This window comes from Dasypus novemcinctus, chromosome 20, assembly GCF_030445035.2.
Source record: "Dasypus novemcinctus isolate mDasNov1 chromosome 20, mDasNov1.1.hap2, whole genome shotgun sequence".
NCBI classification, from domain to species: domain Eukaryota; kingdom Metazoa; phylum Chordata; class Mammalia; order Cingulata; family Dasypodidae; genus Dasypus; species Dasypus novemcinctus.
The window spans coordinates 20,642,557-20,769,219 of NC_080692.1; the positions used below are offsets into that span (position 1 = coordinate 20,642,557).

General features: G+C 47.5%; 3 protein-coding genes across 15 annotated transcripts in view; 1 reads left to right on the forward strand and 2 right to left on the reverse strand.

Annotated features, from left to right (window-relative positions):
* Positions 1 to 20,084: 20,084 nt before the first annotated feature.
* WASHC1 (WASH complex subunit 1) lies at positions 20,085 to 41,708 on the forward strand. Of its 3 annotated transcripts, none has more exons than XM_012526497.4 (11): positions 20,085 to 20,180; positions 23,573 to 23,726; positions 37,659 to 37,770; positions 37,975 to 38,121; positions 38,303 to 38,439; positions 38,680 to 38,815; positions 39,018 to 39,219; positions 39,312 to 39,485; positions 40,165 to 40,317; positions 41,084 to 41,152; positions 41,261 to 41,708. In XM_012526497.4, the coding sequence occupies exons 2-11, from the start codon at positions 23,578 to 23,580 to the stop codon at positions 41,395 to 41,397; spliced, it is 1,416 nt and encodes a 471-aa protein (XP_012381951.1). In that variant the 5' UTR covers positions 20,085 to 20,180; positions 23,573 to 23,577; the 3' UTR covers positions 41,398 to 41,708. The 3 variants fall into 3 exon arrangements, with proteins under 3 accessions (XP_012381951.1, XP_058138567.1, XP_004461900.2); XM_058282584.2 differs by lacking the exon at positions 20,085 to 20,180 and adding an exon at positions 20,571 to 20,699; XM_004461843.5 differs by lacking the exon at positions 20,085 to 20,180 and adding an exon at positions 21,938 to 22,622.
* DDX11 (DEAD/H-box helicase 11) lies at positions 41,658 to 98,344 on the reverse strand. 9 transcript variants are annotated; one of them, XM_012526489.4, is made up of 28 exons: positions 98,093 to 98,344; positions 74,982 to 75,145; positions 74,549 to 74,696; positions 65,965 to 66,207; positions 65,421 to 65,507; positions 64,994 to 65,142; positions 60,668 to 60,710; positions 59,633 to 59,740; positions 59,326 to 59,413; positions 58,657 to 58,865; positions 53,718 to 53,870; positions 52,808 to 52,854; positions 52,378 to 52,457; positions 51,390 to 51,434; positions 51,242 to 51,309; positions 49,638 to 49,676; positions 49,223 to 49,334; positions 48,937 to 49,071; positions 48,358 to 48,470; positions 45,488 to 45,560; positions 45,025 to 45,128; positions 44,208 to 44,357; positions 43,883 to 43,951; positions 43,667 to 43,767; positions 43,301 to 43,385; positions 42,894 to 42,972; positions 42,635 to 42,789; positions 41,658 to 42,555 (listed from the first exon to the last, which is right to left on the reverse strand). In XM_012526489.4, the coding sequence occupies exons 3-28, from the start codon at positions 74,690 to 74,692 to the stop codon at positions 42,526 to 42,528; spliced, it is 2,709 nt and encodes a 902-aa protein (XP_012381943.2). In that variant the 5' UTR covers positions 74,693 to 74,696; positions 74,982 to 75,145; positions 98,093 to 98,344; the 3' UTR covers positions 41,658 to 42,525. The 9 variants fall into 9 exon arrangements, with proteins under 9 accessions (XP_012381943.2, XP_058138566.1, XP_004461899.2 ...); XM_058282583.1 differs by having other exon boundaries at positions 53,733 to 53,870; positions 98,093 to 98,317; XM_004461842.5 differs by having other exon boundaries at positions 48,937 to 49,068; positions 98,093 to 98,317.
* A 13,318-nt stretch (positions 98,345 to 111,662) lies between these two features.
* The window catches only part of LOC101435567 (maestro heat-like repeat-containing protein family member 1), a 149,941-nt gene continuing 134,940 nt past the window's right edge, over positions 111,663 to 126,663 (reverse strand). For all 3 annotated transcript variants that reach the window (XM_058282585.2, XM_058282586.2, XM_071210119.1), the window contains one exon: positions 111,663 to 112,280. In XM_058282585.2, the coding sequence (XP_058138568.2) occupies positions 111,997 to 112,280 (284 nt within the window). In that variant the 3' untranslated portion in view covers positions 111,663 to 111,996. The remainder of the gene's footprint in view (positions 112,281 to 126,663) is intronic.

Sequence of the window (126,663 nt, forward strand, 5' to 3'; positions counted from 1 at the left end):
CTCCACATACCAGCCATGGGTTGTGACATTTGAACAATGTTTTAAAATTTTCTTTTTCTGATTGCTGCCGACTCTTGCCCACCCCTTCCCGAATGACCCAGAGAGTGGGAAGCAGTCACAGCACCCCACCCCCACAGCTTCAACTCGAATGGCAATATTCAGTAGTTGTCCAATTTTTATTATTTAAATTTTTTCAGAAGAATCTCTTTGCCAAACTCTTACATGGAAGATGGCTGGCTGGCTGGCTGGCTGGGTAGGGAGGGAGGTAGATAAAATGGGAATATATTTAAGTAGATGTACTCTAGAGCCAGACTATGAAGGTTCAAATCCCTGCTGTCATTTACCAGTGCTGTGACCCTGGACAAGTCTCATAACCATTCAGTGCCTCAGTTTCTTCATCTGGAAAGGGGCATAACAGTAAAACCAATTTCATAAGGATGTAATTATGACTGAATGAGTTAAGGTACTTAAAACAACACATGGAGTAGAAAGTGCTCTGTAAGCGTGGGCTATTCTTATTACTGTTAAGTGAAGGGAGGAGACGTCCCCTCCCCAACTGATGGAATCCCTGAGACTTTGGAGGCTCTGGAAAACGTTTTCAGGCCACTTATCTAACTCATGAGGTTCAGAGAAGGGTCATCGCTTCCCTAAGGCCCCAGAGTGGAGTGTGTGTGGCGAACTTTTAATGAAGGTCTCCTGATTCCTGCCCTTTGCAGTTCTGAGCTCTTTCAGCATGTGCTGCAAGGAGCAGAGGAAGTCAAGGCCAGAGGTGAGGAATGTGAGACTCCCCTGCGCCCAGGCTGAGCTGCTCAGCTCCTCGTTCCCCCCAGGATGGGCCCCAGGGGTCCTCTGAGACTGAAGTAGCAGCTCCAGCTCTCTCTTGGGGCTCAGGGTGGGGGCTGAAAGGCGGGAGAGGAGGTGGATGAAGGCAGTGAGCTGTGAAGCTTAATTCACACTTAGGCCGTGTCTCCGGAGTGCAGGCTACAAGGTGCTACATGCTAGACGTGCAAAGTGCAGTGATTAATCCACAGGCGAGCCTCGGCATGCTTCTGCCGCCTCCTCCCTCCCTCCTCGCTCCCTCTCATGCTGAAGCAGTAAAGGAAGCGTCTCTCCCCAGAATGGGCAGAGCTGGGCAGTGGCGTCCCTCTGAAGTTTGTGTTGGATCCCCAGGGTGATCGAGGAGGAGGTCTGTGGTTTCCATCAAAAACACAAATGAACTGGGAAGCGGATGTGGCTTCCGCCTACCATATGGGAGGACCCGGGTTCGATCCCTGGGGCCTCCTGGTGAAAAAGAAGAAGAAAAAGCATGCCCTCGTGGCAAGTCAGTGCCTGCATGGCAAGCCTGTGCCTGCACAAGTGAGTCACGCAGCAAGACGATGACGCAACAAAAGAGAGAAGAAGGGGAGAGTCAAGGTGAAGTGCAGCAGAGACCGGGAACTGAGGTGGCGCAATTGACAGGGAACCTCTCTCCACATCAGGGGTCCCCAGGATCGAATCCCAGTGACTCCTAGAGGAGAAAGATGAGAAGAGAAGACCAAAAGAGAACTAGAAACAGAAGATCACACAGCGAATGGACACAGACAGCAAAAACAGCAGGGCAGGGGGAGGGGAATAAATTAAAAAAGAAAAAACCTAAATGAAGTGTTTATCTTCTAGCAAATGACAACCCTGCATTCATTCACTCAACGCCTATCGACTGTCTGCTCTGTGACAGTGTGCTGGGCATGGCCGCCGTCCTGGGTGTAATGCTCAGCAGTCACCCAATTGAAATTATTAATAATCTTGTCTTTGAATTTGTGCTGTGCAAGTGAAGTCCAATGAGACAGTGGAGCATGAGGAGAGGCACGTGGCATGCGTGGCTGCCCTTCCTCGCCGCTCACTCACACCACCTTCTCCATGCTCCATGAAAATAGATTTCCAGAGCACCCACGGTGCGTGGGGGTCAGTGAGACTCAAGGTGAAGACAAGGTCAGTGTGTTACGTCTATGGCTCTGTAAGTGGAGGTGCTGACAGCCCTGAGTCAAACCACAGCTTGGTTTGTGCGCGGTGAAAGGGCAGTGCTGCTCTAAGAAGTACCCGTGCCCAAGACCCTCTCGTATCCTTTCTTACCAGTGTCATTTCACAGTATTAGCCAACCACTTATGCTGAAAACACGCACAGAAGGAAAGGAAAGAGAGGGCAAGAGCAGTTCCTTCTCCTCTCAGTCCTTCCTTCCTCATCAGGGAGCTGAAGGTGGAGAGTGTTGGTAGAACATGTGTGTATCAAGAAGTGAAATAAACACAGTTGAGCAAGTTTTGTGGGGACGGTTCTAGTGTTCTGGTAAGAACAAAATGCACAGGTCTGTACAAATGATGAAATGAGAATTGTGTCATTTCCGTGATTCTGCATATGAGTTAACTGTTCATATTTCCATTTAAAACCAGTATTATCCAATAATAATTTAAGTTTAATTTTTATTTTACTTAGAGTGACATTAAACAGCAAATAAAAGTTAGCATGACAAATCAAGAAAGAGACCAGGAAAGAAAGAAAAAAAAACTATGTATCTTATTTAGTTTCTTTGCAGGTACTTTTTCCTGCTTTTTGTGCAGGGGTCCCGCATTTTCATTTTCTTTTGTTTTTTTTAGGCCATTAAAAAATAGTTTATTGAGAAATGAGAGAAAAGAGAAACCACATTTTCATTTTGCACTGGAGCCCACGTGTTATGTAGCCAGCCCTGGTGTCAGGACCAGGGATACTATGACCAGCCAATCTTGCCCATCCTGATAGAGCTTTCCAGTCTGGTGAGAGACCTAACTGAATGACCCCAGGAATACGTCGTTATGAGCTGTCGAGTGGTATGAAAGGAAGCGACGGGCTTCTCTGAGGGCATATATTATAGGAGCAGGAACTCATCTAGTCTTGGGGTGAGGAAAGACTTCCCCGAGGAAATGACGCTTGAACTGAAATATGAAGAAGCAGGAGTTAGTGACGCAAAGAGAAGGAAACGAGTGTCCCGGTCAGAGGGGCCAGCAGTGCGTGCAAAGGCCCCATCAGGGTTTAATTACATCCACAGAAAGAAATGTTGACTTCCTGAACCTCAGTACCTCAGAACCGCACAGATGAAATTAGTTATGTTCTGATGGGCCCTGTTGTAGGTCGAGGTTTTGGTGGCCCTCCCAAAATTACGTTTTTAAGTTACTCCATTCCAGCAGGCGTGCACCTCTTGTAGGGGGGATGTTTTGATTAGGTTCAGTTAAGGGCCGTTTGATTAGATCCCTTCAGTAGGGTATGACCTAGGGTGGGTCTTGACCCTCTTACTGGAGTCCTTTATATGGGGAAAAATATGGGGAGAGGGAACCACAATTACAGAGAGAAACGACCCAGGAGCTCAGAGAGGAACCCACAGAAACTGCGAGAGAAAGCCAGAAGAGCAGGAAGCTAAAGTCAATGGAACCCAGCAGAGAGAAAGCCACGGGAGCAGGGAGAAAGCCGGAGGAAGCCAGAAACTGAAAGCAATGAGAGCCGAAGGAGGAGGGCGCGACTGGAGGTGCCGCCATCGTGCCTTGCCGTGTGACGGGGTTCAGGACCTCCCACAGCCTGTCTTTGGGGAGAAAAACATCACTGGATGAAGCCCTGATTTGGATCATTTCATGGCCTCAGAAAATGTAAGCTTATGCGTTAAGAAATCCCCATCGTGGGAAACAGACTTGGCCCAGTGGTTAGGGCGTCCACCGACCACATGGGAGGTCCGTGGTTCAAACCCCGGGCCTCTTTGACCTGTGTGCAGCTGGCCCATGCGCAGTGCTGATGCATGCAAGGAGTGCCCTGCCATGCAGGGGTGTCCCCCACGTAGGGGAGCCCCACGCGCAAGGAGTGCACCCGTAAGGACAGCCGCCCAGCGCGAAAGAAAGTGCAGCCTGCCCAGGAATGGCACCGCACACACAGAGAGCTGACACAGCAAGATGACGCAACAAAAAGAGACACAGATTCCCGTGCCACTGACAACAACAGAAGTGGACAAAGAAACAAGACGCGGCAAATAGACACAGAGAACAGACAACTTGGGTTGGGGGCAGGGGGAGAGAAATAAATAAATAAATAAATCTTTAAAAAAAAAGAAATCCCCATCGTAAAAGCCAACCCTTTTCTGGTATAATGCCTTGGTAGCCTTTAGCAAACTCAAACAGGCCCTTAATCCAGTACAGCTGGGTTGAAAGAAAGGGAAGAAACAGAGACAGACACACACAAGGGAGAAGGCCATGTGAAGAAGGGGGCAGGGCCGGGGGTGATGCGGCTGCAAGCCCTGATCACCTAGGACTGCCGGTCACCAGGTAGGGAAAGATGCTCCCCGGAACTATCAGGGACACTCTGACTTCTGACTTCTTTGCAAGCCACCCAGTCTGTTGTGCTTTGTTACGGCAGCTGTAGAGAAGTGGTAGAGGCCCTGAGACAGCAGAAAGCCTAGTATTAGAGCTGAAAGAATACCATTTGGCTGTGTCTTGTAGATCATATTAAGGAATTGATCTTTATCCTAAAAATCATGGGAAGCCATTAAGAACTTAAAGAGGAGAGGAATGTGATTGAATCTGTGTTTTGAAAAGTTCTGATGCTGATTGATATGTATAGAACAGCTGGAAGAGAGCAAGATTAGTTCTAAAGGAGGCTATTACAGTCGTGCAGGTGAGAGATGATGGTGGCTTAGGTTATGGTGAGGATGGGGAGAATTGAATGGGTTCAAGAGATAGGTAGGAGAGGGAAACGGACTTGGCCCAGGGGTTGGGGCGTCCATCTACCACATGGGAGGTCCGCGGTTCAAACCCTGGGCCTCCTTGACCCGTGTGCATCTGGCCCATGCGCAGTGCTGATGTGCGCAAGGAGTGCCCTGCCATGCAGGGGTGTCCCTGCATAGGGGAGCCCCACGCGCAAGAGGTGCGCCCCGTAAGGAGAGCCACCCAGCACGAAAGAAAGTGCAGCCTGCCCAGGAATGGCGCCGCCCACACTTCCCGTGCCACTGAAGACAACAGAAGCGGACAAAGAAACAAGACGCAGCAAATAGACACAGAGAACAGACAACCAGGGGAGGGGGGGAATTAAATAAATAAATAAATAAATAAATAGAAAAGAGATAGGTAGGAGGAAAGCTATGGTTTGGATGGGGTGTGGAGACTAGAAAGGGAGAAGTATCAGGAATGTCTCTTAAATTTCTGGTTGGTGACACTGCATGGATAGAGAGGCCATTTACTAAAACATGCCTCAATGGTAGAATCCAAGTTCTGAGAGCAGGAGTAGAGTGAGGGAGAAGATTATAAACGGACCTTTATGATGAGTTGAGGTCCCTTTGAGACATCTAAGGTGAGATATCAAGAATGCCACTGGTAGATGCATCTGGATCCCAGATTAAATAAATTTGCTAATCAAAATCACAGTCATGGAAGTGAATGTGGCTCAAGCAATTGGGCTCCCATCTACCATATGGGAGGTCCAGGGTTTGATTCCCAGGACCTCCTGGAGAAGGTGAGCTGGCCCATGTGGAGAGCTGACCTGAGCCAAATGCTGGGCCATGCAGGAGTGCTGGACTGTGCAGGAGTGCTGGCCTGAGTGGGAAGCTGGTCTGAGCAGAGAGCTGGTGCAGCAGGATGACGCAACAAGAAGAGACACAGAGTAGAGACAATAATAGATGTAAAAGACCAGGGAGCTGAGGTGATGCAAGAGATTGAACCCTCTCTCCCACTCCAGAATGTCCCAGAATCGGTTCTTGGTGCCACCTAAAGAGAAGACAAGCAGACACAGAAGAGCACACGGTGAATGGACACAGAAAGCAGACAAAGTAGGGGGGATAAATAAATAAATAATCATTTAAAAAATCACAGTTATGCAAAAGGCTTGAATAGGCACATCACAAAAGAGATTATCCAAATGGCCAATAAGTCCATAAAAAGTGCTCCAGATCATTAGTCATTAGAGAAATGCTAACTAAAACCACAATGAGATGCCACTTGACAGAAAAATGGCAAAAACTAAAAAACACTGGCAACACTAAATGTTAGCCAGAACACAGAACAACCAGGCTTTCGTACATTCCCGGCGGACATAGTAAACTGGTAAAACAACTTTGAAAATCAAATAGGCAGTTTCTTCTAAAGTTAAACACATACTTATCATACAGGCCAGCCATTGTACTCCTAGGTACTTACCCAAGGAAAACAAAAACATTTGTCCACAGGAGGACTTGTAAAGCAATGTTCCTGACAGCTTTAGTCATAGTAGCCCCAAACTGGAAACAACCCAAATCTGCATGACTTGTGAATGGGTGAACAAATTGTGGCATATCCATACAATGGGGTATTGGGCATCAGTAAAAAGAAACAAGCTACAGATACATGCAACACAAATATGTGGGCGTTTGAGGATTTTATGGACCCCAGAAAATCATGTCCTTAGAGCTAATCCATTCTTGTGGGTGGGAACCTATTGTAGGTGGGACTTTTTGATGAGATTACTCCAGTAGAGCATGACCTGTGTAGGTCTTAATCCTCTTACTGGAGTCCTTTATAAATGGAATGAATATGGAGAGAGAGAGAGAGAGAGAGAGAGAGAGAGAGAGAGAGAGAGACCCAGAGAAGCACAAAGAGGAAGCCACACGCTGAAAGCAATGAAACCTGGAAGAGAAAGAAGAGACCAGCAGGTGCCACCATGTGCCTTGCCATATGAGAAAGAGTCCAGGATTGACACTAGCCAATCTTTGGGGAAAGAGCATCACTTGATGTTGCCTTGATTTGGACATTTTCATGGCCTCAGAACTATAGGCTTATAAATGCATACATCCCCGTTGTAACAGCCAACCCATTTCTGGTATATTGCATTTTGGTAGCCTCACAGACTAAAACAAAGGATGGATCTTAGTGATATTATGCTGAGTGAAATAAGTGAGATATATAAGAATACATATGTGTGTTGCCATTTATATGGCATTCTAGGACAGGCAAAACTAATCTTGAGTAATAGAAACCAGATCAGTACTTGCCTGGGGTAGCGATGGCATGGGTTGGCTGCACAGGGGCATGGGGTGAGAGTGGGGGTGTGAATTTGGGGAGGTGATAGAACTGTTCTATATCTTGCTTGTGGTGGTATTTACATGATTGCACACATTTATCAAAACCCACACAACAGTACACTAAAAAATGTGACGTTTACTGCTTATAAGTGATAACTTAATTTTTAAAAAGGAAAAATAAAATTGAAGCCATGGTGCGGTGGTTTGGGGCAATATACCCCAGAAAAAAAACACATTCTTAAATTTAACCCATTCCTGTGGATGTGACCCCATTGTAAGTAAGACCCTTTGATGAGGTTACCTCGGTCAGGAGGGGCCTTAATCCTCCTTCTGAAGCCTTTGATAAGTGGAATGAAATTCAGATAGGCAGAGAAAAAGGCACGGGAAGCAAGAGGCTGAAATTCAGTGGAACCCAGAAGTGAAGGGAGAAGCCAGGAGAGACTGCCATGTGCCTGGCCATGTGACAGAGAAGCCCGGGACCAAGGATCAAGGGCAGCCAGTCCCGGAAAGCATCACCTGGATTATGCCTTGATTTGGACTTTCTGTAAACCTCAAAACCGTGAGCTAATAATTTCCCATTGTTTAAGCCAACCCATTGCATGGCATTTGCTTGAGCACCAGGGAAACTGAAACACATGGATTTAGAGAAGAGTCACTCAGTTGAAGAGTATAGAAAGAAGAGAAGGGCCTGGGACTGTTCATCCTACGAATAGATAAGACCAGTGCTGTTATCCCCATTCTATGCCTGAGAAAAATGAGGCTCAGAGAAGTGAAGTGACTTCACCAAGATCACACAGCTGCTACGTAATAAGGCTGGGGCTCGAACCCAGAGCCGTGTCTGGTTAGAGGGCCCATGTTCTCTTCAGTCCCTCCCGTTAACCAGGCCTGGGCCCGTGGCTGAGCGCAGCGGTCAAGCCGAGAGCAGAGCCCCGACTCCTCTTCCTTGAGAGAGAAAGGCAGGCAGGGGCTTGAAGGTGAGGCCTGGTTCTGAAAACCCACGTGCTGTTCTTTGTCGAGAAGGACGACGCTCCTCACCCACCGCCAGCAGGCAGCTGTCAGCCGGGCAGCACCCCGATGCCGTCTTTGCCCTGAGCCAGCACGTGTTCTCCGCCAGTCCTCACTGTATCCAGTGGGAGCACCAGCAGGCTGGCAGGCCAGGGTTGGGGATTCTGCGGGCCCTGCCAAATGCCCAGAGACACAGCTGAAGCCAGATCAGCCGCAGGTCCGGCAGGGAACTCGGCGCCAGCACAGCTGTTTACACCTTCCCGTGCCAGGAGTGTTTACCAAGGGTGACGCCATCCACAGGCCTTCCACGGCCCTTGCTCATGTGACCAACCCATGCCCTTGTGATCTCTCCCCAGGACCGCTAGGACAGCCTCAGCCCTCCTCGCCCCCCCATTCCACCCGATTTCTACTTGGTCCTCCCACCAGGCTGCCCCAAGGGGGTGGGGGAACTTTCCGGATAAAGGACGCCCATATCACTATCTTCTTCAATATCTTCAGCGGTTCCCCAGTTCCCTAAGCAGCCCCTTTTCAAAACGCAGGCAGTGGTTGAGCATGGAATCAATTTAGTGGGCCATTTAAAAGACAAAATCAAATAGAAGAAAAAAGAAGTTATCCAAGTGCATCGCAGAGGATAAGCTTAAGTACTGTTTCTTGAAACTTTGGATTCCGTGAGATCTATGTATTTATACACCGAGTAGAGATGTGACATGTATTTCTTTTCATGGATCACAGTCAGAAAGGTTTCAAAGTCCAAAGAATCAAGACCTTGCTCTGCGGCGACCTCAGTTACCTCGCTTGTCTCCCACGATACAGGTAGCCACATCCTGTTTTCAGCCACGCCGGAACCTCCTTCCCCGAGCCAGCCCCGTTGACGCTTCCATACCTTTGCTCATGTCCCTTACTCAGTCTGAGTCTTCCTTTCCCCTCTTTGCCTCTCGCAACCCCATTTGACCAACCCACATCTTCTGACAAAGCTCATCCTCCACGCCCCCCAGTCAAAGCCCATCTCTATTCCTCTTTGCATTTTCATATTCTTTGGCATTTTTCATTCCACTTGAATAAAGGTTAATTCAAATGTCAATGCCCCCGGTAGCTTGAGTGTCGGTCCCACATCTACTCCAGCTCTGTCTTTCTCTGCCACTAGCACCGGGTCTGGCACATCAGAATCCCCGGGGAAAGGCTTTCTGGTGACTGGAAGCCTCCCCGAGCCCTGGGAGGCGGCGGTTATGATTCGTATTTTGCACATAAGGGAAGTGAGGCCTGGGGAGGTGGGGTGACTCAAGGCTGGTTTGGACTGGGCTGGGGAATGGGTGGGCTCACGCCCTGTGCCCACCCCGCAGTGCTGACCTCACGGCCTCACGCTGGCGTGAACCCCAGCACAGACCCGGGGCCAGGGAGGGGGGTGTGAGCAGGGTGCTCCTCCAGCCCACAGGTGGGTCCTCCACCCCAGGGGGTGCGGTGGGGCAGGGGGCTGCCCTGAGGGAGCCTGGGCTTGGAGGAGCGGCTGAGGGAGACAGGAAGCCAGGAGGAGAGGGAAATGAAAGGGGTGGAAACTGAGGCAGAGACAAATACCCAAAGGCCTTAGGAAACCCAGAGAGTGAGGGAGAGGAGGAGGAAGAGGGATAGAGAATGGAAATGAGAAAGCAGGAGGGCAGGGGCCAGAGGAGGAGGGAAGGCAGAGGAGGCAGGGGGTGGGGGGCTGGGGGTCCCCTAAAGAGACACGTTCAGTCCCCACCCCAGCGCCTCCAGATGTGCCCTTGTTTGGATCTTTGTAGATGTAATCAAGCCACTTCGAGATCCTGCTGAATTTAGGGCAGGCCTAATCCAGTCGGAACGGTGTCCTTGTACGAAGAGAAGAAACAGACTTGGACCATGGAGGGACGACAGCGCGTGACGATGGGGGCAGCGACAGGTGATGCAAGGCAGGGTGGGACGGCGGGCAAGCACCCGCCGTGGGAAGGGGCAGGGACGAGACTCCCCACAAGCTTCCGGGGGAGCACGGCCCCGCTGGCGTCGCATTTCCGGGCTTCCAGCCTCCAGAAGGGTGGCAGAATAACCGTCTTGCTTTTAGGCCACCCGGTTTGAGGCACCCGGTCACGGCAGCCCAGGCAAACCACGCGGGAGGGAGGCAGGGGTACGGGAGCACCAGGCGGAGGACGGCCAGGCGGAGGCCAGGTGCCGGTCAGTGCTCCCCGTGCCAGGGCCCTGCTCCGCGAGGCTGGGGCTTCTCCTCCTTCCTTACGTGTGTCGGCCTGGGGCCTCCGGCCTCAGGCACACGGCAGCCCCCTCCCCTTCCCTGACTGCCCGGAAAGTGACCTGTGTTCAGCCCAGGGCCACTGTGCCAGCAAAGCTCCCCGGGGCAGGATGGCTGGTGCTCCGGTGATGAGCTGGATTTGAACGCCAGCTCCAGCCTCCCGCTCGACCGGCTGACCCCACCCAGGAAAGTGTTCCCCGGAAGCCACTTTCTCCAGCTCTGGACTCTGAGTCTGGAGATCTTTCTGGTTCTTAGATCCGGAATGAAATAGCTGAGTGACTTTGGTGAGGTTAATTGACGTCTCTGGCGGTTGGTCCTTATGCATTTAACGGGGCCACATGAGAGGCCCATCTAGTGCTCATGGACCATTCACCAGGTAGAACATGATGTCCATCGCTTTACATTACCTCAAGTACTTGAACGTACTGTCATTCATAGAACGCAGGCATAGACCCATGCTCATTCTCCGCCTCCGGTATCCTCTTTTCTGTAATAACGTGTCAAGGAAGAAGGAACGTTAGAAATTGGACTTTATAGAAATCTGCCAGCCAGGAAATGTCCTCCGGCCTTTACGTCTCTTCCTCCATTATCATAACGCCCCCAACCTCCACAAACCTCATGGTTCATTTATTCTCTCCACTAGCACTTAATGAGGACCTCCTGTGATCTGGGATGCAGCAGTAAACAGAACGGGCAAAATGATGATAAGAGCCTTGGAGAAAAATAAAGAAGAAAGGGGAATCGAGAGTGCTGGGGATGGGGGTAGAAGTGGGTTGCAGTTTTTAAGAGGGTGGTCAAGGTAAGCTTCACTGAGATGGCAACATTGAAGGGAAAAAATCTAAATGTGACAACGGAGTGAATCATGCATGTATGTGAAAGAAGAACATTCCAGAAAGAAGCAGCAGCAAGTGCAAAGGCTGGGAGGCAGATACTCGCTTGGTGATTCTGAAGAACAGTGTGTGGAGGGGGCAGTGTGGTTAAAGGTGAGGTCAGAGAGGTGAGAGTGAGGCTCAGATGGTGGCAGGTCTTCTAGGCTGCATTAGTTAGGCACTGCTGTGTAACAAATTACCCACACACTTAGTGGCTTCAAACAACACACATCTTACCTTGCAGTTGCTGTGGATCAGGAGTCTGGGCAGTCTGTATCCTCTGTAAGGGTGCAATTGAGGTGTTGGCCAGAGCTGGGTTCTCATCTGGGGCTTGTCTGGGAAGTGCCTGCTTCCCAGTTCACGTGGCAACCTTCTGTTCCTTGCAGGCTGCTGGTCCGAGAGCCTCGGTTTCTCGCTGACGGCCGGCTGGAGGTGCCCTGTGCCGCACGGTCTCCTCCATACAGCAGCTCACAGCAAGGCAGCTTGCTTCGTCAAAGGCAGCAAGGTGGAGAGTCCACAAGGAAGACGTCACAATCTTAGGAAACGGAACATGTCCACACAGGTCCTGTCACCTCTGCTGAACTTCAGTGGTTAGAAGTAAGGCACAGGGTGTGTCTCAAAGGCAGGGCGTTAAGTAAGGGCGTGAACGCGGGGGGGCTGTTCATGGAATTCGTGGTGGACTGGGCACGCACAGAGCACGGTCGTGGGGACCGTGGAAGCCACCTTAGGGCCTGTGGGTCTCACAGGCCATTTCAAAGCACCAGGGCTTTTCCCTGAGATGAAGTTTTGCGCTGAGGGGTCACGTGAGCTGCCAGGTTTTAAAAGGATCACTCTGGCTGCCACATTGAGAACAGGCTGAAGGTCACCAGTAGAAGCAGGACACCAGCGAAGAGGGTGCTGCAGATGGGGCCGGGACTGTGTTATTGGGTTAGCACAGACACGGTCCCCATCCACCCCGGAACTCCCCGGGAGCTGGCACACTCCTTCCCCGGCAGGCTCTCAACTTCCCTTTGGTTAAGAGTTCCTCAGTCCATCACACACCTGCCAGGCTACGAGAGGGACTAGCTCATTTCCTTCCTGTGTCCAGTTCCCAGGGCTGGGTTACAAGCCCCCACAAACGAGGTGGCTTAAAGCAGCAGAAATCTACCCCTTGCAGTTCTGGCCAAGTCTGGGCTCAAGACCAATCTCCCCACAGAGGTCCCACGGAAGAATCCTGCCATGCCTCTTCGGGAATCCGGGGTGTTCCACGGCTTGTAGCTACGTCACTCCGCTCTCTGTGCCTTCTGCACGAGGCCTTCTCTTCTTAGAAGGGCACAGGTCATGCTGGCTTAAGGGCTCACCTCCTTCAGCACGTCCTTGTCTGAACTGAATCACATCTTCAATGACCCTATTTCCTAACGAGGTCACATTCTCTTTTTTTTAAAAGATTTATTTATTTCTCTCCCCTTCCCCCCACCCCAGTTGTCTGTTCTCTGTGTCTATTTTGCTGCGTCTTCTTTGTCTGCTTCTGCTGTTGTCAGCGGCACGGGAATCTGTGTTTCTTTTTGTTGCGTCACGTTGTTGTGTCAGCTCTCTGTGTGGGTGGCGCCATTCTTGGGCAGGCTGCACTTGCTTTTGCGCTGGGCGGCTCTCCTTACGGGGCGCACTCCTTGTGTGTGGGACACCCCTACGCGGGGGTGACACCCCTGCATGGCACCGCACTCCTTGTGCGCATCAGCACTGCGCATGGGCCAGCTCCACACGGGTCAAGGAGGCCCGGGGTTTGAACCGCGGACCTCCCATGTGGTAGATGGACGCCCTAACTACTGGGCCAAGTCCGCTTCCCAAGGTCACATTCTGTAGTATGGGGGTGAGGACGTGAGTGTATCTTTTCTTTGTGGGGGGGCACAATTCAACCCATGACACTGTCATTCAGTCTGTCAGTAAAATATTTATTAAGAGTCTTCTACGAGCACGGCACTGCTACTGGGACTAGAGAGAAATAAGGCATGGGCCTTGTGCAGGAGAAGCTGCAGGCCTGGCAAGGGTTATGTCGCAGTAGCGGAGACACACTCGACTGTCACGTGAACAAAGGTGTGGGGGGCATGGCGGGGGTCTCTGGAAGTATAGATTAGGGGTATCCAGGACCTAGGAGGTCCCTGAGCCTCGTGTTCTAAACAAGTCATGGCCTGTCTCATGAGTCACATTCTTATCGTTGCCAGGCCGGGTTTGTCTCTACCCCAGCTCCTCCCAGCTACTCCCCTGTGCCCCCACCCCCTGACCTTGCTAATTCTTCTCTAACAAGCTGAGGCCAGAGCTGGGTCCCTCTTAGCAGCTTTTATGTCTCGAGAAGCATCATCCAATGAAAATACGATGTGAGCGACAGGTGTAATTTAAACATTTCTACTAGCAACATTAAAAGAAAAAAAAGATGAAATTAATCTTGATAATAAATCTCTTTAAATCATATCCAAAATCTTATCGTTGCAGCATGTAATCAATATGGAAGTTATTAATGGGCTAATTAACATTCTTCTTCACACAAAGGCTTTGGAATCTGTTGTGTATTTTACACTCACAGCCCATCTCGGTTCAGATGCTCTGGTGGATTGAAACACGTCCCCTTCGTTCCCCTTGATCTCATCCTGTCGGCGTGAACCCATTTTAAATAGGACCCTTCCGAGGTGTATTAGTGTTAAGGTGTGGACTCATTGGTGATCCAGTGTAGGTGTGGCCACACTGACTCAGGGTGGGCCTTGGTCAGTAACACTGGAGGCCTTGAAAGGGAAGTTAGCAGAAACCACAAACACCGCAGAACAGAGCTCCCCATGTGATGGAGGCAGAGATACGTGCCACAGAACCCTAAGATTGCAGCAAGCCAGTACCAGAACGCTGCGGGCTTTGGAGAGAAAGCATGATTTGGGATTTCTGGCCTCTAAAGCTGTGTTCCAATAAATTCCTGTGGTTTAAGTCAACCCCTTGTGTGGTATTTGTTATAGCAGCCCTTGCAAACTAAGACATGCCGTATTTGTCACTGGAAATACTTGGACCGTATTGAGATTTCACAAAGCTCTACATTGGAAGAGTAGATTCACATATTCAAGGTGTCTCAAACAGGCTTAAACCTTTTCCAATAACTGAAGAGAGTATTTTTAAATGGTTAAGATTAAACAAACTCCTCAGTTGCACTGATCATGGTTCAAGGGCTCAACAGCCACATGTGACAGTGGCTGCCAGAGCAGAAGGCCTTTTCCCTCTGAACCCCAAGACAGAAAGGCTTTCTGCACAGCCCCCTAAATTTCAACCAGACCCTACTATCCTCAGCCCTTCCACGGAGAAACTTGAATGATTCCTTTTCTTCCTCCCTGTGTCCCTCTCTCCATCGTGGAGGAGCTCTCCCTGCAGCCTGAACCAGTTTCTCTCATTTCCTGTCCTCATGAGGTCACTCAAGACTCACACCCATCCCTGGTGCCCCTTGCCCACTTTCACCTGGTCTTTCTATCTAAATTATCATCTCTATGCATAAACATTAGCATACTGGAAAAGCAATTTGCATGCTGATTATTTCTGCTTTAATTGAATTCATAAACTTCCAGGAGAATGAGGTACCCCCACTCCCCCACATACACACATGCCTGGATGGGGCCCAAGGAAATTGTGTCTTGTCTTCCTGTCACTCCAGGAAGAACCACAGGAGGAGGCGGGATTTCAGGGGCTTCTTGGTTTATGAATTGGGGGTGTCTTAACCACCGGGAAGAAGGACAAGGAAGGTGCGAGAGCATGGGTGACCAAGTGGGTGGAAGAGACAACACCCGTGGGTGCGTGGGGAGGGAGAGGAGGAGGACATTACACATGTGGTTCTTCGTGTTGGAATGATTTGGCTGTTATATAAGCACCTTTAAGGGATTATTTCACATTTCATACTTTCAAATTTTTATAATTTAAATTCTTTCCCCTAGGCTGGATTTTTTTTTTTTCCAAGCTTTGGATCTCTGGCTAGAGTTGACTTAATTTACATAATCCCACCTCTGAGCTATAACCCTGTCTCTTAGGCCCCCTCCTTGCTGCTGGTTGCACAAAGCCTCTGCTGGGCATCTACGGTCCCCAGCCTCTCCACCTTGGGCAGCCACCTGCTCTGGCCTCCCCTCCCCCCACCCACCCCTTCTCCTGGCATAATCCCCGCTGCTCTGCCAGATAATCCTCCCTGAGCTATTTCAAGGATTAGTCCTGCTGCCCTGTACCCAGCTCCCACACGAGTGGGGTTGCAGGGCTGTGGACACTGTGCCAGGAAGGGAAGGGGCAGCAGATCCCGCAATGCGGCAGATCCATGTGGGCCCCAGGTCGCGGTGCATGGAGCACAGTGAGAAGGGCGCGTTGGCCTGCGGCCCTGGGGGATGACCTTAAGTCTAGGAGCTAGAGAGCCGGGGCCCTGGAGTCCTGGGTTCTACAACACGCACACACACACACACCCCTCCTCCCCTCACTCTCACACACCAACCAACTTCATTATTGTGACTTTCACAGACCCTAGGCAGGCATTTTTGCCTTGGTGGGACCCTTATGCCATTAAAAAAATAATTTTTAATTATATATTTATGACTACATTGGTACATAGACAAATATTATCTTGTATGAGGACATTTTCTTCCTCCTAAAATTCATTTGTGTCTTCTGATTTTAAAACAAATCAAAATATTTTTGTGCACCCCTAAAAGTACCATGGGCCCTGGAGGTCCCCTGTGCCTCCCAGTAGCCCCGCCCTGCCTCTGGCCCAGCTTGGGCTCCTCTCTGTTCCCAGCCTGAGTGGAGGTCTCTTGAACCAGCTGCCTCAGGCTTTTCCCTGGAGAATGCAGCCTCCTCAGCCCCACATTCTCCTCCAAGGCTGCAGAGGAGGCTGGAATGGGGGTGGGCCCTAACCTCCATAGGTGGCCTTCCCCATGCCTCTGAAAACAGTCCTTTCTCACCTGGGAGCAAGGTGTGGTCCCAGGAAGGAGGCGTTTATGGTGTCAGGCAGTCCTCGATCCTCTGATGCTATAATTGCAGGTAAGTTCCAGCAAATCCAAGGGAGCCCAGTTTGGGCATCAGAAAGGGAGGGCTTCTTCCAAGCCCACTGGCCACGGTCCAGGCTCCTGACTCTGACACCTGAGACCCTCAAAGAGATGGTACGAGTGGAGCTGCCTGAACTTAGACAAGTTCTTAAGCCCCTCAAAGTCTCAGTTTTCTCTACTGTAAAATGGGGGTGATGGTAATATTTTCCTCACCAAATTCTTGTATTAGTAATGAAACGTAAAGATATTTTATACTCAGTAAAGCTCTGTACACCTGTTAGGAAATAGAATTGTTATGCAAAACAAACAAACACAGAAGATCCCCTACCAGTTATCTCTCAGGTAAGATAGCCTATAATTTATACCAAAAGCATGAGCAACAGCAGAAAAAAATAGATAAATGGGACTTCATCAAAGTTTAAAACTTTTGTGCACCAAAGGACATTATCTAGAAAGTGACAAGACAACTTACAGAACAGGAGAAAATATTTGGAAACCATATATTTGATAAGGATTTAATATCAGGAAATATAAAGAACTCCTACAACACAACAATAAAAAGACAAACAACTCAGTTAAAAAATGGGCAAAAGACTTGGATAGACATTTCACCAAAGAATATATACAAATGGCCAATCAACACATGAAAAGATGGTCAACATCATTAGCTATTAGAGAAATGCAAATCAAACCCACAAAGAGATACCACTTCACACCCACTAGAACTATTAAAGAAACTACCAAAGCAACTATTAAAGAAAAACAAACAGAAAATAACAAGTGCTGGTGAGGATGCTGAGCAATAGGAACTCATGTACATTGTCGGCAGGAATGTAAAATGGCCTGGTAGCTGCGGAAAACAGTCCTGGGTCCTCAGAAAGTTACGTATAGAATTCCCTTATGACTCGGCAATCCTGCTTCTAGGGATATTCCCCCAAGAACCGAGAGCGGGGATGCGGACGGCTCTTCATAGTGGCATTATGCACAATTGCCAAAAGATGGAAGCCAAATGTCCATCCACTGACTAATGGATAAATAAAGTGTGGTCTGTACACACCATGGAATATTATTTAGCCATAGGAAGGATTGAAATTCTGATATATTCAATAACAGGGATGAACCTTGAACATCACGTTGAGTGAAATAAGCCAGACACAAAAGGATTAATCCTGTATGCTCTCACTGATGAGAAATAATTAGAATAAGCCAGTTCATAGAGTCAGAAACTAGAATACAGTTTACGGGAATGGGGGTGGGGAAGGGGGATAACGCTCAATTGGCTTGAGGTGTTGGAAAGGTTTCGGTGAAAATGTTTTGATGGAAAAGAATTATCAAACACATGGGTGTTAATAAAACTGGCCCTAGCGCCAGTGATGACATCAGCCCAAGGCGAAGATTCTTGGCAGAGAGCACAGTGCAGTGTGGGTGGAGCTGTGGACCCAGGCTCTTTTTTCAAGTGTATCATAAACCTGGGCAAAAGAAGGTGGCTGTATCTACCCATCTGTCTGTATCCGTCTATCTTCTTAGAGTCTTAGAGGGTGGGACGTTTCCATTCTCCCTTTTTCCAAGCATCTTGGGTAGCCTTGAAAGCCTTCCCAAGAAGCAAGGCATCTTGATGAAGATAGTGCCAAAGAGAATGATTTCCAGGAGAGGGGGGTCAGTTCCAAGAACAACAGTCCAGCACTAAGAGCTGAGCTAGAGAACAATTTAAATTAGGTTCTCAGTCTCCTTTCCAATTTTCTTCCTGTGGATCAGGGGCTCAGGATACTAACCCTGCTCTACTCCCTTCACATCTTCATGAAGAATTTCTAGAGACAGGCTCAAGGATCACAGGAATCCAGCAAGCTGGAAAAATGCTAGGAGCCCCAGCAAGATCACCAAAGACTGCCCCCTTGCATATCTCTTCTCCAGGGCACTCGAGCCCCAGCTGGCCCACAACGTGCAGGGAGGGCCTTAGGGTCCACACAATGCAATGACCCCCTACTCTTCCTCATCCATACTGAGCTGAAGTTAAATGTCTTCAAAATCCAGCTGGTAGGAAATATTTAAAATTAGGGCTGTCAATAGTACTGCAGAGAACTTTTTTTTATGAAATTGAGGGTAAATTGGAGAGTGATCTCTCTGATCTGGGGGTGGGGGGTGATGTGCCATCTAGCAGCACTTCTGTGAGAAGACTGGAAATAACCTTAGACCACCCAAATGACAGGGGCAAAGGCTATTTATTCATTGCTTGCTATAGCTAGGGAGTCAGCCCCCATCACTTGTATTTGGCAGAGACTCAAATGCAGGCAGAGGAGTGGAAAAGCTTTATATGGAAAAAGGGAAGACTTCAGCCTGATCGGAGGGTGTTGGCATGGGGAAGCTGGCAGTGGGCTAACCAGAAGCAGGACAGCCTATGTGATTGGTTAGGCAAGCAGATTTGGCTTTCTCTGGTTGGCCCCAAGTTGGAAGTAGGGGCAAAAATTAGGGAAACTGCCTGTTATTGACCAAGTCCTGGCTATTTGAGGCTGATTGTTACCAGGATTTTGGTTTGGCTTCCAGGGATGTGTGCTGTATATAGTGGCCAGCTTCCTTGATTGATCCTGGTTTGATTACTCCTGATAGTGGGTCAGTTTCTTGGTTATTGTCCATTTGTAAAATCAATCTCTTGAGAAGTCAGGTTTGATATATGAGGTGTTTGTCTATGTATAGACAGACATCCTGGGTATGTACAGATTTCCTTTCATATCTTGGCAAACATTATAGGTTGCCTAGAGTTTTGACACCCTATCTCTGTAGTCCTCAAAAGGAGAGAGAGCAAGCATCCTTAACCACAATTTATAAATGGTGCAGCTGAAGTACATGGAAAGAGTAAATGATTTGCCTGCAATCACACACAGAACACGTGGCAGAGGCCCCAGCCTGCGCAATCTCCTGCACGCGAGGCCACCTCTCCTGGGCGCAGCCTTGTGCACAGCACGTACCCCTTCTTTGATGTGTTCTGAGTACCTTCAGCCACTCATTGCTCCAGTGGGATGAGAGGGAAATGTGTTTGCATGTGGAAACCCATCTCTTTCCCCATCAGTGATGGAGATGTTATGGTGCATCCAGCAAGAGAATGGAATGTTCTAGTTCAAAAAAAGGCAATTCAATTTAACTCCTCCCCAAAAGGGCCTGGGATGGCAGGGAAGAAGAAATTTCAGAGAGTATCAGGGAGAGTAGGGTTGGTAGATTTAGCAAATGAAAATAGAAAATACATAGCTAAATTTTAACTTATGGGACACAGTTATACTAAGTATGGGACTTATGCATGGGACGTACACCAAAAAATATATGTATTATTCCTTGTTTATCTGAAATCCAAATTAACTGGGCATCCTGCATTTTAACCAGTAACCCTAACAGAGAAGGACCAAGAACTCTGGGACAAGCCAGTGGACTGCAGGATGGACTGCTGCAGGATCTCTGCACCGATGCTTCCTTTATATATTTTTTAAAGGGTGTGTGTGTGCGTGAACTAAGGATCAAGGAGAACTGAGGCTAAGGCAACGACAAGAAAATTAGGGGCGCCGCAAGATTTGTGAAATCAGTTAAGCACATAAGGTTGGACGACAGTCACCAAGATACACACGTGGGCAGGGCGGGCCTGAAGGGCCGCGGCCGGCGGGCAGCCCGCGTCTGGGCCCAGGCGAGGGCGGTGAGGGGCCGCGGGTGTGGGAGAAGGGTCTGCCGATCCGGTGGCCGCCGGGTAGGGCGAGGGCTGAGAGATCCGTGCTGTGTGGACCGTCGGGGGCTTGCGGTGCGGATTCCGCGCAGGCGCCCGCGACTCGGCCGCGGCCGGGGGACAGCAATCGGAAGAGCCCGGCAAGCGGGCGGGAGGCCGAGATCCGGGGAGCCGGGAGTTCCGGGAGTTCCGGGAGTTCCGCGCGAGGCGGCGGCGCTAGGACCCGGCGGCGCAGGCAGAGCGGAAGCGCCGTGGCGGCGGCGGGCGGGCGGGCGGCGGCGCGCAGGTGAGGGCGGCGGGGTGCGGGCGGCGGACGCGGGTGGGACGCGCTCGCCGGGGCCGGGCTGGAGGAGGAGGGCTCCGGGCCGCGCCCGGAAGCGGGGCTGGGGGGGCGGGCCGAGCGCGGGGGCGGGCCGAGCGCGGGGGCGGGCCGAGCGCGGGGGCGGGCCGAGCGCGGGGGCGGGCCGAGCGCGGGGGCGGGCCGAGCGCGGGGGCGGGCCGAGCGCGGGGGCGGGCCGAGCGCGGGGGCGGGCCGAGCGCGGGGGCGGGCCGAGCGCGGGGGCGGGCCGAGCGCGGGGGCGGGCCGAGCGCGGGGGCGGGCCGAGCGCGGGGGCGGGCCGAGCGCGGGGGCGGGAGGCGGCCTGCGGGAGCTGAGGCGCGGGCCGAGGCTGCCGCGGCCCGCGTCCTGCGGGAGGGCCTGCGCCTTCGAGCGGCGCCCGCGGGCCGAGGGGCGAGGGAGCGCCCGCGTGAGGCGGCCGGGGCCGCAGGGCCCGCCCGAGCTGCCTGCCGACTCCGCCGCCCACCAGTAAGAGACGCCCTCGCTTCTGGGGTCCCGGGGCTGCCCTCCCTTCGAGCCAGACCCTGCCCCGCCACCCCGCCCCGCGGAGTGAGGCCGAGGCCCGAGGGGGCGGCGAGGCGCCAGCCTTCCCGCTTCCTCCCTGGGCCCGCAGGCCCCCGTGACCCTCACGTGCCTGTCCCAGCCCTCGGGGCCCTGCGTTCCGGGAAATGGGGCTGACTTGAGTGCACGGGCATTTCTTTTGCAGCCCCCCCTCCCTTCCCGAGGCTGGCCAGGGCCTCTACCACCCGGGCCCCTTTTGGTCGACCCCACACAGCTTAAACAGGTTCTCCACTGCCGACAGCAGAGGTTTTTTAACCTGGGATGTAGACCCTGGGAGAGGGGTGTTCTTGGATGATTTGCGGGATCGGTCTCTTGCACTTGGGAAATTATAAACCGCATTATACGCGAGGCGAATGGAGGTGTGGTCCTTTTTCTGGGAGACCCGGAGTTTTGATCAGATTCAGGCAGCACTGCCCACTAGAAATATAAGGCGAGCCTCAGATGTGATTTGAACAGAAAAAAAAGACACAGGCGAAGTTAACTTAGTAATGTATTTTATTTAACGCAGTATATCCTAAATACATTATTTCCTCAGGTAATCACTATAAAAATATTGAGATATTTTACTGTTTTTTCATACTAAGCCTGAACTTCGGTGTGTGTTTTCACACTGAAATACACAGTAGTTCAAGTGCTCAGGAGCTGCATGTAATGTCAGCACAGGCCCAAGGAGGTCATTCCTGGCCTACAGGCTTCATCCGAACTCTTGCGGTGGTGCTCAGTGATTTTCACCATCTGGCTTCTCTTTTATCTTCCTTTTTCCTGCTAATTCCCCAAGGACAGTCGTCCCCTCACCACTCGAAACCACTTGCCATTCCCATAACACCTTTGCTCAAGCTGTAACTTGCATCTGGATGCCCCTGTACCCCCAGCCTCCAACATGGCAAGAAAATACGGCTTCTGCTAAGAGGCATTTCCTGACCCCCCAATCCCAGCAGGAATTTACCACTCTTTCCTCAGTGTTCCCCTAGTTGTATTCCGGCACTTATTGCGTGGTCTTGATTGTTTTTGAGACTCTCTCCCCACGAGTATGGTGTCTTATTCCTGTTTGTTGTAATCATGTGGCAGCTAATAGATGATCAGTAGATCTTTGTAGACAGGAAGAGTAAGCAGCTAACCACCTCGACTTTGCTTGATTGTTTAATGGACTTGTTGCTTCCTTAACTTAACCTGCGCTACCCTCCCTGCCCCAACACAGATCCCAGGTAGCTGAGGAATGCATCTCAAGATGTGCCAGCAAAGTATCTTCAAACATTTCTCCCCTCCCAGTTTTACAAGTGGGGAAACTGAGGCCCAGAATTAAGTTGGGATGGCCAGCAAATCTGCATCAGTATAAATACAAATAAGGGGAGAGAAGTTCTCCTCGATCAGGGTGTAGTGGCTTCAGAGGGTGAGGTTCCCAGGGTGGTTAGGGCGCAGCAGCCCCTCCCCTTGTCCCCCTACTTTGGTCTTTTGCTAGGAAGGATGAGAAGTGGGGAGGTGAGTAGCTCCTGGGCCCTGGTGAGGATTCCAGGCAGCTTCAGGTCTGGGAAGCTGAGGAGGTCTTTCCTGGAAGTCGTGAGTGGAAAGGAAGAACTCACAACTGGAGAAAAATGTTGAAGAGCAGAATGGGTCAGCTCGGCTGAAGAAAAGTGCTGACCTGGGAAGGGGAGGAGAGAACCAGTAGGGCAGAAGAGAAAGGCTGGGGAAGCCTGCAGAGGGCTCAGAGGAGTAGGCTCCAGCTTGGTGAAAATTGGACCTGGTTTATTGGGAATAACTGCTGCTTCTGGAGCAGTGCCTGTTCTCCGTCTGAAGAATGGGAAAATGGAAGAAATCAGAGATTCAGAGAAGGCAAGCAGCTTGGCCAAGGCCACACAGAACCTCTAGCACAAGGGCCCCCTGGACCCTCCCTGCCTCCCTCACTCAGCCTCACCCATATCTCTGTTACAACCTAGGAGAGCAGGTCTGGGGCACAGTGCCAGGCCTGATTAATGTCTTCCTCACCCCCTTCCAGCAAAGGGTTGTGATTAGGCCTATTTATAGGGGCCTGGTGCCTTAATATTCTGCCTGGCGCGTCTCTTGCCAATCAAATCAGTGCTGTCTGCAGTGTGATTGCTGCTTCAGTGGCACCAGGGAGCGGAGTTAATTAAACCCATTATAAATAGACTCTGCCCTCGCCTTGCAGTTCGAGGGAGTGTTTTTCCCTTCCTGTTCCCTGCCCCCAGTGCACCTCCTTCCTCCTGGCACCCTTAGCTCCGGCCTGCGTGGGCAGAGCCCCAGCACTGCTCTGCCCAGAGTCACCAGCCACTGCCTCGCTGGCCTCAGAAATGGTCCCTGATGGGGAGAACCCAGGAGGCCACATTCTCTGTGTTCTCCAGACCGGGGACCCTTAGGTAGACCCCCCCACCCCCTTCCACCCTGTTTCCAGCCTCCTTTCTACTCTGAAGCCAGAGCTGCTTTCTTGTACATGCAGCCTTGAGAAGCTGAAATGAAATTCTGTATAGAAAGGGTGCCCAGCAGGCTACCAGGCACTTATGGCAGGGTCAGTGGGTATTGCATGAACTCCTCTAATCAGTCTCTGTTGTCCCCACCCACTTCCCAGGCCCTGGTCTGCCCCCTCCCCTCATTCACTCAGCAGCCATCAACTGAATCCCATTTTCTGTGAGCTCCTGGCCACCTCCCCGATGCTTGCTCCCCCATCCCCACTGCCCCTGGCGCACCACTGGGGTGTGAGGCAGGGTGGGCTGTGCCTTGTGGGGCGTGGGGGTGGGCGGTTCTGATGCCGCGGGTCCCACCTGCAGGCACCATGACGCCTGTGAGGACGCAGCCCTCCTTGGCGGGCCAGACCTACGCCGTGCCCCTCATCCAGCCGGACCTGCGGCGCGAGGAGGCCATCCAGCAGATGGCGGATGCCCTGCAGTATCTACAGAAGGTCTCTGGAGACATCTTTAGCAGGTGGGTACTGCCACCACCTCCGTGTGATCAGAGGACCACCCCCTGCCGTGGGCAGTCCTTTCACCAGTCCCAGTGGCACACTGTCTGGGAGCAGCCCCTTTGGGGACTCCTGGCCTTGGGAGGACCCAGCCAGTTTCCTGTGTCTGAGGTGCCCCAGGCAGGAGCCCAGTGTGGAAGCCATTTCTCAGAAGTGCTGAGAGCTCACTACCTACTGTCCCCTCTAAGCCCCTGGGTTTCCTGGGGATCCTACAGGCCTTAGGTGGGGCTGCTCCCCCAGTCCATGCTCTTTCCTGCTGGGGCTCCTAGTCCTTCACTTTTGTCTCAGCCAGCAGATAGTTACTGACCACTACTTCTGTGCAAAGCACCGTGCTAATCTCTAGACGCAGCATTGAATAAAGCAGAGTCCCTGCCCAACTAGAGGATATATTTTGGCAGGACAGATGGATCTTAAATGACCAACTCACAGTTATTTAATTACAGTTGTGATGAGTCCCATTGGTAATGATTTTTATAATATCTAATATTTCTTCAACACTTACTGTGTGCCATCATTGATCTGCATGCTTCATGTATCAGCCCATTTAATGCCCACGATATGAGGTGGCACTGTGTTCATCTCCATTTTCTATATGAAGAAAGGGAGGCTCAGAAAGGCTAAGAGACTTGCCCAGGTGCATTCTGTGTTAGACTGCCTCTCTGGGCGGGGATAAAAGGTGCTAAGGGAGTTAGGATGGGAGGCCTGACCTGCCTGGGGGTATTAGAGAGGCGGATGTGAGGAAATCATGTTTAGGGTAAAATCTGCAGGTGGGTAGGTTGGTAAGAAGAACATTCCAGAAAAAAGTAGGGCATGAGCTAAAGGCCTGCGTGGCAAACGCTGAAAGGAAGCCAGTGTGGCTGGTGTGAGGGGCGAGGGCAAAGTGGGCCAGGCCTTAGAGGTCATTGATGAATTTTGAGCTCGACAGCTGCTCCATTTTGTATCTTCCACACTTACCTAGCACAGTTCTTGGGATATAATGATTTCTCAGTGTTTCTTTAATATGAATGAATGAATGAATGAATGAATGGTATTTGCTGATTCCTTCCAAAGGTACCAGTGAGGTCTTCTCTGGCCATAAGCAGTGAGATGGGGCTTGAGTCTTCTCCTTCCCGGCTGCCCCCACTGGGCCTCACACAGGGGTCCTGGTTTCCCACCCAGTGTGACGTGCTTGGCTGCCTGCCCTCCCTTGGCAGTACCCCAGACCTAGAATCCCCCACTCCTTCACCATGCAGTCTCCTCTCCCTTCACCAGATGTAAGTCCACCTCTTCCCAGAAGCCTTCCCAAGCCAGTGGGGCGGCAGGTAGAGAAAGTGAGGTCAGTCTCTAGCCAGACTTGGTGTAAACACCAAGCCCCTTGGTTCCTCTGCCTCCTCCCTGCCCACTGCCATGCCCACCTGCCCCAAGCCTATTTAGAATGTAAGTGTAGCCACAAGGGGCAGTGCACGGAAGTGGGTAAGGGGGTGACTCGGGAGCAGGTCGCCTGGCTTCAAATCTGGCTCCCCCTTTGCTTGCTGTGTAACCTTGGGCAAGTTATTTAACCCCTTTCAGCCGCAGTGTTCTCATCTGTAAAATTGTGATGATAATAGAACTTCCTCATTGGATTGCTGTAAGGTGTAAATGAATGACAACATGCAAGGGACGAGTGTGTGTGAAACAGTGCCTGACACCGAGCAGGCAGTCAGCGTTGGCTCCTGGCTCGTACGCACTGGTGATGTCTCTGCTCATTTGCTGCCTGTGGTGGCCATCCATCAACCTGCTGCCAGTAGTTAGAGAACGTGTCAGCTGCCCTCTCACGCTTATCTTTGTGCTAAATGTGCCCAAGGGGCACGTAAGCAAGAGGACACAGGCCTTCAAGAGCCATCAGTCCCAGCTTAAGGCCACCCCTCACCCAGTGCTGGAACGGATGCCAGAATGGTCCATCAGAAATCTCTGTGTCTCCTCACCGGGAGAGTGACTGCGTGCTTGCCATTCCCTAAGGACAGCCATGGGTTTTGGCACACTTTCCTTCCCCATTCTCACATTTGGCACCTTGTGGACAGGTTCATGTCATCCTGCCCGTGGATGGGGAGTGGTGAGCTGGCTGAGCATGGCTCTGGACCGTCCACGTGGCTAGGGGAGCCCTGAACCTGGGGCCAGGCTCCTCTTACAGTCAGGCTCCAGCTTACCCTATCAGTTGTCCTCCACGTGCCTCGCACCCTACAGGACTCTGAGCAATTCCTAAGATGCCGTTGTCGTGGTTCCTGTCCTCAGGGTGCTCAGAGTCCAGCATGGGAAAGTGTCAGGGCCGGGTTGTGTGTGATCGCCCAGCATGAGCTGGCAGGCTTTCTGGGGATCTAGAGAAGAGAGAAAATATCTAAAAATGGGCACGTTTATCAATCAGAACTCCCCCAGCCAGTGTAAGCGAAAAGGAACCAAACAGCAGATCAGGCTGCAGAGTTGAAGGCTTAAACAGTGCCAGCAGGACCTGATTTTGCTCGCACTCCACCCCTGCTTGCTGCCTCCGCGTAGGCTCCATTCCCAGACAGTCCTTGCTCTTGTAGTCTGGCAAGATAATACCAGGGAGCCAGGGCCCTCACTCAAGGCCGGGCCCAGCAAGAAAGGGTGCCGTGCTCTGTGCCAGCATTTCCTCCAGGAGTCACTTGCCTCCTTGGCCTACATTGGGTCTCCTTCCATCCCAGAACTGACTACCGGGGCCAGGGAGCTGTGACACTGATTGCTTAGACCTGGGTTACCTGCATCACCCCTGAGCCCTGGGTGGGCCCCAGGTGAAGCACAGGGACCGGGCATGTGGGAGAGGTAGATTCCCCAAAAGGAAATGGGGGCCATTAATGAATAAGGGAGAATGCTTGTTAGGGGCAGTTAATATGCCTATTACATTTGGTCAGGGAAGGCTGCCTGGAGGAGGAGGTCTACATAAGGCCATTGGAGGGACAGGCTGTAGTTAGGCAGGGTAGGAAGGTGGGCAAGCAGGCCAGCTGGGGGCGTCTAGAAATGGGTTGCAAAGGCACAGGGAGAGGCTGAGTGTGTCCTGGAGCATGGGGTGCCAGGGGCTGTGGGGGAGGCTGGCCTCAGAGAGGGTGCTTCTGACCTGGCAGCACTGGCACTGCCGCCCGTCCCGTCCATTCACTTTCTTAGCTGCAGAGCAGGGTGTAAGAAGTTGCCTTTCCGTGTCTGTGGACACCCCCCCCCAGCTCTGCACCCCTGGGGGCTCTGGCTCGTGTCCCCTGTGCCTTTGCAGGGAGTGGGCCTTGGCATGCTCCACGGCAGAGGAGCGGGAGGGAGGATGGTAGTCGAGGGCAAGTTGGGGTGAGTCAGTCCTCAGCAGGACAGGGCTTTGGCGTGAACCTGGAGTTGTAGGGAGCCATGACTGGTTCTTGAGAAGGGAACGATGGACAGAGCGGGTCGGGAAGGTTGGTCAGGCAGCCAGCCGTCAGGTCACAGGGTGGATGGGGGGAAGTGTTCCGGGGGCTCTGGAAGGTGCTACCCGTTGTCCAGGCGGGAAGGGGGTGAGGATGCAGCCCAGGGCTGCTGTAGGCAGCGGGGCTGGGCGAGAGGCATCTCAGAGGAAGCACTGACAGGGCCTGAGATGAAGGGAGGGGAGGAGTTAGTGGTGGTGGGGTGGGAGTGGGAGCAGGGAGACCTAGAGCCCCCCCCCAGCAACCCACAGGGATGTGGACTTGCATTTTTCATGGGCTTTTACAGTGGGATGCGACCCCAGCCTGGAATCTTCCCCTTTTAAACATCCTCTCACAAAGAAGACACAGGTGGGGAAAGGAGACACTCTCTTCTATCTCCCTTCCCTGCTGCTCCCCCATCTCAAGCCCAGGCCCTGGCCACCCCTCAACCTCTGGGGCCTTTGCCTGGTGGCACCGCAGGTAAGTGAGCTCATGGAAAATTAGCATTCCAGGCCGGCTTCCCTCCTGCTCTGCCGCAGCCGCAGGGAGCCGCGCAGAGGCTGGAGAGAATGACAAGTACCTCCCGGCTCTTCTACCCCACTCCTTCCAGCCCCCTCCCTGGCTTCTCTGCCTGCCTGGCGGGTCTCCCCCTTCCCTCCTCTGTCCCATCCTCACTTAGGAGAAGCTAGGCCCCAAAATACCTGCCCAGAGATGGCACCTGCTCCTCGTGACTCAGATGATAAGGCAGGAGGGTGTTGCAGTGGCTTGGGGGAGAGGAGCTGGACAAATCCTGTGTGTGGAAGTCTGATGCGTCATCTGCCAGTTCCCCTTTGGCTCCAGCCCAGCCGCTTCCAGCACCTTCCTCCTCGAAGAGGGTGCATTTTCTCTGCAAAGGTCTTTTTCCTTTCTTCCCTTTTTCTTCCTCCCTCTCCTCCCTTCTGTTCACCTTCCCCATCCTTTCCTTTTCCTCACTTCCTCCTTCCTCTATTCTGTACCCTCCATCCTTCCCCTTCTCACACCTCCCCCTTCCCACTGCTGATTGGCACCTGGTGGCCCCCAAGCTTTCTAAGCACTCAGTCAGCTGCCTGCATAATTAGCAGATCCTTTTTAATTACCCCAGTGAGTGGGGAAGGTAAAGGTGAAGGCACAGCCCAGGCTCAGGTTCTGCCTGAAAAGGACGGGCTGGGAGGAGAACAGCAGCTGCTGGTGAGGAGTGGGGTCCCCTCCCCTCTGGGAGACCTGTTGACAGTGACAGCCAGTGGCAGCCCCAGGGGCCATGGGTCTGCCCATAAGGGAATGGGGACCCATCTTTGGGGGTGGTAGGACTGGGAGCCCAAGCATTGTTGGAGCCATCCTTGTCCCCCCACCTCACTGGGAGGTCCCTCCGTACCTCATTGAATGCGGTAGGCTCCAGCGGAGGAGCTGCTTGCTCTTCTGCCCTCCCTCCCAGTGTTCTCTTGCAGGGTGCCTGTGTTCCCCTGCTTGGAATACCTGTCGTAGGGTCTGCTCAAGACTCCCTTTTTCGTGAGTCTGTCCCCCCAGCCCGCCTCACCACGCACATAACACTCGCACACTCTCACCCATGGAAGTTCTCACTTTCCTCTGAATGCTTCTTATCCTTCCTAAGTTCATGGGCACTATGAGGACAATAATAGCCAATGTTAGTTGAGGGCTTAGGCTGTGCCAGGAGCACAGGAGCACCTTATATTTATTAGCTCATTTAACCTTCACAGTAATTCTTTGATACAGAAGTTACTGCTCCTAGTTTTCAGCCGAGGAGGCTGGGGCAGAGGCCATTTAGTAACTTGTTCGAGGTTACTCTGCCGCTAGATAGATTTGAAAGCCAGGTCTGTGGGCCTTGCAGCTGTGTATTTTCCTTTCAGGTCTCCCTGCAGTGGTTGTGTGTTGTCTGAGTCATCTCTGTCTCCCACAGCTCCCAGCTGTGCTTGCAGACTGAAGGCACTCAAATCTTATTTGTTGAATAATAGGGGTTGGGAGGAAAAGAAGATGGAGAGGGATGTTTGGAAAAGCTACAGAGCAGTAGTCCCCAGTTACTTAGGGAGGGCTCCTTTCTCATTTCTCAAAACCTTAGGTCCCTCTAGGAATGGGTAGAGGAAGATGGATGAGTAGTGAGAGCTGTGAGCACACGAGCAGCTACCACCTTCCTGGATGCTGACGGAGGCAGCCCCTCTGCCTGCCTGGGCAAACATGGGGTGGGAACATGGCCACAGCAGCGAGTTTGGAAAATGGCCTGCCTTGAGGTAGACCACCAAACCCGGGGGTCCAGACCAGGAATGGCAAACACATTGCCCTCCGGCCACCATCCCCCTCATGGTGGATGTGCCAAATCAGTCATGGCCTAGCCCCAGCGTAGCCTAGCAGTCCTTCCAAACTGGGCCTTCCAGGCTGTCACTGCAGTCAATTGAGGGGCATAAGAATTGAAAACTCTTTGTCATCTTCGGTCTCTTCTCTCCTAGGCATCATGGTGTGTGACCACAGAGATTAGACGCTCGGGTGGCTTTGCCTACAGGCATGCCATGACTTAGAATTATAGGCTCCAGGGAAAGAAGAGAACCCCAGAAATCATGTCCTCCACCCTCCTGCCCCAGGCAGGAATCTCCCACGGAGCAGCCCTGACGGGGTTACCCAGCTGCAGTCTGATTGCTCCGTAGAACTGTGCAGCTGATAGAAAGTTCTGCCTGTGCAGAATTGAGATCTGCTTCCTTGTAACTCTACCCGCTGGTCCTAATGCAGCCCTCTGGTGTGACAGAGTAAGTCTACTTGCTCTTCCACCTGACAGTACTTTTGGTATTTTTGATATTTGAAGGGAATTATCATATCCTCTAAGTCATCTCATTTTTAGCCAGAACATCCTTCAGTTGTCTTTGTATGACATGAGCTTCTCACTCGTCACTGTCTTCATCACCCTCCTTTGGATGTTTGTTAGTTTTTTATTCAGCCAGAATTTGTTACTTCCTCCTTGCCTACTAGGCCCTCTTGCATGTGCTGGGGATACAGCAGTGAATAGGACAGATGTGATAGTCTAGAAGGGCATTCCATCCTCTTAAAAAGTGTTCAGTTTAATGTGGACACAGCTGTGGATGTGATCAGTGTGGGGTGGAGATTTGCATTCATTAATTAGGAGGCTGTATTTTCTCTATAGCACCATCAAGAGGTGACCCTAAGTGTTTATTAAAAGCAGGAAGGAGGTGATGGGAGGGACAAAAGGAGGGCCCTTGTGTCCTAAAATCTCATTTCCTTTTTAAGTTGCTTCAGCACACTTTCAGTTCATTCTGAGCTTATTATCATCTAAAACCTCCAGTTCTTTTTTCACCTGAACATTCTAAATCTATAAGAATCTTGTTTGAGATGATACCAACTTTACTTCAATAGTATATGCAAACTATGTTTCTATACCCCTCTGCCCCCCCTTATATTGTTGTCACAATTTATATCTTTATATGTTACGTGTCCAGCACCATGGATTTATCTTTACTTTTTATGAATTTGTATTTTAGAAACTATTAAGAAATAAAAAGTAGAGTACTACTGGTGGTTATAGTTGCCCATATAGTTACCTTTACCAGAGATCTTTGCTTCTTCATGCCCCTTCAGTCTACTGTCTCACATCCTTCTCTTTTCATCTAAAGAACTCCCTTTAGCATTGCTTGTAGAGCCAGTCTAGTGGTGATGAACTCTCTCAGCTTTTGTTTAACTGGAATGTCTTAATCTCTCACTCATTTTTGAAAGTTTCACCTTCACTAGATAGAATGTTCTAGGTTGGAAGTTATTTTCTTCAGTGCTCTAAATATTTTGTCCCAATACCCTCTTGCCTCAATGAGAAACCAGCACTTAAGGTTTTTAGGCTCTCATACATGATGTGTAGCTTCTTTCTTACAGCTTTCAGGGTTCTCTCTTCAACTTTGGTATTCAACAGATTGATTATAATATGCCTGAGTGTGGATTTCTTTGAGTTTATTCTGCTTGCAGTTTTTTGAGCTTCTTGGATGTTTATATCAATGTCTTTTGTAAAAATTTGGGAAATTTTCTGCCATTACTTCTTCAAACATTCCTTCTGCTCCTTTCTCTCATTTTTCTCCTTTTGGGACTCCCATGGTACATACATTGGTACATTTGATGTTGTCTCAAGGTTCCTCAGCTTTACTTCATTTTTTTTTCTTTCTCCTTCCCAACCTGAATAAATTCAATTATCCTATCTTCCAGTTTATTGATTCCTCCTTCTGTCAGCTCCAATCTGTTGTTCAACCCGGTGTAGCTAGTTGCTATACAGTGCATAGTAGAAACACAGGCCCAAGCACTACAGAAACTTTCAGCAAATGACTGCTTTATTACTTTACACAGTACAAAGGGTCCAAAAGAGCAGGGGAAGAAATCCCATCATGGCTGATCTCCCAGGGAGGCCAGGCTGCTTGGGTCAGGGTCCATGGATGGCAGCTCTGCAGGTGCAACTTCACATCAGTGGGGAGAGACCTTGAGCTGTTAGAGAGTGAACTATTGATCTACCCCAGAGGGAGGGGCCCTACCCCTGAGAATTCCTGCACTGATAAGCATCTGGTTGCTTATTCCCAGTCTCTGGGTTTAAAATCTGGTTGGGTCTTTTCATTAAACTTAACATCCTCATACCTCTGCCCCAGGTTGTAGAATGGAAACAACTGAAATATTGCACACAATAGAAAAGGAGGCAGGGTATACCCGAAGGCTGGGAGATGGCCATTGAGCATGTATCTGTGAAGTCCCTAGCAGACCCCTCTAGGGAATTTTTTATTTCACTTATTGTGGACTTCAACTCCAGTATTTGTATTTGGTTTCTTTTTATAATGTCTATTTATTGAGATTCCCATTTTGCTCATATATCATTTTCCTGATTACTTTTAGCTTTTTGTCCTTGTTTCCTTTAGCTCTTTTCAGCATAATTAGAACCATTATTTTAAAGTAATTTTCTGATATGTCCAAAGTCTGATTTTTTGTTGTTGATGGTTTCTTATGTTTTATCTTGTTCCTTTGGATGGGCCCACATACCTGTTCTTTTGTTTGTCTTGTTACTCTTCTGTTGCACACTGTATTATAATGTTTCAATGGGTTAACTCAAATTTAGTCCCTGTTCATGTTCTGTTCATGTCCAGCTAGTGATATGACTGCAATTTCCTTGAATGCCAGGTGATAACAAAAACAAAGAAACAAATGCAAAAACCACCTTTCATAGTCTTTACAGAGTGGCTCTGTGTTAACTGTTGTTTTCCTTCTGAGCTTAGTGGTCTATCAGTGAGCTTGAAGTATAGCCCCAGGTGAAAGCACAATGTCCTCTCCTTTTTTTTCTGAGCTTGTGTCTTGTCCTGGATGTATGCTCATGGCCTGAGGAATTCCCGTTTTCAGGGATCTGAATGCCCCCTCTCTTCCCTCTCATCCTGGTGCTCTTCTCTATGTAAATAATCCTTTGCCCACGCTACTGTGATTTGATTGTTTTTAGGCTGATTTTGCTGTTGGCAAGCTGCTTATGCATGCAGGGCAGTTCTGTGATAGATGAACCGGAGTCCTGGTTCAGTTGTCAGGCTGTCACTACGTAGTTTGGCGCAGATGTACATGCATCCCAGTATGTACATAAGGGTTATTCTGTTCCCTCAGGGACCAGGACCAGGACCCTAATCAGGAGCGCAGGCTGGCTCTACTCTGTGCTGGGGAGGGGCTCATAAGAGCTTGACAAGGCTTTCCTGCCATTTTAAAATTGCCTTTTTCTTGATTTGGTGCTTACCCAGTTACTGCAACCCTTTAACTATTTTCTGGAACTCTAAGATGGCTCTGCTAGTTTGTTTGATTTTCAGAGATTCTATGTGGAATAGCACCATGGAGCATCTCACTCTGCCATCTTGGTTGACTAGAAGTCTTCACTTAATTTTAAACCTAAATGTTGAATTTCACAGTAATTCCTGGTCAATATAATTTTGTTGGTCACAGCCCATCCTTCTTGCCTTTCAAGATTATATTGTATCTTTATTTGGTCACGCAGACCATTTTCTGCCCCTCTCACGTTTGATATCCTCTGGTTTATTAAAAGTGTTGAATATGCTGGCTGGGGCCAGGCCTTTTCAGAGACCACCTTGCAGCTGCATCAGACTACTCTTCTCCAGTCCCCTTCAGTTGCTGCTGTTCAACTGGGTCTGATATTTCGTTCATGTACTCTTATCCAACCTCTATTAGCTCCATCTCATCCACAGGATTTTTGTGAGAGCCGTCAGAATCTTTGCTGACTCAAGATTCACTGTGTATAAGGTTTTCCCCTGATGTTCCAGTCTAATAACACTGTCAAAAAAAAAAAAAAACGCAGTGAGTTTAGAACATTGCTGGCCCCTGGGACTCACCTCTTCCTTTTCTAAGTGATTACAGACCCTCTATTTAATAATATGATCCAGAAATTTGTCAGGGATCATTAAGTTTGATGTTTGCAACTTTGAGAAACCAGCCCTCCTCTCTTTGCTTAAGAACCAGAACAGAATAGCCTTTGTCCATCTGCAGTTCTGATGGCCCTCCCTCTCTCTGTGTTGACATCGAGTGGGATGGTTATGTAATCACTAAAGGTTATATCAGCACCGGGGCAGAATGTGGCTGAGTAGGGAATTGGAGGTTAATTAAAACAGCTTGCTCTCGTACCCCTTTACTGTGGATAAGGCCTTTTTCCCTGCCTACATAAATGGAGCACAGGCAAGTTGACTGGTTCTACCTTCTGTCACTGAAGAAAACTGTGCCCTCTTTTTTCTCTGTCTGTACTGCCACCACCCTCAGACCAGGAAAATGGATTTGGTTTGGCCTGCCTGTACCCCCAGCCCTGTCACCTCAGAGCCCCCTGCACATGAGAAGTCCAGAGTAATGAGGACAGACTCTGTCAGGAGGTGGAGACCCCTGGATTGTGAAGTTGGCAGGCTGGAGTTGATGGGGTGGGTGTGGGAGTGGGTGCTATGGGAGGGTTGGGCCACACTCTCGACTGTTTGTCAACCATTAGGGAAGCGCCAGTTTGGTGGGGTCCATTTGCCATCCTACCCTGCCTCCCTACCTTTCCCGGGAACTAATAAACCTGTGGCTCTGCACCTTGTTTCTTGGGCCTCTTGTGGGCCCACCCTCAGCAGGTGACTGCTGTGGCGTGGCCACCCTGAACACGGAACGTGTTGGTCATGGGCAGGGTCTGCTGTTCCTGGGGGGAGGGCAGCTAAGGGAGCAGCTGGGAAAATCCTGGCCTGTGTGAGTCAGTTAGCTCTGCAGTGGGAAGAACTTTGCTGTTGCTGAATAATGTGGAAAATCCTAAGTGAGGCTTATGTACAATTAAATTCAAGGCAAGTGGTTTGTTTAGTTTTTACAAACACACACTCCTTCTTTCTCCCTCCCCGTGTCCCCTGGCAACCTCTAATCTGCTTTTTATCTCTACAGATTTGCTCTTTTTAGTCATCCCTCATAAGTGATGCCATACAATATTTGTGCTTATGTGCCTTGCTTATTTCACTGAGCCCACTTTCAAGGTTCTTCCATGTTGCAGCATGTCTCAATTTCATTCTTTCTTATGGCTGAATAATATTTCATTGTGTGTATGTACCACATTTTGTTTATACATTTGTTGATGGACACTTGGGTGTTTTTTACTATTGTGAATATTGCTGCTATAAACATTGGTGAATAAGTATCTATTTGAGATCCGCTTTTCACTTTCTTTGGGTATTTACCTAGAAGTACAATTGTATGGTAATTCTGTATTTAACTTTTTGATAAACTGCCATATTGCTTTTCACAGTGGCTATGCCATTTTACATTCCCACCAACAATGCAATTTCTACTTATCCTCTCCAACACTTTTTCTCTGTTTTCAAAATAAGCATCCTTGTGGTTATGAAATGATATCTCATTGTGATTTTTTTTTTTTTTTTAAGATTTATTTTTATTTATTTAATTCCCCTCCCCTCCCCCGGTTGTCTGTTTTCTGTGTCTATTTGCTGCGTCTTGTTTCTTTGTCCGCTTCTGTTGTCGTCAGCGGCACGGGAAGTGTGGGCGGCGCCATTCCTGGGCAGGCTGCACTTTCTTTCGCCCTGGGCGGCTCTCCTTACGGGTGCACTCCTTGCGCGTGGGGCTCCCCTACGCAGGGGACACCCCTGTGTAGCACGGCACTCCTTGCACGCATCAGCGCTGGACATGGGCCAGCTCCACACGGGTCAAGGAGGCCCGGGGCTTGAACCGCGGACCTCCCATGTGGTAGACGGACGCCCTAACCACTGGGCCAAAGTCCGTTTCCCTCATTGTGATTTTGATTTGCATTTCCCTAATGGCTAATGATGTTGCGCATATTTTCATGTGCTTATTGACCATTTCTGTATCTTCTTTGGAGAAATGCCTATTCAGGTCCCGTTTTTCAGTGTGTTGTTTTTCTTGTTAAGTTATAGGAATTCTTTATATATTCTGGATATTAAGCCTTATCCAATATATGGTTTATAAAAATTTTCTCCCATTCTGAAGTTGCCTTTTCACTTTTTTAGTAATTTCCTTCGATGTACAAATGTTTGTAATTTGTACACATTTATTGGGTTGTTTGTTTGTTTTGGTGCTGATGCTTTTGGTGTCACATCTACATATCTAAGAATCCATTGCTGAATCCCAGGTCATGAAGATTTGCCCCTGAGTAGTTTTCTAAGAGTTTTATAGTTTTAGGTCTCACATTTAGGTCCTCGATTCATTTTGAGTTGATTTTGTATATAGTGTGAGATTGGGGTCTAACTTCATTCTTTTGCATGTGAACACCTGGTTTCTCCAGCACCGTTTGTTAAAGAGACTGTTCTTTCCCACTGCATGTACTAGGCATCCTTGTCAAAAATCAGCGGGCCATGGATATGTGGGTCTGTTTCTGGACTTTAAATTCTGTTCCACTGATCTGTTTCTCTTTCTTTAGGCCAGTATCACAGTTTTGATTACTGTCGCTTTGTAGTACAATTTGAAATAGGAAGTGTGAGTCCAACATTGTTTCTCAGGCATATGGGTTTAGTCATTCAGTAACTGAGTGAGCCCCTCCCTAGTGCCAGGCACTGGTCTGGACACTGGCAACACAAACAGGAATGAAAGTGCTTTCCACCAGAGAGCACGCCCAGGAGCAGCCGTGTGATGCCCAGAGGTGCTTGGAGCAACATAAAGCAGGGAAAGGGTCAGAAAGTAGCAGGATGTGGTTTTAAAGTCTGTGGTTGGGAAGTGGACTTGGCCCAATGGATCGGGCGTCCGCCTACGACGTGGGAGGTCCGCGGTTCAAACCCCGGGCCTCCTTGACCCGTGTGGAGCTGGCCCATGCGCAGTGCTGATGCGCGCAAGGAGTGCCGTGCCACACAGCGGTGTCCCCCACGTAGGGGAGCCTCACGTGCAAGGAGTCCCGCAAGCAAGGAGTGCTCCCCATAAGGAGAGCCGCCCAGCACAAAAAAAAGTGCAGCTGTCCAAGAATGGCGCCACATACACCGAGACCTGACACAGCAAGATGACACAACAAAAAGAAACACAGATTCCTGGTACCGCTGATAAGAAGTGGTCACAGAAGAACACACAGTGAATGGACACAGAGAGCAGACAACTGGGGGGGGGGGACGGGAGAGAAATAAATCTTTAAAAAAAATGTCTGTGATTGGGGGGGCTCCACTGAGGAGGTGACTGTGGAGGGGCCATGTGGCTATTGGTGGGGGGGGGGGAGGGCGATGGCATTCCATTTGAGGCAAAGGCCATGAAACCAGAATGCATTTGGCATGTTCAGGGAAGAGCAAGATGGCTGGTGTTGCCAGCCCCTCCTAGTCTGGGGTGAGAGAGGAAGCAGTTGAGGGACCAGATCACAAAAGCCCTGCGAACGCTGGTAAGGACTGGGAATTTACTCAGGGCCCTTCCTTACTTGGAGGGGCAGTTCCTGGTGAACAGGTCTGGGATTTGGATTTAGGTGATACATTTAGTCTAGCCTTCCCTCTTGCTGGCCATGTGACCTAGACCAGTCCCTCAGCCTGTCTGAACTCTAGTTTCCTTATTTGCAAAAAGGCCCCTTCTGCCTACTTTGCAAGATAGCTTGTGAGGATTGTGTGGAAACGCTTTGCAAACTGAAAAGAGCTATATGTGTATGTAGATGGTTACGATTCTGTCCTTCTAGTTGGCCCTGCCTGAGGCTATAAGCTTTTGGAGGGCAGGAACCCTGTCCCTGCAAGTGGCACGTGCAGGCACCAGCTCAGGGCCTGCATGATTATCCACCTAACCCAGAGCTCCAAGGACTTAATACAGTCAATTCCTAGGCCCTTCATGTTGGGTAATGCTTGTAGAGATCACGTGGGCAGTACCAAGATCAGCCCTGACAAGCAGGTACCACGGCTTTGTGAGGGACCCTGCCCACGCCCTTAGCTTCTCAGGCCTGCCTTGGCAAGCAGGAGGCTGCAGGGACACGGGGAGCCACGGTACCTGCGTCCCTAGCCCCTGTGGTCTTTTCTGTGGCAGGATCTCCCAGCGAGTAGAGCTGAGTCGGAGCCAGCTGCGGGCCATTGGGGAGAGGGTCTCCTTGGCCCAGGCCAAGATTGAGAAGATCAAGGGCAGCAAGAAGGCCATCAAGGTAGCCCATGTGGCCCTGGGTCCCCATGGCTGGTGGGCAGTCCCAGAGACCCCATTCTCTCCCATCTCCCCTGGCCTCCGAGGTGGCCCAGGGTGCTGCCTCTGCTCTCCAGCCCCACCTCCCAGCCCCAGGCTCTCATGAAAGTACACTAAGCTCCTTGGGTCCCCTGAAGAAGTGGGTCTCAGATTCCTCCCCTGTCCCCAGGTGTTCTCCAGTGCCAAGTACCCGGCCCCAGAGCACCTGCAGGAATACGGGTCCATCTTCACAGGTGCCCAGGACCCTGGCTTTCAGAGACGCCCCCGCCACAGGATACAAAGCAAGCACCGAGCCCTGGACGAGCGGGCCCTGCAGGTCTGATGGCCACCCACACCACACCCACTCAAACCCACCTCCAAGGGGGATGCGCAGTGGCGGCCTGGGTGTTGGGGAGGACCCGCAGGCCTCCCACAGGTCTGCCTGGGATGGGTGGAGGGCGATCTGGCCTGGGGCTGCACTCCCCCTTCCCTGTCACCTCCCTCCTCTGCCCCTGCAGGAGAAGCTGAAGTACTTCCCGGTGTGTGTGAACACCAAGCCGGAGCCGGAGGACGAGGCTGAGGAGGGGCTGGGCAGTCTTCCCAGCAACATCAACTCCGTCAGCTCCTTGCTGCTCTTCAACACCACTGAGAACCTGTAGGGCAGGAAGGGGGCTGCGGGGGGTGGGCTGGAGGGAAGCAGGCCTGGCATATTGGGATTCCCAAGGGGCATCAGCCTCCGGGGCGGGGGGCAGGAGCTGACCAGTTTGATTTGACTTATGAGGCTTGGGAACCCACAGTACAAACTAATCATGACCCCGATAAAGTGGGCAAAATGGGTCAGGAATGTGGGCTTCGAGCAGATGATGGATTGCCTGACCTCTGCTACACCCTGTAGGTACAAGAAGTACGTCTTCCTGGACCCCCTGGCTGGTGCTGTCACAAAGACCCATGTGATGCTGGGGGCAGAGACGGAGGAGAAGCTCTTCGATGCGCCTTTGTCCATCAGCAAGAGAGAGCAGCTGGAGCAACAGGTGGAGCCCAGTGAGGCCTGGGGGTGGGGGTGGGGTGTAGGCGGATGAGGTGGGGTCTTGCCAGGATTCCTCTTGGAGGAGAGGATATGTTGAGCCCCCTTACCCACCCCAGAGGTGAGCGTGGGTATGCACAGGGCCAAACCGCAGGGCCTAGACCCCTGCAGCCCCCAGTACTGCTCACGTGCCCCACCTAACTTTGTAGGTTCCAGAGAACTACTTCTACGTGCCAGACCTGGGGCAGGTGCCCGAGATTGATGTGCCGTCCTACTTGCCCGACCTGCCCGGCGTTGCCGATGACCTCATGTACAGTGCCGACCTGGGCCCTGGCATTGCCCCCTCTGCCCCTGGCACCATCCCAGAACTGCCCACCTTCCACACAGAGGTAGCCGAGCCTTTCAAGCCAGGTGAGCTGCGAGCTAGGAACGGGAGCGGGCTGGGGAGCTCCCCACTCTGCCCTCTTCTTCCCGAGGCAGCTCACTCTTCACTCGTGTTTCAGACCTGGAAGATGGGTTGCTAACAGCACCGCCACCCCCTCCACCACCACCACCACCTCCCCCAGCTCCTGCCGTGCTGGTCAGCGCCCCCCCGCCTCCACCCCCGCCCCAAACCACAGCCCCTCCTGGCCAAGGTGCCAGGGAGGATGACAGCAGCAGCGGCCTGTCTCCTGCAGGTAGGCAGCATTGGTGGGTAGGGTGGAAGTTGGGTCTCTGAGGGGCCCCTGGACTAGCTAATTTTAGGATCCTTGAAGGAAGTGGTCAGAAATTATCCTCAAAAAATTTCCCATTTCAAATATCTCATTCGATTGGGTTCACAAAATAGAGGTTTTTAGACTGTGTCTGTAGAGGGAGGCCGGACAGGTGGGGCTGGGAGTTCCCCATTCCCATTTGAACCAGTGGAAGAAAGGGCTCTACTACTGAAAGAATTGAAACTTACAGCAACAAAGTACTCAAGTGTCTCTGAAATGACAACATTTCAGTGTTAATACTGTATCTCCAAGTCCATCTCCAGCACCCAAAAATCCCTTGTTGGATCAGGCATTGCTCAGACAAGATGAGCACATCCACAGTTCACACCTTTACAGGTGGCACCCAGGTGGGGTTGGAGATCAGGACCAGAGCGTGCCTGCACACGTGGCCTTCCTGCACTCGGGTGGATGAAGAAGTCAGAGTCCAGCCCCCGTATTCTCACTGTTTACTCGGGCCTCTGGAGGAGCCCTTCCTCAGAAGCCAGGCTTTTGGGGTGAAGCCTCTGGGCTCAACAAGCTTCACTCCCAGAACTGTAGGGTGGGCAAGAGGTATTGCCGAGCCCTGCCTGAGTAGCTTTTTACCTGTGCGTTCCCCCACCACCAGTGCAGGGAGCCCCCAAGGAAGTGGTTGACCCGTCCAGTGGCCGGGCCACACTGCTGGAGTCCATCCGCCAGGCCGGGGGCATCGGCAAGGCCAAGCTCCGCAGTGTCAAGGAGCGCAAGCTGGAGAAGAAGAAACAGAAGGAGCAGGGGCAAGGTGAGGGTTCCAGGCAGACAGGCCTCCTCTTCTCACCAGCCCACAGCTGTTGGGAGGCAGGCCCCAGCCAGCCGGGCCCATGCTCGGTCCCCAGGACACTTGCTGGAAGCCAGGGCGGCTTCCTTGTTACCTGACAGCCGCATCCCTCCTGCCCAGGCCATGGGTTCCTTCCCATTTTGGGGGGCTGCTTAGTGGAGCTTTTCTCTAAGCTGGGAAGGGACAGAACCTTGCTCTACTCAGGCAAAGAGAAGAGAACCTTCTCAGACTCTGACAAGAGTTGTCCAAGGAAATGGTCAGGTACACGAGATTATTTTGAGACAGACCCTGGAGGGTTAACTCAGTCCCCCTTCTGTAAGCCTTGAGACTGCAGATGAAGTCTGTACGCTGTCCCACACACTGGGGTAAACAGTATACCTACTGGGCACATAGCAACAATACCGGGAAGACAGCAGTCCCAAGTTCGAGTCCCAGCTCTGCTTCTGACTTGCCCTGTGACCCTAGGCAAGCTGCTAATCTTTCTGGGCCAGTTTCCTTATCCGTCCTTTGAGGTTGCCCTTTAGTCTCACAGGATGGCTGTGAGAACCGGTTACTCAGGTGGGAACCCATGTGCTTATTAGGGCCTCATGCTGGAGCCTGACAGACCACAGCCCTGAGGCTGGCGGTGAGGGCAGTGAACAGGCAGCAGCAGTTGTGACCAAGCCCCTAAGGGCAGACTGCGCGCTTGGTCCCTTCGCCAACCTCCCTCTCCCCGGCGTTTCTGTTGCAGTGAGAGCCACCAACCAGGGTGGGGACCTGATGTCTGACCTCTTTAACAAGCTGGCCATGCGGCGCAAAGGTAGGAGGCAGGAGTGCAGGTGGCGTGCGCCTTCTGCTTCCTGTTTTAAGTCTCCAGGGCTGGGTGAATGGTGCCGCTGACCTCCCTCACTCATCTTTCCCCTCCCAGGCATCTCGGGGAAAGGGCCTGGCACAGGGGCCAGTGAGGGGCCAGGAGGAGCCTTCGCCCGAATGTCAGACACCATCCCGCCTCTGCCCCCGCCTCAGCAGCCCCCAGGAGAGGATGAGGACGACTGGGAATCTTAGGGTGCTCAGCCTCTCTGCCCGCCGGGCTCGGCGCCTGCCTGTTCTCTCGGCCCTGCTGCCCAGGAGCGGGGATCGTGGAGGACTGTCCAGGTCTGGGCCTGACCCTTGAAGGCTGCAGAAGCAAGTGGCCGGGGATGCTGTCGATACCGCCCATGTCCTGCTTGTTCCTGCTCTCCCACCCCTTCACCAGAGTGCTCTTCTCCTAAGGGACGTAGGGATAAACAAGAACGGAAACCCACAAAGAAGTGGGATGCATGGACTGAGATTAAACCAACGGTGCACTTTTAATAAAAGAGCCATAGCTGTGCTAAGTGCAGGTATCTCCTCAGAGCCTGTGACCGCCCTGCTCCTGTGGGTGTCTGGACACTAGACAAGTGGTCTCCAGTCAGGGAGAGAAGAGGTGTAGGTTAGCAGGGGCAGCCCTTGCAGATGAGAGGAATATCTTCACAAAAAAATATCAGGTGACAGAGACAGGGTCTCTAAAAATAGTCGTGCTGAGAGCCTAATGGCCCTTGGCATAATTGCTGATGTCAGGATAGGAGGTGGCCTGGAGTTTGCTCAAGTGACTGGGGGGGTGGGAGGGGAGGGAAGGAGGGAGCTACTGACTTTGGAGCCCAGCCAGGGAGGTACAAATCCTGGGGGGCTGTGGAGCAGGTGGGGCGGGGTGTCAGGAAGCCTCTGGGCAGGTCGAGCCCCACAGAAACCAGGGGGGTGGAAACGGGGAACAGATGGTCTTAGTTTAGATGACAAGAGGGTGAAAGGTCTAGAACAGCCAATTTTAGCTAGAAAGGGGAGGAGGAGGAGGAGGTGTAAGGCGGGGCTGTTCTCTCGCCTCCGTGAAGGTGGAGATGGAGGCTGGGCATGGGCAGGAAGCAGGGCAGGAAGCCTGAGCAGGCCAGGAGGGAAGGAAAGGAGGTCCAGGGAGGGGAGCGGTGCGGGCCAGGGCCGCCCGTACCCGCTCTTCAGGGTTAAGGTGACTTTCAGCCTGCTGCTTCCTCCACCTCTGTCCACTGGTTCTGGAAGGGAATAGCACGTTCCACCTGGGTGCCTTTCACCTTCCTGGGCAGGGTCCCTGCAGTGGAGGCACTGAAGCAGCAGGTGAAGGGAGAGCAGGGGTGCAGCCAGCTGTCAGGATGGGCTAGACTTCTCCCGATGAAACTGGGGAGAGCGGGAAAGACAGTGAGAATCTACACTGTGGCAGGGGAGGCTGCTGGGGGCAGGCGGAGCCCAGACCAACCTTGCGCAAAGCAGCAAAGGCAGGGCCAAAGGCGGCCTTGACCTCCACACAGTCGCGGATCCAGGCCGGCAGCTTTGCCAGGACAGGGGCGCGGGCATAGCGCTGGTCCAGAAGCACTATGCTGGCGAAGTCCTTCTGGTGCCTGATGGCCCTGCCTGGGTGGGAACAGGATGGGCTTGAGTGACGGCAGGTGAAGTCCCTGCCCCCTCGCCTCATTCTCCAACCACCCGTCCTGAGAGCTGGAACAGCCCCTGCTTACCTATGGATTGGTTGACGGCCTTCATGCACAGATTCTCCACCACAGCCTTGCCTGGGGGCACCTGGCCTGGCGTTCTGGGCTGCGTAGGGGAAAGGCCACACCCATCACAACTTGCCTCCTGCCTCATTATCCATCGCTCCCTAAGAAAATGGCACTGCCAGGCTCTGGAGCTAAAGCCCAGAATGCTTCACAGCACAGCCCCAGCAGCTGAGCGGTGAGGCTGTGGGGGAGATGGAGAGGCCACGGACGCGCACCCTGACCCTCTACATTAAGCAGGTAACCTCTGGCATACCCGGGAGGCCAAGGGGATGGCTCAGCCGAGGCCCTGACGTCCTGGCCCTAGGAGCTACAGGACCTGCCCCTCACCCCGGCCCTCTTCTCTGTCCTCAGGCACCCTGGAGACTCACAAGGGTCTGATCCAAGTAGGCCATCTTCTCCTGCAGCTCTGGAGACGTAACGTTGGGGTAGGGCATGCCCACCATGACCACACACCTAGGGCAAAGGCACGCACGAGCAGGTCCGGTCTTGCCGCCCCACTCAGTGGCTCTGCCTCCCCACCCTGGACCTGCCACCTGGAAAGGGCTTTTCAGCTAAAGCATAGCCAAGCTCATTTTCCACCTGGTCTCCAAGGGCCAAACCAGAGTTGCCAAAACACTTCCCCACTCGGCTGACTGAGGCTCAACAGACTGCGGATGGCACCAGACTGTGGGCAGGGCCCAGCTGCCTGGAGGAAGGGGGCCCCAGTCCCAGGAGGTGAAGGGACCAGTACTTACCTGCCAAGGTCGTCGGAGAAGTTGATCCCCTCGCTCATCTTCCCACCGACCACCGAGAGGAGCAGGGCCCCCGTCACCATGCCTGCTGCCTGGCCACAGCTCTATGGGTGACACCCAGCCCCGGAGGTGCCGAGCTCAAGCTTGGATGCCACCCCAAGTACTGCCACACTGCTAGCCCCACGTTCTCTGGACTGAAGTCTCAGAAATCCCCCTCACCTTAATGCACCTGGAATATTCCATCAGCACCTGTTCCACCTGGTTTGCTCTCTTGGGTTCCTGAAATACCTGGAGGTAAAGAGATAATCCCTCCCAGGAAAGGCTTCGGGATGCCTGGGTGTCAGGTGTGCTCAAGGCCTCCATCATCTGAGGCTCTGGGAAAATCCTCTGGGCCAGAACTTGGATTAGAAAGGGGTGGATGAGGAACTAGGAGAAGCCCCTGCACTCGAGGCCCGAGCACCTTGCTCTGGTGTACAGAAGACCCAGGGAGGGCTTCTGGGGGCCACGGGCCTCAGCAGCAGGAGGTCCAGCGCGGGGCCCTCACCTTCTTCCTGACGGCCAGGCGGGCCAGCAGGCCACTCTTCTCCCAGTGGGCACGGACCTGGCGCTGGTACTCGTAGGAGGGGAAGAAGCAGACCACCCCGCCCGGGACCACGTTGCACAGGTTACAGAGGACACGACCTGCCTCATCCATCTGCGGGAGGAAACAGGAAGCCCCTCCCTGAAGCCACCCCCAGAAGGAGCGTCCTAACCTGGGGGCTAAGAGCAAGTACCGGGACCCGTGGGGTAACGACAGCCGGGGAGGGGGGACACGGGGAGGCAGGCTCCCCGGGTGGGAATGAGATGAACGTGCCGCTCTTGCTGCAGACACCCACACGCTCTTCCTGGTGACTGACAGCACGACAATCACAAGCTGGACCAGGGACAAAACTTGCTATCAGCTTCCACGCAGGCCTCCCTGTCTTCAGCCCTCCAATGTCCTGGGCACCTGGGCACTAAGTACCACCAGTGACAATCAGGCCTGCCAGTAGGGACACCCCCAGCTCCATACCCGCCCCAGGCGGGGCCAGTATCACCAAAAGACAAGAGAGCGAAGGGGATGGATGAGCAGCTTTCTCATGGCTTCATCCTAAGGGACACGTGCAGTTTTAAAGGAAACTCACTTAACAGCCCAGAAGGTGGGGTTGAGGGGGAGCAGACCTTCCTGATGAACTTCTGGACCCACGATTCATCCCATGCTGCCTCTGAGAGGGAGGGTGCCAGCGCCAGTTTCCTCCATGCCTGAACACTCAGGACTGGCCGGCAGGTCCCCCCACCCCAGGGATCCCTTGCCTGCCAGACTCCTGGCTGCTGGTACCAACCATGGGCGGCAGGTCCCTCTTCTGGTAGGTGAATTCCAGCTGCTGGTTGGAGGGCCCTCTGCAGATGACGAGGGGCAGGATGTGGTCTGGAGGGATCACGTGGCCTGGGGGGAACCAGCAAGGGGCCCAAAGCTGAAGGGCCTGCAAGGTAGCGTCCAGCAAGAGCAGCTCCCCACCCCCAGACCAGCACCGCTCTGTACGTCACTGGTCCGCCCACTCCCTGTTTCCACAAGGAAACCAGGCAACACTCAGACCTCTCCTGTGTAGACGGAGAGGCACCGAAGCGGGAGAGCACAGGCAACTGAGCTCCAGAGAGAGCAGGCAGAGGAGGAAGCGCCCACTGTGAGGTCCCCACAGCCCCTGGGGCCTGGTAATAGTGGCTGGTCCAACTCAAAGGACAGGGAGCCAGAGTTCTGGTCCATGGTAGGACACTTGCTTGTTCCACCCTGGCCAAGGAGCTCACCGCAGGAAAACTCCACCACGCGCTCGGCTCCAACCCCAGCACATGCCAGCAGCTGCTCCCGAAAGTCAGACACCTGCGGACCACAGGGTCAAGGCTTTGATTCCCAGAGGTCCAGGGGAAAGGGAGCCTGACAGGGAGGGGAAGAGAGGACCACTTGGGGAGGAAGTAAATACAGCAGGAAAAGGTTAAAAAAAACAAAACCTGGGTGTTGGCACTGGCACTTACACTTGTGGGATGGCAAACTCGCAAGAACCTTGCAGTGTTCTCAACCCTGGCTATGCATCAAAATCAGAGGGACTTAAAAAACAATAATCCTAGCCAGACTACTACATGAGAATTTCTAGATGGAGGACACGTGCATTTGTTTCTAAAGAGCTCCAGGTTTTTCCCGTCAGTTGGCAAAAATCCCAAAGCGTGACCACTCTGGAAAAACTGGCACACTTACACATTGCTGGTGGGAGGTGGAACAGCACGGCTCCCAGGGAGGGGGTGCGGCAGTATTTAACAGGGCAGGTGTGCTCTTTACCCTTTGACTCAGCAACCCCGTGTCTAGGAGTCTACCCTCAAGACACAGCATACCCTACAGGGTATCTGCTGTGGCGCTATTAGCACCAGCCAGCTGCCCATCAGGAGGGGACTGGCTGGGTAAGCCTCGCTCCATCCACCAGGGGAGGGCTGTGCAGCCAGCAGAAAAGATGAGACGAAGCACTGATTACTCTACTCTGGATGTAAAAAGGAAAGTTTAAAAAACAAAGCATATGTGCTTATGGGAGAAGGGGAGACAACACTGGAAGGAGAGCCCAGTAAAACAAAAGTGATTACTGGTGGGCCTGGGGAACTGGCTGGAGGAGATGGGGGTGGAAGTGAGACTTCTCTGAATATATCTTTGTATAAAACTTCTGAACCACCCATGTTTACATATTTAAAAAGTCAAAAAGGAAAAATGCAAAAACTCAAACTGAAAACAAATGAGCCTTTTCATTAAATAACATAAGCACACCGAGAAGAACCTGATTAAGTGACTTTACATCCTTTGTGGGATATATTCTAAGAGCAAAAATAAATGCAAAGAAAGGGGACTTTAATTTGTTTTATTGTTAGTAATATTGGAATTAAAATTTTGAAATTATTTTAAGAATATTGTAGGATAAAACAAAAAAAATAGGTTAATGTAATAAGAAACAAAAATGTTCAGCATAACAGAAATATAAAGCCAAATACATTGCTTCCTTGACTTTTAATTAGGAAGATCAACATGAACTCCTTTCTGAAGACGTATTTCCCAGGTGTGAATACCACAGTGGCCTACACACAGTAACTGAGGAGCAACATGAGCCCCTTAGCACTCAAATTTTGGTTTCTAAATATCATTCCCCACTCAAAGGAACCAGGGCTCCCTGGAGAAATAAATGATTCCAGATCTGGGGCCAAGAAAGTAAAAGGTGGGCCTGGGACATTTTGTAGGGTTAGAAAGCAAGGAAGCGCTTAGAGACTAGTGGGGTCATGTCAGAAGGACCAGCAGCAGCAGCAGGGTTCCCACTGGCCATGTGGCAATTTGAGCATTAAAACAGTAATGATTCATGGGAAACGGACTTTGGCCCAGTGGTTAGGGCGTCCGTCTACCACATGGGAGGTCCGCGGTTCAAGCCCCGGGCCTCCTTGACCCGCGTGGAGCTGGCCCATGCGCAGTGCTGATGCGCGCAAGGAGTGCTGTGCCACACAGGGGTGTCCCCGGCGTAGGGGAGCCCCACGCGCAAGGAGTGCACCCATAAGGAGAGCCGCCCAGCGCGAAGGAGGGAGCAGCCTGCCGAGGAATGGCGCCGCCCACAATTCCCGTGCCGCTGATGACAACAGAAGCGGACAAAGAAACAAGAAGCAGCAAAAAAGACACAGAAAACAGACAACCGGGGGAGGGGAGGGGAATTAAATAAATAAAAATAAATCTTTAAAAAATAATAATAATAAAAAATAAAACAGTAACAATTCAATGATTTTTAACATGCTGAATGAATAAAAATCCACAAGTCCATGTGCAAAAAGAAGCTACAGGGGTGGCTCTATCAGGCACCTGAGACTGGGAACCTATGCTATAGAATTTTGAACAGTTTCTCATCCGGCAAGTCGTTTTCTAGGGTGTTCGCTAAGGAAATAAATATAACCAAATCTCTGCATAGTGATTACCACTGTATTGTTAAAATAGAGAAAAACTAGAAGCAGCTTAAATAGCTAACAAAAGAGGATTGGGTATATAAAATATAATATAGCCACGGAATGGATTCTGGTCCAGCCAGAGTGTGGGGGAATGAACAAAAACTTGCTGACAAGGAAAAATGTTTATGACATTTTGTTGCTGAGTGAAAAAACCAAGTTAACAGCATGTAGCAATAATACTATTTTGGTTTTCTTGAAATATGTATGTATATACAGAAAGAATTATACATAGAAAAATTATCATCATAATTTACACCAAAATGAATCCTTGGCTGAGGAATTATTAGCGTGTTTTTTTTCCTGTTTTTGCCTGTCTCTGCTTTCTACAATAAAACAGAGTATGTTCTAAGAAATATATATAGTAAAACAAAGTTATGGAGAGAGGTTGACAGTCTATAGTGGGTATAGGAAGGGAATGGCATTGAGGCACCCAAATGAGAGTCTGAAACTACAGGAAGGCTTTCTCAGGGAGGACAGAGCAATCAGAGCCTCAATTGTCACCCTACTGCCCCCCCCCCAGGCACAAGCAGTGAGAGGTACAGCAGTGCCGCCTAGTGGACACCACCTGACCTGCGCCAGCCGCCCCCTTTCTGATTTGGGGCCCTGCAGCCAGGGCAGAGGGTGCCTCCTCCCCTGTCCATCTCCCATCCCGTCCTTACCGGCTGCATGGTACCCCCTGCGATGATCACGGCTCGGCACTCCTTCACCACCTGGGCAAAGTGCACGGCTGGATTCAGAAGCAAGAATTTGAGGCTGCTCTGACTGAGGCTGCCTAATAAAGGGACAGCGAGAGAAGACAGCCCCGTGGGCAAGGGGGCAGGTTTGGCAGAAACTTCCACCGGTCTGGGGCAAAGGGGATCTCCAGTTGGGGCCATGTCGGAGGCATGAGAGAAAACACTTTCTCTTTAAATTAAATCCCATTTCACCTCCAGGGCAACCCGGAGGCAGGCAGCCTCACGACCTCCATTTTCACCTGAGGAAACAAGAGGTTCAGAGAGGTGCAGAAACTGGTCCACCTCAGAGAGCTGGTAAGGGATGGAACCAAGGCTCAAACCAAAGCCCACCCAACTCCAGAACCCGTAACTTAAGCACCAGGCCCCTCGGCTGCTGAGATGCCCACCACCCCGCAGCCTCTGCCACCCCTGCCCACCATCTCCAGCGCCTGCCCTGGGAGGCCACTTCCCAGCTCGCTGGCTCCTCCCTGGGAATGGAGGCTGGCTGGGGGAGCTCCCGACTACCTTGGCGGCTCAGGATGACCCTGCCGTCCTGGTTGGCAGTGGTGAGGGCTGCCAGGAAGCCTTCAATGTGCATCAGTGGAGACGCAGGCCGCGGCGCTCTGGCCTCACCCTCCTCTACAGGGGCTGGAGAAGCTGCTACAGAGAAGAAAGAGGGTCTGGGATCAAGAGCAGGGAGACCCCCTGAAGTCAGGGCAAAGTTGTTCTCCAGGGAGGAAGGGTCCATGCGGGAGGAATAAACATCCCTGCCCAGGGCCGGCAGCCAGTGCTTCCCCTCCTCCTGACTCACCCTCAGTCGCCCCAGGATGCAGGCTCTGCAGGAAGCGCTGAAACCCGGCCAGCCTGGGCTGCTCCCCGGAGGGTAAAGGGACTGCTCCATACCGCTCTGTGAAGCCAAAGAGCTGGGTGGGGGGTGCGAGAGAGCCGTGGAGAGGAATGAGGGCAGCGGTGACACAGGGAGACTGGGCTGGACCAGAGGCTTGGGCTGGACCAGAGGCTTCGCCAGGCCCAGGCAGCCTGCCTTACCCACCCCCCACAGGCATGTGGCACCCCCTTCCCAGCCCCAGCGACGCAGTGCCACCCTCTGCAGGGAGCACACAGAGATGATCTAGGGTTTCCAACGGGTGGGGAGAGAAAGGCACTGCGAGGGCAGCAAGCTGGGGCCCTGCTGGGTCCCCCCAGCCCACAAGAAGGGGAGCGTGTACCTTTCTGCTGACCATGCTCTTCTCACAGTACCGCTGCACCTGCAAAACCAAACTCAGCTAGACACACACAAAAATCAATCAAGTGGTCCTCTAAATTTCAAAGGTAACCATTTTCTAACACCCAGGGCACACGTGCAGTGCATCTCATGAGGAGGCCAAAGCCTCGTGTGGGCCAACCGCATCAATCTCCCTTTAAGGTCAACTCTGCCGCTGCGCCTGCACCACACAGTGCTCTCCCACGTCTCCAAAGCAGGTGTGTATGACACTCAAACGTCTCTCCAGGGCCAAAGATGCTACGGGCGCTCAATAAAATTAGGTCCCCTCTGCTTTCCCTCAAGGTGACAGCACCTAAGCTGGGCCTTGAAGGATTAAGAGCCAGTTTTAAAAAAGAAAAACAAACCCTATGAGCAAAGATATAAAGGAGGAAAGTGTAAGGCTTATCCAGGGAAAACATGGGGTAACAGAATATACATGCAATTTGGAGCCAGATCTTGGTTAAGGATGTCAAGATGGTGAGTTTGGAGCCTTTAAGATTTCTGAGAACAGTGACAGCCTGATTAAGATTCACTAGCGGGTATTTGTAAAATACTTTAGAAGGGGAGAGAAAGAAAGAAGGCAAAAGAGCTGCACTGGACTATGAGAAGGAAGAGGCGGGTAAGTTCAAGAGCGGTTTCAGGGCTAGAACCTTGGGGACTGGCAACTGTTTGCAGGTGGGACACAAGGCGGAGAAAGGACTTGATGATGACTCAGATTGCCAGCTTGGTTGGTGGGATGGTGGCAGTGACAGGGGCCCAAGTGGGTGAGTCAGGGGAAAGCTGGCAGATGCCGGAAGGAGAGGCAGGATGGAAAGATGGAGGCCCTGAGGGAGCGCAGCCGGGTCCACACCCTCCGTCACCACGTCCACGGCGTGGGACACTGTGGACGTGTGTTCCTGAGGTACCCTCTCTGAGCGCCCGTTTCCTTCACTTTCAGATGGCGACAGTGGTCCTACCCAGGAGGTCAGAGCCTGGCATGGGCCTGGAGCACAGCAGCACTTACAGTACGGAAGCAGGCGCTGCTGTGATGTAGAACCTCTGAGGGGTGAGTCGAGGGATCGAGGGACGACAGCTGGGCCCAGGCTGGTGGACCCAGAACAGGTGGGATTGGAGGAAGCAAGGTCTGAGGCAGCAATAAACCCACAGCTACACAGAGCGGGCAGGTGAGAGGCCAGGCCGAGGGGCCCATGCCATGTCCTCCGCCGCCTCGGCCCAGCCGGGAATCTGGAGCATGCTCACAAAACTCATTCTGCTTCTGTCAAAAGCCCGGGAAGAGGCTAGTGGAGGAAAGATAAGAAGACCTGCGGACCAGGAGTCTTTTCTGTGCCTACTAGGTACAAAGCAAGGCCCTTTCCTCACCAATCCCTGACAGTGAGACAGAAGATTCTTTCTTCTTGCTAAGTGTTGTTCTGTTTAAGGGGTAATTACACATGCACATGTTGTGAATCTTCAGACTTTAATTTGCTGGAGGTCAGACTTTGTTTTTCATTCCTTCCACAGCCTTATAGTGCTCTGCCTGCAAGTGGCAACAGGAACCAGGAAACGTCACGTGCTGGTATGAAACCTTACCTTGAACAGGTTGATGTTGTCGATCTGACACTGGAAGAGAAAGTCGTTGATGGTCCTCAGCTCTGTCCCTGAGGGGAAACCAAACGAAGGGCACTGGAACCCACGCTCCAGGGGTAGGCTCAGGGCCTGCTCAGAGCAACCCTCTTACCTGTCTGCAGGAGGCTCTGCGTATTGGGATTTTGCTTAATGTTCCCTAAAAGAGAGAATTCCAACGTCAGGATGGTGGCCCTCCAGACGCAACCCCCCTCCCCCAGCAATCCCCTCCTCTTCTCCTATCTTCTCATTCTACACTCTGCTTACCAAGAAAATAGTTAGATGTTTTTTTTGGCCATTCATAGCATCCAAGAACCCACTGAGAGGGCAGGAGGTATCCAGAAGCTTCCAGAGTCTGATGACGTTTGCACATGGCACCCAGCGCCTCACAATTCCTGTCTTTTCACCTCTTCTCAGAGAATTTTTTACACAGGGACATGAGAGCACAAGAGCAGTGCCCTGGGCTGCACAGGGGCCAATGGCAAAGGTGGAGATGGGAGCAGAGAGCACCCATATGAGCCAAAGCCCTTACCAGCTTTCTGGAACTTCAGCCTCAATATAAGCTTTCAAAAGGACTGCCTCATAATAAAGGGTTAAGCTGTTCTTCAGAAAAAGGTACATGGCACAGAATAATGCAAAAGCATGAGATCTGGAGCTAGAATCTTCTAGCCCCACTTACTAGCTCAGGACCATAGGCAGGTCATAGAAAATTCAGCTCACTTATCCTTAATGTGAGGTTTAAAATGCCTGTGCAGGTTTCCTCCCAGAACAAGTGAAGCTGTGTGTGAAAGTGGTCTGAAAATTCTAAAGAACTGTAATATAACTAATAGGGAAAATATGTGATTACATTATAGTCTAAAATATTATCATCTTTGCCATGTCTGGAATAGGGTCTGGCAAAAAAAGACTCCGCATGGGGGTAAATAAACTAGGACTCTAAATAAAGACCTGAGGTCAGACAACTCAAGTGAGCTACACAGAAGGAGGGTTTTCTAAGTCAGCTGCCAAGACCATTCTCAAGGACACAGAAGCTCCCTGGCTAGCAGCCCAGGGAGGGGCCGGCAAGGTGAGCAGCTGGGGTCGGGAGGGAGGCGCTCTCTTACCACCTAGCACAGACACAAACTTCTCCAACAGATACAGGATCTGCTTGATGTACATCAGGTTCTTGGCCTTCAAACGCTTCCTGCAGAAGAGCCGACGGACATCAGTGGTCGGACTCCAGCAGCAACATACCTCCAGCCCCCTGAGCCGAGGCTTCTCCATCTGGTTCCTTTCAAACTGGGTCAGCAGCAACACACACTCCCCTAGGAAAGGCCGCCACTGCCCAAGGCCTTCACAGCCAGCTGCTCCGTCCAGGCGCCCTCGGCCCGTGGGGGATGTGTCACGACGGGCCAGGAGATAACAGTACTGTGACCCACCCTGCTCAGGCCAGGCCAGGGATGTGCTTGCCCTCCGAAGGGCTGAGCCAGGAGTCGGGGGGCCCTGGGGCCGAGGAGTGGAACCCCCCCCACCCCGCCGGAGGTGGTGTCTCACCTGTACCGTTCCATGTACTGGAGCAGCTGGGAATGGGCCTGGCAGAGCTGGGGAGAGGACACAGACAGGTGTGAAGGTGGCAAGCAGGGGGAGGGGAGTGAGCTGGGCGCAGGCCAAGCGTGTGGCTTTAAAGGCCCTTAGGTGTGATGGGGGGGAGCAAAGAGAGGGAGAAAAGCAAAGCAGGTTCTGCTGGAATGTCCAGTGTGGGTCAAGAAAGAAGGCAAGACACTGACTCTCAGGCCATGAATCTCCCTACTAGTTTTTACTGGGTTGGGAAGGGACGTACAGTCTGAACGGGCGGTTCAAGGCAACAGTCACATCCTGGCCTGAGGTCAACCCCAGCACTGGTCAGGTGGGGTGGAGTGGAGGCCTTGGGAACAGAAACCTGTGGTCAAATCCTGGCTCCCACTTCTCAGCGTGTGCCCTTTGGGCAAACCAGTTCAACCTCACTGCACGTCCGAGTTCTCAGTGTAAACTAGGAATTCCGCCACACGGGCAAGTCAGCATGAAGGCTAGAGGCCTAGGACAGCAGCTGGCGTAGAATAGCAAATACATAAAGGGTTAACTCCTCCCAGAGCAGAGTCAACCATCCGAACAGCTAACCACACCAGGACCCCTGCCCCTTCCCCCACAACCTTGCGTTCTGGAGAGGAGCATCCTGGGCTGGAGGGACTCAGCTGACGTGGGTGGGTAACGAGCAAGAAAATGAGTCGCCTGGCCTGACCTGGGTCCCCATATTCTAGGACTTTCGAGAAAACCATAGCTGACCCTTGACAAGACCTTGACCTTGACTCAGTGCTCCCTCTACCAAACCCCGACTTTGGAGGAATTCCGGGGCTTGCAGTTAGGCGAATGCTCTCTATCCCTTCACTAGGGCAGGTGTGCCCTACATGGGGAAAGACTGCCTCACCTGGGAGCCGCTGACCTCAGCGCTGTGGATGCCAGTGATGGTGTCGATCAGGTTGTGTGCCTCGTCGATGATCACCACCTGGCCCTGCAGCCGGACCCCGGCGGCCTTGCGGGTGGCCGCGTGCAGCAGTATCTGGTAGGGCAGCACCACCAGCTGGCAGGAGGAGGCAGCAGCCTGAGCACATGGTCTGTCCCAGGCTGAGGACAGACCTGTACCGTATCACCTCCAAGACAGAAAGCTACAGCACTGTACCTATTCTCAAAAGAAGTTTTATGTGGAACATCAAGTATAAGAAATAGACCAGAGTAGAGCTGTTCTGATTGATCCAGGGTGAGGGGAGGGAGATGGAAAGTGGAGCCTCTTCTGGTAGGTTTCCCTCTGTCCCCCAGGTAGCCCCCAGGCACCCCAGCGTCCTCAGAACACTGTGAAAACCAGTGGTGCAGCAGGAAGCACCCCTGTGCTCTAGTCCTGGCACTGCCACTTCCCAGCTGCGTGACTCAGGGAAAGTCGCTTTACCTCTCTTGAGCCTCAGTTGTTTATCTGTAAAATACACTTGACAAATTCTATCTCAAGTGAGGGTTAAAGGGTAGGAGAAGTAACAAAAATTAAAGTGCTCTATAAATATTTAGGTGTTATATCTTTACGAAGGTTTTCCAGTTAAAAGAATTTGATGAAGTGAAAAACCCAGAAAACTGGAAACTGAAGGCCCAGGGTATAATACTGGCTCCCTTACTCAGGAAAACAGATAAATTGCTTACCCATTCTGGGCTCCAGGGTTCTGCCTTAGCTTTTCAGTGGGATTTATGAAGGCAAAAATAATGTGAAAACTGCTTTAACAAATCACAACCATAAAAATGTCAGGGGGAAGTGGATATGGCTCAAGCAATTGAGATTCCTACCACATGGGAGGTCCCAGGTTCAGTTCCCAGTGTCTCTTGGAGAGGACAAGCAGGACAGTGAATTAGCAGAATAGGCAGGTATGGTGAGCTGATGCAGCAAGATGACACAACAAGGAAACACAAGGAGGAAAGACAATGAGAGACACAAAAAAGCAGGGAGCTGAGGTGGTTCAAGCGATTGGGTACCTCTCTCATCTGGGAGGTCCTGGGCTCGGTTCCTGATGCTCCTAAAGAGAAGACAAGCAGACACAGAGAGCACACAGCAAATGGACAGAGAGAGCAGACAGTGAGCACAAGCAATAGGGGGGTGGGGGAAATAAATAAAAATAAATCTTAAAAAAAATGTTAAGACCTAAGTGCCTTCAGAACTCTTCCTGCTTCATGGCCAACAGGTCACAAGACAACTGCAAGGTATGTCCCGACTTCCTCAGTGAGCACCCCAAGTGTTTACTCAGGTCAGGTCACGGACAGGCAGTTGACTGCCATGTGAAGTTACTGCTGCCAACACATTCCCAGCCATCCTTAAAATCTACTTAAATCTCTTCCTGATTACACTTAATTCTCCAAGAAAGATTGCCTGTTTCCAAAAGTCACTCAAATCAAAGAAGTAGCAAGAACAGCTAATTCGTACCCACCAAATAACAGTGAGATACTATTTTGACCTATCTAATTAGCAGTTTCTCACTTTCTCTTTAAAGGTAATACAGGCATACACTGGAGATATTGTAGGTTCAGTTCCAGACCACTGCAATAAAGTGAGTATTGTAAAAAAGCGAGTATCATAATAAAGCAAGTATCACAAATTGCTTGGCTTCCCAGTGCATATGAAAGTTATGTTTACACTATACTGTGGTCTATAAGAGTGCAAGAGGATTATGTCTAAAGAAACAAGAGACATACCTTAATTAAAATGTGACACAGAGACACAAAGTGAGCACATGCTATTGGAAAAATGGTGCTGACAGATATGCTCAATGCAGGATTGCCACAAACCTTCAATACGTAAAAAACACAGAATCTACAAAATGCAATAAAATACATGTATTTATTTTATGTCTGTCACATTCTGGTAATTCTCACAATCTCAAACTTTTTCATTATTATTATATCTGTATGTTGATCTGTAATCAGTGATCTTTGATGTTAAATTCTAACTGTTTTGGGGCACCACAAACTGCACCCGTATGACAGATAATCGGTAAATGCCGTGTATGATCTGACTGCCTCATGGACCAGCTGCTCCCCATCTCTCTCCCTCTCCTCAGGCCTCCCTATCCCTGAGACACAGCAATATTGAAATTAGGCCAATTAAGGATGCTATAATGGCCTCCAAGTGTTCAAGCAAAAGAAGAGTCGCATGTCTCTCACTTTACATCAAAACTCAGAAATGATGAAGTTTAGCGAGGAAGGCACGCTGAAAACCAAGCAGGCTGAAATCTAGGCCTCTTGCGCCAGTCAAGTTGTGAATGCAAAGGAGAAGTGCTATTCCAATGTACACACGAATGATAAGAAAGCCAATCAGCCTTACTGCTGATATAAAGATTTAGTAGTACGAACAAAAGATCTAACCAGTCACAGCATTCCCTTAAGCCAAAGCCTAATCCAGGGCAAGGTACCTCTCTTCAACTCCATGAAAACTAAAAAAGGTAAGGAAGCTGCAGAAGAAAAGTTTGAAGCTGGCAGAGGTTGGTTCATGAGGTTTAAGAAGCCACCTCAACATAAAAGGGCAAGGTGAAGCACCCAGTGCTGATGTAGAAGCTGCAGCAAGTTATCCAGAACATCAAACTAAGATAACTGATGAAGGTGGCTACATTCTACAACAGATCTTCAATGTGGACAAAACAGCCTTCTATTGGAAGAAGTCATCCAGGATTTTCATAACTAAAGAGGAAAAGTCAACGCCTGGCTTCAGAGCTTCAAAGGACAGGCTTATTCTCTTGTTAGAGGCTAATGCAGATGGTGACTTTAAGTTGAAGCCAGAGCCCATTTACCATTCTGGAAATCCTAGGGCCCTTAAAAATGATGCTACATCTACTCTGCATGTGATCTGTAAATGGAACAAAGCCTGGATGACAGCACATCTCTTTACAACATGGTTTACTGAATACTTTAAGCCCACTCTTGAGAACTACTGCTCAGAAAAAAGATTCCTTTCAAAATACCCCTCTTCACTGACAATGTACCTGGTCACCCGAGAGCTCTGATGGAGACGTACAAGAACCATGTTGTTTTCCTGCCTGCTAACACAACATCTACTCTGCAGCCCATGGATCAAGGAAACATTTCAAATTTCAAGTCTTATTTAAGAAATACATTTTGTAAGTCTATATTTCAAACTTCAAGTCTTATTTAAGAAATACATTTTGTAAGGCTATAGCTGCTAGAGGTAGCGATTCCTCTGGTGCGTCCAGGCAAAGTACACTGAAAATCTTCTGGAAAGGATTCATCATTCTAGATGCCATTAAGAGCATCCATGATTCATGGGAGGAGGTCAAAATATCAACATGAACAGGGGTTTGGAAGAAGTTGATTCCAACTCTCCTCAATAACTCTGAGTAGCTCAAGACTTAAGTGTAGGAAGTAACCAGTGGAAACAGCAAGAGAATTAGAAGTGTAGTCTGAAAATGTGACTAAATTGCTTCAATGTCATGATAAAACTTTAACAGATAAGGACTTGCTTCTTATGGACAAGCAGAGAAAGTAGTTTCTTTTTATAGAATCTACTCCTGGTGAAGATACTGTGAACGTTGTTGAAATGACAACCAAGGATTTTGAATATTATATAAACTTTGATATAGCAACAGCAGGGTTTGAGAGGTTTGAATCCAATTTTTTTTTAAAAGATTTTTTACTTATTTTAATTCCCCTCCCCTCCCCCCATTGTCTGTTTTCTGTGTCTTTTTGCTGCGTCTTGTTTCTTTGTCCGCTTCTGTTGTTGTCAGCGATACGGGAAGTGTGGGCGGCGCCATTCCTCGGCAGGCTGCACTTTCTTTCGCGCTGGGCGGCTCTCCTTACGGGTGCACTCCTTGCACATGGAGCTCCCCTACGCAGGGGACACCCCTTCGTGGCATGGCACTCCTTGCGCGCATCAGCACTGCGCATGGGCCAGCTCCACACGGGTCAAGGAGGCCCGGGGCTTGAACCGCGGACCTCCCATGTGATAGACGGACGCCCTAACCACTGGGCCAAAGTCCATTTCCCTGAATCCAATTTTGAAAGAAGTTCTGATATGGGCAAAATGCTATCAAACAGCATCACATGCTACAGAGAAGTCTTTCATGAAAGGAAGAGTCAATCAATGTAGCAAATTCCACTATTGTCTTATTTTAAGAAATTGCCACAACCACCCCAGCCTTCAGCTTCTACCGTCCTGATCGGTCAGCAGCCATCATCACTGGGGCAAGACCCTCCACCAGCAAAAAGACAACTCACTTGCTGGAGCTGAGATGATATTCAGCATTGCTTAGCATTTTTTTAGCAATAAAGTAATTTTTTAAGGCAATTGTTTTTTTTTTTCAGACATAGTGCTACTGCACACTTAAGAGACCATAGTATAGTGTAAATACAATTTTTATATATACTTGGAAACCAAAAAAATCTGTGACTTGCTTTATTGTGATATCCACTTTATTGCAGGGGTCTGGAACCAAACCCACAGTATCTCTGAGGTACGTCTGGCCTCCATAAGACAAGTCGAAAGAAGACAGAACTCCCATGTGCTGCAGTGAGTTAGAAATTTGGAAATACATTTATGTTCTGTGGCTCCCTCTGGCATTTCTCTCAGATTCTGCCCTGGCATTCTCACTGTGCTTTCACCAGGAACACACTCTCCTTCCTGGTCTTACCTGCTGTCCCCCAATAATGCCAACTGTCCCTGAAGTCCAGAGCCCCCAAGGGATCCTGGGCTTCTCTGGGCCCTACAGTTCAGGAGAGCACGCAGTGCCCAGTCTAACCTCCAAGTTAAAGAGGAGTGAGGAATTTCCTCCTGGCCTGGACACCATGGGAGCTAAGAGCTACCCCCAACCCTCCAGGACGCTGACCTGGGCTGCAGGGATGGCAAACCGGCTCCCATAGTAGGGACAGGCTCGTGCCTCCTTCCCAAGGGTCACCAGCTGCTCGATGTCCTTCACCTCCACCAGGATCTCATCACGGAGCAGCTGCATCTGCTCGTAGCTGTAGAAGGGACAGGCAGCCATGCTCTCCTGCCGTCTGCGCTTGGGCTTCTCTTCCTCAGCTTTGTTCTTCTTCTCTGAAGGTGGTTCAGGCACAAAAGGAGGAGCGACAGAAAACACAATCACTGTCTGTGGGTCAAGCCTGGGTTCTCTAATGTAAAGAACATTCCATGGGTGGGGCCTATAAAACCCCCTAGGTGCTGCTTTTCATGGTCTCATTGTAGTGTTCTGGTATTCGACTTTGCGTTCTCTAGAAAAAGCCTACAAAGGCATTCTGAAGTCAGGGTTTCAGACCAGGCTGACCCAGAAAGCAAGGACATTCTTCCCCAAGGGGAAAATCTTTCCAGAAGGAAATATTATTTCTTTTTAAGATACTGCTTTTATTTCCCACGCCCCCAGTCCACCCCCACGGCAGTTCCCGTCACTTCCAGCCCACCCCCTTCTTTCCCAGGGCTGTCCAGGTGACGACGACAGTCCCAGGGGCTCTCCTCCCCAGGGGCTCTCCTCCCCAGCTCAGGCTTTGTGGCAGGTGGCTACCATGTCTGCTTCTCTGCATCTCCATGCAGCGGTCATTGATAAGCTGCACAGAACCCAGGTTCTTCACGTCTTCGTTTACGCAGAGGTTCTAGGGATAGAGGAGAAAGAAAAGAGTCAAAGGAATGGCGCAGCTGTCATGCTCGCACCTGTGCGCCCCGCTCTGCCCTCCTCCCTTCCTCACTGGGCCAGGCCAGGGAACGGTCTGATCCTCTCCCTGCTCCACTTGCCTCAGAGCCATTTTCTTTCCCTGCCTGGACAAGGAAAGCAAAGGGAGGGGGACTGGTAGCTGACCCCTGCCTCTAACTACCTGCCGGGAGCCAAGGGAGACCAGCCGGGTTTCCTTGCCAAAGGGGCTCTTCTGAACCTCGTGCACAAACTGGGCCAGCTGGGAGTGGGTCCGGCTGCAGTAATAAATCTGGTCAGAGGAAAAGAGGAGACTAACATTCCACAGTGTTCTCTGCATGCTGAGGAGTGCTATCCCTAAGAGGCTGAGGGAATAGGGAGAGTGGCCTCAAGTGTACGAACCTGAGGAGGATGACTCTATCCCATATCAAATCTCAGGGGCCCAGGGACCCCATCTCCCCTCAGGTCTAGACGTTCAAGAGCAACCCACCAAATGTAACCCCTTCCACTGGTCGTACTCCACCTCTAACCCAACTGCCTCTGAGGAATTGGGAAGCTTAGGAAAGAATATGTCCCCAAGAGATGTTTCTTCATACGGCAATGACTCCTGATATTCTGAGGGTTGGGGAGGTGGGGGGACTGACTCACACTCATCGCCCAGGGCTCTGAGGATGGGGTGGCCATAAAGCAAAGAGGGGCAGAGTTGAATACTCTCCTTCGCTAAGATTCAGAAGATGTGAGAACAAGAGAAGTAAATGAAAAACAATGACTCCCAACAGGGAAAACAAAAGTCTTAAATGGATGAAATCACGTATTTTTAAATTTGAGAATTGTTCGGAACGACACATACTGTAAAGTACCCCATGCAAATGAAAATACAAATGAGGAGAGGAAACATGCCATCACAAGTTCAAGGGGTAGAGGGCTTGCTCTGTCCTGCACCCACACCTCCCACCACCAGCCAAGGGAGAGAGAACCTGTCTGAGTCTTTGGCCCTGGATGGCTGCTCCTTGATGTCTTGGGCACATAAACCCAGGCAACCCTCCCAGGAGAGGTGTCCCAGGGCGCCCAGCCCAGCCTGCTACGTGAGCGAGGAGAAAGTGCAGGGGGTTTGGCTCTGGCAGTCATGGAGCCTGCACTGGCAGGAGGGTGAGGGGCAGCTGCAGGGACCTGGCCTTCTCCCCAGGGCTGCAGGGCCCTGGGCTCAGGAGCGTCTTACCTTGGTTACATGCTCCTCCTCGAGGTCCTCCTCCTCCTCAACTCTGACAGAGAAAAAAACGACCAGAACATTCTTCCTCAGCAAATTCAAGCCAATTAAAAAAGCATTCACTGAGTGTTTATCATGCGCCCCCGTTAGCCCAGGATGTCCAATTCCATAAGAAACAACTAAGGTGTAGTCCCTTTCCACCAAAGCCACCAGAGCCAAAGCCTGGGCTCTGAGCCTGGAAGGAGAGAGAGCCAGCAATGGGGCCGACAAAAGCAGCCGAGGTGTGCTTGTTCACCGAACAAGTGAACACCCCACCCACCCTAACTGGACAGACGCCAGCCCTGTCCTCTCCGCCCCGCAGGTCTGGGGACCAGGGGAAATGGGGAGAGAACAGACAGAAACTTGGTGGTGGTGGCCACCAGCAGTCATCGGAGGCAGTGCTCCCCGCCCCACACCTCTACACACTGGACTGCTCTGGGTTCCCCAAGGAAGCTTGCTCTTCACCGTCCTACAGTCTCTGAACATGCTGTTCTCCGTGCCAAGAATGCGCTCTCCCCTCACCTCCTCTTCCTTCACTTAGCCAGCTCCTGGTCAGCTTGGCGGGCTCACCATAAACACTGCCTCTTCCAGGAAGCCTTCCCTGGATCTCCCCAATTCTGGCTGACCTGCGATACACTCCGTCAGCATCCTGCACCTGTCTTTTGTAATATTCATTCTATCCAAAGTCCCTTTTCTTGGTCTACCTCCCACCCCACGTAAGAATGTAATGCCCACAGGAGCAGGAACTCATCTGGTTTGTTCCTTTTGATTTCTCGGGGCCCCATCCTGAGCCTAGCACGCAGTAGGAACTCCAGGTCCACTTCCCAACAATGAGCAAACAAGGACCAGATCACCCTCTTCTCTCTGTGCCTCAGTGTGTCATTTCTGGCATGGCTAAGAACCCCTCAGTCACGGGGTGCAAGGTCGGTTGACCCTGCATTTCACAGCTTTAAAGTTCAGTCGATATTATCTGTCTTGGTTCCTGAGAATACATAATCTTTTTACAGATACACTCTACCTACACGATCATCAAATGGGATAAAATGAATTCCCCCCCCCCACCTATTCATACAGTGATTAAAAAAGGAGAGATGCCAACAGCCTGGGGCTATTAGAAGAGGAGCTGTTTACAGGGCTAACTGCAAGGCCAATCAGGAACTGTGTCCGAAGGCTCGGACTTAACTCACACGGCACCCGCTGAAGAGGCTCAGCAGGACCTAGGTGGGAGGCTGGACACGCAAGGACACAGAGAGCAAGAACGTGGTGGGAATTAGGGGTGTCCTCAGAGAGGCTCGTGTGTCTCTGATCCAGGACTCTGGAAGGTGTGGAAGCTACTCTGTAGGACGACAGCTCTTGGCCAGACATCAAGCACTTTGTTTTTCTAATATTCACCAACTCCACTCAAGTTCTTTATCTACTCCCCAGAGGGTTTTAAGAGGAAGTAAGTAGAAGAGGAGTGGGAGCGCAATCTTGGTGCAGGTGGCAAAGGTGGATGGTGCCCCTCTGCCCGAGCTGAGCGCATGAAGCAGGCAGGTCAAAAGCTTTCACTCTAGGCCAGGTCCTGAGGCCGGGAGCAGGAGCAGGCCTCTGTCTCTCCACCCTCCCCAGCGGCAGCCCATCCACCCTCTCTCCAGGGATCCCGGGAAGTGCTTACTGAAGGCGATAAGGCAGCAGCTACTCACAGAGAGGAAAGTTGCTAAAGAGGCAGAAACCTGCACAAATGGGCTCGGTTTCCTCTCTAGAAAGCTTTAAGAAGAAACAGAAGAAAGCACTGTAACCTTCCAGTACCACCCTGGCTGTCACTGAGAGGACTAAAGGGGACATGGCCCAAAGCTGTGACAGGCAATGGGGGTCTACTTGCACAGTGCTTAAACATTCTCGAGGCAGGCAGTCGTAGACCATCTACCAACACAATGAAAATTACAGACCCGCTCTTATAGAAAAAACACACCTACACAAACTTTACAAATTTCACAGGGGTCACAAGCCCCCAACAGGCCATCACAGACCTTTGACTCTGACATTTTGGTATTTCTGAAATTCTCAGTTGGCATTATACTAAGAGATTGAAAATAGCCAGTGTTTGTCCAAACAAACTTCTATTGAGTGCACTGAAATGCTAAACACAAGGTCAGCTCTGAGAATCTAAAAATGAAAAAGATGGGGTTTCCACCCTGAAGAAACTCAGAGCCTGATGACGGCAAGGAGAGCCAACAAACTAAAAGGCGGCGTAGCATGAGGCATGAAACCCAGGGAGAGGGGCTATATTAGTCAGCCAAAGGGGTACTGAGTACCAGAATTTGGTTGGTTTTTATAAAGGGTATTTATTTGGGGTAGGAGCTTACAGATACCAGGCCATGAAGCATAAGTTACTTCCCTCTCCAAAGTGTCTATTTCCACGTTTGGAGCAAGATGGCTGCTGACATCTGTGAGGGTTCAGGCTTCCTGGGTTCCTCTGGGCTCAGCTCCTTTCTTTTCTCTACAAGGTCAGCTGTAGACTATTAGGTGAACAGTTTTGTCTCTCTCCCTGGGGCTCCAGCTTAAGGCTTCAGCATCAAACTTCAACATCAAAAACCCCTAACTCTGTCCTTTGCCATGCCTTTTATCTGTGAGTCCCCACCCACCAAGGGACTCAACGCCCTAATGACGTGGCCCAATCCAAGCCCTAATCATAACTCAATCATGCCTAATAACAGACCAGATTACAAACAGAATCCAATATCTATTTTTGGAATTCATAACCAATATCAAACTGCTACAGGGGCCGACAGCCCCAGGTGAAGAAACAGGCCAGGAGGGAGGTGCGTCTTGGGCGGAGGGAAGAGCACAGGCCAGTTCTCAAGCATGGCACCCTTCGGAAGAGGTGGGCGGCCGGCAGACTGGGAAGAGTGGCCACAGGTGAGGCTGGAGGCTACACTGGGGCAGACTGTGAAGAGGCATGGTTTCCCATGTGGGTACCAAAGAGTGGTGGAGGGTTTTGACCACGGCGTCAGTGAGAAATGGGACACACGGGGACCCGCAGTCACCGCAGCAGGGCAGGAAAGACCCCTTCCAAACTGAGTGCCTCAGAGGCCCGAAGCTCCGGAATGCCTCTGGGGAAGAGCCACTGACTTTAAAGCCAGAGTAGCCTTTCCCACGCCCACATCAGGCCCCACTACTCCTTGTTCCAGACCCTCCACAGCCTCGCTGCACTGAGGAAAACATCCAGATCCCCACACGGACTGCAGAGCTGCACCTGCCTGCCTCCTGCCTCTTCTTTTTCTCTCTCTCATTTGCTCTTTGCTGTCCTCTATTTGCCCCTCAAACACACCAAATTTGTCCCCGTGTCGAGACCACTGTAGTCACAGGTCTCGGACTAGAACTCTCGTCTCCCAGGTCTTTCCACAGCACCTGAGCCTGCAGGTCTCGGCTCAAACGTGCCCTCCTCAGTGGGCCTTCCCTGACCTCTCGGCCTACACTTGCGCCCCACTACTCCATCCACCTTTTATTTTCCTCACAGGTAAATGTGCTAATTTCACTCCATGCTCCTTGTTTTTGTGTTTACCATCAGTCCCCTCTCCTGAAACGTAAGCTCCCTGAGGGCAGGGGCCATATCAATCTTCGTCATCATGGCACCAGGGACAGGGCCACACTTAGCACAACCATGAAAGGCATTTGTGAAATTAAAGCATGAATGGAAAGGACCATCTCAGATGCAGGGAGTGTGGTCTGGAAGTCACCCAGCTATTACCTTGGGTGTCTTCTAGTGCACCCTGCAGATTACAGCTCATGAAGTAGAAACCTGCAAAGCTTCAGGTGAAAAACAAAACGTAACACTGGCTAAGGCTCCTGTAACAATTTACATCCCACATTTTACACAGTGTATTTTGGGAGTTAGAAGCACGGGTTCAAGAGCCAGATGGGCAGGGCTCAAGTCCCAGCTCCTTCACTTACTGCTGTGTGGCCCTGCCCAGGGCGAGCACCTTGCTGTGCCACAGCGTCCTCATGTGTGACATGGACAGACGTCACAGCCACCACTGGGCTGCTGTGAGGAAAACTGACCTCCGGCCTGTGGAGCACATAAAGCAGTGCCTGGCGGAGAGTGAGGGCTGGCTGTCAGTCATCCTCGTTAGCACATCCCAAGGATGACCTGGCCTGGAGAAGAGCTCAGAGCCAGAGGGATGGCTGGCCTGTCCCCACCAGGTACCAGGAGTAACAGAAGAGCCTGCCACTCCTTGGGCAAAGGGACAGTGCTGCCCCCTTGGAGCCCCTGCCAGAGGGCTGGGACAGGGTGGGAGGCAGCAGGAGCAGCAGTCTTACCCACTGGCTGTTCTTTTCTCTTCATCACTCTCATATTCAGCGAGGACCAGCTCCTCCTCGCCAGCTTCCAGCTGCTCAAGCCCCGCGCCTGCGGCCAGCATCTCCTTGCTGAGGCGGAGGAGATTCTCAGTTTCTTCTTCTTCCTGTCTCTACATGGAAGGGTTGGAGATGGAAGAGAGAGAAATCTCAGTCCAGGTGCCCCCACCACCTCAACAGAGACAGCCTCCAGGCCCCAAGGACAACACACATGCACCCCTGCACACAGGCCTCGCTACTTCACTGGAGAAGGAATCCAAGCTCAGGTTTTGGAGCCTCAGTTCAAGCCGCCCTACGACTGGGCAAGGAGAACTCAGCTGGTGGGGGTCAGAAAGCAGACCACCCGCAGGCGCTGTGCCCCGGGCCGCCGGCCCTGCCCGGTGACACTCACCAAGCGCTTGGCTGCGTACTTGAGCTGTGCGTTGTGGCGGATCTGCTGGAGGCGTTCCTCCCGCTTCTTCCTCCTGACCTGCTCCTCCTAAGGGGGGAAGTGGCCACAACGGGAACTCCTGCAGGAAGCCCGGAGCCAGGCCTTCCCAGGCGGCTGCCTGCTCAGCCCGTGCCCTGCCTCCCCCAGTCCCAGCCCCGCTGCTCGCTGCAGATGCCGTGTCTTCCCTCCCAATGTCACAGTCTCAAAGTCATTCCTTAAGTGAGCTGGCGGCCACTGAACCACAGTGCCAAGGGCAGCAGGTAGCTTGCTTCCCCAGGGGATAAGGAACGGGAACCGCCAACTCCTTGTCAAAGGCCTGTTGACACCCAACTCAGAAACAACAGTAAAAGGGCAGCACCAGTGACTCCAGAAAGTAGCCAGGATTGCTGAGAGGCACTTCAAGGCAAGGAGAACACACAGTGTCTAGACCTCCGAATGGACCCAGAATAATCGCGCAAGTCCCGTGGCCGAGGCCACTCCCATGCCTTGTCACCCAGATAACCACCTTCAGTCGGTCTACCAGCTCCCTTTCTTCCTTCCTCTGCACAAACTGAGTGACCCAGTCAGGTTCTCCAGCTGTCCCAGGGGTGCCAGGGGTCTCCTGGCAGGAGGAGGATGGGGGCGGGTCCTTCCCATCAGTTGAGGGGACGGTTCCAGTTTCAAGGAGGTGAGCCTCTTCTTGACGCTTCTTCTGTTCAAAGTCACGGAGCCAGGAGAGGGCCCCACAAATGAGACTTAAAGATTTCCCCTAGAGGAAGAAAAATGGTTTTCAGAAGTAGAGGATAAAACGAAGGTTCCCAAATGACCTTTTCTCATTTTAATAAAGCCTTCAGAGAAGGTCTGGCTTTAAATATTAGAGGACACTCTAAGACCAGCCAGGGAAAGGAAAGGAAAAAGAATTAGCAATAAAATAGCCAGTAAAAATGGGAAGGAAGAACTATCAATCAGGCTCAAGAAGCAGGAAAAGGCATCTTAATTTGCTTAAGTATACAGCTCACTGCCCCTAAAAGAAGTTAAAGTGGTTTATCAGATTACATAACAGTACAGCGACTTAACATACTTGGAAGAAGAGGAGAAATTAGATAAATATCCCCCAAAAGAATTAAGGTAAAAAAAAAAACAATAAAATCCTATATACTTGCTAAGCGGGGATCACGAATTTGGCCTTAAATTTTAATCCAACCTATGCACTGGCAGAATGACCAGTCACATTGGTCTTAGTTTTGAAACTTTTTAAAAAGCAAACCAGGGAAGTGGATTTGGTCTAATGGATAGGGCGTCCACCTACCACATGGGAGGTCCGCGGTTCAAACCCCAGGCCTCCTTGACCCGTGTGGAGCTGGCCCACGGGCAGTGCTGATGTGCGCAAGGAGTGCCCTGCCATGCAGGGCTGTCCCCGGCGTAGGGGAGCCCATGCGCAAAGAATGCGCCCCGTAAGGAGAGCCGCCCAGCGCGAAAGAAAGTGCAGCCTGCCCAGGAATGGTGCTGCACACACAGAGAGTTGATGCAGCAAGATGATGCAACAAAAAGAAAACACAGATTCCCGTGCCGCTGACAACAGAAGCAGACAAAGAACATACAGCGAATGGACACAGAAAACAGACAACTCGAGGGGGGGGGAAAGGGATAGAAATAAATAAAATGAATCTTAAAAAAAAAAAAAAAGCAAACCAACTGCTCCTGATTTAAAGACCTAAAAGGATATTCCCCTCAGTCCTTATAAAGACGCGCGGCAATGAGTTTCACAGGCTGCTGCTTCCAGCGTCTGAAGGCCGCGTTACCTCGGTGAGGTTCTGGAGCGGCCCACGCTCCCCTGGTCTGGGCGGTCAGCAATCTGGGTGTCTCAGAGCATCCAGAGCAGGACGCTAACCCAACCCAGGCTTGACCAACTGCAGCTGTCACGTGCTCATGTTTAGGGAAGGGGAGCAGCAGAGCACAGGGGTTGGGGCTCAAATACCAGCGCCGCCACACGCTGGCTCAGTGAACCAAGGCAAACCTCTCTGGGCTCGTCTCCACATACACAGAAATGGGAGTAACAGTAACATTACCCTCTTCGTAGAGTTGTGACAGGCATTAAATTAACCCACATAACATAAAAGCTAATGGCTGTGCCAGGCTTACAACACCTGGTGCACAATAACAATTGGTATTCGTTATTATATTTGCTATTATTGAATAATAATTTTAAAATAATTATTTTCCTTGGATGAGGGCTGCTTTCATCAGATACACCAAAGGCCCTGAAACAGAATGTTTCCCAAGAATGGAAGGATTACATATTTTCAGGAAATTCCCATGTGTACCATTTCCCTCAAGTTTTGATCGATACTGAATGGGAGAGCTGCAGACAGCACCCCCTGGCAGGACCAGGGCGGCCCTCGGACGCTGCCTGTGATGTGGGAAACCATCACCAGCTTCAGCCATTGCCGAGCCAGGGGCAGGCGCGACGTCCCCCTGTAACAACGGCTCAGGGACAGATGCCTCGTTACAGAGCCAGGACCTATGCTTGGAAGCGAGCTGCAGGAGTTTCTGAGGTTAGGGCCAAGGTTATGTTCCAAAAATACCCGTGGGTACACTCTAACACAAAGACAAAAGGAAGACTGAAGCCCCACAGTTCTATATCCAGTAATAAGGCCCCCAAATTTTCAGTTAGGCATTATACTAAGTGAAGGAGACCAGACACAGAGTACTATATATTGTATGATTCCATTTATGTAAAATGTAAATATAAATCAATACATAAAGATAAAAGGAAATTAGGTGCTATGTGTGACTGAGGAAGGAATAAGGAGTTTGGAGTCTTTCTTTTTGAAGTAATGAAATTGTTCTAAAATTTCTAAAATGATGAATGAACACACCATTGTGATTATATTAAAAGCCACTAATTATACACTTTGGATAGAAAGCCAGAAACAGCAGTTATGTACAGTGGGGGAAGCACAAAGGGATTGAGAGGGGAGGAATTCTGTTTGTGTGTTTGTCTGTTTTTTATTACTATTATTGATATTAAAATAATGAAAATGCTCTAATAACAACTGAAGTGATGAATGTACAACTGTGATTATAGCAAATACCACTGATTTTATACCTTAGATGAACTGTATGCTTTATTAATATGCATCAATAAAATTTATTAAGAAAATTGATAGTTTGGAAAACGTTAAAAGTATGTATAACCAAATGCTCAGTTAGTCATGAATTAAATTTAGTAAGGCACTCACAGAATAGCTAGCTTTGAGCAATGTTGTTTTAGTTTCTCGGCTGCTGAAACAAACACCACACAATGGGCTGTCTTAACAAAGGAATTTCTTGGCTCAGGGTTTCAGAGGGTAGAGGCTGGCTTCCTCCTGGGGTCGGTAACTTCTGGCTGGCTGCAATCACGGGGGCTCCTGGCTTTTCTGTCACCTGGTAATGAACATCATGGTATCTTCTTTCTCTTTGGGATTCCACTGACTTTCAGCTTCTGGCTGTTCCCATGGCTTCTCTTTCTGTGTCAACGCCCTTTGTTTATAAGCCATACTGGATTAAGGCCCTTCCTCACTCAATTTGGGCACACTTAATAATACCATCTTCTAAGGTTCTATTTACAAATGGTTCACACCCACAGGACCAGGGGCAAGGGACCTGAACACGCCTTTTGTTGGGGACAGGTTTCAATCCCCATGTACCATCCAAGATAGCACAGTTATAAAATGCATGCCAAGGCAGGTCAACTCATTCATCCTGAACTCCTACAGCAACCTGTATTTCTTTTTTGGTCGTGGATCCCTCTTGAGCATCCAGTGAAGGTTTGGGAACCTATTCTTGGGAAAATGCCCAGAAGCATGGACTCCGGGAAGCACGGACTCCAGGTTCTACAGTCCCTGGAAGGCATGGTGGGCACCAAGCTGGGAGATCGGCTTGACTTGGCGAAATAATGAAAGACTTAAAAAGGTGGGTCCTACAAGGTAAAGAGGCACCATGGGCAGTTAAGGGTGGAGGGTGGGAGGGACTGGGGGACCTGGGCATCCCAGGCAAAGGAAGAGCACATAACAAAACCTCTACTCCAGGGAGTAAAATGGCATGGCAACAGAGCACCAACAACAGGAGAAAGAGCTCTACTGGGATGTGACTTAGAAGATGCCAGAACATAAAGGGCAACTGAAGTCAAGGGTATAGGTGAAATCACCCAGAGAATGTATGGAATGAAAAGATGAGGCCACAGGACATCAACAATTAAGAGCTGTGGAGGAGGAGATGGGTAATGGGCAGAGGGCTGAGACAGAGAGACCAGAGCAGGCAGAGAGACTTCTATGGTGACTGTCATCTCAGGAAGCCACTGGAGGGAAGCTGATATGGTTCAAGCAACTGGGCTCCTGTCTACTATATAGGAAGTCCAGGGTTCAATGCCCAGGGCCTCCTGGTGAGGGCAAGCTGGCCTGTGTGGCGAGCTGGCCCACAGGAGTGCTGGCCTGTGTGGAGTACGTGCACGAGTGCTGCCCCAGACAGAGAGCTGGCACAGCAAGACGACACAACAAAAAGAAACACAGGAGAAATAATAAGAGACATGGCAGACCAGGGAGCTGAGGTGGCACAAGAGAATCAACGTCTCTCTCCCGCTCTGGAAGGTCCCAGGATCAGTTCCTGAAGCCACCTAATGAGAATATAAGCAGACATAGAAGAACACACAGTGAGTAGATACAGAGAGCAGACAACGGAAGTTGGAGGGGGGAAGTAAATAAATAAATAAATAAATCTTAAAAAAAAAAAAGTCACAGGAACAAAAGAGCTTCAAGAAAGCGGGGGCGGGGGGGGGTGTCTTCTGGTTAAACCAGGTCAATGAACACGTGCCCTTCTGTATTCTTTCCCAAAACACATTAAAATGATACCAACGAAATATAAAAGCTTTGAACCACGAAAACAAATAAAGTGGAAGAGGGGACAATCACACGTTTGGGGAGAGATGGAAAGTAGAGAGAGAAATGGAAGCGACTCAACAGAGTAAAGAGCACTGAAACCTAAGTGCCTGCAGAGGTTGCCCCCGAGACGCCCGCAGCAAGGCACAGGGCAGTCCCCACTCTTGCAGAGGACAGAAGGTTTATTCTCTGGAGCAGCTGAGTCAGAGACAGTTATGGAGACAGCAGAGAGAGTGAAGCATGGAGGAAGAAGCCAGACTGAAAGTCAGCATGAAGTGAAAGCCACTTTCCCCTGAGCAGCTTCAAGAGTGGCTTTCAGAATTGTCCCCACTAAGCAAGCGTCTAGAGGAGCCTTCTCTGGAGAAACTGAATGGCTCCATGGAAAATCCTATAGTTAGTGACAACTGAAGGCCCCAAAAAAGAAGCTCAGCCCACCAGTCCACAGACTTCCCATTCTGCTGTCCTTTCCATTGGCCCACTAGTGGCTTTGTGACAGTATGAATTTTGTAAATCCCAGAAAAAGATTATTTTCTTAAACTGATCTATTCCGGTGGATGTGGGGCCCTTTGAATGCATTAAATTCAGTTAAGGGGACTTTGATTAGAATACTTGATAAGATTGCTTTAGGCTTTTGATTGGACCAGTCAGAGAGACATGTGCCAATGTGGGTCTCCATCTTCTGGCTAGGTTGATATAAATGGAGGCACAGGGAGAGAGGAAAAGGGAGCTCTGCCATTTTTGACCCTGCCATGTGAAAGAAGAGGATCACTAGCAGACAAAGCTGAAGCATGAAGCCCCCAAGAAGCTGTGTCTGTGGAGCAGCTCAAGGCTGAAGAGACGAGCCCCAAGAGCTGGGCTCCAGGAGACAGCGAGCCTGGAGGGGAAGGCAGAGGCCTCTGCAGAGATCAGCCGCCATCTTGCTTTGCCACATGGCAGCACACCAGGATCACCAGCAGCGGACTTTGGTGAGAAAGCTTCTCTGCTGATGCCTCAATTTGGACATTTCATGTCCTTGGAGCTGTAAGCTTTTTCCCCACATAAAATTCTCGTTATAAAGCCAACCCATTTCTGGTACTTTCATCGGCATCCCTGGGGCAAACTGAAACAGGCTTACTCTTAAATAGTGACAGACGAGCCAAGGACCACCAGACGTAGGGGGAAAGGCTCTGAACAAAATGCCAAAACCCAGACAGAAAAAAGGAACTGAGAGGAAAACAGAGACAATGTATGGTAAAAAAAAAAAACAACAAAACCCAATACCTTCAAAATACTATAAGTCTAATAATTACACACCAAAAGGACAAATAGCCCAATTAAAAATGGACAAAGGACTCTGAATAGACATTTCTCTAGAAAGCATATACCAATGGCCAATAGACACATGAAAAGATGCTCACTGGTTATCAGGGAAATGCAAATTAAATGACATACCACTATACACCCACTAGCATGGCTAATTTTGAAAAGCTGAGTAACAGATACTGGTGATGGTAGCACAATATTGTGGATGTAATTAATACAACAGAACTGTACAAGTGAAAGTAATTAAAACTGGAAATTTTGAATTGTACAGAGATCACTACAATAAAAAGTTAAATAATAATAATAAGTGTTAGCAAGGATATGGAGAAAAAGGAACCCTCATACATTGCTGGTAGCACTGTAAAATGGTGCAACCACTGCGGAAGTTACTTTGGCAATTCCTCAGAAAGTACAACTTTCATATGACCTGGTAATCCCACTCTTTGGTATATACCCCAAATAACTGAAAGCAGGGAACTGAGCAGATATTTGCACACCAATGTCTACAGCAGCATTATTCCCAATAGCCAAAAGGTGGAAGCAACCCAAGGGTCCATCAACTGAAGAATGGATCAACAAAATATGGTCTATACACACAATGGAATATTATGCAACTGTAAAAAAGAATAAAGATCTGACACATGCTACAACATGGATGAAACTTGAAGACATCATGTTGAGTGAAATCAGCCAGACACTAAGACAAATATTGTATCATCTCACATGAAATATTTAGAAGAAGCAAACTTCATAAAGACAGAAGATGATGATGATTACCTATGGCCAGGACAGGGGCCGCTGGGGTGGGAAGAGGGAGTTATTGCTTAAGTTTCTGTTTGAAGTAATGAAAAAGTTGAGGTAATGGACATTGGTGATGGTAGTACAATATTGTGAATATAATTAATACTAGTGAATTGTACATCTGAAAGTGGTTAAAATGGGAAATTTTGAGTTATCTATTTGTTACTAGAATAAAAGGTTAAAAAAGAAATCTTAAAAATATTATAAAGGGAAGCAGATTTGGATCAACGGATAGAGCATCCGCCTACCACATGGGAGGTCCAGGGTTCAAACCCAGGGCCTCCTGACCCGGGTGGTGAGCTGGCCCACGTGCAGTGCTGATGCCCGCAAGGAGTGCGCCCCATAAGGAGAGCTGTCCAGCGTGAAAAAAGTGCAGCCTGCCCAGGAGTGGCGCTGCACACATGGAGAGTTGACGCAGCAAGATGACGCAACCAAAAGAGACACAGATTCCCAGAACCACTTACAAGACTGCAAGCGGACACAGAAGAACACACAGCAAATGGACGCAGAGAGCAGAAATGGGGGGGGGGGGGCAGGGAATGGGAGAGAAATAAATTAAAAATTTAAAAATTTTAAAAATCTTGAAAAAATAAAAATAAAAATACTATAAAGCATGTCATCAGAAAGGTAAGAGAAATACTGTTTCCACGAAATAAGACCAGGATGCTACTTTTTAAAAAAGCAGCAGATAAGAACAAGTTCTTGAATACTAAATACATGATAAAATAAACTGAATACAAAGCCTGAGCAATAAAGCAAAGAAATCTCTAGAAAGTATAACAAAGCAAAAACAGAAAAAAAGACAAAACAATCTGGGATGGGGCAGGGGGGAGGAAGGCTGCAGGGAAGAGTGTCCAAAACGATGGGCAATTAGAAGAAAAAATGATTACAGGATTAACCAAGAGGTCCAAAATCTAATGAGTGGGAGTACCAGGAAGAAACACAAGGAAGAATATTATTAATCATAAAAAAATTCTCATAACTGGAAAAGGTTAAGTTCTAAGATTGGAAGGGTCCCATCAAGTGCCCAGCACAAGGAATTAAAAACACACACATCAGGCCCATCAATGTGAAAATTCAGAATGCAAAGGATAAAGAGGAGACCCTGCAAACTTTGGAGGGTAGGGAAGGATCAGGTCACAGAGGACTGAAATGCAGATCCCCACTGGGCTTCTCCACAGCAGCCATGGGAATGCTATACTCCCACAAAACACTCTGAGCATGTGGGCTAACTGGCAGGTTAACTCTCCCCCTCACTGCATATGAAAGAACAAAGAGAACAAGACAGTATCCCAGTCTGCACTCTTCTGTCCCAGGAAATTTGTGTGTCATCTCAAGAGTGACACGCTTTCATCAGCAAGTGAGAAAGAAGGAATGAGTCACTTTCTTTCTTCATTCAGTTAACACACACACAGTAAGGGCTTCCTCTGAGCCAAACTTACCAAGCTCTGTTGGATGACAGGGACACACAGATGAAGATGACAATAAAGCTCTACTAGATGATAAAGACACAGAAACAAGGACGACAAGGGCCTCATGCTCTGGGGACCCCTCACATCAACAGATAGTTTCCTATCATCTAGCATACGCTATAAAAGGAAATAAGCAAACAGCAGGAGAGAAGCTGGGAACCATTCACTGCCACCCTACTCATCCTCAATGACCAACTCTAATAAATCCCTCCCTGGTTTCCAGGAAGAAAGGACTTAAGGGCCTTGGATTGGATCCCTCCAGTATTTAATAGCCTAGTTCCTGGAGACTAAAACAATATGTTTCATCTGTGTAGAAGACAAAGTAATTTCTAATATTTCTCAACATCAAAGCAATTGTATGTCCAGATGCATGAGAAATCTGGAAAGTTTCAGTGCTATAGGTCATGGTTTCCTTTGCCATTCAAATTCTCACTTGCTATCAGCCTAATTTTTCTCAGATCATGGGCCTATATCTAACTATTTAATAGGAGAAGTGACTATTAAAGATAAACTACTTTGCCCAAGTTCAAATCATAACAATCTGCACAATCAAACCACGTATATCTGTCTCTAAGTTATCTCCCAGGACCCTTCTTAGGCTCCACCAATTCATACTTACAGTGCCGGTTGGACTCTCAAATATCCCAATCTTGCCAGCCTCCAACACCTGGTATAGCTCTGTCATGAAGTCTTTCTGGATGGAATATGGTATATATGGAAAAGGGAATTCAATGCCACCAACCTCCTGGGTTTTATTAGCCATGGTCCTAGGGAAAATAAATAAATAAATCTGGTAGTTCTCTGATAAGCCAGGAATAGCTTGAAATCTAGAACACTACCCTAGAGTCATCTCCACATTTGTTAAGGAATTTCTTCTCAGGTTGTACATTTTTGTACTGGCAGAGACCATGCCATCCTTTGCATACCCTCATGAAGCCATACAAGATCACGGAACCCATCTAGGGACATTCATCAGAAACGGCTAGAGCCAAATGCAGTCTAGGAAAGCCCCCTAAACAGAAACTCCACCCATTTCGCCACTGCTTGCATACCTTGATAATGCCTCTACGAAAGACTCAGAGATGTCCTCTCAAAGACGCATGCCCCTGGGATGAAGGATGTTGCTGTAATTACTTTTGTAGCATTCTTTTCCCACGTCCTCTGCAACACAGCATTCGTCTGCTAAAAATGCTTCATTTTATTTTGTTGTGAAGACCTGGAAAAGCATTACACAGGCAGAGAATTACAAGTATATCCAGATTTTACAGGTGTCTCTAGTTTCTTAGTTCAGTCTATCCTCCACTTCCAGTATAAACGGGAACCCCTTCCAAATAATTTCTTTCTGGCCCCAAGAAATAGAGCTTTTCCATCTGATTCCAGAGCAGGAGAGCTCTCTGCAGTGACCAAGACCTGCTTAGAATAGATGATGTCCCATTTACCTATTCTTTCACTGCATGTACTTTGAATGTAAAGTCTAAGAAGCCATTGTTTAACATAATTCCTGAATATGCTTCCCTATATTTTCTTCCAGGAGTTGGATAGTTCTTGCTCCTAGTTAAGGTCTATGATTCATTTGAAGTTGATTTTTATATATGATGTGAGGTAGGGGTCCTTTTTTTTTTTTCATGGAGATAGTGTTCCAAACACCATTTTTTGAAGAGACTGTTCTTTCTTAATTGAGTAGTCTTTGCCTCCTTGTCAAAAATCAGTTGCACATAAATGTAAGGATTGTTTTCTGAGCTCACAATTCATTCCCATTGGTCTATATATCTATATGCCTGTCCTTGTGCCAGTGTCATGCTGTTTTGGTGATGTGGCTTTGTAATAAGTTTTAAGATCAAGTAGTATGAGTCTTTCAATTTCATATCCTTCCATATACAAATGATAATTGGCTTTTCCATTTCTTAAAAAAAATGTTTGCTGAATCTCAATTGTGATTGCATTGAATCTAAAAATTGCTTTGAGTTAGGGCTGACAACGATATCTAGTTTTCCAATTCATATACATGGAATGTCCTTCCATTTATTCAGGTCTTTGATTTCTTTTAGTGTCGCGTGGCTACAGTTTAGCCTGCAACATGCAGAGAACGGGTTGGCTTCCACGGCTCGGTGGTGAGCCCCTAAGCCAGCGTCACTGACTTAGGTTCTCCAGGTGCGGGGGGACGCGCAGTAAAAACCACGGAGACTGCCAGAGTGCATGAGCTAGTCTACTTTATTGCGGAAGTACATTTGGTTATATAAGGTTGGGTAGAGGGGAGGGGTAGGAGCTAGGGCGGGTAACTACGGGGCGGTAGTGGATAGGCAGAACTGGGCAGGCGGCTATGAGGTAAGCGGTGGCTAAGGGAGGAGGCAGATTATATGTTGGCACTGTGGGCGGGGACTGGCGGGGAAGGACAGCAACGACTGGGAGAAGAAGATAACAAAGGCTGGGAGGAGGGGGTGGAGGGAGGCAGCAACAATTGCTCCTTCTGTTTTTTAAAAGGGGAAGCATGAGGGAATATAGGAATAGGCGGGGGAGGGCGAGGGGTAATTGACCGGCCATGGGCAAATGACATAGCATTTGATCAGGATGCATGCATCGCCTTTAGGGTCGGTGCGTGCTGGCGCTAGACGAGATGTCTAGCCTGATGTTGCGCACGATCTTAGGGGGAGGCTGCACTGTGGCTAACTAACTGCAAAGACTTCCCGGACATATAGCAATAAAGGGGGGCGGAGGGTGCACCCAAGCCCTTTACGCCGAGGGAAACAAACCCGTACCGGCGGCTAGAGGCAGGGAGTCTCACAGCAAGTAGCCTTACAGGCGGGATGTACGGTGGGAAGAGGGGCGAGGACGTGGGTGAGGGCGGGAAGCGGGATCAGTAGTAGCGAGACGTTGGTAATGGACCTGGACGAAGGAGGAAAATACGCTGTTAGCTTGATCTTTGGCAAGGCGAACGATTCGTCGAATGGCCCAGGGACCAACGGTAAGACCTAGGACGAGGAGCAAGACTGGTGTTAATAAAGGCAGGAGGTAGGGGAGGAGGGGCTGCAGAAAGCCCCAAGAGCCGGTGGCTTGGGCTCGTTCGAGTCGGCGTTGTTTAAGGCCTTTTTCAAGTTCTTTTAGGCTGGAGTCTACTAAGCCGGTGTAGTTGGCATAGACGCAGCATTCTTCTCCTAGAGCTGCACACAGGCCACCCTCTTTAAGGAGGAGGAGGTCAAGGCCTCGGCGGTTTTGCAGAACAACTTCGGAAAGAGAATTGAGAGAGTCTCTAAGATATTTGACTGCATCTCGGAGGTAGATGATGTCAGTGTCAACTGCCTGTCTGAGGTTTTGGAGGGCGGAGGCTTGTGTGGACAGAGCTGCGACACCAGTGGCGGCCCCAGCCGCAGCCAGGAGGGAAGTGACAGTGGGTACAGCAGTGACAGGTTCGCGTTTGTGGAGGTAGATAGCTTCTTGGGTGTGATCGAAGGCTTCAAAGAAATGTCTTGGAGTGTGATAGATGACTCGAGGCGTAAGGAGGATGAGGACACACGTTTCGTTGGTTACGTTGAGAGTGGCGACTGATAGGCATGGGGTAAGTCCGGTAGAGGAGCAGAGCCATTGGGTAGTATTTAGGGGGGGATTAAGTATTTGGCGGAGACATCTGGGGAGGTATAGTTGAAGCAAACGGTAAGCTTAGGAGTGGGGGTTGAGCGGGAGTGGACGCACAGGCCTTTGGAAGAGATGTGTGTGAGAGTAAGCGGAACATGAGTGGATTGATTCCAATTGCAGGAAGAAGGGGAATCTTCGGTAGAGGAGTTAAAAAGTGATGATGGGATTGCGAGTGGATCGTAGAGAGGGAGGCTGGGGGAAAGACACAGCCAGCAGGAGCGAGTGAGGTTAGGGTGGGAGGTGTTGAGAGAGGAATAGGAAGCATTTAGAAGTTTAAAGTAAGGGCTAGAGGGGGGGAGAGGGTGAGGTAGCATACGAGGAGCGGGGGGGGGGATTGAGGCCTGCAGAGGGTGCGGTAGTAGCTAAGGTGGAAGAGGCATTGAAAAGAGTAGACGGGGACGGAAGATGGACAGTGGATGAGGGGGGAGGGTTAAGAATTTGATTGGGGCCAATGGCTGAAGGTGGGTTGGAGACGGGGCGCTTTTGGATTTCAAACAGAGCGCCGTGATCGTAGTTGCTCATAAACAACCGGAGTCCATAGGGGCGAGCAGCCAGCCAGGTATCGTCGTTTGGGTTTTTCACAGTCAGCCAGATGAAGTCCCAGCGGGTGCTATTGGCGACTCGGAAGGAGAGATATGGGTCTCTGTTGGGGGCATTAGACCAGCCATAGGCCATGGTCTCACATCCCCAGGAAGGGCAAAAGAAATGTGATGGGTCATGACAACCTCGAGCACTAGCAGGGCAGATGTAAAAGCCGGATACGGGGTTGAATTGAGGGCCAAGGAGGCGGTTGTTTCGGGTAAGCAGGCATGCTGTATTTCCACCCCGACAGGATGAAGGAAGGTGAAAGCCCACTTTTGCTTTTCTGATGTTCTCTACCTGGCATTCGGGACGGAAGGAAATTCCAGCAAGAGGACAAACGTGCGTGAAGAAGGAGGGAGCTATGCTAGTGACGTTATAAGCAAGAATGCGTTTTTCTGGGAATGAGTGGAGGGTCCAGTTGAATGGCTGATGGGAAGAGGAGCTCTGAGCAGAGGAGGCCAGAGACAGCATTAGGATGAGGAGATGGACGAGATGGGGGAGAGTGGGGGAACAGGGGGCGTGGGTATGGGCAGAGCGGGCCCGTCGGAGGAGCTGGAGAACTTGGCGCTCGATGGGGTCATCATCTTCAAGGGAAAGACGGCTCAAGCGGCGGGCAAGGAAGCGGCGCCGACGTCGTTCGCGGCGAGAGAGAGCTGGTGTGGCTCCCACAGGTGATGGCGCAGGAGGGGCAGACTCAGATGTGTTTGTCTGGGGGCGCATAGTGGTCATGGGAGGAGGACGACGAGAGAGGTGAAAATGCAAATTAGGAGTAGAAAGGTGACAGCGAGGAGAAGGCGCCGGCGGATGTTCCAATCCGTTGGGGCTGTGGCCGCGAGGCAAACAGCTGAGAAGATTGTTAGGAAAATGAAAATTACAAGGAAGAAATAGCGCAGGAGTGGGTGTGAGGGGAAGGGGAGTGTGAGGGGCATTTGCGCCGGGAGCTCTCTTCTGGTGAGCTACAGGGCACGTTCGGTGGAGGCCAGGCCTTTTTCAGTGGCTTCAGCAGCGGGTTGCTGAGGCGGCAAGGGCTCCTCTTGTAGGGTGTGTGTAGTCAGGTCCTTGGGAGATCTGTAATGACAAAGGAAGAAAAAGAGAGCCCTCACGGGGGGGGCAATCAGCAGAGAGAAATTCGGAGAGAGCACTTATCTAAGTATAAGCATGTCAGGGGGGGCTGGCTGGCACTGAATTTGAGTAAATGGGGCTACATCTGGGCCTCCGCAGTCGATGTTATCTCTTACGGAGGGCGTGGTGTGTTCATCATTCCGTGGAACTTTGGGGTCGGTGGCAGGTCGGATGTAGCGCCCAGGAACCCAGAGTGGTTGTGGCTCAGAGTCTGGGAAGATACAAGCAAAGCCTCTCCCCTGCGCTAGTAAAGGAGCTGGATCTTGCCAAAGGTTTGTGGCGGGGTCTTTCCAATGAACGAGAGGAACTTGCGAAGGCTGCCACATGGGTCCCCAGTGTTTATGGGTGGGGGAAAGTCCCTGGTCATCGAAGGTCAGGAGATTGTGATGAATGAGGCAGGCGGTGATGACATCGGCAGGGGCTTTGTGGGGAGAGGAAGCCCTTTCTTTTTGAATGAGTAGCTTGAGCTGTTGGTGAGTGCGCTCGACGATTCCTTGCCCCTGTGGATTGTATGGGATGCCAAAATGGTGTGTGATGTGGTACATTTGCACAAAGTTGGCAAAGGTGGCACTGCGATATGCTGGTCCGTTGTTGGTTTTGAGATCCCAGGGAACTCCCATGAACAAAATAGCCTGGCGAAGTGCCTTGATGCAATGTTTAGCGCTTTCTCCTGCGAGAGGGACAGCATAACACAGACGCGAGAAGGTGTCAATGGCTACATGAAGATATTTAAGGCGGCCAAAGGCGTTGACATGTGTGACATCTAATTGCCACCTTGAGTTGGGGCGGAGGCCGCGGGGGTTGGCGCCCCGAGGCTGCAATGGTCCAAGGGGCAACAGTGGAGCACAAGTTCGACACGAGCGCACAAGGTGTTTACAAGTTTCGATGGGAAGGTCTGGGAAGAGCTTCCGGATGGACCGCGCAGAGAAGTGGAATTGGGAATGCAAGAGCTTAGCTTGATTGACAAAATCTCCAAGTCGCGGCCCGTCGGCAGGGCTTTCATGGAGGAGGACTGGGTTTACCTGGCGGCTGGACACAGAAGCATCAGCAAGATCATTCCCTTGAGCTAGCGGTCCTGGTAGGCCAGAGTGGCTTCTAATGTGAGCAATGAACCAAGGCTGTTGCCTTTCTTCAAGCAGTCGTTGTACAAAGGCGAGCGCCTGATCAATGATTGAGTCGCTGGGTAAAAAGGTAGCGAGCGGGAGGCTGCGACACACTTGAAGAGTGTACAGGCTGTCGGTGAAGATGTTGAGAGGCTGGTCCGGGTGAAGATTGAGGACTGCAGCGACAGCTAGAAGCTCGCCTGTTTGAACAGAAAAGTCATTTGCGAATAGTAGCTGTCGTGGCTCAGGATTCCCAGGAGTGTATATGATGGCAGCAAATGCCGTTTTGGAGGCATCTGTGAAGGCAGTGATGGCTGAAGGGATTGGTTTCCTCGCAGGCAGTGGACGGAACGGGTTGGAAAACGCCAATTGAGACATTCCTTGCAGCAGTCGGTGATGAGGATAATGATTGTCAAAGGAGCCACGAAAGAGCTCTATCAGGCTCTGCATTTGAGCATTGTTCATGATGAGGGAGATAACTTCCTTTGCATCTAAAGGCCAAACAATGGTGTGTGGCGGGATGCTGTACGTTTGTATGGAGAGAAGTACTAAGTCAGTGGCCAGCGCGATCCAGGCCCTTGTAAAAGGGCAGATTTTCGGGAGTTTGCTCTTCGACGTATGCAGAAAAAGGAGAGGGCCATCTTGCCACAAGAGACCTGTGGGAGTGATTGGCGTTGGCAGAACTAAGGCTAAAATTGGAAGGTTAGGGGAGAACCGCTCTAGGCGGCATTGCTGGAGTGCGGCGTTCACTTGTTGAACGGCCTCTTGAGCAGCAGGAGTAATGGTGATGGTACGAGTGACTGCAGTTGATGGGCTGTCTTTGGTCTGCAAGAGCTCGAAGAGGGGCTGCATCTGCGCTGTTGTGATGGGCAGCGCTGAGCGAAGCCAATTGATTTGCCCACAAAGCCGTTGAAGCTCGGTTAGCGTCATACGGTCAGAGACATGAATTCGCGGGCTGGTGGGCTGGATGTATTGATGAAAATGAAAGCCTAGGAACTGAAAAGGAGGTTGAGGGTTGATCTTGTCAGATTGCACGGTAAGTCCGAGACTTGAAAGGTTTGTCATCACTGCAGAGAGTAGGTCATTGAGGAGCGCGCTGGAGCTCACTGCTAAGAGAAGGTCATCCATATAGTGGAGGATGTATGTTTGCTCCGGATGAAATTTAGAGCGTAGCGGCTCAATGGCATGGTTGACATAGAGCTGACATATGGTCGGGCTGTTCCGCATACCTTGCGGTAGCACTCGCCATTGGAATCGAAGTGCTGCGCCCTGGTTGTTAGTGCGTGGGACTGTAAACGCGAATCGTGGACAGTCTCGCGGGTGAAGAGGAATAGAGAAAAAGCAGTCCTTGATGTCGATGGTAGCCGCGTGAAAATGCTGGGGGACTGCGGTGGGGTGCGGGCAACCTGGCTGAGGTGATCCCATAGGCTTAATGTGCTTGTTAATTTCTCGTAGGTCGTGGAGAAGGCGAAATTTGCTCGTGTTTTTCTTGTTAATGACGAAGACTGGCGAATTGTAGGGACTGGTGGACGGCTCAATATGCCCCGCTTGTAATTGCTCTTCGACGAGGGCAGAGAGAGCTTGTAGCTTGTGAGCTGGCAAGGGCCACTGCTCGACCCAGATGGGCTCCTCTGTGTCCCATTCCAGAGGGATAGGGTCAGGTCTTGAGATGGGAGCAGTGGCCCCTATAAGGGGGGGGGGCGGCGCAGCTAAGAAGGTTTCTGTGGTGATTCGAGCTTTTAGCTGGCTGAGGACATCTCTCCCCCACAGGATGGTTTGGACTGAAGAGAGGACAAGTGGGCGAATTTGGCCTTCGTGGCCTTCTCTGTCACTCCAGTGCAGAGGCTGGGATGTTTTCCAGGAGGTAGCGGCTCCTGTGGCGCCGATGACTTGAGGGCCAGTCTCGAGGGGCCAATGATTAAAGGCAGCGATTTCGAAGGGAACACAGGAGATTTCAGCACCAGAGTCTAAAAGTCCATCAAGCCATTGCCCATCTATTTTGAGCTCTAATGAAGGTCTTTGGTGACGTTTAATAGGCATTGTCCACATTATGGTTTTGGAGCTTTTCGGAGGGCCTCTTGGGGGAGGGGCTGAGGCCTGCCCCGCTGGGAGTTTAAAGGCTGGGAGGTACGTTGCGCAGAGCGGCAATTGCGGGCCCAATGATACCCCTTACCACAGCGCGGGCATGGTGTGGGAGGGCCTCTTGGTCTTTGTAGCGCCGTGGCAGGGCGGGGAGCCGGGGCTGGTTGAGGGCACTCGCGAACAAAATGGCCGGACTGACCACATCGAAAGCAGACAGAAGTGGAGACAGATGAAACGGCCATGGCGGAAGCGAAGGCAGCAGTGAGTGTTTTGACTTGCAGGTCAACGTCGCGGCAGGCGAGAACCCATTCGTGGATACCCTTGTCACGTATGGGGAGGACTACCGCCCGGAAGGGTGCCAAGCATCCGTCTATGATGAGCTCTTTGGCAAGCGCAAACTGAGCGTCTTCACTAGAAATTTTTCGCTGGCAAGCTTCTAGGACGCGGGCGATGAATGCTGGGAAGGTTTCATTGGAGTCTTGAAGCACCTGTGCGAGCTTGCTTTGCTTGTTGGAGACCAGAGAAAAAGACCGCTGGACAAGGACTTTCACCCGGTGCCAAAACCCTGGGTCAATTTCGAGATAAGAACGAGGGTTTGCAAAATCATTGGTGCCTGTGTATGCATCGGAGGGATCTTGGACACCAGCTTGGGCATTCTCCACGACTTGCCGGTCAACAGCTGCTTGATAATGGGCACGCCATTCAATAAACTGACCTGGCGCAAGAATGGAACGGGCTAGGGCAATCCAGTCATACGGAAGAACAAGCTGAGTCCCCAGCTCTTCAATGAGCTGTTGCACATAAGGGCTGTTAATTCCGTCTTCTTTTACTGCTTTGCGGAGAGTTTTAACTTCTTCCGCCGTAAAGGGTAGCCAAGTCTGAGGCCGCTGCTGCGTGGGTCGAGGGTTGAGTGGATAAAGCTGGGGGGCATGAGGGGGTGCTTCGTTAGGAGCAGGTGGAGGGCTGCTGCCATACGGTGGTGGCGAGGGATGAGCGGGGAAAAGATGAGAAAACGGAGGTTTAGTAGTGTCCAGACGACAACAAAATGGCAGCGGGGCACTTCCGGGGGAGTGGGAAGATGGCGGCCCGGCAGCTTCCGGACGGTGACAAAATGGCGGCAGGGCATTTCCGGGCACCGGCCAAGATGGCGGCGCAGCTACGTCATTTCCGGGCGCCAGCCAAGATGGCGGCGCAGTCACGTCATTTCCGGGCACCGGCCAAGATGGCGGCGCAGTCACATCCGGTGAGGGACAAAATGGCGCAGAAGGCACTTCCGGTTTAGCGGAAGATGGCGGCTGCCCAGTTTCCGGGGCAGGGCCGGAAGATGATGGGGCAGGGAGGGGCGGGTAAAGGCGAGAGGAAGCGCCTTTGTTCCCGCTGGCGGGCTCTGATCCGGGTGAAGAAGAAGCCGGAAGTGCGCCATTTTGGGCAGAGGTGGAGGAAGGAGGAGGAAGTCCGCCATTTTGAGGAGCCACGGAAACGGTTTCTGCGGGCGGCGGGGAGTGCGGGCGGAGAGGTTCACGCTCGAGAGCGGCGGCAAGTTGGTCAGAGAGAGAGTCTGTGTCGCCATAGTTATCGGGCTCATAGTCACTGGGTTGCTTAACTGACTTGTCCCGGATGGCTTCTGATGGTGCACCAAGGAGGCAGGCGCGTATGGTCACCAGAGCAGGCAGTAGGCCGGGTGGGAAAGACCGCTTCTCATGCTCTATGGCGGAGGTTACTCGGTCTATGAGTCGAGAGTACGTGTCCGGGCTCCAGAGTTGGCAGGTGGCAAGCCACGGATTAAAAGGGAGTAATAGGTCCCAGTATTTTTGGAGTTGCCTCAGAGAAACGCGGACTCCATTGGTATCCAGCAGGGCGGCTAGAAGCCGAACCTGAGGGGTATGGTGTGAGGAGAGAGAGGCGCCCATAGTAGGAGGAGAAAAGACGGCGAAGGGGTCCCTACCTGGAGAGCTGAAATGGTCGCCCGTAGACAGCAGCAGCAGCAGCAGAAAGAGGCCGGAGGGTGGAAGGAGTATCCCGGACGAGCCCCCACTGTCGCGTGGCTACAGTTTAGCCTGCAACATGCAGAGAACGGGTTGGCTTCCACGGCTCGGCGGTGAGCCCCTAAGCCAGCGTCACTGACTTAGGTTCTCCAGGTGCGGGGGACGCGCAGTAAAAACCACGGAGACTGCCAGAGTGCATGAGCTAGTCTACTTTATTGCGGAAGTACATTTGGTTATATAAGGTTGGGTAGAGGGGAGGGGTAGGAGCTAGGGCGGGTAACTACGGGGCAGTAGTGGATAGGCGGAACTGGGCAGGCGGCTATGAGGTAAGCGGTGGCTAAGGGAGGAGGCAGATTATATGTTGGCACTGTGGGCGGGACTGGCGGGAAGGACAGCAATGACTGGGAGAAGAAGATAACAAAGGCTGGGAGGAGGGGTGGAGGGAGGCAGCAACATTTTAGAAATATTCTGTAGTTTTCTGTGTATAATTTCTTTACATCTTTAATTAGATTGATTCCTAGATATTTGACTCTTTTAGTTGCTATTGGGAAAGGAATTCTCTTCTTGATTTCTTCTGATTGTTCATTACTTGTGTATAGAAACACTGATTTTCACGTGTTGATCTTCTACCCCACCACTTTGCTGAAATCATTTACTAGCTCTAAGACTTTGTTGTGAAATTTTTCAGGGTTTTCTGTAGATAGGATCACATTGTCTGCAAAGGCAAGTTTTCCTCCTTTCCACTTTGGATAACTTTTCTTTCTTTTTCTTGACTAATTGTTCTTGCAAGAACTTCCAGTACAATGTTGAGTAACAGTGGTGACAATGGGCATTCGTGTCTTTTTCCTGATCTTAGAAGGAAAGCTTTCAGTCTTTCACTTATTAAGCAGGATATCAGCTATGGGCTATAAATATATGCCATTTATCATGCTGAGGAAGTTTCTTAGTATTCCTAGTGTTCTAATTGTTTTTATCATGAAGGGGCACATCTTAAGGAACTTGTGTTAAGCAGTGGCTTCTTAGACTTAATACTCAAAGCACATGTAATGACAGATAAATGGGGCCTCAAAAAAACAAAAATAAATAAAAAGTCCTCAATGTTTATCATGAAAGTAAAATAATAACCTACACAATGGGAGAAAACATTTGGCAACCACATATCTGATAAAGATTTAATAACTAGAATAAAGAAATCCTTCAACTTAACAACAAAAAGACAACCCAATTTATAAATGGGCAAAAGACTTGAATGGACATCTTCCCACAGAAAATATATAAATGGCCAGAAAGCACATGAAAAGATGCTCATTTTTACTGGCAGTCAGGGATACAAAAATCAAAACCACAATGAGATACCATTTTACTCCCATAAGAATGGCTGGTAATGGAAAATAACAATTGTTGGAGAGGATGCACAGAAATAGGAACATTCATTTCTTGCTGGTAGCAATGTAAAATGGTGCAGCTGCTATGGACAATTTAGTGTTTCCTCAGAAAGCTAAGTATAGAACTACCATTTGACCCACAAACACACCACTAAATGTATAACAACAAAAATTGAAATCAGGGACTCAAGAGGTACTTGCACACCAATGTATATAGTGGCATTATTCACAACTGCCAAAAGATGGAAGCAACCTAAGTGCCCTTGAACTGATGAATGGATATTATGTGATAAATGTAGATAATGAAATATTATTCAGTTGTAAAAAGGAATGAAGTCCTGATACATGCAACAACATGGATGAACCATGAAGACATCATGTTGCATGAAATATCAGGTACAAAGGGAAAACTATGATCTCACTGATTTGAAACAACTGGAAAAAGCAAACTCAGTGAGTCAGAATCTAGACTACGGGTTACAGGGATGGGGTGGAGATAGGGAATGGGAAGTTAAGGCTTAAAATGTACAGGGTTCCTATGAGGAATGATGCAAATAGATGATGTAATAGATGGTGGTGTGGTAGCACAACATTGTGAACACAATTAAGAGCACTGGAATAGATAAGTGAATATGATTAAAAGGGGCAATAGAGTGTATATCTGGTAACAGAATAAAGGCTTTAAAAAATCATGGAAATACACTACACACTGAACCTTAAGTTAAACTGTGGGCTTCCCTTAATAACAGTTATAAAAATGCGCTGTCATTCAATTATCAGAAATGTTCCACATCAATACAAGGTGTTGGTGGTGGGGTGATATATGTGAAGCCTGTATTTTATACATGGGTGTTCCATTCTTCTCTAATAAAAGAAATAATGTAGGGAAGCAGATTTGGCCCAACAGATAGGGTGTTCGCCTATCATGGGAGGTCCAAGGTTCAAACCCAGGGCCTCCTGACCCCTGTGATGAGCTGGCCTATGCACAGTGCTGATGTGCGCAAGGAGTGCTGTGCCATGCAGGGGTGTCCCCTCATAGGGGAGCCCCACGCACAAGGAGTGCATCCTCTAAGGACAGCTGCCCTGCGTGACAAAAGTGCAGCCTGCCTAGGAATGGTGCTGCACACACGGAGAGCTGACAGAGAAAGATGATGCAACAAAATGAGACACAGATTCCGTGTGTCGCTGACAATAATGCAAGCAGACACAGAGAATGGACACAGAGAATGGACACAGAGAGCAGACAACTGGGCGGGGGGGAGGGTGGGGAAGGGGAAATAAAGAAATAAAAAATAAACGTTTAAAAAATAATAATGAAATTATATATGTAAAGGCCGACAGAATAGATAGAAAAACATGAGCCATCCATATGCCATCTACAAAAGACTCCTCTTAGATGCAAGGATAAAAACAGACTGAAAGTTAAAGGTTTGAAGAAAGATAGCTCACACAAAGAGAATCCAAAAAAAAGAGCAGAGGTAGCTATACTAATATCAGACAAAACAACCTTTATTTTATTTTTAATCTATTTTTTATTTATTTTTAAAAGATACATGGATTACACAAAATGTTACATTAAAAAATATAGGAGGTTCTCATATGCCCCAGCCCTCACACCTCCAACTTTTCCTACATCAACAACTTCTTTCATTAGTGTAGTACATTCATTGCATTTGATGAATACATTTTGGAGCACTGCTACACCAACTGGATTATAGTTTACATTGTAGTTTATACTCTCTCCCAGTCCATTCAGTGGATTATGGCAGGATATATAACGTCCTGCATCTACTCCTACAATATCATTCAGGACAACTCCAAGTCCCGAAAAAAGCAGCCTTTAAAAGCAAAAAAAAAAGTTCTAAGAGATACAGAAGGCCATTATATATTAATAAAAGGGACAATCCACCAGGAAGGAATAACAGTCATAAATATTTATGTACCTAACCAGAGTGCACCAAAATAAAGGAGGCAAACTCTGACAAAACTTGAAGGAGATACAGACATCTCTACAATAATAGCTGGAGACTTCAACATGCCACTCAGATCAATAGATATAACAACTAGACCAACAATCAACAAGGAACTTGAACAATATGATAAACGAGCTAGACCTAACAGACATATACAGAACACTGCACCACATTATACATCCTTGTCAAGTGATAATGGATCCTTCTCCAAGGCAGACCACATGTTGGGTCACAAAGCAGGTCTCAACAAACATAAAAAGTTGAAATTATACAAAGCATCTTCTCAGAGCTTAATGGAATGAAGCTGGAAATCATTAATAGACAGGAAAGGGGAAATTTTGCAAATATGTGGAGGCTGCACAACACAGTCCTAAAACATCAGTAGGTTAAAGAAGAAATTGTAAGAGAAATTAGTAAACATCTCAAGGCAAGTGAAAATGAGAACACAACTTATCAAAACTTATGGGATACAGCAAAGGCAGTGCTGAGAGGAAAATTTATAGCCCTAAATGCCTATATTAAAAAAGAAGAAAGAACTAAAATGAAAGACCTAACTGAACATCTGGAGGAACTAGAAAAAAGAAGAGCAAATTAATCCCAAAGCAAGGAGAAAGAATGAACAAAAATTAGGGCAGAAATAAATGAAACTGAGAACAAAAAAAAAAATTTTTTTTTGAGAAAATCAACAAAACTAAAAGCTGGTTCTTTAAGAAGATCAATAAAATTGGTAAACCTTAGCTAGACTGACAAAATAAAATCAGAAATGAAAGAGGGGGCATGATGACTGATCTCATAGAAATAAAAAGGATCATAAAAGGATATTTTGAGACACTGTATGCCAACAAATAGGACAACTTAGATGAAATGGCTAAATTCCTAGAACCACACAAACAACCTACACTGCCTCTACAAGAAATACAGGAATACAGGAACTCAATAAACCAATCATACTTCAAAAGACTGAATCAGTCATCAAAAATCTCCCAATAAAGAAAAGTCTAGGACCAGATGGCTTCAGATGAATTCTACCAAGCATTTCGAGAAAAATTAACACCAATCCTGTTTAAAAGAAAAGAAAATTACAGCTCAATCTCTCTAGTGAACATAGATGCAAAAATTCTCAACAAAATCCTTGCCGATATAATCCAACAGCATATTAAAAGAATTACACACCACAATCAAGTGGGATTTATTCCTGATATGCAAGGGTGGTTCCCCAAAAGAAAATCAACTAACATAAACTAGACCACATTAACAAACTGAAAGAAAAAAACATATGATCATCTCAAAAGACACAGAAAAGGCATTTGACAAAATCCAGCATCCTTTTGATTAAAACACTTTGAAAGATAGGAATAGAAGGAAAAGTGACTCAGCATTATATATGGCATATGTGAAAAACCCATAACCAACATCATACTTAGTGGAGAAAGGTTGAAAGCTTTCCCTCTAAGATTGGGAATAAGATAAGGATGCTCACTGTCACCATTGTTATTCAACACTGGGCTGGAAGTTCTAGCTAGAGCAAATAGACAAGAAAAAGAAATAAAATGCATCCAAATTGTAAAAGAGGAAGTAAAACTCACACTATTCAGATGACATGATCCCACATTTAGAAAATTCCAAAATATCTACAACAAAGCTATAAGAGCTAATGAACAAGGTGAGCAAGGTGGCAGGATACAAGATCAACATGCAAAAATCAGTAATGTTTCTACATACTAGTAATGAACAATCTGAGGAGGAAATCAAGAAAAAATTTCCATTTACAATAGCAACAAAAAGACTCAAATATCTAGGAATTCATATAACTGGAGATGTGAGACCTGTACTCAGAAAACTACAAAGCCCTGCTAAAAGAAATCAAGGAAAAATTAAACAAAATGGAAAGATATTCTGTGTTCACAGATTGGAAGACTAACTATCGTGAAGACATTAATTCTACCCAAACTGATTTATAGATTCAATGCAATCATAATCAAAATTCCAACAGCCTACTTTAAAGAAAGAGAAAAGTCAATTACCAAATTTATTTGGAAGGGAAAGGGGACCCAAATAGTTAAAAACATCCTAAAAAAGAAGGTCAAAGTAGGAGGACTAACACTCCCTGGCCTTGAAACGTATTACAAACGTACAGTTGTTAAAACAGCATTCTATTGGCATAAAGATAGACACACTGATCAATGGAGAATTAAGAGTTCAGAAATAGACCCCCATCTCTACAGTCAACTGTTTTTAACACACCTACCAAGTTCACTTTACTGGGACAAAACAGTCTCTTCAACAAATGGTGCTAGGAGAACTGGTTATCCATAACCAAAAGAATGAAATAGGACCCCTATCTCACTCCTTACACAAGAATCAATTCAAGGTGGATCAAAGTTCTAATTATAAAAGCCAGGACCATAAAACTACTAGAAGATAAAAGTAGGGAAACACCTTCAAGATCCTGTGGTATGGGAAGCAGACATGGCCCAACTGACAGAGCATCTACCTACCACATGGGAGATGCAGGGTTCAAACCCAGGGCCTTCTGATCTGTGTGATGAGCTGGCCCATACGCAGTGCTGATGTGCACAGAAGTGCTATGCCACACAGGGGTGCCCCCATGTAGGGGAGCTCCACGCGCAAGGAGTGCGCCCCTCAGGGACAGCTGCCCCACGTGACTAAAGCACAGCCTGCCCATGAGTGGCGACGCACACATGGAGAGCTGAGGCAGCAAGATGATGCAACAGAAAGAGACACAGATTCCCAGTGCTGCTGACAAGAATGCAAGCGGACACAGAACACACAGCGAGCAGACAACAGAGAGGTTTACATACTGTCAAACAGGGATTACTGCCCTAACCAGTAGGAAGTAGCTACAGAAGAATGACCATTGTCCCTCAGAACCCCCTTAAGAATACAGGCAAGAGGTGAGAGGGGAGTTGAGGCAGATTAGTGTAGTGAGACAAGGGGAAGGCAGCTGGCCCAGATGACAACATAGCTGACAGACACAGGGCTGTGAGACCCCACCCAGAAACCTAAAGGAGGCCGAGATCCTGGCCATGAGAATCTCATTTGGAATGAGAGGGAAAACCCTGGATATCCTCAAAAGGGACTTCATCAGGGAAACGGACTTGGCCCAGTGGTTAGGGTGTCCGTCTACCACATGGGAGGTCCACGGTTCAAACCCCGGGGCCTCCTTGACCCGTGTGGAGCTGCCCCATGCACAGTGCTGATGCACGCAAGGAGTGCCATGCCACGCAGGGGTGTCCCCCATGTAGGGGAGCCCCACGTGCAAGAAGTGCGCCCCATAAGGAGAGCCGCCCAGCGCGAAAGAAAGTGCAGCCTGCCCAGGAATGGCGCCGCCCACACTTCCCTTGCCACTGACGACAACAGTGGCGGACAAAGAAACAAGACGCAGCAAAGAGACACAGAGAACAGACAACCGGGGGGGGGGGGGGGGGGGGGATTAAATACATAAATAAAATCTTTAAAAAAAAAAAAAAAGGGACTTCATCATTGGTCCCCCTGAGGAACTGATGGGTTAGGTAATCAATCAGAACAGCAAATGGCTGGGGACCCTCTCCAGAACATTAGTAAGGGGAGGGATAATTAATAGCTTAAAAGGTAACCACACAAGCCAAATCTCTCTCTCTGCCTAGAGGAGCCTGCAACAAATCTTGGTGCATATTTTCATCTTTCTCTTCATTTCTCAGCAAGCTCTGTTCTTTTCCCTCATTTCTCAATAAATTCTTGTTACTGGCTTTAAAAAAAAAAAAAAATGACCCAACTAGAAAATGGGCAAAAGACTTGAATAGACACTTGTCCAAAGAAGAAATACAAATGGCAAAAAATGGCAAAAAACACATGAAAAAAGTGTTCAACATCATTAGCTACTAAGGAAATGCAAATCAAAGCTACAATGAAATGCTATTTCACACCTATTAGAATGGCCACTATTTAAAAAACAAGGGAAAACAAAGTGTTGGAGAAGATGTGGAGAAATAGGAATGCTTATTCATTGTTGGTGGGAATATAGAATGGTATAACTGTTGTGGAAGGCTAGCAGTTTGTAAGGAAGTTAAATATAGATCTGCCAGGTGATCCAGTAATACCACTATTAGGTATATAACCAGAAGAACTGAGAGCAGAGACATGAACCGATTTCTGTACACCGATGTTCATGGTGGCATTATTCATAATTGCCAAAAGCTGAAGACAGTCCAGATCGATGAAAAAACAAATTTTATTATATACATACAATGACTATTATTCAGTTGTAGGAAGAAATGAATTTGTGAAGTATATGACAACATGGATGAACCTGGAGGATATTATGTTGAGTGAAGCAAGCCAGACACAAAAAGACAAATACTAGATGATTTTGCCATTATGAACTAAATATAATGAGTAAACTCATGGATTTAATAACTAGAATATAGGTCAACAGAAAACAGAATGAAATTAGAGAACAGAAAGCTGGGGTTTAATCTGTGCAGAATTGGTAAAACAATTGGTGAAGGCACAGCATAGTGTTTTTTAATTATCACTGCTAATATATGATTATGATAATGGTTGAAATGTAAAGTCTACAGTCTTGTATATCACTAGAAGGAAAGCTAAAAAATGAAACATGGGACTGTATAGCATAGCCAATCCTTATCTGAAAAACCGTAAGGTTAATAGTGTATATATAAGAATGTTTTCCTCTGAAACAGAACAAATGTACATTAATGTTACAAGATGGCAATATCAGGGTGATATTTGGGCAAAAATGCAACCTAAGCAAACCATGTACGGTAGAGTGCACATAGTAATATATTAAGAATCTTCCATCAATGGTAAAAAAAAAAAAAAAAAGAAAAAAAAATGCTAAGTGAAAGAAACTAGACAAAAGGTGCTTCATATTGTTTGACTCCATCTATACAAAATATAAATACAAATAAATTAGAAAGACAGAAATAGATTAGCAGTTAGGTATGGTAGGGGAAGGACAGAGAGATTGAAAGGTGACTACTAATAGGTAGAGTTTTGTTGTTTGTTGGTTTTTTGTTTTTATTATTATTATATTGGAGTAATGAAAATGCTCTCATATTGACTGAAGTGATAAATGCACAACTCTGTGATTATACCAAATGCCATTAATTATACACTTCAGATGGATTGTATAGTTTTTTAATACATTTCAATATATTTAAAAATGAAGAGATACAAAAAATAAATGATAGTGAAGGATTATAAAGCATAGGCTAAAATAAGAATCCATGTGTCCATACTGACACAGATAAACAGGGAAAAAGGGAAAGCTCTTTCTTACAGTACACTGACAACCAATAAGTAAAGAAGGAATGATGCTAAAACTAGTGGGTAAAACTCTGATGAGGAACATAGTCTCAAAGGATATCCCCACAGACTACTCAAAAATTTCAAAATTTGGTAGACACCAACAACCAACTGATTAATGTTAACATCACTAATATTGGGACAAATCAACAAAGATGCCTCCTGATATGATGCACTGAGGACATAAGATCACTTCTGTGGCATTTGCTAAATATCCGTGTATAACATGAATCTAATTATAAGGAAACCAAGACCATCCTAAATTGAGGGTCATTTGACAAAACAACTGGATTCTATTCTTCACAAACACAAAGAAAGCCTGAAAAACTAATTCAGATTAAAGGAGACTAACAACTAAATGCCATATATGATCCCAGCTTAGATGCAAGACAGAAAAAAATAGCTTTCAAGAACATTATTATTGAGAAAGTTAATAAAATTTGAAAATTGGCTGTGGATTAGCTACTAGGACTGTATCAATGTTCAATTTCCTGACTTTGATAACTGTATTGTGATTATGCAAGAGAATGCCCTTGCTCTTAAAAGAGATGCATGAACTATTTAAAGGCATAGAGACACAATGCTCAGATATACTTCCAAAAGATTCAGAAACACACATACACATACAAAAAGAGAGCATAAGAAAGCGAAGGGAGCAAAATGTAAATAATGGGTGAGTCTAGATAGAAAGTCTTGTGATATTCTTGCAACGTTTCTATAAGGTTGAAATTAATAAATTATAACAAAGATTTTTTAAAAAGGACTGTGGAGGTGGAGGGATTACTACAAAGATGACGACAAATACTAAGTGGGAGGTATATAACCAAAAAAACACTCAAATATGGAGTAAAGGGAAAGAAGAAAAATGCCTAACAAATTTTGAGCACATGTTATGGGTCAAACCTTCTACAAACCCTTTTACATTTACTATCTTATTTAATCTGTACCACACTGTAAGGATCCAGCTGCCGGATACTGATGCATACAGAAATTAAGTAATTGCTCAGTCATAGGTAAGAGAGGAGCACCAGGGATTCAAACCCAGGTCCACACGGCTCTGTTTTAATCAAATACATCTGGTTCCAAGGGATAGCTAGTGCAAGTAAACAAAGAGGCTTACTGAAAAGACAGTAACTGAGAGATTAAGCATTCAGACTATTTGGGAGAACCATGAACCAAAGCCAGTGACAGGGTAGGACTACTTGCAGGCTGGAACTGCAGGGTAGTTCAGACTTTCAGCCAGCTCCAGGAACCTCACCAACAGAGAAATAAGCTTGGATTTCCGTGCGGCTGTTACAGACATCCTCTGCATACTCAGTTTCCGCTCACTCAAAAGTTCAGCCTGCACACAGCCTCTTCAGTCCCCTCTACTTCTTAACTTCAGCTCCCACTGAAAGGAAAATCTTGTCATGTTTCTTAGTTCTAAATTCCAAGAGGAAATCCGATCGGCATCTCTCCTTTTAAGCCTCGCACTTGCTGTTCCAGCTCCCTAGGGGAATGAGGAGTCCTCAGGTGTCAGGACTCAGCTCACTTCCTCAGCTGCCTCTACCATCTGGAACCCTTTCGTGGTCAACCACCCCCCATCCTGCAACCCGCAACCCCCACCCTGCCTTAATTCACTTGTCTCAGATGACCCTGTTTTATTTCTTCCTAGCTCTTAGCACTCTCTGAACGTATTTTCTTATTTACTGTCCTCTTCCCCACTAGAATAAAAGCACCTTTCTAAAAAGAGGAACCTCTTCTGTCTTGTTCATCACTAGCCCCAGCACTCAAACTAAGTGCTCTGGTACCCAGCTGGCATTCAATAAAAATCTGATAAATCCATGAACAGCCAGCTCGACCAAGGGGGCTACAGGTGAAGATTTTCATTCTTCAGAGGTGTGGATCGAAGAGGCCCTGTGACATGAACATCTGGCCCAGAAGCAAGTTCTTTAATGCTTTCATAAAACCTCACAGCAACCCTCTGTGGCAGGAATTTTTTTTCTTCTTCTTTATTTTCTTTTAAATGTTACATTAAAAAAATATGAGGTCCCTATATACACCCCACCCCTCCCACATCAACAACCTCTTCCATCATTGCGGCACATCCACTGCACCTGGCGAATACATTCTGGAGCACCACTGCACCACACAGACAGTGATCCACATTGCAGTCCACACTCTCCCCCAGTCCACCCAGTGGGCCACGACAGGACACACAACGTCCAGCATCCGTCCCTGCAGCATCACCCAGGACAACTCCAAATCCTAAAAATGCCCCCACACCATATTTCTTCTTCCGTCTCCCTACCATCAGCACTCACCGTGGCCACCCTCTCCACATCACTCCTATAATTTCTTCCCTTACTAATCACAGAAATTCCCCAGCAGAACACCAGTAAGTCCACTCTAATCCATACTCTATTCCTCCATCCTATGGACCCTGGGATGGTTATGTCCAGCCCCCTCTATATCAAGAGGGGGCTTAGATTCCACATGGATGATGGGTGCAATTCTCCTGCTTGCAGCTGTAGGCACTCCTGGCTCCCTGGTGTGGTGGATGACCCTCTTCACCACCCTGTCAGCTAGCCAGGGTAAATCTAACAAACCAGAGGGTAGGAGCTGCAAGTCTGCTGAGGCCCAGGGCCTGGCCGCCACATGGACAATTCAGAGATTCTGGTCTCCTGAGTATACACCAATCCAAACGCCAACCACAGGTCTGGTAAAAGTAACAGAAGGAATTTTTATTAGCTCTTTTTCAGATGAGGAAACAGACTCAGAAAGGTTAAGTGACTTGCCCAAGGCCATTCAGCAAGTGTTTCAGCCAGACCTCCAAACTCCTGAGCTGTTATTCCCTCAGTTTTCCTCCCACTAGGGTAAGAAAAGGGTGAGGAAAGAAAAAAAAAAAAAAGACTTGGTTGCCAAACTTCAGAATGACAACACAAAACAATACAGATCAAAATTATTATTGGGAAGTGGACTTGGCTCAATGGATAGAGCGTCCACCTACCACATGAGAAGTCCATGGTTCAAACCCAGGGCCTCCTTGATCTGTGTGGAGATAGCCCATGCGCAGTGCTGATGCACACAAGGAGTGCCATGCCATGCAGGGGTGTCCCCCGTGTAGGGGAGCCCCACGCGCAAGGAGTGAGCCCTGTAGGGAGAGCTGCCCAGCACGAAAAAAAGTTCAGCCTGCCCAGGAATGGCGCCGCACACACGGATAGCTGACGCAGCAAGATGACGCAACAAGAGACACACATTCCCAGTGTCATTGACAAGATAGAAGTGGACACAGAGAACAGACAACTGGGGCAGGGGAGAGGGGGAAGGGGAGAGAAATAAATAAAATTTTTTAAATCTTTAAAAAAAAAAAAGTAATTATTATTTCACTTCTTTGTGGGTGGTAATTTCAGATCTCATTATTCCAGAGCAGCAGAAGCTAAATAACAAGTTAAAGAAGGGTTCAGATAAATCCATGAAAAATGGATTAGCTAAGAGCTATTAAGGACATTGGATGTAAACTCTGGCTTCTTCAGGTTCCTGGTGTGAAGGACAATCACCACTTTCCACACAAGTTCTCTTTAGAATTCACCAGGGTAAAGGCACACACCAGCAGGACAAGTCTCATGCTCATTAAACCAGGTGAGATGTGAAAGCACTTCAGGTACCTATTGGTTCCGAAAGTGTTCAATGTCTTCTTCAGGTATCATTCATTATTTACTTATTGAGTATAAACAAATTATATTACAGGTACTATTGAGGCAGGTTAGTATAGTGAAAGGGGAAGAGGGCTGAGGCCAGCAGATGTACAACATGGCTGGCAGACGTCATGGCTGTGAGACCCCCACCTGGAAACCTCCTGAGGGATCCTGAGAGATCCTGGCCATGCGATTCTCATCTGGAACAGAGGGAAAGCCCGAGACACTCTCAAAAGGCCTCATCATTTGCTCCTGAGAACTGACAGTGGGACAACTAATCAGAATAGCATAAGAGCCCGGCCCTGCCCCCAGCATTATGAAGGGGGAGGAGGAAGGTCTTTAAAAAGCCCTGACTTGGGGCCCCCTGTGGGCAACTCACCCAGCAGTGAACCAGTGGTCCATGACGCTGACCATGTGCTTTTCTCATTTTCTTGTTTCCTAATAAACTCTTTACTCCCTTGCCTACCCTATGACATGTCCTTAAACTCTTTCATGCAACATAAGCCAAGAACCTAGAAGCCCAGAAACCTGAGCCATCGAGTAACACTATGCTACGAATATGCTCCAAAAATGCCTTTAACTTCACAAACCTGAGAAACACAGCCCCAAGAGAAAGAGAAAGGCTTTTGTGCACCTGTTAATCCAGAGCCACATCAAGCTGCAGCGCTTCAGTGCTCCACAGATGGGAAGAGGGCCTGGGGCAGAAGCCCACATCCTCACCTGGCTCTGGCCTTCTGTCTCCCCTCCCATCTCCATCTCATTGTGTAGGAACCAAGGGGCTACTTCCTAATAAGCGTTTAGTTCCATTGCGATGTCACTTCTGCCGACAATGTGGTATCAGTCCATTCAACCCAGTCCGCTAGCCTGGAGCCTGCTCCCCCTGACTGCCTAAGGTGCAGGTGAGCACAGACGTTATGCTAGGGGTTCTCGAGTCCAAATGCCGGCTTTGGAAGCCCAGATGTGGCTTTAAGGTCATTAACAGCACTAAAACTCAGCTTCCTCATCTGTGAAAGAGAGAGGAGTAACAGCGTATACTCAGAGCGTTGTAATGACGGCTAAATAATTTGCGAGGTGCGCTTGGCAAAGGGCCGAGTCAAACTGAAGGCCCTGACGAGTGTAGCTAGCACCATTTCTCCTACGCGCCGCGTCCCTTCGCCCAAGGGCCCGCCCACGTTGGCGGCTTCCTTTCCCCTCTCATTGGCTTCTCGCCTATCAATCACCCCTTGTTCCCACCCCTCCCAATTCCAGAACGTTTTCCCGCTCCAGACTTGCCCAGCCCAGTCACAAAGGTCCTACTTGTTTGAATTCCCGCCGGATTCCGCCCTTTCTCAACTGGCTCCTGCTCGCCCGCAACTCTGTCACCTCGCAGCACCGCGCTCACGCTCTGCATCAGCTTCACCGCCTCCCCGACGCCACGCCGGTGAGGAAGCAGCACAAAACGCCCGCTATTAGAAATCGCGGTCCCTCTCGCAGAAGAACGAGCTGCTTTGCCACACCCCCGAACCGCTGCGCGTGCGCACTAAGAACGCGCGCGGACGCGCGGGAACCAGGACGCCAGGACGCCGGCGTTCAGCGGAGTTTCTGCTTTGCGCAACTGCGCTTGCGCGGCGGGCTTCGCCTTGGGAGTCTTACTCTGTCTACACTGAACTTGACGGACTTCCTCTCTTTTCAGTCAGGGGCAAGAATCATCGATTCATCCCGAAGTAAGCGTTCAAAAGTTGCTGGACTTGGTTAAAAGAGCTAATATTTACCAAACATTCGAGAACCGAGAATGTTGTCTCCCGAAATGGGGAGACCTATATGCTGGTCTCGGCTCTTGTCATGTCTGGACGGCAATTATTTCATCTCTCAAATGGACTATATCTACCTTGCCCACCTCAACAGGGATGTGCAGGATCTTTGACTCTGTGAGAACGTATGAGGGAAATCCCTCTTATATGACAAGTTTAGGGGATTGTTCCCACTCGGTGCCAGGCACGCCCCAGCCTTACCCTCAGGGAGCATCAGTCCAGAAGCTGAATTATTTTAATAAACTCAGAAAGTATCAGGCTCCCCATAAATACCTGACCACTATTTTCACATATATATCAAAAGATTCACTTATAAAGGACCTGTTTCTAGTACCATAAGCCAACCTCTCTCTTACTGTTTGGGAAACCAAATGTGAATTGGAAGATTGCTTGGTGAGCATAGCATCAGAATAAGAAAAACGTAGGAATTTTATGAGATATGTTACCTAAACGTTGGCAAATTCCATGAAATGTGCCTGTCCTATAAAAGAAAATACCTATTTAGAGAACAGATTGTTCCTTTCCCGAGACCCCATGTGACTCTCCCTTGAACAGTTCAGGATGCCCTCTAATAATATTTGTTTCTCTAAACCCTATTTTCTTTGATAGCCATGTCCTTTGTGTATCTAGGTATTATTACCCTTGCTCTTTAAACCACAATCTAGAGGGCCTGGGATACATTCTGTTTCCTCACTTAATAGGTTGGTATAATAGGTCAAACCGTCTCCATGTCTCCATGAGGTATTGATTGGTGTTTGAAAATAGGGGGAGGAGGGCTAGAGCTTAAGAGAGAAATGAGAGCTGGACATATGGACTGGATCACCTTTGGGTAAAAAAAAACTTGAAATTATGGAAATGGGAAGGTTTCCGAAGGAGTGAAAAGTAAAAAAAAAACAAAAAAAGGGATGGGGAAATGACCTTTAGGAAATGCCTACAATCGTGGTGGGAGGTGGAAGAAAGAAGGTGAAAGAATAATTAATCAGAGAAGTAGAAGGCATAAGGATGTATTAATACAGTTGTCTGAACAAAATCACTTTGCAAGGGTTAAGAAGTATCTAAGTAATGAGAAAGTTGAGAAGTATGCCATGCATTCAAGAAGTTTAGCAATGAGGAGGTGGGGCAATATGGCGTCTTAGTAAGTACACCGTCGTCATCTCTCTTACAAAAGACTGGCTGCGTGGTGACGGAGTCCTACCGGAGCAGGCTGTTTCCGGAACCTGCAGGGCGGGAGGTGTCTGGACATCCATCTGGCAAGACTGCAGCAGAACTGGTGTTTGCTCAAGGTAGAACTGCGGGTTTCTAACACTGAACTGGGAAGCTGTGAGAAGGTACATCCCTTCCCCCTAGGGCTAAGAGCCCCAGCATTCACTGAGAACTGCCAGCCAAACGCGTGAACCTCAAACCTGTGCCCCTGAACCCCCACAGCCCATGTTTCACAGACCTACATACCCCGAGTCCACATTCTCCCAGGCCGCTGTTTCCCGAGCCCAGCACTCCTGGAAATCCGGCATTGCCCTACCCCTCCGGTCGCAGACTAACTCCGGGAGTGGGATGGTTTAGGTGGGAGGTGCAAAGGGGCCAAGGTGTGCAGGTTCAATTTTCCGGTCCCCCCCTTTTATTGAGATTGGAGGAGCATATCAGCTGACTTGGGGAGAGTCTAGGAAGAGAAGAGAGGCAAATCTGAGGAGAGCCCAATTTACCTAAATGCCCTGGGATAGGAAACTTGGTCTGGGAGAAGGTGGAGTCAGGAAGTTAACCAATCCCCCTATAGCACACCCAAGGGAGAGGGACAGCAGGGCATGCTTTACAGGCTTTCAATAGCATATTTATGGTTCCTGGCAAGGGGTGGGTGCTCTCTCAAGAAAATGAGTCATTATTTTCTCAGGGTTCACCAGGGACCCATTTAAATTTCCTACAGGAGCCCTCACGCAGCCTTCCTGCTGCCTTGGGAGAGAGGGAATTGAGGAAGGGAGAATGGGGGAAGGTCGGACTCCTAAGCCGTTTATTCAGTTGCAAAGAGGATTCTTTGCCTGAGGCCTTCTGGTCTTTTTGTTTGTTTTCTTGTTTTTCCTTCCTCTTTATCCCTGCCACCATCCTTTTTTTTTCTTTTTCTTTTTTCTCCCTTCTCTTTTTCTTGCTCTGCTTTTTTTTCGTCTTTCGTTTTCCTTTTTTTTCTTTTTTTATATTAGTGCTGCAGGCAACATTTCTTATTGGCTGTGCTTCCTCATCCTCAATTTTCTCTTTTCTCTGTGTACTGATTTTGGCTACCAATGCTATCCCCTTTCCTTTACATCATTCTCTCCTCCATCATTGTTTCTCTTATATCCCACCTCCCTCTGTTTAGCCCTCAATATTCCTGACTTTGTATCTCTAATACCTCTAATCTGTTATCTATCATTTATTCACTTTTTTAAAAAGATTTATTTATTATTTATTTCTCTCCCCTTACCCCCCCCCACCCCACCCCAGTTGTCTGTTCTGTGTGTCTATTTGCTGCCTCTTCTTTGTCCGCTTCTGTTGTTGTCAGCGGGGAATCTGCATTTCTTTTTGCTGCGTCATCTTGTGTCATTTCTCCATGTGCACTTTCTTTCGCACTGGGTGGCTTTCCTTGTGGGGTGCACTCCTTGCGCATGGGGCTCCCCTACGCGGGGACACCCCTGCATGGCAGGGCACTCCTTGTGCGCATCAGCACTGTGCATGGGCCAGCTCCACACAGGTCAAGGAGGCCTGGGGTTTGAACCGCGGACCTCCCATGTGGTAGATGGATGCCCTAACCACCGGGCCAAGTCCGCCACCATTATTCACTCTTTATATTATTGTCCTCTCTTTTCTATTTCCCTCTCTCCTGACCACACTGACCTTTTAATTCATAGTATATTTCTCCCCATATTCAGTTAAATATCTTATTATAGGTACTCCACTTTTTTACAGTTATAACTATACACAGCTTCCATGAGTTCTATATCCATTCTCCTAGATCTCACATGGTTCTTCTGCTAACATTCACTATCAATAGTACTATTATATTTTTCTTTTATTACCCCTTTTGCTTTCTCTGGGCCTAATATTTTCCTTCAAGGGAACTTAGCCAACAACAAGGAAATAGAATAAGAAAAAAGTGACAAAGAGAAGACTTAAAACACACACAAAAACAACAACTAATTAAACCCTAAGACTAGAATAAGAAGATAATCAACAGAATAAACCCAACAAGATAAAATGATGACCAGACAGCAACAAAAAACTACAGACCATACCAATAATCAGGAAAACATGGCCCAATCCAATGAGCAAACTAAAAACCAGGAAGAGAAGTGGAACATCGAACAAGTAATTAAAGCTCTCAAAACATGTATCATGAACCAATTCAATGAAGTGAAGGAAGAGATTAAGCATATTAAGAAAACACTTGCAGAGCATACAGAAGAAATTGTGACCATGCATAAAAAGATCATGGAGATGATGGGAATCAATAGCAAAATCCAAGAAACCAAAAATACACTCTCAGAAAATAACAGCAGATTTGAAGAGGCAGAGGAAAGAATTAGTGATGGGGAAGACAGTACATCTGAAATCAAACATAGTAGAATTAATCGATAAAAAGATAGAAAAAATCCAGCAGGGACTTAGGGACCTGAATGACAATGCAAAACACACAAACATACGCATTATAGGCATCCCAGAAGGAGACGAGAAGGGAAAGGGGACAGAAAGGGTGTTGGAGGAAATCATGGCTGAAAACTTCCCAAACCTATTGAGGGAGATCCATGTACATGTCCAGGAAGCACAGTGCACCCCGAACAGCATAAATCCCAACAGGCCTACCCCAAGACATATACTTGTCAAATTATCCAATGCACAAGACAAAGAGAAAATACTAAAAGCAGCAAGAGAAAAGAGAACCATCACATACAAAGGAGGCTCCATAAGATTAAGTGCTGATCTCACATCTGAAACCATGGAAGCAAGAAGGCAGTTTATGACATAGTTAAGGTACTAAAAGAAAAGAATTTCCAACCAAGAATACTCTATCCAGCAAAGCTAGCATTCAAAAATGATGGAGAGTTCAAAATATTCACAAATAAACAGAAACTAAGAGAGTATGCCAACAAGAAACCTGCCCTTCAAGAAATACTAAAGGGAGTTCTGCAGGAGGAAAGGAAAAAACAGGAGAGACAGAGCTGGAGAGTGTAAGAACAACTAAAACTACAAAAACACTAAATGTCAATGGATTAAACTCACCTGTTAAGAGACACAGATTGGAAGATTAGATAAGGAAATATGACCCATCTATATGTTGCCTACGAGAAACTCATTTAGACCCAGGGATTCAAGGAGATTGAAAGTGATTTGGCTGGAAAACAATCTTACAGGTAAACAATAATAAGAAAAGGGCAGGTGTAGCTACATTAATATCAGACAAAATAGACTTAAAATGCAAAACAATTGTGAGAGAGACAAACGTGGACACTACATATTAGTGAAAGGGATAATCTTTCAAGAAGAAAGAACAATCATAAACATTTATGCCCCTAACAAGGGCACCTCCAAATACGTGAGGCAAACACTACAGAAACTAAGGGAAGGAAGAGATGCCTCTACAATTATAGTGGGGGCCTTTAACGCACCACTATCACCATTAGACAGAACATCTCAAAAGAGAATCAATAAAGAAACAAAGACTTTGAAAAATATATTAGAGGATTTGGACCTAATAGACATATACAGAACATTACACCCAAATACAGCAGGATATACATTTTTCTCAAGTACACATGGATCATTCTCCAAGATAGACCACATGCTGGCCACAAAGAAAGTCTCAATGAATTTAAAAAGATCAAAATCATACAAAATAATTCCTCTGACCATAATGGAGTGAAGCTGGAAATCTACAAGGGACAGAGACCCAGATTCGGCACCAAGATATGGAAGTTAAACAACACACTCTTAGAAAAATAGTGGGTCAAGGAGGAAATCTCAACAGAAATTGTTAAATACCTGGAAACTAATGAAAATGATAACACAACATATCAAAACTTATGGGATGCAGCAAAAACTGTACTGAGAGGGAAATTCATAGCCATAAATTCATACATCAAAAAAGAAGAAAGAGCTAAAATTGAAGAACTAACCGAACAATTGGAGGAATTAGTAAAAAAACAACAACAAACTAACCCCAAAGAAAGAAAGAACAAAGATCAGAGCAAAACTAAATGAAATAGAAAATAGGAAAACCCTCAAAAAAAATAAACAAAAGAGCTGGTTCTTTGAGATCAATAAAATTGGGCCAGATGAATTCACTGGTGAATTCTACTAAACAGTCTGGAAAGAACCAATCTTACTTAAACTCTTCCAAAAAATTGAAATAGAAGTAGCATTACCTAACTCATTCTATGATGCCAACATTACCCTAATACCAAAGCCAAATAAAGACAACACAAGAAAGGAAAATTATAGACCAATCTCTCTAATGAACCTAGATGCTAAAATCCTCAACAAAATACTTGCTAATCATATTCAACAACACATTAAACGAAGTATACACCATGACCAAGTGGGCTTCATTCTTGTTATGCAAAGATGGTTCAACATAAAAAAATCAATTAATGTAATACACCACACAAACAGATTGAAGGAAAAAATCACATGATCATATCTATAGATGCAGAAAAAGCATTTGACTAAATACAGCACCCTTTCCTGACAAAAGCACTGCAAAAGATTGGAATAGAATGAAACTTTCTGAACATGATAGAGGGTATATATGAAAAACCCACAGCTAACATCATTTACAATGGTGAAATCCTAAAATCTTTCCCTCTAAGATCAGGAACAAGACAAGGATGCCCATTATCACCCCTTCTATTTAACACTGTGTTAGAAGTACTTGCTGGAGCACTGAGGCAAGACCCAGACATAAAAAGAATCCACATAGGAAAGGAAGAAGTCAGAATTTCACTATTTGCAGATGACTTGATCCTATACATAGAAAGCCCTGAGAAGTCTACAACAAAGCTTCTTGAACTTATAAATGAGTTCAGTAAAGTCGCAAGGTATAAGATCAATGCACAAAAATCAGTAGCATTTCTGTATACCAATGATGAGCAATCTGAGGAGGAAATCAAGAAACAAATACCATTTACAATAGCAAATAAAAAAATCAAATACCTAGGAATAAATTTAACCAAAGATGTAAAAGACTTATATACAGAAAACAACACAAAACTGTTCAAAGAAATCAAAGACCTAAACAAATGGAAGAATATTCCCTGTTCATGGATAGGAAGACTAAATATTATTAAGATGTCTATCCTACCAAACCTTATCTACAGATTCAATGCAACCTCAATAAAAATCTGCACAGTATTTTTTAATGAACTAGAAAAACTAACTCTGAAATTTATTTGGAAAGGAAAGAGGCCCCAAATAGCCAAAGACATTGAAAAAGAAAAATGAAACTGGAGGAATCACATTACCAGACTTCAAAACATACTACAAAGCTATAGTAGTAAAAACGGCAAGGTATTGGCACAAGGATAGATACACTGACCAATGGAACCGAATTGAGAGTTGAGATATAGAGCCTCATATATACAGTCACCTGATATTCGACAAGGCCACCAAGTCCACTCAACTGAGAGAGAATGGCCTCTTCAACAAATGGTGTCTAGAGAACTGGATATCAATATGCAAAAGAAGGAAAGAGGATTACCATCTCACACCTTATACAAAGATCAACTCAAGATGGATCAAAGACCTAAATGTAAGAGCCAAGACCATAAAGACCTTGGAAAACAACGTAGGGAAGCATCTACAGGACCTTGTAATAGGAAATGGCTTCATGAACTTCACACCCAAAGCACGAGCAGCGAAAGAACAAATAGATAAATGGGACTTCCTCAAAATTAAAGCCTTTTGCACCTCAAAGGAGTTTGTCAAGAAAGTGAAGAGAGAGCCTACACAGTGGGAGAAAATATTTGGTAACCATATATCTGATAAGAGACTTATATCCTGCATATAAAAAGAACTCCTATATTTTGAAAATAAAAAGACAACCCATTTAAAAAATGGGAAAAAGATTTGAACAGATGCTTCTCTAAAGAAGAAATACAAATGGCTAAAAAGCACATGAAAAAATGCTCAAAATCTCTAGCTATTAGGGAAATGCAAGCCAAACTACAATGAGATACCATCTTACTCCCGTAAGACTGGCAGCTATCAAAAAAACAGAAGACTGCAAGTGCTGGAAAGGATGTGGAGGAATGGGAATACTCATCTACTGCTGGTAGGAATGCAGCAGGATCCAGACATTCTGGAGGACTGTTTGGTGATTTCTCAAAAAGTTAGCTATAGATTTGCAATATGATCCAGCAATTCCACTGCTGGGTATATACCCAGAAGATGTGAAAATAAGGACACAAACTGATATATGTACACCAGTGTTCATATCAGCATTATACACTATTGTCAAAAGATGGAATCAATACAAATGCCCATCAATGGATGAATGGATAAATAAAACGTGGTATATATGTACAATGGAATACTACTCAGCTATAAGAAGGAATACAGTACAAACATATGTGATGACATGGATGAATCTTGAGGACCTTATGTTGAGAGAAGCAAGCCAGGCTTTGAAGGACAAATACTACATGACCTCTCTTATATGAAACAAGAAAACCGAGCTGTCTCAGAGAGCTAAAATCTGGAAGGTAGGCTTAAAGGAATCTGGGGAGATAAGGAAGATTGCAAGCTGACGCCTACATGGGTGAATCTATGACAAGCTGGAGGTAAGTATTTGTACAGGGAAGGAATAAGATGGGGGCATAGGGATACCTTTGGGTGGGGCTTCGTGGGCTTGAGGGGGGTTAGGGTTGGGAGGATGAGTCAGATGACCCAAGGAATTGGGGGGGAGGGCTGGGGGGAACCATTGAATATTGGAGAATGTCAGGTATATGGTTGAAACTATACTGTTGAGAAAACTCTTTAGAAAATATAAGGAAGGATCACGTGTTTAAGGTGCTTAAGGTGGGGGGCATCTGGTATAGGGGCAAGCTTCTAGGGAGTATTTTGTCATAGTGTGTTATATCATTGGGTGGAGACCCATACAATGAGTGTGAAGGTGTACCCACATCCTGGGGAGACCTGATATTCCCAAAGAGAGGGAATTGTGTCTCTCAAGAGGATTGCTGGCTCCCAATTAGTTAGGGCAGGCTAGTATGTCAAGCCTGCAGCATTGTTGCAGTGTCTGTAAATCTGGTTCCTCAAGCGGTGAAGATTGAGTGTCGCAGTGTACCTTGAGGGGAGGGGCAGAGAGGAATAGCATGGATGGAAGCAGGGAACTGGGGGGGGCAATGAAAGTGCTCCACAAGATCATGCAACGATGGACATGTCAACTTATATCTAAAGTGTATAAAAGTCTATAAACTAAAATGTAAACTATAATGTAAAACATAAGGAAACTAAAAATTTAGAAATTTGTACAGTCTAAATTATAAACGATAATGTAAACCAAAATGGAACCATGTTTGATAGCTATGTTTCAAAATTTATACATCACCTGCAGCAAATATAACATGCACATGTAAAGAGATCATTGCTGGGGAAAGGGGAAAAGGGTTTGATGTTGGTTATCTGGGAGTCCCCCATACTGTGTATGTGAATTACTGTGATCTAAAACTTTTTTGAAGACAAAAATTAGAAGGAAAAAAAAAAAAGGATGTAGACACTGAGGAAGAAATGAAAATGTCTTGCCACTGTACATACAGGGCAGCAACTATTACAGTGATGAAAGGCAAAACATTAGAAACAAAGCTTTATAATATTTTTCATTTTATTAATACACCAATTTATTTTTACTTTTAGTATTTCTAAATTACTATGTATTCTATTTCTAAACTTTAAACCCCTCACTGTATCTCAATTTCCTATTAATTGAATTTGGCAATATATTAGGATTCATTGTTGAAGAAGTTTTGGATCAGAGAGGTTCAGCTATGGCAGGGGAGGAACTCTGGTATGGTGTGTTATTGACAGAGGGCACATGTGTGGTGGGGAGTTCTTCAGGGCATGTATATAGGGAACATAAATATGTTAGGATGTATGTTGGGTGTTTTTATAGTAGTTACAGTTACAAACGTCAACTGAGGGAGTGCTGAGTTCCCACCCAGAGGAGCCCTGGCACATTCCCCAATGGAACAACAATAATGCCCCAAGTGCAATGACAAAGATCAACAAGGAAGAATGGTCCAATAATGAGCCCTTGATATTGATTATTGTGCTTAGGAGCCTGTGTGCCTGAAAAATGAACTAGGTCTAGAGCTGTAGGGTGCCTAAGAGTTACCTCCTGAGAGCCTCCATGTTGCTCAAATGTGGCCACTCTCTAAGCCAAACTCAGTATGTAAATGCAATACCTTCCCCCCAATGTGGGACATGACTCCTGGGGATGAGCCTCCCTAGCGCCGAGGGATTACTACCAATCACTAACTGGAGAAGCAACTAGAAAGAGACCTCGAATAAAATGGTCAACTCAGACCAGCAGAATATCTCAGCCTACATGTTGGATCAAGTGTTAAATACTGCTCTTTGACCTTGAATAAAAGGGGGAAATGGCAAAGACAAATGAGTTGATATGGCTAAGAGTCTTCCAAAAAGAGTGGGGAGGTCATCAGAGGAGTCACGCTTATGCACATGAGGTGCTGAGGGCAGGATTCCAGAAAAAGCCAAAATAGATACAACCATAGGTGCTGGTTCTCCTGTAGGCTACAGAGATCCACAGGGTATATAATCATGGCACATGGATTTGGAGCTCTGTGCCATGTCTGAGGGCCCTACTTTGGAATTTGTGCTCCTGAGTGTGACGGAGCTGGACTCAGATGTGACTTTTCTACACGTCTCTTCTTTCACTTTTACTGAACCTGTGGTTGGTGCTAGGGATGATCCATACTCAGGAGACTTGAATCTCTGGATTGCCCATGTGCCAGCTGGGCCTTGAGCCTTAGCAGAGTAGCAACTCCTACTCTCTGGTTTGATGGTGTTACCCAGGTCAGCTAACAGGCAGGTGAAGATGGTCAACCACCATACCAGGGAATCAAGAATGCCTACAACTGTAAGCAGAGGAATTGCATCCATCATCTATGTGGAATCTAAGCCCCATCTTGATCTAGAGGTGGAGGGGACATCACCATCCCAGGGTCCACAGTATGGAGGGATAAAATATGGACTAGAGTGGACTTACTGATATTTCTACTATAAAACTATTGTGACAAGTAATAGAAGAAATTTTAGCATTGAGGTGGAGAAAGTGGCCACAGTAGTTGCTGAGGACAGGGAGAGGGTAGAAGAGATGTGATGTGGGAGGATTTTTGGTATTTTGAGTTACCTTAATGATACTGCAGGGTTAGCTGCTGGACTTTATATATCCTGCCATAACCAACTGAATGTACTGGGGGAGAGTGTGAACTACAGGGTAAACTATTATCTGTGTAGTGCAGCAGTGCCCCCAAATGTGCTCACTGAGTGCAATGAGGGTGCCGCAATGATGAGGGAGGTTGTTGGTGTGGGAGGAGTGGGGTGAGGGGGGTGGGGGGTATACAGGAACCTCATATTTTTTAGTATAACATTTTTTGTGTGATGTATATATCTTCAAAAAAATACAATTTACAAAAATGATGTGGTGGGGAGTGGGTTCTATGGGAACCTCTTATGTTTTTTGTTTTTTTATGTTTTTTAATGTAACATTCCTTGTGATCTATTAATTAAAAAAAATTTTTTTAAAGTCTAGCAATGAGAGGAGGAAAGAAACAGGAGGGATGCTTGTTTGAAGGAAGAAGAACAGGAGATGATGCAAAGGAAGACTGAGGATACTGACACAAGGATTACATGAGAGGGCAAGTTTTCCCTCTGCCTTTGACGATTGTCCTCTGTGAGGTAGCCTATCTTGGTCAAGATCCTGAGCCAAAATCTGGACTCAGATTGGGGCGGCTATACTCAAACGGTGTAGCCAAGGAGCTGCAATGAGAACTAGAGATCAAAACTGAGTTGGGATTGTCCTTGAGAAGTCCAAGCTTGGAGCAAGTTGAAGTGGAGGTCAAAAATCCAAAGATAGAGTACAGAGCTGGGCTTGGGTTCAGCATCTAAATTTAGAGCAGTATTTCTCCTCTAAAGTTGCCGCTATCTCACCAACCCCCACCAACTACACTCCTTTCTTCCTAAAGAGATGACACACCTCCATTGACTCAAAGGAGGATGCCACATACCTTGATAATAACTACAGCCATTTATTATATCAAGTTCAGAATACTATCTCATTTAATTCTGTAATGCCTGTAAAGTAGGTTTCAATATTCTCCTTTTTAAGTTTGAGGAAACCAAGGCTCAAAAAGGTTTTATCCACGGGAAGCAGATTTGGCCCAACAGATAGGGCGTCCGCCTACCACATGGGACCCATGTGGTGAGCTGGCCCACGTGCAGTGCTGATGCACGCAAGGAGTGCCGTGCCACGCAGGACTCCCCTGTGTAGGGGAGTCCCACGAGCAAGGAGTGTGCCCCGTAAGGAGAGCCACCCAGCGTGAAAGAAAATGCAGCCTGCCCAGGAATGGCACCGCACACACGGAGAGCTGACACAGCAACATGACACAACAAAAAATGAGACACAGATTACAAGTGCCGCTGACACAAGCGGTCACAGAAAAACACACAGTGAATGGGCACAGAGAGCAGACAACTTGGGGCGGGGGGGCAGGGAAGGGGAGAGAAATAAATAAAAAATAAATCTAAAAAAAAAAAAGGTTTTATCCAAAAATGCATAGAATTTAGGAGTGATTAAAACCATCCTAATCATTGCCAACCTCAAAGAAACAAAATCAGTCAATTCTGACCAAAATGGAAATTAGTTCTTTGGTCTTTCCATATCATTTGAAGTTCTCAGAAACAAGTTCTAAATGCCTGAGTGTTTAATTGTTTTGGAAGAAAATTATTGCCCTCTTACCAAGTGCCAGTCAAGGTAAGCACTTTTTAATCATTATCTCCTTTAATCCTTACAGCAAGGTTGAAAGATTAGGTAAATCCGTCAAGGTTGGGTTTGCCTGTGACAGAAAACCCAAACATTTGTTTATTAGATAAGAGTTTATCCACACACCTCTATATTTATTCCCTCATATAAACAAAGTTGGAAGGAAAGCAGTCCAAAGCTGGTAAACAGCTCTCCTAGCTATATGATCTAATCTAGATTCCTTCCAACATTTTGCCCTGCCATCCTCAATAGATCACTTCCTCCTGATGGTCCAAGATAGCTATCCAAGTTCCAGCCATGATGTCTACATTCTAGTCACCAGGAAGAGGGGCAGGACAAAAGTGGATATGCCCCTGCCCTATAAGAACACTTCCTGGAAGTTACATTTTCCATTTTCCTTTACCTCCACTTGGTCAGAGCTTAGTTACATGGCCATGCCTAGCTGTACAGGAGGCTGGGAAACCAAGTGCACTGTTAAAAATGGGGGTACTATTACAAAGAAGGGGAGAATAGATGATGGGGGAGTTATTAGAATTACCACTTTGTAGATGAGGAATAAGGCACAAGGAAGCTAAGCACAGAGGTCTGAAGTGGCACAAAAATCTAGTAATAGCTATTACGTGGTGGTGGTGGTGGGGCAAGGGGTCACACCAAAGTTTTAGAATGGTATTTTGAAATAAATTAGAATGGATTCAAAATGATCCTAACAGTAATGTTAATCACTCTATAGCAATCTAATGTGCTCTCATGTAGAGATCTAGGGCTGGAATTATTGGAACTCCCTTGTAGGTAACCCACAGCCCACCTTTTTAATGTTCTAACTTGTAATCTGAATATATTCATGATAGTATGTCAAGCATGGGAATTTCACCCAACATGTATGAGATGGAAAAAAAGTTGAAAACGAGGCACTGTGCTATTCTGCTGCTACCCTACTCCTCTCTTTTGGCATATGAAACCTTCCCTGCAAATTGAAGATGTTTCCAGAGCTGTTCCTGTTACTCAGGCTTATCCCCTATTCCCAATCCCCAATAACTGTTATGGAAGCCATTTTGCCTAATGATGAGAAAGTTTTATTGACAAAAGTATGTGCTGATAACCCACAGTTCCCTAGGGAGATAGAGGACAAGAAATGGACTATATCTTCAAAGATCAAAATTGCCTCCCTGGGTTTAATCCAAAGTAGCCCATCCAGTTACACAAAAGGTGAAGAGGCTACTGTGGAGTAAAACATTGAAAAAAAGATTTAATCCCAGTTCTAAATACTTGTGGTGAATTGGGAATAACTTATTTTTAGACAGCCACATCTTCTTTCTGTATATTTTCAGCATCTAATGTTTGTGAGCTTGCTGGCCTTTTAGGTACATTGCCTAACACAAGTGGAGTATTTTTCACCTTCCATGGTGCCAGCTAGGCAATGAATTTACATGGAGTCGGAGCCAATTCCAGTGTTTCTTTTCCTTATTATCAACTTCTTCCAGTTTGCCAATCTTGAAAAGTCGCTTCCTGGGTGCTGGGGGTTTGAATCCAGAGAATTTGAAGAAGCTACTGCTCATTCGGCTCAGCCTAGAAGCATATTCAGACTCAGGGTGCATATATGTGTCAATTTTTTTCAGAACAGTGTCAACTAAAGACTGGATAGTTTCCACAGGATCATCCCTCAGATTTTCGAGAGCTGAAACATGAAAAGAGGTCAGTTCAGATTCTGATGGTTTCATTATTTTCCACCTCACATGCCAGATCATTATGGCATAAATTAATTGGTATCATTTTTGTCACCGTAACAATAATAGTTGTTTCATTGTAGAAAAAAATTAAATATAAATTATTTTTTTTAAAAAGGAAAGCAAGAAAAACCACTCATAATCCTACTCCCAAAGATAATACTGTTAATATTCTAGTATCCATCTCTGCAGTACTTTTTTAAAAACACCTAGTAGAGACCATTTTTTTTCAAAATTGGAGATAATACCTTTATCGTTCCATAAAATATTCCTATATACAACATAATAGCTCTTGCATGAGTCTATCATAATTTCTTGATGAACCCCCATTGATGAATATTTAGGTTGTGATAATTTTTTTACTGTTATAAACAATATTCGTTAATTATTCAACAACTTTATTGCACACTGTGAACTGTGCAGAGAACACAGAATATTGTGCGAGGTGCTGGGATACAGTGGTGAACAAGAAAGACAAACTCCCCACCCTCTGGAAGTTAACATTCTCATGTGGAGAAAGACAAAATTTAAAAGTGAACACATGAAGCGCTTAGGAGGAAATGTAATGGAGTGGTGAGAGACAACAAGTGGGAAGGACCCCTAATGACAGGCCAGTCAGGGAATGTTTCCCTGAGGTGGCATTTGAGCAAACCTCCAAAGGATGAGAGCCAGCCATACGCAGAGCAGGGCAGATGCCTTCCCAGCAGGAGGGGGTCCATGGTGTAGAAAGTAGCTAGCATGACTGCAGCTTCTAGTGTGTGCAGGAGGGAGAGGGGCATTTGTGTTAGGGGGCTAAGGCTGGAGAGGGAAGCAGACCTTGTGGGTCAGGGTAAGAGACAAAACTTTAACACCAAGAGCAGTAGAAAGCTATTGAAGGTTTTAAGAAAAGGAGTGACATAATCCAATGTACATGTGTTAAAGAGAATCTGTTGCCATGTGGAGAATAGTAGCAAGAGTGGATATTAGGAAGATGATGGTGTTGGGGGTTGTTCCAAGTGGTCCAGCTAGGGAATGGTAGGGGCTTGGATTAGGGTGGGGCAGAGAAGATGACACAGGACATTACTTAGCACATAATGAATAGAAAGAACAGACTGAATCTTGGAAAGACAGGCTACACAAAACTAAAAGGCCTGCAAACCCAACCAAGTCAGCTGCAGCATGCTGATCTCATTTGTACTTAGGACAGGATAAAAGAGCTGGAATTAAGCTATAACAGAAAAAATGGCAGTTATTTGAAGAAACATTTCTTGATCTCAAGGCTTATTAGGTATTAGATGTGAGTTTAACTAGAATTACCTTCCTTGGGGAATGTGCTATCCTGTCTAAGTGATTTAGGCACTGTCCTTCCTGGAGGCTGAGTGGGATGAGGACAGCAAGGTGAATTCTCAGAGACCTAGGAGACTGAGGAGTCTAGGATCTCTATTCTGGATATACCTTTCTAAACACCCCAGGCGGTGGTTGGGAGGAATGGGAGGGGGCACTACTACAAAACAGAGACCTCAGTTGTAAAAGCAAAGGGAAGGCAGCAGAGATATAAAATGTCAGGGTCAAAATTGAAGCCAGGATTAGAGCCTTAAGCAGACAGATACTGATGCCCAAAGACTAGAGTTCTAGAGGTGGCATGGTTACTCTCTGAGAAGAAAGTGACAAATTCATCTTTCCTTAGTCATAGCTATAAGTCTATTCCCTACCTGCTACCCTTATTATCATCTCCTGCCCCAGCCTTGAATCAAGTCAACAAAAAATGTTTCAGGGAACTTCTTTGTGCCAAGTGAAGCTCAGTGCTCTATAGACATTTTTATTTAGTACCTAAAATAGCTTTTAATATAAGCACGATTATCCCTGTGATACAGATGAAGAAACTGAGAATTATGTAACTTGTCCAAAGTCACATGGCTAGTAATTGAAAGAGTCAGGGTGTGAACAATGGGCTGGCTGATGCTGAAGTCCAGGGTTTTCATTACACCGAGTTGGAGGACAGAAAGGAGCCTTAGAAATCATTTAGTTCAAAGTCTTTTTCTCTAGATAAAGATCTGTAAACCATAAAGGAAATAAGACTGTCAATCTCCAGTTGTCTTAACAACTGTCCAGTTAGGCAATCTCTTCGAGGTATTAGTCCACCATTACCTCAAAAGCAACAAATCCAAAGTATAATCTCACAACAGATACTGGGATACTCTAACTGGGTTCAGTCCAGAAGGCAGACACCCTGAAGACAAACATTTACAACCCTAAAACAAGAGCAAACCTGCGACATTCAAATATGCACATATATTCTTAAATACAAAGGGGCTTAGATATAAGAGCATTATCTATAAAAACAAATATTTTAATTTTGTCTCTGTATCAGAGGAAGGAAACTATGGCATGAAAAAATAGTGAAGTACAAATAATTCAGAAATCATTTCCATTTGGTACTGAAATGAATTGAACAATCCCTACCACCCATCACAAGCACTGATAATCACCTTCCCCCACCCCAATTAACCAGTCCTAAGAATAAGGGGACCTGGATCATCTTGTCTTGGCTTATAAGGCAGTGGTTCCACATCAGGAGAGGCAAGCTTTCCCTCCCCCCACCGAGTGCTCAACTCCTGGATCAGGAGTGTCATGAGAAGCTTTCCATTGTTCCCATCCCCATTTTCAGAGAACTGGCTCAAAGGTTTTACATTGGGGGAGAAGCAGGCCATAAAACAGCTCCTTATCTCTTCCCAAAGGAACTGATTTCACTTGCAACAGAGCGTGGAGAAGTTCTAAGGGCCCTCTCAAGAACAATGGAGGTTGTGGTGAAATACAATTGGTAGAAGAGTCAAAGTACAGCCTAGACTGTAGGCTAGCTAGTTTGTAGGAGAGAACTGGGGGATAAAACAGCTGGGAGCAGCCCACCTGGGATCACAACAAATATCAAACACTGACCTAAAGGAAACCATGACTAAAGAAGTAAAGGAAGGTATGATGACTACTCAGCTTTAAGAACAAATACACTACAAACACATGTGATAACATGGATGAACCTTGAGAACCTTATGTTGAGTGAAGCAACCCAGGCATTGAAGGACAAATACTACATGACCTAAATGATATGAAATAAGACTGCATGATAGGCTTAAAGGAATTTGGGGGGTAGAGGAAGTTCGCGAGCTGACACCTACCTGGGTGAAATCTATGATAAGCTGGAGGTAAGTATTTGTGCAGGGAAAGGATAAAAATGGGGGCATAGGGATGCCTTTGGGTGGGGCTTAGTGGGCTTGAGGGGGGCTAGGGATGGGAGAATGAGTAATATATCCCAAGAAATGGGGGGAGGTTGGGGGAACATATGAACATAGGAGATTGTCAGGTATGAGGTTGAGAGTATATTGTTGAGAAAACTTTTTCAAAAATATAATAAGGTTCCTTAAAGGGGAGAATCTGATATAGGACAGGCTTCTAGGGAGTGTGCGAGTGCTCATTTTGTCGTAGTGGGTTATATCATTGGATGGAAACCCATACAATGAGAGTGAAGGTATACCCACATCCTGGGGAGGACTGATGTTCTCAAATAGAGGGAATTGTATCTCTCGAGAGAAATCATGGCTCCCAATACATTAGGACAGTCAAGCATGTCAAGCCCTCAACATTGTTGCAAGTATCTCTGAACCTGACCCTTCAAGCAATGAGAATGATTGTCACTGTGGGCCATGAGGGGAGGGGGAAAGAGGTATTGAAAAAGTGGAATCAGTGTAACTGTGGGGCAATGGAAGTGTTCCACAAGATTACACAAGGATGGATATAGGACATGGTAAATTACACCCAAAAGTGTATAGGGGCCTATAGGCTAAAATGTAAATCATAATGTAAAACATAAGATAACTAAAAATTTAGAAAATCGTATAGTCTAAAATATAGACCACAATGCAAACCCAAGTGTAACCTTGTTTGAAAGCTATTGTCTCAATATCTGTACATCAGTTGCAGTAAATATCGTATGAACATGTAAAAAGATTATTGCTGGGCAAGGGACAAAATGTCTGATGTTGAATATGTGGGAGTACTGTATATTGTATATATGAATTACTGTGGTCTAAAACTTTTGTGAAGACAAGCTTAATAATTAGGAAAAAGAAAAAGAAAAGACAAAGAAAGTACGTAGACCCTGAGGAAGAGATGGAAAAAGTTGCCTTGCCATTGTGCATACAGGGCAACACTTACTGCAGTGATGGAAGGCAAAACATCAAAAACAAAGCTTTTTCATTTTTTAATTTTTTGACACCCCAATTTATTTTTACTTTAATTTTTCTAAATTAGTATGTATTCTATATCTAACCTCTAAACCCATCACTATATCCCATTTTACTATTAATGGAACCTGGAAATATATTGGGCTTCATTTTCAGGGAGGTTTTGGACCACAGAAGGGTTCAATGGTGGTGGGGGAGGAATACTGGTGTGGTGTGTTATTGGTGGGGGGAGCATGGTTGGGAGGGAGTTCTCCAGGGCATATGTGCGGGGTGCATAAAAATGTTTGGATATTTTCATAATGGTTACAGTTGGGAACAATGGCTGGGGGAATGCTGAGTTCCTGGCCGGGGGAGCTCTGTTGCATTCCCCAATGGAACAGCAACAATCCTCTGAGTGCAATGGCTAAGACCAATAAGGAAGGATGGTCCAACAATGAGCCCTTGATGCTAATGACTATGCTTGTGGGCCTGTGGGCCTGAAATAAGAACTAGGCCTAGAGCTGCCTAAGAGTTACCTCCTGAGAGCCTCCATGTTGCTCAAATGTGGCTAGTCTCGAAGCCAAACTCAGCATGTAAATTTCCCCCAGCATGGAACATGACTCCCAGGGATGAGCCTCCCTGGCACTGAGGGATTACTACCAAGTACCAGCTGATGATGTAGCTGGAGAATGACCTTTAATAAAAGGGTCAACTCAGACCAGCAGAATATCTCAGCCTCCATGTAATACCAGGAGTTAAAAATGCTTTTTGACCCTGAATAAAAGGGGGAAATGTAAAGGACAAATGAGTTTATATGGCTATGAGTCTCTAAAAAAGAGCCGGGAGGTCATCAGAGGGGTTGCCCTTATGCACACCTTAGCAGAGTCCCAGAGACAGCTAAAGTAGATACAATACCAGGTATTGGTTCTTCTGAAGGCTACAGAGACCCACAGGTTCTATGGTCATGGCAAATGGACTTCAGTGCCATGTCAGTTGGCCCTACTTTGGAGTTTGTGGTCCTGAGTGTGATGGAGTTGGACTCAGATGTGATCTTTGTTCACAAGCCTCTCCTGTCACTTTTACCGGACCCGTGGTTGGCACTGGGGTTTAGTGTATATTTGGGGGACCTGAATCTCTGGACTGTCCATGTGATAGCCAGGCCCTAAGCCTCAACAGACTTGCAACTCCTACCCTCTGGTTTATTGGACTTACCCTGGCCAGCTAACAGGGAGGTGAAGAAGGTCAACTGCCACACCAGGGAGGCAAGAGTGCCTACAACTGCAAACAGGAGGAGGAGTGCCTACATCATCCAAGTAGAGTCGAGGCACCCTCTCAATAGAGGGGTGGAGTGGACCTAGCCATCCCAGGGTTCACGGAATGGAGGAATAGGGTTTGGATTAGAGTGGACTTACTGATACTCTATTCTGGAACTAATGTGATTAGTAGTGGAAGTAAATGTAACACTGAGATGGAGAAAGTGGATATGGTAGCTGCCGAGGGTGGGAATGGGAAGAAGAGATGTGATGTGGGGGCATTTTCAGGACTTGGAGGTGTCCTGGGTGGTACTGCAGGGACAGTTACTGGACATTGTATGTCCTCCCATGGCCCACTAGATGGACTGGGGGAGAATGTAAACTGTAATGTGGACCATTGACCATGTGGTGCAGCAGTGCTCAGAGATGTATTCACCAAGTGCAATGAATGTCCCATGATGATGTAGGAGGTTGTGGTTATGGGAGGAGTGGGGTGAGAGGGGTGGGGGGTATATGGGGACCTCAATTTTTTAAATGTAACATTAAAAATAAATTAATTAATTAAAAAAATAAATAAACGTATAGCCAACTAAAAAAAAAAGTAAAGGAAGTAATGATGACAATTTCACATCAAATAGAGAATATCAATAAAGAGATAGAAATTATATAAAACAACCAAATGGAAATCTGGAGTTTCAAGGTTTAATAATTGAAATAAAATACTCACTAGGGGATTTTAACAGTAGATTTGAACAAGGAGAAGAAAGAATAAGTGAACCTGAAAACATAAATAGAGATTATGCAAACCAAGAACAAAGGAAAAAAACCAGTGAAGAAAATGATGAGGACATCAGAGATATAGGACACCAGTAAGTGCACCAAAATACATGTAGTAGAAGACCAGAAGTAGAGGAGAGAGAGAAAGGAATAGAAAAAATAGTCAAAGGAAAAATGGCTGAAAACTTATGGAAGTTGTTGAAAAAACACTCATCTACACATCCGGGAAGCTAAATGAACTCCAAATTGGATAAATATGAAGAGATCCATAAACAGACACATCAATGTAAAAATGCTGAAAGTCAAAGATAAGGAGAAAATCTTTACAGTTGCAGGAGAAAAAATGACTTTTTACTTATAAGGGAACCGCAATAAGATTAACAGATGACTTAGCAGCAGACAAAACAGAGGCCAGAAGACAGAAGAATAATGCATTCAAAGTGCTGAAAGGAAAAAAAAACCTGTCAATCAAGAATCTGATATCCATCAATATTATCTTTCAAAACTGAAGGTGAAATAAAGACTTTCCCAGATAAACAAAAAACGAGAATTTTTTTGGTAGAAGACCACCTTACAAGAAATACTAAAAGAAGGTCTTCAGGCTAAAAGCAGGTGACACCAGTTGGAATTTGTATACATATTTTTTTTAAAGTACCAATAAATGTGATTATGTGATTATAAAATACAGTATAAATGTAAATTTTCCTCCATTCTTCTCTTAACTGATTTAAAAAGCAAAAGTATAAAATAATATGCATAGAATATATGCATAAAGGTGGTGCATAGGAGCAGGCTAAGGAAATTACTACAGAGCATAAAGTAATAATTATAACAATATATTGTTGGGTTTATTATTAAAAGATATATATAACAAAAATATTGTAGAAGAGTGAGAAAGAAAATAGAGCCACACAGGACATAATGTTTCTCTTTATCTCTAGAATTAAGCTAGTATAACTATGAAGCTGATTTTGATAAGTTGAGGTATATAATAAACCCCATAAGAACTACAAAAAAGAAAACAACAACTCAAAAATGTTATAGTGAACAAATCAGTACAGAAATTTAAATGCTACATTAGAAAATATTCACTTAATGCAAAAGAAAGCAGGAAAAGCTGAATGAATAAAGGAATAAAGACATGAAACATTATAAACAAAAAGTAAAATGGCAATGTAAGTAAAACTGTATTGAAAATAACATTAAATGTGACTGGATTAAACAACCCAACCCAAAACGCAGAGGTAATCCAGACTATATAAAGAACGACAACTCAACAACAAAAAGACAAAACCCAATTTGAACATGGACAAAGGACTTGAATAGACATTTTCTAAAGAAGATAATAAAAAGGGCCAATAAGCACATTAAAAGATGTCTAACATCATTAGCCATTAGAGAAATTCAAATCAAAACCACAATGACCTCATGCCTCCCTCCCACAGGGATCTTACAAAATTAACTTGAACTTCCAGCTGCCCACTGCCTCCCTAAATGTAGCTGTAAGTGTCTGCTCCTTCCACCAGCATCCTCACAGTACTGCCAATTACTGAGTGACTATGGGCCACCATCCCCTGGCTACACCCAGGAACCGGGAACAGCCAGGTACCCCCAAACAAATATGCTGAGCTGCTGGCTTCATTGAAGACTTGGGAAAAGAAATCAGACCTGGACAGACTGAAATGAGGCATCATTCATATTAGAAGCCTAGTTCGGGAGTGCTTGGTTGAACAGAACGGAATACCAGATCCTAGCCACCTTGTTAGCTTTGAAGGCTTTCCATCTTTTACAAGATGAGAATTTACGGCCATCTCTCCTGTTCAGATGAAACTCTTGTTTTCAAAATGTTAACAGTTTGTTTTTATTTCTCCCCTTCCCCCGCCCCTGTGGTTCACTAAGCTCTGAACCTACCAAATTGAAGAAAGTACTCTTTTTTTTTCACCCCATATGCATTGATTAAAAAATAATAATATGTGGAAAAGTTACCTGTCTTACACCGAACTGTCCTTTGCCAAGATACCAATCAATATTTCACTTCAGTCTTCTCTTTTAAATGTTTATGTAATCTAAATTGTTCTTTGTCCCTTTTCATAAGCTAATACAATGCTGTGTGGCAGTTTGAAATTATTTTATAAATCCCCAAAAGAGATATATTATGTTTGTAAACCAATCTATTTTTCTGGGTGTAATACCCTTTATTGCATTAAATTTAGTTGAGGGGCCTTTGTTTAGATTACCTGTTAAGATTGCTGTAAGACTTTTTTTTATTTTTTTATTTTTTAGGTACCAGGGGCTGGGTATTGAACCCAGGACCTTGTATGTGGGAAGCCAGCACTCAACCACAGAACCACATTGGCTTGCCTGAGTTGGCTTTTGTTTTGTTTTGTTTTACTTGTTATTTGTTTTTGTTTTTACTGAGACTGTATATAGATTTCAGTTCTGTATTTCCTGTAAGTTGATCAAAATGTCTGGAAAGAAATGACTAGAACTGTTTGCAACTTTGTATGTATTTATTACTTGATGTAATAATAAAGTTTATTTTCATTAAAAAAAAAAAAGAAAAACCACAATGAGATACCACTTTAAACTCATTAGGATAGCTGGGTTTTTTTGTTGTTGTTTGGGGTTTTTTTTTAAGGAAAATAATAAATGTTGGCAAGGATGTGGAGAAATAAGAACTGTCATACATTGTGGGTGGGAATTGAAAATAGTGCAGCTGCTGTGGAAAACAATTTAGCGGTTCCTCAAAAAGTTGAACATGCAATTACCACTCCTAAGTACATACCCCAAAGAGTTAAAAGCAGGGATTTAAACAGACACTTGTACACCAACATTCGTAGCAGCATTGTTCACAATAGCTAAAAGATGGAAACAACCCAAGTATCCATCAATAGATGAACAGATTAAAAAAATACAGTATATCCATACAATGGAATATTATTCAGCTCTAAAAAGGAATGAAGTTCTGATACACACTATGACATGGATGAACCTTAAAGACATCATGTTAAGTGAAATAAACCAAATACAAAAGGCAAATATTGTGTGATTCCACTTATATGAATAGCTAGAATGAGAAAATTCATTGACTAGAAAGTAGATAAGAGGTTACTAGGGGCTGGGAGTAGGGAGAATGGAGAGTTACTGCTTAGTAGGTAAAGAGTTTCTGTTTGAGGTGATAAAAAGGTTTTGGTAATGGATGGTGTTGATGGTCACATAACATTGTAAAAGTGACATCACTGAATTGTATACTTAAAAATAGTTAAAATGGGAACTTTTGTATTATATATATATTATCCCAGTTTTTTTTAAGCAGACATTATCAGACTGGATTTTTTTTTAAAGATTTATTTTTTACTTATTTTTCTCCCCCACCCCTGCCCTCCCCCCAGTTATCTGCTCTCTGTGTCCATTTGCTGTATGTTCTTCTGTGACCGTTTCTATCCTTAGCAGCAGCAGCAGGAATCTGTGTTTCTTTTTGTTGTGTCATCTTGTTGTGTCAGCTTAAGCCTGATCCAGGGAAGCAGATTTAGTCCAACAGACAGGGCGTCTGCCTACCACATGGGAGGTCCTGGGTTCAAACCCAGGGCCTCCTGACTTGTGTGATGAGCTGGCCCACACGCAGCGCGGATGCACACAAGGAGTGCCATGCCACGCAGGGGTGTCGCCCATGTAGAAGAGCCCCATGTGCCAGGAGTGCGCCCCATAAGGAGAGCCACCCAGTGTGAAAGAAAGTGCAGCCTGCCCAAGAATGGTGCTGCACACACGAGGAGCTGACACAACAAGATGACGCAACAAAAAGAAAACACAGAGAAGCAGACTTGGCCCAATGTATAGGGCATCCGCCTACCACATGGGAGGTCCACGGTTCAAACCCTGGGCCTCCTTGACCCGTGTGGAGCTGGCACATGCACAGTGCTGATGCATGCAAGGAGTGCCGTGCCACGCAGGGGTTTCCCCGCGTAGGGGAGCCCCATGCACAAGGACCGCACCCCGTAAGGAGAGCCACCCAGCACGAAAGAAAGTGCAGCCTGCCCAAGAATGGCACTGCACACACAGAGAGCTGACACAACAAGATGATGCAACAAAAAGAAACACAGATTCCCAGTGCTGCTGATAAGGATAGAAGTGGTCACAGAAGAACACAGCAAATAGACACAGACAGCAGACAACTGGAGGGAGGGGAGAGAAATAAATAAATCTTTAAAGAAAAAAAAAAAAGAAAACACAGATTTCCGGTGCCACTGATAAGGATAGAAGGGGTCACAGAAGATCATACAGCGAATGGACACAGAGAACAGACAACTGGGGGAGGGGGGGAAGGGGAGAGAAATAAATTTTTTAAAAAAATCTTTTAAAAAAATTAAAGGATGGAAAAAGATATCATTCAAGTAGTAACTGTAATAAAACTGCAGTAGCTACAATGATAGACAAAATAACTTTAAAACAAAAAGTGGTATTAGAGCTAAAAAGAGATATTTTAGAATGATAAAAGGGTCAATTATTCAGGAAGATATAACAATTATAAACATATGCCCCTATAACAAAGCAACAAAATACATGAAGCAAAAGCTGACATAACAAAGGGAAAAGCAGACAATTCAACAATAATACATGTAGATGTCAATATATCACTTTCAATAATGGATAGAACAACTAGACAGAAAATCATAAGGAAATAGAAGACTTGAATGATACTGTAAAACAACTAGATCTAAAGACACCTATAGAACACTCCACCAAACAATGGAATATATATTCTTCTCAAGTACACATGGAACATTCTCCAGGATAGACCATATCTAGGCCATAAAACAAACCTCAACAAATGTAAAAGGATAGAAATAACAAAGTATATTTTCCAACCACAATGGAATGAAATTAGAAAGAAATATCAGAAAAAAATTTGGAAATTCACAAATATGTGGAAATAAACAGCACACTCCTAAATAAACAATGGGTCAAAGATGAAATCAAAGTGAAAATTAGAAAATATTTTGAGATGCATGAAAATTAAGATACAACATATAAAAATGTATGGGATGCAGCTGAAGTAGTGCTTAGAGAGAAATTTATAGCTATAAATGCCTATCTTAAATTCACAGAAAAATCTCAAATCAGTAATCTAATGTTCCACCTTAAAACACTGAATAAAGAAGAGTAAACTAAACCTAATAAAGTTGAAAGAAGGAAATAAAGATTAGAATGGAAATTAATGAAATAGAGGGTAGAAAAACAATAGAGAAAATATTGAAACCCAAAACAGGTTCTTTGGAAAGATCGACAAAAGTGACACATTTTTAGTTAGATTGACCAAGAAAAATAGAGAAAAGGCTTAAATCACAAGACATTTATAGAAATAAAAAGTATTATAAAGAAATAGCATGAACGATTACTTGCCAAGAAATTAGGTAACTTAGATGAAAGGGACAAATTCTAAGATACACAAACTACCAAAACTGACCCAAGAAGAAATAGACAATTTGAATCAACTGTAATGAGTGAAGCAATGGAACTGGTAATTAAGAGAGAAAAAAAATAATAACACAAAGAAAAGACCAGACTCAGATGGCTTCACTGCTGAATTCTACCAAGCATTTTATTTTTTTTAAAAGATTTATTTTTTTAAATTTATTTCTCTCTACCCCCCATCCCCCAGTTGTCTGTTCTCTGTGTCCATTTGCTGTGTGTTCTGTGTCCGTTTATATTCTTCTCAGTGGCACTGGGAATCTGTGTCACTTTTTTTGTTGTTGTTGCATCACCTTGCTGTGTCAGCTCTCTGTATGTGCGATGGCCACTCCTGGGCAGGCTGCACTTTTTTCATGGGGGGCGGTTCTCCTTACAGGGCACACTCCTTGTGCTTGGGGCTCCCCTACATGGGGGACACCCCTGTGTGGCATGGCACTCCTTGCATGCATCAGCACTACGCCTGGGCCAGCTCACCACATGGGTCAGGAGGCCCTGGGTTTGAGCCTGGACCTCCTATGTGGTAGGTGGATGCTCTATCCATTGAACCAAATCCGCTTCCCCAAGCATTTTAAATAAAAATTAATAGCAATTATTCACAAACTCTTCCAAAATACAGGAAAGGAGGGAACACTTCTCAACTCATTTTACTAGACCGATATTACCCTGATGCTAAAACCATTACAAAGACATTCCAAGAAAAGAAAATGACAGAACAATATCTCCTATGAATATGGATGCAAGAATCCTCAAGAAAATAACAGCAAACTGAATCCAATAACATATTAAAAAAAAAGAATTATACACCATGATCAAGTGGGATTTATCCCAGGAATGCAAAGATCAGTTAACAGCTGAAAATCAATTAATGTAATATGTCATATCCAAAGAATAAACACCAAAAATTAAGTGATCTTCTCAATAATGCAGAAAAAGCATTTGACAAACCCAACATCTTTTCATGATAAAACACTTAATAAACTAGGTATATTAGTCAGCTAAAGGGGTGCTGATGCAAAATACCAGAAATTGGTTGTTTTTTTTTTTAACATTTATTTATTTATCTCCCCTTCTCCCCCTACCCTGGTTGTCTGTTCTGTGTGTCTATTTGCTGCGTCGTCTTCTTTGTCCACTTCTGTTGTTGTCAGCGGCATGGGAATCTGTGTTTCTTTTTGTTGCATCATCTTGTGTCAGCTCTCCATGTGTGCGGCACCATTCCTGGGCAGGCTACACTTTCTTTCGCGCTGGGTGGCTCTCCTTATGGGGCGCACTCCTTGAGCATGGGACTCCCCTATGTGGGGGACACCCCTGTGTGGCATGGCACTCCTTGTGCACATCAGCACTGCGTATGGGCCAGCTCATCACATGGGTCAAGGAGGCCCGGGGTTTGAACCGCGGACCCCCCATGTGGTAGACAGAAGCCCTAACCACTGGGCCAAGTTTGCTGCCAGGTTGGTTTTTATAAAGGGTATTTATTTGGGTTAGGATCTTACAAATTCCAGGCCATAAGCATAAGTTACTTCCCGTAACCAAAGTCTATTTTTACATGTTGGGGCAAGATGGCTGCTGACATTGGCGAGGGTTCAGGCTTCCTGGGTTCCTCCCTTCCAGGGTCTTGCTTCTCTCAAGGTTCAGGGTTCCTCTCTTCCTAGGGCTTGCTTCTGTTTCCTCTGTGAGCTTCCCGAGGCTCCAGTTTAAGGCTTAGTTATGAACTCCAAAAATAGACATTGGTTTCAGCATCAAACTCCAACATCAAAACTTCAACATCAAAAACCCTCAGCATCGAAAAGCTTCAACTCTGTCCTTTGCCATGCCCTTGGTGGGTGGGGACTCAACACCCTAATGATGTGGCCCAATCAAAGCCCTAATCATAACTTAATCATGCCCAGGTACAGACCAGATTACAAACATAAACCAATATCTATTTTTGGAATTCATAATTATATCAAACTGCCACACTAGGAATAGACGGAAACTTCCTCAAACTGATAAAGGGCATCAATGAAAAACACATAACTAACATCATGCTTAATGTGAATGATTGGATGTTTCCCCCCTAAGATCAGGAAAAAGATAAGGATGTTCTTCCTCATCACTTCTACTCAATATAGTACTAGAGACACTAGTCAGAACAATTAGTCAAGAAAAAGAAACAAAAGACATCCACTTTGGAAAAGACGAAGCAAATCTCTCTCTGATTACAGATGACATGATCTCCTATATAGAAAATCCTAAGGAAGCCACTAAAAAACTAGTAGAAGTAATAAACAAATTCGTATACAAAATCAGTATATAAAAATCATTTATAGGAAACGGACTTTGGCCCAGTGGTTAGGGCGTCCGTCTACCATATGGGAGGTCCGCGGTTCAAACCCCAGGCCTCCTTGACCCGTGTGGAGCTGGCCATGTGCAGCGCTGATGCGCGCGAAGAGTGCCGTGCCACGCAAGGGTGTCCCCCGCATGGGGGAGCCCCACGCACAAGGAGTGCGCCCGTGAGGAAAGCCGCCCGGCGTGAAAAGGAAGAGCAGCCTGCCCAGGAATGGCGCCGCCCACACTTCCCATGCCGCTGACGACAACAGAAGCGGACAAAGAAACAAGGCGCAGCAAATAGACACCAAGAACAGACAACCAGGGGCGGGGGG

What these genes read in the sequence shown, in the direction of transcription:
- WASHC1 (XM_012526497.4), top strand. Translation starts at nt 23,578, where the DNA reads ATGACGCCTGTGAGGACGCAGCCCTCCTTGGCGGGCCAGACCTACGCC. An exon ending in GCAGCAAGAAGGCCATCAAG is followed by an intron (nt 37,771 to 37,974) that starts GTAGCCCATGTG and finishes CCCTGTCCCCAG; the next exon opens with GTGTTCTCCAGTGCCAAGTA. An exon ending in TGGACGAGCGGGCCCTGCAG is followed by an intron (nt 38,122 to 38,302) that starts GTCTGATGGCCA and finishes CTGCCCCTGCAG; the next exon opens with GAGAAGCTGAAGTACTTCCC.
- DDX11 (XM_012526487.4), bottom strand. Translation starts at nt 74,692, where the DNA reads ATGGCTAATAAAACCCAGGAGGTTGGTGGCATTGAATTCCCTTTTCCA. An exon ending in GGTCATCCTGAGCCGCCAAG is followed by an intron (nt 48,471 to 48,936) that starts GTAGTCGGGAGC and finishes TCCCTTTATTAG; the next exon opens with GCAGCCTCAGTCAGAGCAGC. An exon ending in CCTACTTGGATCAGACCCTT is followed by an intron (nt 42,973 to 43,300) that starts GTGAGTCTCCAG and finishes TCCCCTACGCAG; the next exon opens with CCCAGAACGCCAGGCCAGGT.